Raw genomic sequence first — 131960 nt, forward strand, 5'->3', positions numbered from 1 at the left:
GCACTATGATCTTGCTGTGAATACCTACTGCACTCCAGACCAGGCAACATAGTGAGACTGTGTCTCAAAAAAAGAAAAAGAATAAGAAATAATGAGGATCTTACCTCTGCAATAGCAGAGAGGGAGAGAGAGAGACAAAGCAAATGTGGCAAAATGTTAACAGTGAATAAATAAATCTAGTTAAAGTGTATATGAATTTTATTGTAATTATCTTGCAATTCTTCTGTATTCTTAAATTTTGTTTTTCAAAATAAAATGTTTAATTTAAAAAGTAGAGATGGGCCAGGTGCAGTGGCTCATACCTGTAATCCTAGCACTTTGGGAGGCCAAGGTGGGCAGACAGCTTGAGCACAGAAGTTGAGACCAGCCTAGGGAACATAGGAAAACCCTGTCTCTACAAAAAATACCAAAATTAACTGGGTGCGGTGGCATGCACCTGTGGTCCCAGCTACTCAGGGGCTGAGGTGGGAGAATCACTTGAGACCGGGATATGGAGGTTGCAGTGAGTCGAGATCACCCCACTGCACTCCAACCTGGGCAACACAGTGAGACTCTCTCAAAAAAAAAAAAAAAAAAAGGAGAGATGAACCAGCCTGGACATTGCCCAAGACACTGATCTAAAGGGGTGCTAAAATCTCCCTGGAAATGTAACTTGAAAAAAAATGTACTGTGAAAACATACCATAAGCTTCCATTTGTATAACATTCAAAATAGGGTGTAGGGGATGAGGAAATGGCAGCCTAGGAGGAAAACAGCTGCGGTTATAAAAGGGTAACAGGAAGGATCCTTGGAAATGTTCCATATGTTGACTGTAGTGATGGTCACACAAAGCCACACATGTGAACTAAATACACACGTGCATACACACACACACACACACACACACACACACACAAAACCCCCTACGAAGGAGTACATGTAGAACTACCTAAATCTGAACAAGGTGGAATGATTGCATGAATGTCAATTTCTTCGTTTTTATATTGTACTATGCTACATGGGGGAAGACTAGGTGGAGAGTATATGGGATCTTTATTACTTAATACAACTACATGTAAATCTACAATTATCACAAAATAAGAAGGTTTAACAATAGATAAATTTTATGATATTTAAATTAAATCTCAATAAAACTGTTAAAGCTGACTGAGATGGCATATGCCTGTAGTCCCAGCTACTTGGGAGGCTGAGGTAGGAGAATCCCTTGAGCTCAGCCTAGGAAAATAAACAGACCTCTGTCTTAAAATAAATAAAATTTTCAAAAAGTAAATAAAACTGTTAAAAAAAAAAAAAAGTAATGAGTCCAGCCACACGGGAACATATCATGATTGTTCTAAGTTAGTGCTTCTCAGTGGAAGCAGGACACTGAGAAAATGGGTGTTTTTGTTTGTCACCATCATGGGGCACTCTTGGGATTTGATGAATGTTGGATTACCTGCATTCCACACTATAGAAGTACACAACAAAGAATCAAACAAGGGCCAGGCCCGGTGGTGCACGCCTGTAATCCCAGCACTTTGGGAGGCAGAGACGGGTGGATCACGAGGTCAGAAGTTCAAGACCAGCCTGGCCAACATGGTAAAACCCCGGATCACGAGGTCAGGAGTTCAAGACCAGCCTGGCCAACACGGTAGAACCCCATCTCTACTAAAAATATAAAACTTAGCTGGGCGTGGTGGCACGTGCCTATATTCCCAGCTACTCAGGAGGCTGGAGCAGGAGAATTGCTTGAACCGGGACCCGAGAGGTGGAGGTTGCAGTGAGCCAAGATCACGTCATTGCATTGCAGCTTGGGCTACAGAGCAAGACTCCGTCTCAAGAAAAAAAGAAAGAATCAAACAAGACCCATACTGTCAGAGATTCAAGTACATTAAACATACACACAAACATAAAAACAATAGCAATACATTTGTTTATAATTATCTGAGCCTAGAGTTTAATCCCATATACAAGTAAAAACAAAAGTAATTTGTGTATGGTTTTAATATATATGGAATTTTCTAGGAATACAACTATTGTGTAAAAAAAGCAAAGGTTTTATTTTTTTGTTTTGTTTTGAACTTTACCAAGAGTTATTCACCACTTCAGAAAATCACAATAGTGACAACACTTCCAAAATTTGAGTCACAAATATATTTTCATTAGTCTTTAGAGGCCATTCATGATATATATGTACATTTTATACATATGTGCATTTACATATGTGCATTTACCATATATGCATTCATAATATATATTTATGCATATGTACGTATATATTGAATCCTTATTTTGCAATGTCAGACATAAATAAAAAGTGTTGACCATATTCAGCTGAATATTACCTACAGAGTCTTGCACTGTTGCCCAGGCTCAAGTGCAGTGGTGTGATCTTGGCTCAGTGCAAGCTCCGCCTCCTGGGTTCACACCATTCTCCTGCCTCAGCCTTCTGAGTAGCTGGGACTACAGGCGCCCGCCACCACGCCTGGCTAATTTTTTGCACTTTTAGTAGAGACGAGATTTCACTGTGTTAGCCAGATGGTCTTGATCTCCTGACCTCGTGATCCGCCTGCCTTGGCCTCCCAAAGTGCTGGGATTACAGACGCGAGCCACCGCACCCAGCCTTACCTTTTTTTGAGACAGGGTTTCATTCTGTCACCCAGGTTGGAGTGCAGTCACACAATCATAGCTCACTGTAATCTTGAATTTCTGGGCTCAAGTGATCCTCCTGCCTCTGTCTCACAGTAGCTGGTACTACAGGCATGCACCACCACGCCTGGCTAACTCTTTAAGTTTTTGTAGAGACAAGGTCTCACCATGTTGCCCAGGCTGGTCTCAAACTCCTAGCATCAAGCGATCCTGCTGCTTTGGCTTCCCAAAGTGCTGGGATTACAAGCTTGAGCCACCAACTGTGCCTGGCCCAGTCGAATATTATATGTCCTGTAAAACCAAACTCATTCGTTATAAGTAGATACAAGCATCTGATTACTCAATTTTGTCATCTAATAGAGACATGCCTGTGCACCTACATATTGTAATACATATTATTTTCTAATAAATTACTTTCCTATTTTTCTCCTTTATATTATAGTTAGGTCATTAAGTAGAGTATTTATTGTTGTGTATGTAGATTGTATTACCTATGAATTTCATGCTGGGATTTTAAAGAGATGTTACAAAATACAGCAAGGTGAATAAAGGAAATATATTGGAGTTTGGGTTGACAGGGCTTGGATCAATGATTAAAGGGAGTGGGTGAAGGAGTCAGGTATAATGTGTTGATTTCTGACTTGGACAACCAGGTGGATGGTGGCGCCATTCACTGATACAGGCAATACAAAAGAAATAGTGGGGTTTAAAGAGGGAAATGATGAGTTCGGTTTTTGAGATTTTTAGCTTGAGGTGCCTTGGGATGTGGAGGCATCCCATGGGTACTAGGATATATACCTTCGGGTTTAGGAGATAGGTTTAGGTCACAGGCAGATTGGGAAGCATCAATATATTAACTAATAACTTAAATCAAAAGATGTATGAGATGGGCCAGGGAAAATGGACAGAGGAAGAAGGTACAAGACCAGAGCCTTGGGGACACATTTAATGTCCAATACTTTTTTTTTTTTGAGACAGGGTCTTGCTGTGTTGCCCAGGCTGGAGTGCAGTGGTGCAATCATGGCTCACCATAGCCTCAACTTCCTGGGCCCAAGTGATCCTCCCACCTCAGTCTCCTGAGTAGCTTAGACTACAGGTGCATGCCACCACATCCAGCTAATTTTTAATTTTTTTTTGTAGAGATGGGGTCTCACTATGTTGCTCTGTTTGGTCTTGAACTTTTCAGCTCAAGCCATCCTCCCACTTTGGCTTCCTAAAGTGCTGGATTTACAGGCACGAGCTACTGTGCCAATCAAGTGCCCAGTACATTTAAAAGCTGGGCAGAGGAAGAGGCCTGCAGAGGAGCCTGAGATCAAGCACCCTTAGGAGAAGAAAAGAAAGTAGAGTCTGAGGTCACAGAAGCTGATGGAAGAGTATTTTTCAACAATGGGAGAGAACCAGTCAAGATTGAGATATGTGAGATTAGAAAGCGGAGTTATGGCTGACCTTGGCTAAAGGCATTTCTGGCAGTGGAAGCCAGACTGGAAGAGGATAAGAAGTGAGTGGGGGAGAGCGAGTATGAGCAACTCTTCCTGGTAAAAAAAAAAAAAAGTTGCTGTCCACAGAAGATAATGCTTGGTAGGTGGAGAACATAGGGACTGAAGGAGCTGAGGCGGAGGGATGGAGAGGCTTAAGCATGTTAACTGCCACTGGGAAGAAGTCGGTAGAGACGGAAGCTATGGGAGTGTAAGAAAAAATTCATTCATTCAACAGTTGAGCACCTCCCACGCGCCCGATCAGTATGGCCGCCCCCACTTGAAAACATGCGTGTGGGTCGCCCATGTCTGACAAGTTAATGCAAGGCTTTATAGTTAGGTGAAAGCAGTTCTCCTTGAGCTTTTTCTCCTAACAGTTCCGATTCCGACCCTGACTCCAACAGACACCTCGTGGGAACACACACACCGCTCGAACTCATGACCCCAACAGAAAACTTAAGGCCACAACTAAGTAACGGATCGCTGCCAAGGCCAAACTAGCCACGCCAATGCCACCAACGGAACCTCCCTAGCGCTCCGCCCCCGCTCGCGAGAACAGGGGCAACGGCGCGAGAAATCGCTTTCTGGTGAGCTCCGCCCCTTCTCTTTCTTTGTTTTCCTGTCCGACGATCTCGCGGGAGTTAGGCGACAAATCCCGCGAGCGCAGACCCGGGGCTGGCTCTGCGGCTCTCGCGATATTTGCGCGAGCCTGCTTCCTTCTTTCCTCCCTTGCCAGTCCGCCTGTCTTCCTCCCCCTCTTCCCTGCCCGGCCTCCCCCTTCTTCCCCCGCTGGCCCCCTCCCCGCAGGGATAATATGGTCTCCGGCGATGGACGCCCCAAAAGCAGGTCAGTTTCGGGCCTCCGAGCTGGGTCTGGCAGTTGGAAACGCGCGCTGTCTAGGCGCCGAATTCCTTGCTTTTCTCGCCTGGAGTCGCTCGGCAGGCGCCCAGGCCCTCGGGGCTCGGGTTGTGCTCCCCTCAGGGCCTGCCTGCTGGGCCGCCCTGTGAGCCTTGGCCGCGGAAGCTGGGGCTCTGGGTCCTCACTCTCTTGCGCGACCCCCGCAGGGCGGGCCGCCCCACCGCTGGCCTTGACCAGCACCACTCTCTCTTCGGTGGCCGCTGCCTGCTGCCAGCGACTTCCTGGCCCCCGTCAGCAACGCCAGGGGCAGGGAGAGGCCCACCATCTTCCCCTGCCCGCCCCCTCGTTGGCGAGCGATGAGGGCGGGGGCCTGCGTCTCCGTGTTCGGGTTTCACGCAGCTAGATGTTGATTCCACGGTCCAGCCTCAGGCCCCTCAGTCTCTCTGTGCCTCTGGAAACCGAATCAGGGGCAGTCAAGGTTGAACATTGGTCAGTCAGTTCTCCGACCATTTATTGCAACGCTGTCTCCTCCCCCGTCCACTTCCCTCTACAAAAAAGAAAAGAAAAAAAGACTATTTGTTCTGAAAATGGGCTGTGCTTATGTTTTCTCCTTTTGGATGAAAGCCTTAACAATGTTGAGGGTCCTGCCCACCCACCGCTATGAGTCTGCACAAAAGATCTGAAGGTTCTTTTCAACCTCAAGGCTGCCTCCCCGCCACTGCCCCCTAGAATGTTGGGAGCTGAGGCACATTCAAATGAGACCTCTGGATCTTTGACTTTGTAGTTCAGCTTCAATTCGTGCAAAACCAGAAGGACTTGTCTCTTTCGGGGAGAATATGCTAATTTCCTAGATATTCTGTTACTTTTCAGTACTACGCTCTGGTAAGGACTTAATTGAGAAGTTTTTTTGTTTTGGTTTATTGAATGCTCTAAAAATCCGTCTTTTGGTTTTTATTTTTAATCAGCCCCTCTAATGTTAATTGTGGAATTCACAAATTCCTGTCTCTGCAGTTTTCAAGACATGTCTTTCCAAAACGTCCCCGTGGATTATTTAAATCATTCTTATTGTCCCTTTCCAGGTTTTCTTCGTTACATTTCAGGAGTGAATTATCTTACTAGTTTTTACTTGACAAATTATGGTTTAGAGCTGTGCTGTCCAGTGTGGCGGATACTAGCCCTGTGTGACTTTAATCAAAATTAAATAAATTAAAAATTCAGTTCCTTAGGCACCGTAGCCACATTTCAGGTGCTCAATAGCCACACGTTGCTACTGACTACTTTACTGGACAGCTCAAACATAGAATATTTCTACCATTGCAGAAAATTCTATTGGATAAAGCTAGTTTCCAGGTATTTTCACTTGAATAAGATATTTTGTTGCTGCGTTTAATGAAAATATATATTTTTTTTCAGGATACGCCTTTGAGTACCTTATTGAAACATTAAATGACAGTTCACATAAGAAGTTCTTTGATGTATCTAAACTTGGAGGCACCAAGTATGGTAATGTTGCTTTACATTTTCTTGGGTTTGTTTAGTCTCTAATGATGAAAATGCATTTGTCAAGCTGAGCTGAAGAAATTTTAAATGTATTTCCACCGTATTGTAACAGGTACACCTACACATACCTATACCATTTTAAATACTCCTCTTGAGACAACTTTTGTTCAGGGAAGATGTAGGCCCATACCTTAACTTCTCACTTAAAAATCTAAGTTAATTAAGGACTATTTTTTTCCTCAAAGAAACCAATAATGCAGTTTTCAAGTTTTTGTGAAGACGGGGGTCTTGCTATGTTGCCCAGGCTAGTCTTGAACCCCTGGGCTCAAATAATCCTCCCGCCTCTGCCTCCCTAAGTTTTGGGATTATACATGTAAGCTACTGCGCCTGGCCTAATATGATTTTTAGAAGAACCTGACTGACTGATTATATTCTACACCAATTAAATGTATATTTTACTTTCTCTTTTCTTGTTTTTTTTTTTTTTTTTTTTTTTTTTGAGGCAGATTCTTGCTCTGTTGCCCAGGCTGGAGCACAATGTCATGATAATAGCTCATACGGCCTTGAACTCCTGGGCTAAAGCAATCCTGCCTCAGCCTCCCAAGTAACAAGGCCTACAGGTGCGTGCCAACACACTTGGCTAATTTTTATATTTTTTGTAGTGATAGAGTCTTGCTGTGTTGCCCAGGCTAGTCTCAGATCTCAAGTGTTCCATCTGCCTCAGTCTCCCAAAGTATTGGGATTACAGGCATGAGCCACTATGCCTGGCCTATTTTACTTTGTCAAATGAACAATGCCCACATCTGTTCTTTCTGCTGTCTGTTGAATAGGAATCACCAACAGTACCCATTGATTTGAGTTGTTCTGAAGTATTGGGCGTGATTTGCCCCAACCTCCACACCTACAGTTTTGGCAGGCATTCTCATTCACCTTATCAAGGTCAAACCTTTCTCTGTGGTCTCAGAAGAGTGAATGTGGGTGACCTATAGAGCATTGAATGGAAGTTTTGGCTTTACTGACAGTTGAGTAACTTTCTCAATTAGGCCAATAAAGAGACCTGTTTAGAAGACTGATTATTCTTTGTGAGCTTTTCATGACAGTGACATGAAAAGGTAAATTGAATGCCACATCTGTTGCAGTCAGTTTTGGAAGGAGCTTTAACCTTTTTTTTCTTGCATTATTTAATTAAGAAGATTGTTCTTTTGATTTTTCTGTAGAGTTTGAGGAATTTAAATATTCTTGACTGCTGTGTGTAATAGGTTTTGTGTATTGTGAAATACAGCTATTTTGGGGTATCTTAGAGAATCCCCATTTTAGAATTAGGTTGTCATTTAAAAATAAACAGTTTGCCAAAATGAGAGCAATATCCTTTACCTTGCATGTGTAGCTGCAGTGATTTGTGTTGATATGTTTGTTAAAGGAGGTTGATCATTTTCTTAATGATGTATGTCTTTCACATTAATTTTATCCCTTCACTAATGATGAGTTTGCATTAATTTTGAAAAGAAAACAGCTAGATTGATTGTTTACAAGAACAGTCATTTTATTTCCCTTTTACTTCTCCAAAATCTAGTGATCCTGGCTTGGAAGTCTTTTAACCCAGATTTCATAGTTTAATAAATTAAAGGAGCACATATGATGTTTTGAAAATTGAGTATAAATTCTGTGTATAATCTGTAGAAATGTGCTTACTTGAAGATGACCTATATTTCTCAAATTTAAGGAATCAGTAGGAAACTATCAAAAACAACTGTAAAATGCATTGAAAGGGAATGATTGATAATCTGAAAGTTAAATTTTCTCTGGGAAATAAGCTGTCATGGGAATTTGTACGTAACGGTACAGAGTACATGTGTACTTAACATAATTCCAGAATTACCAGTTTTTATAACCATGATAAATGCAATAATAGAATACCTGTGAATATAAATACTTTCAAAACAAAGTTGGTTTTTATTTATGTGGGGTCAATACCCTGGTTTTTATTTTATTTTATTTTATTTATTTTTTTGAGACAGGATCTTGGTCTGTCACCTAGGCTGGAGTGCAATGGTGTGATCTCAGCTCACTGCAGCCTCTGCCTCCTGAGTGCAAGCAATTCTCCTGCCTCAGCCTCCCAAGTAGCTGGGACTATAGGCGTACATCACCACACCCAGATAGTTGTAGAGACGGGGGTTTTACCATGTAGGTCAGGCTGGTCTTGAACTCCTGACCTCAAGTGATCCACCCACCTCAGCCTCCTAAAGTACTGGGATTATAGGAGTGAGCCACTGTGCCCAACCCCTCCTGGTTTTTCAGTAGAGTGATTATTATGAGAGGTTATTAAGTAATAATTAAGTAATTTCCTAATAAGGAGTAAAATTTGAAGAATTGACTTTGAAAGAAAGGAACTTAGGAAGTATTTGGTTGTTTAGCCTTAGAACAAAAAATTCTTACTGCATTTTTGAAAGGAACAGATTGAATTGCCTCCTAGACATATCCCTACAAAAAGATATTGCTTTGGTAGTCACCAAGGTTCAGAGCCAGTCTTCTCTGCCTCCATTCCACATTTTGATGCCTGCTAGGTTGAGAATGACTGTTGTAATGAGTAACAATTAATGAAGGGAATGGATTCTATCCCTCATAAATGTTGCAGAGTAAAGATAGTTGAGAAACACTGTTCTGAGCTCCATGCTAACCGTATTAGGGATGCCTACAGCTGCAAGGAACTGAAAACTTGCTGTCCAATGACTTTAAGAAATAGGAGTTTATTTTTCTAACGTAACGAAGTGTGGAGATGGGCAGAATGGGGCTGTGCAGCACCAATCTCAGCAAGGATCTGGGCTCGTCCTTTCTTCCCATTTTGTTTTTTTTCTTTTGGTTGCATCTCCAGGCATTATGTCTGTGTTCCAAGCAGCTGGAGGAACAAAACAAGAAGAAAAACCCTCTCCAGGGGCTTTTGCCTCTTTGGCCAAAGTGTCAGTGGCCACTCTTAGCTTCAAGAAGGCTGAAAGATGGAATAATCATGGTCTTCTATTATCCATGGGGGATATGTTCCAAGACACTCAGTAGACACCTGAAACTATAGATAGTACCAAACTGTGTATATACTGTTTGGTATATATATTTTTCCTATACGTACATATCTGTGATATAACTTAATTTATAAATTAGGAACAGTAGAGATTAACAATAGCTGGTAATAGAACAGTTATGACAACGTACTGTAATAAAAGTTATGTGAATATAGTCTTTCGCTTTCAAAATATCTTATCGTGCTGTTCTGCAGGTAACTGAAACCACAGAAAGCCATAGATAAGATGGGGTGCTGTATTTTACCTTTACAGCTTTTACAATAGAGAAAGGAAAGGGAGAAGTGGTTGGGAGTGAGTGGTAAGTGAACCAGCCTAGTCTATCTGCGTTACCAACCTGATGCCTTCTCTTATTCTGACTTTAGATAGAGTTCAACACAGATTATTTGATTTCTGCTTTTTTACTGCTATTTTATCCTTTTGCTTCCCAAATTTATACTCAAGGTACCTCTATGGAAGTGGGCACATCTGAGACATTGTTTACATTTTGATCTTATATCATTTTGCTTGTGCAGAATCTTTTTTTTTTTTTTGAGACAGAGGGAGGCTCGCTCTGTTACCTAAGCTGGAGTGCAGTGGCACGATCTTGGTTCACTGCCACCGCCATCTCCAGGGTTCAAGTGATTCTCGTGCCTCAGCCTCCCAAGTAGCTGGGACTACAGGTGTGTGCCACCACATCCGGCTAATTTTTTATTTTTAGTAGAGATGGAGTTTTGCTATATTGACAAGGCTGGTCTCAAACTCCTGACCTCAAGCAGCCCTCCTGTTTTGGCCTCCCAAAGTGCTGGGATTACAGGCGTGAACCACTGCACTTAGCCGGTTGTGGGGAATCTCTTTAATATTCTGGAGCTGGCTATCTGGCACTCCAATGCGCTGACTAGAAACATGTCAAAATCTAGGTAGTCTCAAAATGTAGATTTTGAGTAACTCTTAAAAAAGAAATTATAAAGATAGGGTCTCACTGTCACCCTGGCTGGAGTGCTGTGACATGATGATAGCTCACTGGAGCCGCGAACTCCTGAGCTCAAGAGATCCTCCCACCTCACCCTCTCGAGTAGCTGATTTGGGTGACTCTCTTAAGTAGATCTCTGAATTTGAAACTATTGCTATTTTTAGGGAGAGGAAAAATCAGTGTTGTCTCCATGTATGATGGAGGACAGTCAACACCAGATAATTAGAATGAACAGCATAGTGGAAACATGAATGACTATCTCGAATGAAGGGGAAGACAGTAGAGAGACTGGCCTAGCTGGAGTGAAAGGTAGTTTTAAGATAGTACCTGTTACTGGGCAACAGGGCCTCTGGTGGTGTAAAGCCCCCAGGCACCCCTCTTTATCTCAGGTCGTCTCATTCACTCTTTCTTTTGTCCTTTCTGTCTGCTTGCTTTTTTAACCACAGTACTGCTTAGTCCTCCAGTAGAGCTGGGACTTAGTGTCCAAATCCTACCTTGCAGCCTTTGAAAGAAAATCCTGTATTTATTTAGGAGAGTTTTTATCATTTAGAAGAATCACAGAAAGACAAGAACATTGCAGATGGTACAGAAAGTCTCATTTTTATGTGTATACAAAAGTATATGTAAATATGCTACTTTTAATAAAAATAGAGTATATGTTGTAACCCTTTTTTTCACTTAATATATCATGAACATCTTTCCATGTCATTGAATACAGGTATCCCTTGCCATCTGAATCTATTTGATTTCTCGGTCACGGAGCATGAGTTCAGGTAGAAAGGGATACCTGTACTTCTCTACAGCTTCTAATAGCTGCACGATATTGCCTGTATGAGTGCATTATGGTTTAGTTAACAGACCTTTGAATATTGAAGCTGATAGTAACTTTTCTCTATAAAGCTTTGCATGTGCTAATACTTACATTTTTGTGCAAACTTGTCATTATATAGAATTGTTGGGTTGAAAGTATGTTATTCCCTCCACCCCATCACACACTTTTATTTTTATACTTTTACTATTTTCTGTTGATTCCAGTCTTTTACTTTTTATTTTTTGAGACAGAGTCTTGCTCTGTTGCCCAGGCTGGAGTGCAGTGGCACAATCTCATTTCATTGCATCCTCCACCTTCTGGGTTCAAGTGATTCTTCTTCTCCAGCCTCTGGAGTAGCTGGGATTACAGGCCGATGCCATCACACCCTTCTTTTTTGGTATTTTTGGTAGAGACGGAGTTTCGACATGCTGGCCAGGCTGGTCTCAGAACTCCTGGCCTCAGGTGATCCACCTACCTTGGCCTCCTAAAGTGTTAAGATTACGGGCATGAGCCACTGCGCCCGGTCTGGTTCCAGTTTTTACCTTGGACTGTAAGGAACAAAAACTCACTCAAGTAAAAAATAGGTTGCAGTTTCCAGACATCCAAAGACAAAGGAAGAAAGCATAGTCAAGTTTCAGGGAACCAGAATTTCTAAGCCAGAGGCAGTGTTCTGTTTGTCACTTGAAGGCTGCCTGGTTTCCTTATTTTCTGTTTCTTTTTGAATATCCAGTCTTCCATCTCTACAGCTTACTTTACTTACTCATTTTTGTATAATGCCCAATATAGCCACTGCTGACCATTCTTGTATGTTATGGCTGGATTTCCAACCGGTTAAGACTGTACCTCTAGTTGACTCTTGTACTTGTTTTGTTTTTTCCCTCAGGGTCTTGCTCTGTTGTCCAGACGAGTGTAGTGGTTCAATCATGGCCCACTGCAGCCTGGACCTCCTGGGCTCAAGTGATCCTCCTGCCTTAGTCTCCCAAGTGGTTGGTACTACAGGCACATGCCACCATGCCTGGCTAAATTTTAAATGTTTTGTAGAGACAGGGTCTCCCTACGTTGCCTAGGCTGGTCTTGAATCCTGGCCTCAAGCAATCCTCCTGCCTCAGCTTCCGAAAGTGCTGGGATTACAGGTGTGATCTGTTGTATCTGGCTTACCTGTTGTTTTAACCTATTTTGACTGCACTTGTCAGGAGTCTGTTGCTGGTCCAGTTATCTTGCTGGTAGAGACACAAATCTGGTCATCTTTTATGTGGACTCTTGAAAAGACTGGGTTGGGAAAGCAATGAAATAGTTTGCTTGTAATTTGTACACATAGTACATAACTTTCCAAGGATTACCTTTACCTGACATTATCCTACTGGTCCATGTTCAGCCGTATATTTATCAGCCCTCCACATTTCAACTTCGCTTTTATTGTCAATTTCTATTCTAGATTAGGCCCTTTTGGTTCCAAGGAACAGACACTAGCTCGAGTGAAGAAGGATTTATTGTAATGATACAGCACAGCACTCTCCAGGCCAATGAAATGTGGCTGTCTCTCAAGAAAATGGTGGTGGCCCAGAATTAAGAAAGTTCTTTATTATTTTCTCTGAGGAGCTTCAGATTTCTACCCTGTTCCACTCTTCTACTTCCTCCACTTCACTATAGACAATCCCCCTCTGCCCACTCACTTTGTACATGGCCTCAAATGGCAACCTCAGACCCTAGCTTACCTCTTAACACCTTTCCGGTTCAGTCTCTCTGTGTCCTGATTACACCTTTCTGATAGGTGAATCTAATCGCCCCGGTGTCTCCTTTCTCACAAGACTTTTGGTCATCAGCCTGCCAGGGGATTGGCTTTTGCTTCGCTGCTGTAACCAAGGAGGCCACAGGCCACTGAGAATGGTAGCAGTTTGATAGGCACCACGAAGGACATCTGTTGTATTATGTTAGCAAATAATGCCAGTTTACATGCTTACCAGTAGTGAATGAAAAGAATATGTGTTTCTGAACCTTGATCAATAGTAGATATTATTTTTCTTGTTGGCTCAATTTCTGTCGGTGAATGAAGTGAAGAAAAAAATGTTTTTTCTTCTACATTAAATTGGGGGGTTTATTGTGAAGATTTGAAGGAAATATGAAAATTGAGGGGATCTGATTGTGTGGTCAGATTAGACTTTTTGTTCCCTTCAGTAGGCTTGTGTATAGCCCATGATTCTGACTGAGCTGATTTTCCCTATTTCTGCTTTCCTTTCTTTTTCTTTTCCTTTTTTTTTTTTTTTTTTTTTTTTGAGATGGAGTCTCGCTCAGTCACCCAGGCTGGAGTGCAGTGGGCAGTGGGGAGATCTCGGCTCACTGCAACATCTGCCTCCCAGGTTCGAGTGATTCTCCTGCCTCAGCCTCCTGAGTAGCTGGGATTACAGGTGTGTGCCACCACACCTGGCTGATTTTGTATATTTAGTAGAGACGGGGTTTCGCCATGTTGGCTAGGCTGGTCTCAAACTCCTGACCTCAGGTGATCCTCCTGCCTCAGCCTCCCAAAGTGCTGGGATTACAAGCGTGAGCCACCACTCCCGGCCTAATTTTTTTTAATCTTTTATAGAGATGGGAGTCTCCTGAACTCCTGACCTCAAGTAGTCTTCCTGCCTTGGCCTCCCAGAGGGCTAGGATTACAGGTGTGAGCCACCGTGCCCAGCTCATTATTCTGCTTTTCTTTTTCTCTTGGTTCCTCTTTGTTTCCATCTGTTTTCTGCCTTCTCCCTAAGTCAAGTTCAAGGTATCACAGAACGAGACTGAGGCAGCCTATTAGATGTGGCATTTGTGCTTGGCTATTCCCTATGCCACTGGCCAGACTCTAGATTGGTTGTCTGTTGGAAGGCTGGCTCCAGGTCCCAGCCATTCATGACAGGGTGGCAAGACTACCCAGAGCCCACCAGCAATTGGTGTAGAGGGAACTTTTTAGAAAGAGGGCTGTGGTATAGGCATTCTGAGGACCTGCCAGTACAGGTGAAAAAACAAAATCTTATGCAGGGATCTGTTTTGTTTTCTGCTTCCTCAGACTCTTGTCAATGGCAACGTATGTATGTATGTAAGTATGTGTTTATTTGAGACAGTCTTGCTCTGTCATCCCAGCTGGAGTGCAGTGGCATGATCTTGCCTCCCTGTGACCTCTGCCTTCCAAGTTGAAGTAACTCTTGTGTCTCTGCCACCCGAGTAGCTGGGATTACAGGTGCGCACCACCACGCTCGACTGATTTCTATATTTTTAGTAAAGATGCGGTTTCACCATGTTGGCCAGGCTGGTCTCGAGCTCCTGGCTCAAGTGATCTGCCAGCCTTGTCTTCCCAAAGTGCTGGGATTACAGCCATGAGCCACCGTGCTGGACCCAATGGCAATTTGTTTAAAAAGAGGGGGAAAAAAGGTCAGAGTTTGTTTATTTATTTGAAGAGACAAGGTCTTGTTCCATGGAGGTCAGACTTTCTTTATTGGAAATCATCTCTATCCTGCCTGGTTCTGGTTAGAGACAGAAACACTTCTTTGCTTCTAGTCAGACATGGGCATGGGTGAGTCCTGTTGCCAGGCCTGATGTGATTACAGGGCTTTTTAGAAGGGCTTCCTAATCTTTTCTCTAGGCCCCTAGCCTTCAGCAGGGCTAGCTTTACCCTGTAGCTATGCTGGCTGGTTCCTGCTCTGGTCTTCTAGCCCCCCTTTCCCAGTCTGGACTCCAAAGATGCAATCTCTTTGGGGGCTTTTGGCAGGCTTAGAGAACCTGTGGCTTCAGTCTTTCCCCTTTCCTTCAGGCTGATGGGTTTCTCTGTTACATTTAGTTATCTAAAGCCTGCTTACTAGAGTACTGATATTCCTCATGGGTAATTTCTTCACTACTGCTTGAACTTGGAATTTTCCATTTTTACCAATAACACCACCCTTTTACTTCACTCTGCTGCTTCATGATAAGCAGGGAAGATAGTTTTAAATCTGCCGTGTGCAGATAATACAGATAAGGTTAAAAATCTAAGTAATGTGCCTAAGGTCACAACATATCTTCTAGGTGAGGAAACTTAGCCTTAAACTCGTATCTTCTGATTTCAAGACCAACACCTTTTCTCTCCAATACCATACTATTTCCCAGTTTAGTAATGTCAGTAATAAAAAAAAATTTTAAGTATTTGTTGAGTATGTATTTATCCACTTCTATAAGCTCTGTTATACACTTGGCCAAGGTCCCACAACTAATTACCATTACCTACTAAGTGGTGGAACAGAAGCATGAACAAAAATCTTGATTCCAAAACCTATGCTTGTAAAAACCTATTACAGCAGGGATTGCAAGCTCATGCTTATAGGGACCAGAGAGGCAACATAAACAAGTGAAATGCTCTGCTGGGAATTGTGTGGCAAACAGGAAGGCACATGTCCTATATAGAGTAGGTGCTTACTAAGTTCCAGCAGAAGTATAAGGTTGTATTGTAAAGTGTTCTGATTGAAAGACCTGTGGTTTTTTAAATGTTGGCAGTTAAATTTAAAATGTGAAAACTCTGCAGAACAAGCAAAACATGTCTGCAGGCCAGCAGACATGAGACAGAGTTTGTGACCTCTCTACTGAGAGATACACTTTATTTTCTAATCTTTGCAGCGGCTATTTAGCCTTGAATAGTAGAATCTGCAGTCTTGGGAGCCTTGGTTTGCCTTTCATCAGATGCTTCCCATATACAATAGCAGACCTCAGCATTTTTTTTTTTTTCAGAGCCTGAACCACCTATTGGATCTTCTTCTAAGTAACTGATCAAAGGATATTTATTGTTACCAGATTATTTCAGAAGTGGGAATAACATGAATTACTATACTTAACCAGTTTAAATTACCAGCATCCTGGTTCCTCCGTGGTGTTTTTAATTACCTGTCCTTAAAGGGTTAGCTTTGTGGATTCATAGAATTCTAGAAATTCCTAATTAGAAGAGGCAGATGTAATCTAGTCCATTTTTTTTACTTGTTGCATGAGTCTCTCAACAATACCATTTAATTCATTCAGCTAATATTTATTGAGTACTTGTATATTTCTAGCAAATGAAAGATGGCTAAGATAGTATCTGTGCTAAAGAAAACACACGATTTAGTAATGGGGACATACAAGGAAAATATGCGTAAAGTACAGTACTATGTTGTAGCAATTTGGGTCTAGTCAGGAGATAGAAACCACATAATAGGTTAAACAGAGGAAACTTAATATACATAATTATTAACTATGATAAGAATAATTGTAATACAGAAAAATTGTATATAGTACTGTAGGATTAAGGGAGAATACCCAAGGAAGGACAAACTTGGAAGAGGTTCAGAACTCACTGGAATAGGTGTGGGTTGGCTCACAGATAACAGAGAAGTATATTGGTTTTGGCCAGGTTGGAGCTGGTCTGGAGTTGCTGGGTAGGCAGTAGGCCACCCTCTGGAGTGCAAGCAGGGGATCTAATGATCAGGAACTAGAGGTGTGGGCATGCGTTGGGAAAACAGATGCTGGTAGGGGGCAAGAGCCCTTCAGAGCTCATAGGCCGTGTTGGAGCTTGCAGAAGGAGTGACGGCTCAATATGTGACCTTCGAGGCAGCTTACAGATGGAGTCCACGTGCTGTCAGAGCAGCAGGCCTTCTTTACGAGAGTGCCTCAGTCCAGGTACTGGCACAGGCAGGAGGCCTTCAGAGCGTACAGCTATATAGGGACTCCGGCTCCCATGTTGAGAGGGCTGTGGTGATATTAACACGTTTGTATGTATTTGTATATGTGTGTGGGGGTGTGTGTGTGTGTTTTAATATACAGTGTAATGGTGTCCACATTTGGAAGTTCTGCATAACTTGATGAACTCTTATTTCTCAAAGACCAACAATGTAATGAGCAGACTGGTAGAAGCTTATTTCATTCAAATATTGCTCTGTTGCCCAGGCTGGAGTGCAGTGGCACAATCTCAGCTCACTGCAACCTCCACCTCCTAGGTTCAAGTGATTCTCCTGCCTCAGCCTCCCGAGTAGCTGCAATTACAGGTGCCTACCCACCACGCCTGGCTAATTTTTTGTATTTTTAGTAGTGACGGGGTTTTACCGTGTTGGCTGGGCTGGTCTCAAACTTCTGACCTCAGATGATCCACTCACCTCGGCCTCCCAAAGTGCTGGGATTACAGGTGTGAGCCACCGTGCTCAGCCTTCATTCACTTTTGAGAAACTTTTTGCCAAATATACACATTTGAGTAACCATAATTTGTCAGTTCCTTCAAGTGAAAAACTGTTCTTTGAAAAAAAATGGCTTAATTTTAGCTTGCAACTCAATCATACAAGAGTTTTTCTGCAGGCAACTGATGTACTTTGGTATTGAGTAGAAATGTTGTATAAATATATTTCATTTTTGTCACACAGAATATTAAGACTTGACCTCAGCAGCTGAGATTTAGTAAAATTAAGTTTTTCTGCTTCTTAGGGACATTTTTAAGTGAAACTGGTATTTTGTGTGATAATAAACAATACAAGTCCTACAGGTTGAGTATCCCTAATCTGAAAATCTGAAATCTGAAACTTTCTGAGCACCGACGCTCAGAGGAAATGCTCATTGGAGCACTCTAGATTTTTTTCTTTTTTCTTCTTTTAAGATGGGGTTTCACTCTAGTCTCCCAGGCTGGAGTGCAATGGCACAATCTTGGCTCACTGCAGCCTCTGCCTCCGGGGTTCGAGCGATTCTTCTGCCTCAGCCTCCCTAGTAGCTGGAACTACAGGCGTGAGCCACTGCACCTGACAGGGTTTCACCATGTTGGTCAGGCTGGTCTCAAACTCCTGACCTTAGATGATCCATTCACCTCGACCTCCCAAAGTGCTGGGATTACAGGAGTAAGCCACCACACCTGCTGGATTTTGGATTTTTGAATTAGGGATACTCAACCTGTAGTACAGTTTGGTGCCCCTGCTTTGAGTCCTGCTAAGGCATCAGCAGTTTAGGACCACATTTTGAAAATCACAGTATGGTGTTGGAGGCACCCCCTGAGGAACCTAAGCGAGAGATGATGTAGTGGTGGTTTGGGCTAGATTTAATGGTGATATTGATAGAAGACAAAAAGATGTGGGAGAGAGGCATTGAGGAAGATGCCTCATTGTTTTGGCATAAACATCTGGAAGGATGGTGGTGCTATTTACTGCTCTAGGAAATGGAAGATGAGGTGATGATAAGGGGAAGGGGCAGAAGGGAAGTCACTGAGTTCAAGTTTAGGTACTAGTGAATTTGGGAACATACCAGTATTAAAGTAAACATGTTCAGGAGGAATCGGGCATGTAGTTTTGGAGCTTAGAAGGCAGACTTGGACTACAGAAAGTATTTTGGAATTATTAGTGTAGATGTAGTGATAATTGAAGCCATAGGGGCAGTTGTACTCCCTGGAGGAAACAGTGTAGAGTAAGAAAAAAAGTGAGTCTCAATATGAACTCTGAGGAACTCCTACATTTAAAGATCAGATAAAGGAGTAGAGGTTAAAAAGGAAAATAGGGCTACCTAGAAGTGTTAAGAACTATAAAGGCTTGACATGGTGACTCACGCCTGTAATCTCAGCACTTTGGGAGGCTGAGGCGGGAGGATCTCTTGAGCCCAGGAGTTAGAGACCTGCCTGGGCAACATAGACCTCTATCTCTATTTTTAAAAAATGAAAAAGAACTGTAGAGGATCTAAAATTTTACCTTCCTCGAAAGTTAACAAATTAACCTGACGTAATTTCCTGTGTGTTGGCAGGAGGCACCTGACTCCTGGATCTAAGACAATGGATTTTACTCACAGCAAAACATTATCCTTATTACCAGTATTTATGTTGGTTTCCCAAGCTCCAGTTTCTACAGGGTAATGTTGAAGAAGGCCAGGTAACACCTGCACACACAGGGGTTGTGTTACAGGAAAGGAACTGTGGCTTAGGAAACCCAAGTGTTTTATAATGGGTAGTAAGCATGCCTGCTCTTTGCTCCAGAGCGAGACGCTATGGTGTATTTGAAGACTATTCACTGTATAGACATCTCTGAAAAAGTAGTCTGGAACAAAGGCAGTCATTGCCTCTGTTCACAAGTCTTGAAGAAATGTGAGATGGGAGACATGGAAAATTGCCTTCCAACAGTATGTTAGAAAGAAAACTGGAAGATGGTGGTGTGGAATCCAGTAGAAAGAGTGTTTCAAAAAGGAGGTAATTAATAACTCTGTTGAATATTGCTACAAGGCTGTTGGGACTTTAGCTAGACCTGCTTCATTTGTGTTTAAGGATAGAAATCATATAGATTAGGGCTAAGGTGAATGGAAGGTAGAAAAGTGGGCACTGAAAATATAGAGAATTCGAAGAAAGCAGTACTTTCGTTGTCAGTTGGGGCTAAGAGCTGTTTAAATGTTGATGGGAAGAAACCAACTGAATTGGAAACCAGTTTGCAAAAAAAGGAGAGAGGAAATGATGACTCTTGGGTCCTAAAATGGTTAATGGAAATAGGATGCAAAACTCCTATAGAGAAGTTATCATTTAGTAGGAGGAAGAAGTCCGCAGCTCCCTTAACTGGTGAAAGGGTGAATTCAGAGGCAGCGAGGCTTGTGGGTATAGTAGGAGGAAGTTGAGAGGTAACTGTTAGTTTCTGTTTATCAGTGGGGTAGGAATTGGGGGTAGGTCCTGTGGAAGATAGAGATTAAATTTTAAGGAGAGTGGATGAAGATAAGAGTTAATTGATGTGGAGTGTGGGAAAATAAGCAGATCAGAGAAACATTAGGATTTCTGGGTGAATAGTGAAGACCTGATTGAAGTTATAATCATGTATTTACATGGGTACTAGTTTCTCTGCGTTGATGTTTTAGGAATTTTTTCCTCATTGTTCTTCCTCAACATAAAACTTAAAACCACAACAAATTACCATTCATACCTATTAGAATGGGTACTGTATAAAAGACAGACAATGACGAATGTTGGGGAGGATATGGAGAGATGGGAAGCCTCATACACTGCTAGTGGGAATGTAAAATAGTGTAGCCACTTTGGGAAACAATTTGGCAGTTTGTTAAAAAGTTAAACATAAATTTACCATGTGGCCCAGCAATTTCATTCCTAAGTATCTATCCAAGAAAAATGAAAACGTTTATTACAGAAAGATTTTCAAATGATCTTAGCAGCATTATTCATAGCTGAGAGTTGAAACCAACCTAAATGTCCTGCAGTGGGTGAATGAATAGGCAAAACTTTGGTATACAATAGAATACTATTCAGCAGTAAAAAGAAATTGACTATAGATACCTGCTACAATGTGGATGAACTGTAAAAAGCAGGCTCAGTGAAAAAAATACAGACGTAAGAGACTTTATTTTATGATTGCATTCATATGAAATGCACAGGAAAGGCAAAGAATAGATTGGTGGTTTCTTGGGTTAGAGAGGAGGGGGAGAGGGATTAACAGTAAATAGGCATGAGAGATCTGTTGAGATGATGAAAATGTTCTAAAACTGATCTATGATGTTGATTGTACAGCTTGGTAAACAACGTTACAAAAATCACTAAATCATACACTTGGAAAGGATGAATTATAGTTTTAAAAAAGAGAGAATAGTTCTTAAGCAGGGAGGTGATATGGAGTGGACCAACTGCGGGGGTGGGGTGAAAAAGAACAGGATTGGTGTTTTCTTGAGCAAATGGGGTAAAAGAACAAAGAGGATTAATGTAGGGTTTGGGGATGAGAGATTGAACCACATTGACCCTAACTGCATAAGTAAGGAAAGCATGGATAGGCTGGTGCCTATGAATAAGGAGAAAGTCCCCACAGTGTTGAAGAACAGGTGTGGTAAGAGTGGGGACCAGAGAGGTTCTGAAGTTTAGGGAACTTGCAAGATGGTATAGTTGGAGCATAAGAGCATATGTAGAGGTGAGATGGCGAGAGAAGGGAGGAAGAAAGGGAATAAATGGGCCTTCCTGAACTTTATACCTGTTTGAAAGTGGGGATGTAGAATTAATATTGTTGAAAAAGCAAACCAAGGCTGGACATGGTGTCTCCTGCCTTTAATCCCAGCACTTTGGAAGGCCAAGGCTGGAGGATTGCTTGAGGCCAGAAGTTGGGAGGCCAACCTGGGCAACACTGGGAGATCCCATCTCTATTAAAAAGAAAAAAACCGGAGCATGTGTTCATTTTTCACATCTGCTAGTTTACTCTCTTGTTATAGCTCTTCTACTGGAATATCTACCTGTAGGTTTAATTTAAGGGTTAAATGGAATAGTTTATATAAAGTACCTCTGTATCTGCCCCTTAGTCTTAAATAAACAACTGCAGATGTTATTGTTGGAAAAGTTGAGGAAGAAAAGCATATTTGTTGTCTATTGCATAACAAATTAAACCAAAAGCAACAATAAACATTTATGACAGTCACAATTTCTGTAGGTCGGGAATTTGCAGTGGCTTAGTCGAATAGTCGTGGCCCAAGGCCTCACTCACATGGCTGACAGGCTGGCGCTTCCTGATGATGGAGAGGCTTCAGTTCTTTTCCATATGGGCCTCTCCTCAGTGCTGCTCAATAGTCTCATAATAGGCTGCTGACTTTTCACCGAGTAATCTAAGAGAGGAAGGCTGAAGCCAAAATACTTTTATAGCCCAGCTTTGGAAGACACACTCTGTCATCTCTGCCATACTCTATTGAGTCAGACAAGCAGAACTGATTTCAGTACAGATTATATGAGAGCATGACTATCAGAAGGCAAGTATTATTGGTATCATCTTGGAGATTGGCTACCACAGGGAGAAATAAGACATTTTGTTTTTGTTTTCAGAGAGAGTGGTATATTTATTCATTTACATCTTCCCTGGCAGTAGGTCTCTAGTCTTTACTTTTGCAAATTTAGACAAATTTGAGATCGTTGGTGCTTCTTCATGACAAAATGTTGAGTTAACATTTGTGGGGCCGGGTGTGGTGGCTTATGCCTGTAATCCCAGTACTTTGGGAGGCCAAAGTGGGAGGATTGCTTGAGCCCAGGAGTTTGAGAACTCCCTGGGCAACATGGCGAAACCCCATCTCTACAAAAAAAAAAAAAAAAAATTACACAAATAAGCTGGGCATAGTGGTGTATGCCTGTAGCTCAGCTACTCTGAAGGCTGAGGTGAGAGGATTGCCTGAGCCCAGGAGGTCAAGGGCACAGTGAGTCATGATCGTGCCACTGCACTCTAGCTTGGGCAACAGAGCAAGGCCTTGTCTCAAAAAAATAAAATACATTTGTGATTAGTGTTTTCTCATAGCACTCTTATTTGATAATTGCTTTTTAATTTTTGAATAAGAATTTTTTAAAACCCTACTTGTTTAGTTATAACTAAAACAGTAGCCTTTTGCCCTGTCCCCAATTTCTACTCCCCAGAGAATACTATTTTCAATTCCCTTGACTGTTTCTTCTGGTAATTTCCTCCATGTTGTTAAATTGCCCTTCTTATACTACTGTTTCTTGATTTTCCAGTCTTAGACTTTAGTAGTTTTGTACTGTGAAAATGGTAATTTGGCACTTCTTCGGTGTATTTATGCAACTCATAATTTTTGGTGGAGTCAATGTGCAGCATTTATGTTATTGTGACTATAAATGTTCTTAGTCCGTGTAGTAAATGATGATTGTATCTTATTTCTCATATAACTTTGTATTTTTCCTGGGATTAATGGATTGCCTTTTTTTGTTTGCTTAGTATTCTATATTGTTATGAATAAATCATCTCTAAACTCTCCAAAAGAACTAAATTCCTCCTCTTGGTATAATCATGTAATCTATGGGTAATTTTTTTTTCTTCTGTTGGTGACATCCTATCTGGACTTCATCTTCTGGTCCATCTGGGACTGACTGCATTGTAGCTTGCATAGCCGTTGTCGTAGAAGAGTCTGCTCTCTCTTTGTTTTGGAGACTTTCTAAGATTTAGTGGTTTTCTATTTTTTGTTTACTTTCTGGTTTTATAGAGCATGTCCTCCACTAGCTTCCTAAGAAAGGATGCCTGAGAAATACATTTTTGAGACCTTGCTTGATTGATCGTTTTCCTGTGTAAAAATTTCTTGGTTGGAAATTGTTTTCATTTGGAATTTTGAAGGCATTGTTCCATTGTCTGCTAGCTTTTAACACTCCTCCTAAGAAATCCCAGGCAATCCTGATTTCCTAAACTTTGTTTCTGCTTACTTTTCCCCCATGTAGACATTTATAAATTTCAGCGCTCTCTCCTCTGTTCTGCTCAATCCATTACTAGTCATCCATCTAGTAATACTCTGTTTTTCAAAATTTTGTTGACTTTGCCTCTCCCTGTCACTTTTTTTTCTAGTGGGTTTATAACTTTTACAAACAAAAAATATTCCTGAGATTGTTTTTCCATAATAATTATCTAAATAAAAGGTTAATCTTGTATATAATTTCTGTGATAATATTTTCCTTCTCATTATCTCCATATGTTCTATTAAAAAAAATTTTACCCTGTAATTCCCCTTGGCTTGGGGGACTTTTTATGTTTCTAATTGAAGTAAAGATGGAAACTAATACTGGTTAAATGCCAACTATTTATTGTACTTTGAGAGCTTTACATGTACCAACTGGATAGATGAGGTAGGAAAGATATTCTTCACATCTCTGTTAGGTAGCTGATAGACCCATTTTAGTAAGAAAATGTATTAACTTAGTCACTTTCCAGAGGTCATACCTGTAGTAAATACAGGCTTTTAATCTAGTATTCAAAAAGGATACTGTAGTCCTTTTTCTACTTTACATACAGTTTTATGAGTCTGTGTGTGTGAAAATTTTCAAACATGAAAGTAGGGAGATATACAACACTGAGAGTGAACGCTAATGTAAACTGGAGTTGGGGTGATTGTGATATGTTGATATAGGTTCATCAGTTGTAAAAAATGTACAGCTCTAGTGGGGAATGTTGATAGTGTGGGAGGCCAAGTATGTGTGGGGGTAGCGGGTATATGGGAAGTCTCTATATCTTCCTCTCAGTTTTGCTGTGAACCTACAACTGCTCTAAAAAAAAATTAAGCCTATCATTATGTTGGCCAGGCTAGTCTCAAACTCCTAACTTCAAATGATCCTCCAGCCTCGCCTCCCAAAGGATTACATGCTAGGATTACAAGCATAAGCCACCGCTCCCAGCTGGTCATCACACTTTCGCAGAGGTGCCTTCACCACTCGCCCCATCTAAGGTTGTTATCTTCTGTCCTGAACCCTACTCACTTCCCTCATAGCACCTTCTACTGTTTCTAAATATTTGTTTGTTGACTTGTTTATGGTCCGAATCTCCCAGTAGGCTCCAGCTTCGTAAGAGCAGATACCACATCTCATTTGTTCACCTAGTGCTGGAACATACTAGAAAAGTGAATAAATATATTCATTTTGTTGTTATTTTTTGAGACAGGGTCTCACACCCATTGCCCAGGCTGGAGTGCAGTGGCAGGATCAGCCTTGACTTCCCATGCTCAGGTGATTCTCCTGTCTCAGCCTCCCAAGTTGCTGGAGCCATACCCGCACGCCAGGACACCTGGCTAGTTTTTTGTATTTTTAGCAGAGATGGGGTTTCCACCATGTTGACCAGGCTAGTCTTGATCTCCTGAACTCAAGCAATCCTCCCTCCTTGGCCTTTCAAAGTGCAGGGATTACAGGTGTACACCACCATACCTGGCCAATAAGTATATTCTTAATCGGGAAAAAAAGTAGGGTGAGAATAGTCTTATAACCCACCACATAATTGTCAGCCATTTATCAGCATTTTGCCAATTTTTTGTTTCATATATTTCACCGTTTTTTAACCTGTATTCTTCCATATACGTAGCTGATATATAAAAGGACTTTTAAAAAATCACAGTGCCATTGTTATTCCTAACAAAATTAAGTAATCCCTTAATATAATCGGTTTTTTTTTTTTTTTTTTCTGGAGACACAGTCTCACTCTGTTGCCCAGGCTGGAGTGCAGTGGCAAGATCTCCGCTCAGTGTAGAATCCGCTTCCCGGGTTCAAGCAATTCTTGAGCCTCAGTCTCCTGAATACCTTGGATTACAGGCACATGCCACCATGCCTGGCTCATTTTTGTATTTTTAGTAGAGATGGGGTTTCGCCATGTTGGTCAGGCTGGTCTGTAACTCTTGACCTCAAGTGATCCACCTGCCTTGGCCTCCTGAAATGTTGGTATTACAGGCGGTGAGCCGCTGAGCCCGTCCACTTAATAAAATCTAAAACTGAGTTCATATTCAGATTTTTCTGGTTGTCTCAAAAATATATTTTTACATTTGGTTCGATGAAACAGTATCCAAATAGGGCCAACACATAGTATTTGGTAGTTATGTCTTTTAAGTCTCTTTTAATCTGTAATAGTCCTCCTCTCCTCTTTTTTCATGCCATTTTTGTGTTGAAAAACCTAGGTTCTTTATTCTATAGAATGTCCCACATTCTAGACTTGGCTGATAGCTTCTTTGTGGTTTCATGCTTTCCTACTATCCCCCATGTTTCCGGTTAACTGGGAGTTAGAGCTAGAGGTTTAATTAGATTCAGGTTTATTTACGTCCTTGTTTTTGCAAGAACACTTCTTAGTTGGTACATGTAGTTTTTGTTTCATCAGGAGGCAAATAATATCTCTGATCTCTTACTTTTGGTGATGCTAAGTGGGTATGAGTGTTATCAGCTTGCAAGTTCCCCATCCACATAAATCCTAATGATTTTAGCGCCTATTTGTGACCATTATCTAGATCCATTATTTCATTAGGTGTTGCACATTGGTGATCTTTCAAATTACATCATTTCTTCCACATTTACTAGCTGTAATTCTTCTATAACAAAGTACTTTTCTCTATTTGGTTACCTGAAGTAAGGAAAGATAATGTTAACTATTGATTTTCCCCCTTTGTCAGTTTTCAGAGTAATGAGTTGATGCCCTAGCAACTTTCATTGGTGATCAGTGAAAGGTTTTTTAAGAGTCATTATGAACTAAGGGCTATTTATATATTTGATGTATTTTGGTGAATTATAGTTATTACTCATTTTGATGCTCAAATTGACCCATTAGTGTCCCTATTAGTCTTTGATAACTTCTTTGGTTTCAGACACTGGATATCCCAGGGTCATTTTGTACAAATCCTTCTCCAGACTAGAATCAGTCATTTCTCTGAAAAGGTGTTCTGTTGTGTGTTTTTAGGAAATAGTGTTTAGAAAAAACAAACAGTTATTAGGGGTTTGTTACTGTTGGGTTGTTGTTATTCTGGGCATTTTCAGTGACAGAACTAGGATATACCTTTTTTTAGGAAGAGAAAAACATAAGTTCATATCCATGTTTATAATTGAAGTGTAAGGACTTTTTTTTTCTTTAACTTGGCTACTGTGACTTTTTTCCCCAGATTTTAAAAATAAGCTTCATTAAAAAAAAAAAGTAACGTGCGCTATTGGAAACTGAAAAACACAAGAAATGAGGAACAAAGTCATCCACAATCATAAGCAGTTTGACATGCCCTTTTAGGTCTTGTGTGTGTATATATACATGACATCCAATTTTATGTGATTGAGATCATATAGTATGTATCATGCTTTTTCACATATCATGAACTGTTAGTTGAGAACCCCAAAGCTACCTTCTGCCCTTCAGCTGCCAACCTATTGAATAAGTCCTGATATACACTACCTAGGTGGTTTAACAGTTCTATGTTCAAGATGCATCTTTTCTATCAATTATACCAAGATATTTACAAATTGGCTAACTCACTAGCTCTGCTTTTTATCATACATTGTCACCTCAGGACATCTATAAAGCTTAGATGTTGCAAAATAAAGATTGAACTTTGTTCACAATAAACAGATGCTTTACCAAAAATGCACATAGAGACCTATGATTAATATCTAAAACCTGTCCTCTGGGTATAGAGACACTGGCAAAGAGCCTCACCCTTCACCCCTTTTCCCTCTTCTATCATTTCAGTGACTAAGTACAGTACTGTATCTAGCTCTAAGAGGTAGGTTAACAAATACCACTCCCAGAAGACAGGTCTTCCTAAAAAAGGGATGTTTAAAAATGGATTATTTTACTGCCTTTACTTTTAACATACTTTGAGCATTAGGAGTTTTGTATACTTTAAACACAACAGTATTAACTAAATTACATATATAGAACAATGGTTAGACGATCTGAACTAATGTAACTCAACAGACACAGAAGTCTTCTCTCTGTATACTTCCTCCTCCTCACCCCCCTCCACCCCACCCAGTGAACAGTTAGCGTATTCTCCAAGACTTCAGGTTTAACAATTTCATTCCCAAAATGCAAACGCTCCTGTGAAATAACAAAAAAAAAATTCGTGTTACTTTAGCTGTCATTAGCTACTCTGATTTTAAACTTATATGCTCTTGAAACCATGGTAACAAAAAGTACTTTTTTGCTTGCTGCTTGTTACACAAATCACAGTCTCTGAATAGCAGCACTAATGACTGAATATACTTTTCTTTCTTGTGATTCTTTTTGTACTTAGTACCAAGAAGGTACTCCCAATAAGGAAGTAAGTGGAAATGCTGTGTGAGATATATGCTTAGTTTTTTCGTTTATCCTTTCATTGTTTCTTTTTATTAAAATACACATACTAATGTATTTTTAAAATTATATTTCTCATAATACACATTTGATGATCTTATGTTTAATTATTTTAAAATAATATGGGTATATTTTTAAACTCTCTTTCTTACAGGAAAGTTAGCATACTATAAACACTGTTCTGCCCTGCTTTTTCTCTTAATGATATATTCTGGAGCTCACTGTTTATCAGCATGTAACTTCACTCCCTTAGACAGCTGCATGGTAATCCATTGTGTGAATTACAGTGATTTATTCAACTAACCCCATATTAATTCAGTCTTCTCTTTAAATCGTAAGGAAACACTTTTGTGTGGCACAATCTGGTGTGAGAATTTAATATGATTGAAAATTTAAAAATATTGAAATCACTTTCTCAGTTGTGTCCTTAAAGTAATTTTTTTTTTTTTTTTTGAGACGGAGTCTTGCTCTGTAGCCCGGGCTGGAGTGCAGTGGCCAGATCTCAGCTCACTGCAAGCTCCGCCTCCCGGGTTTACGCCATTCTCCTGCCTCAGCCTCCGGAGTAGCTGGGACTACAGGCGCCCGCCACCTCGCCCGGCTAGTTTTTTGTATTTTTAGTAGAGACGGGGTTTCACGGTGTTAGCCAGGATGGTCTCGATCTCCTGACCTCGTGATCCGCCCGTCTCGGCCTCCCAAAGTGCTGGGATTACAGGCTTGAGCCACCGCGCCGGGCCGTCCTTAAAGTAATTAAGAGTGAATCAAAGTGTTTGTGAAATGAATTTTACTCACTCAGGCATTCCAGTTTACTTTTAAACTTAGTCATTTTTGTTGGAAATAATTTAAATTTATTAAAGACTTTATACAATTTAATCATTTTCTTTTTGCCATACTAGGGGATGTCTACATTATTGAATTCAATTCTGATATTCTGTGCTTTTTAGTTTTTCTGTGAATTCCTTGAATGTCAAGTATTTGTCATGGTTGCAGTATGATATTCCTAAATTAATGCAACTCTTGTATGAAGGTTTTTATCTCTGCTTTTTTCAGGGCTTTGAGGTTATGTACAGGAAAGTCAGTTACAAAACACCTGATGTTAACATGAACGATGTTATACTCTAGTTTGTTAGACTAAAAATGAACTGTTTAAATTGAGAAACCTGCATTTTTGTCTTTATCTAACTTTTTGCTGTGGCATTTTAAAAATAATTTATAGGTATGACTGTTTGCTTGTTAATCGTAATATTTTATTGAATCAGATGTTCTGCCTTATTCAATACGGGTCTTGTTGGAAGCTGCTGTACGAAATTGTGATGGCTTTTTAATGAAGAAGGAAGATGTTATGAACATTTTAGACTGGAAAACCAAACAAAGCAATGTTGAAGTGCCCTTTTTCCCTGCCCGTGTTCTTCTTCAAGATTTTACGTAAGTAATGGGTTTATTTTTCATAAATGAACTCTTAGAGTGTGTTTCCTTTTTAAAATTGAGACTCTTGGCTGGGTGTGGTTGTTGACACCTCCCAGCACTTTGGGAGGCCAAGGCAGGAAGATCACTTGAACCCAGGAGTTTGCGATCAGTGTGGGTAACATAGTGAGACCCTGTCTGTACAAAAAAAAAATTTAAAAATTAGCTGAATATAGTGGTGCATGCCTGTAGTCCTAGCTACTCTGGAAACTAAGGCGAAAGGATTAGTTGAGCCCAGGAGGTTGAGGCTGCAGTGAGCTGTGATCCCACCACTGCACTCCAGCCTGGGTGACAGTGAAAGACCCTGTCTCTAAAAATAGAAAAAAAAATAAAAATTCAGACTCCCTGATGGATGACTCTGTTTTTTTGTTTTGTTTTGTTTTTTTAATTTTAAGGTTAGTTTATAAACTTAAAAATTTTGCCCTTTCTAAACTGAAGCAATTCATTAAAAATTAGGCACCTGTTTTGTATACCATTTATTCAAAAACTGCTTTTGCTTAACTACCTTCTTATGATCTCTATGTAACCAATAGGTTTCTCAAACTTAACATATTGAAAACTTGATTTTATTTTGAGGTAGAGCCTCACTCTGTCACCTAGGCCAGAGTGCAGTAATGCAGTCATAGTTCACTGCAGCCTCAACCTCCTGGGCTCAAGCGATCCTCCTGCCTCTGCCTCCCAAAGCTCTGGGATTACAGGCATGAGCCACTATACCCAGCCATCAAAACTTGATTTTTTGATTGTCTGTCTCAACTCACCTATTTCTTTCTAAGTCTTTTCTGTTATAGTAAATGTCACCATACGCTCCCATTTGTTTAGGCTTCAAATCTAGGAGTTAGCCTTGATTTTTCTCTCTCTTTAATACCCTCTAACCAGTCTATCAGCAAGCTCTGTCAGTGCTACCTTTGAAATATATCTTGTGTCCAATTATTTCTTTCCACCTCTATCACTGTCATTGTGGTTCTAGTCCCATTCTCTCTTAACCTGGACTATAACTGCAATAGCCTCTTAACTGGTATCCTTGCTGTCACACTTGGAATCAATAGTCTGTTCTTTACACAGAAGATGGAGTGACTTGGTTACAAATGTTAATCAAGTAATATTATCCCTCCATATACCAGCTGGCTTCCATCACACTTAAAACAAAATCCAGAGCCTTTACCATACTCTGAAAGATTTTGCCTGATCTGGGTGTCCAGGGATTATTTATTGGAAGAGTTAACCTTGAGCTGAGTTTTGAAAGAGGCATAGGGGTTAGCTAGAACATCCTCTTCACCCACCCACTCAAATCTGGTTTGTGTGCCACAGCTCTTTGTAACCTATGTATGCTGCCATTACAGTACTTGCGATACATAGCCGCATAAGAAATAAATGGTATTTCTTACACCATTTATTCAGAAACTGCTTTTGCTTAACTACCTGCTTATGATTTCCACATAGCCAATAGGTTTCTCAAACTTAACATATTGAAAACTTGATCTTATTTTGAGATACAGTCAACACTCTGTCACCTAGGCTGGAGTGCAGTGACGTGATCATAGTTCACTACAGCATCGACCTCCTGGCCTCAAGCTGTTAATTTATGCAGCTATTATAGTACTTACGATACTATTCTGTAATCATTATCTTCCCTAAAGTTTTTTTGAGAGCCAGAACTATGTCTGACTTGGACTTGTACCATTGGTATCTAGCACACTGAAGGCATTTGATAATGCTTGTTATATATTTGGCTGGATAGATGGGTGGATGAATGTAAAATGGCAAAAGCTACTGTGGATAGCTTTGGGGTAACATGAAGGCACTAGGCAGAAGGGGGTGGAACTAGGAAAAGGGGAGGGTGCATCAAAAAAAATACATGGCGAAAGAGAGTTTCACAGGCAGTTTCCTTGAAGTTCACTTATGCCTCCAAAAATTCTCTCTTATTATTTTTGGCACATTTGCCCAAGTAATTCAGTCCTTAGATAATGTTTAATGTTAATTCCCATTAAACCAGGATACTCCTAAATTTAGATAATAACTACATTATGAAAAATGAATGTAAACTAGACAGGGATACTTTTAAAATGTGAAAATGAAAAAGTTTATATTGATCATTTATTAAGCATGTATAAAAAACAATTTGGACTATAATTTGACCATTCTTTATTTTTTAGTGGAATACCGGCAATGGTGGATTTTGCTGCTATGAGGGAGGCAGTGAAAACTCTTGGAGGTGATCCTAAGAAAGTCCATCCTGCTTGTCCAACAGATCTTACAGTTGACCATTCTTTACAAATTGACTTCAGTAAATGGTACGTCAATACAGATATTTATAGACAGCCATGCAAGTTAACTGACTGGAAATGTGTCGTGTAGAGGAAAAGGAATAGAGATAATTTATGGCAGAGAAAAGTATGCTAAATTTAGTATTGGCTAGTATATAAAAGCTAAAACTGGTGAAAAGTTTGGAATGGTGGGTTTTTTTGGAATTAGTCTGAGTGTAAAGTTATTTTCATATTTGTGTATTTCTGCTGACATTTTTGGTAGAAATGTATACGCCTAGGACCTGCCTTTTGGAGTGAACCTCTGAATTCAGTCTTTGTTTCCTTTTTGTTTTTTAACCTACTTGTCTTTCAGAAAGAATCGAAAGATGTGAACCATGAATGGTTTTAATTATTTGGTGATTAAAAACATTGAACTCACTAAAGCTCTATTTTCCTTCCACTGAAATAAGTATCTTGTATTTATAAGGCCCCTTTGATTAAGACCAAACTAGAGAAGACGTATTTCTGTTGCCATAAATTAACTTTTTTAAAACATTCCCTGGAGTAGTGGAATAAGACTGTAATTTATTATAGCCCATGAGAGAGATTTTTGCCCTCGAGATAAACTGTAGCTCTAAATTTCTTTTAAGTTGTTAGGGGGAAACAATCTGTTTCAGTACTTGCTAAAAGTTATGTGAATTAGTAGAGTATATGAAAGTGATTTTACTGGACTCTTAGAATTATGTTTTCATTTCTGTAAATTTAAATGACCTGTTTTATATATATACACACATATATATATAATCTGAGATTTGCCTTTGAAACCTGAGTTAAATGATACAGTAGCCTTCAAACATCATTCAGTTACTTCTAGATAGCATTGCTAGTGTGCATTTTTTTTAAGAGCTAATTTTTGTCCCTTTTAAATGGCTTTATTTTGTTTTCTTTTTGGAATGACAGTGCAATACAGAATGCACCAAACCCTGGAGGTGGTGACCTGCAGAAAGCAGGAAAGCTTTCTCCACTTAAAGTGCAGCCTAAGAAGCTTCCCTGCAGAGGCCAGACTACCTGCCGAGGATCTTGTGATTCTGGAGAACTAGGCCGAAACTCAGGAACATTTTCTTCACAGATTGAGAATACACCCATCCTGTGTCCTTTTCATTTGCAACCAGTGCCTGAGTATGAGATTGTTTTTCTTAGTGTTTATTAATACCAGGTTATTTTCCAGTTAAGAAAATCAAATTTATTCTCATTCCCACCCAATTACTATGTTGTATTGTAACTAATATGTTACCTTCACACTTAAGTACTGGAATGAATTTTTATATGTATTTCCTGTTATACTAAAAGAAGTAAATTTAGTGAAAATGGTGAACTCTTAAGTACCATTCTCTGTTACCATTACTAAGAAAACAAACCTTTCTTAAGATTTATCTGTAAATATAATTTATCTTTTTGACGATTGTAAGCAGAAAATGGGGTCTCATTTTAAACTAAAATTTTTACTTTAGTACATTTGTACCATTCGTATACTCATTATAATGTCATTCATATTTCTTATGTTAATTCCCTGTATATATTTTTAGCATTTTTTTCCTACTAGGGGGTTTCTTATCTTTTCCTATTGCATTAAGTGCTCTATGTTGGCTGGGCATGGTGGCTCACAACTATAATCCTGGCACTTTGGGAAGCCAGAGCAGGTGGATGACTTGAGCTCAGGAGTTTGAGACCATCCTGGGCTGCATGGTGAAACCGTCTCTACAAAAAATTACCTGGGTGTGGTGTCATGCCCCTGTGGTCCCAGCTACTCAGGAGGCTGAGGCAGGAGAATCTCTTGAACCCAGGAGGTGGAGATTGCAGTGAGCCAGGATCACGCCACTGCGCTCCAGCCTGGGCATGACAGAATGAGACTCTCTCAAAAAAAAAAAAAAAAAAACCCTATGTTAACAATAAAATTTTTATTTTTTATGTTTCAAATCTAGTAAGTTCTTTTAAATAAATGATTTCCTATATGGTAACATGGAAAGTAGTAAATATGCCTACAAAATAATTCTATTCCTAGGATTTGGCTTCATTTCCTAATAGGTAATTTTTTTAAATAAGAAAAAGAGTTCTATGGCCAAGTGAGGTGGCGCATGCCTGGAATTCCAGCACTTTGGGAGGCCGAGGCAGGCGGATCACCTGAGGTGAGGAGTTCGAGACCAGCCTGGCAAACATGACGAAACCCCATCTCTACTAAAAATACAAAATTAGCCAGGCATGGTGGCAGGTACCTGCAATCCCAGATACTCTGGTGGCTGAGGCACGAGAATCGCTTATACCAGGAGGCAGAGATCACAGTGAGCGGAGATCATGCCACTGGGTGACAGAGCAAGACTCTGTCTCGGGGGGGGGGCGGGGAAGGAGTCCTACGACTTTTTGAAATATATACTATAAAGTTTCCAAACTTTTAAAATTTATTTATTTATTTTTAGAGACAGGGTCTGACTGTGTTGCCTGTGCTGGTCTCAAACTCTTAGGCTCAAGCGATCTTCCTGCCTTGACCTTCCAAAGTGGGTTTTTTTGTTTTGTTTTGAAACAGAGTCTTATTCTATTGCCTGGGCTGAAGTGCGGTGGCATAAGCATGGTTCACCGCAGTCTTGACCTCGTGGACTCAGGTGATCCTCCCGCCTCAGCTTCCCAAGTAGCTGGAACTTCAGGCACGCACCACCATGCCTGGCTAATTTTTTCTGTAGACAAGGGGTGTTACTGTGTTGCCCGGACTGGTCTCGAACTCCTGGTCTCAAGTGATCCTTCTACCTTGGCTGTCCAAAGTGCTGGGATTATAAGCATGAGCCACTGTGCCCAGCCATATTTTTATTTTTAAGAGAGTTATGTGAATTGTTTTTGTCTTAGTTTAAATAATTCATGTAAAATATAACAATTTATCCCATTGTGAGTAAACGGTCCTTTTTTTTTTTTTTTTTTTTTTTTGAGATGGGGGGGGGTCTCTGTCACCCAGGCTGGGGTGCAGTGTCACCATCTATAGTCCACTGCAGCCTCCAACTCCTGGGCTTAAGTGATCCTCCTGCCTAAGCCTCCAGAGTAGCTGGGACCACAGGCACACACTACCAGGCCTGACTAATTTTATCTACCTTTTTTGGGGGTAGAGATGGAGTCTCACTATGCTGCCCAGGCTGGTCTTGAACTTTGCTCATGCAGTCATCCCACCTTGGCCTCCCAAAGTGCTGAGACTGCAGGTATGTGGCACTCCATCTGGCCTTGTTTTTTTAATTTAGTAAAAAATACTTACACTTTAGGTTTTAAAAAGTTTAACACATTTAAGATTTAGAGTAGCTAAGAGTAGTGTCCATTCATTTATCCTAAGTACCAAATAATACGTTAATTCCTTTGTTCCTGACCGGATCTTCCAAATTCTGCCTAGTTCTAAAATTTTAGGCTTAAGATTTTTATAAAGCCACAGGTTATAGTGACCTCGTATGCTCTTCCTTTCTAAGGATTCAGTATAATCTGTGAGTCTTTTGCCATCAAATTTTGACAGTTTTATGTAATCGCTTTCTTGTTCCTGTTGCCTAGTTGTCCTGGTTGTTAGGAACATGTTGACTTTTGAGATTAACACCTCTTATACAGAAATTAATTTCCTGAAAAGGCAGATTTATTGATTCAAAATCATTGATTTCTTTAGTTTTTGTTTCTTTTTATAACTGGCACATTGTAAATGCTTAGTGCTATATTTTTGTTTCTAAAAATCCAATCTTCTGTAACATTTCCCCATAATTTTGACTCTGAATTACAAAGCATTAAGATAGATTTTATTGTAGTTCCTGGCTATGTGCTAATAGTGACTCATTGGTATCCTTTAGTATGTCAATGAAGTATTAATTACAGACTTAAAAAGTTGAGTAGAAAGATGAGAGCATAACCTTTGGCACTTCAAATTACCCCCTATTTGAAGTCAGGTTGTGAGCCAATAAATGTTTATATGGCACTTTGTAGCCATAAGTGCTGTTGAAAGGTAAAATAATTGGAGTGGCTCAGAAAGCTCTGTTCCCTGAGGCCCTGAAAAAATCTCACTAAGATATGCTTGGCTTCAAAAGATGACTCAACTATGAATTATTAAAGTAATCTTTGTTTAAAAAAAAAAAAAGGTTTTGCGGGTGTGGTGGCTTACGCCTGTAATCCCAGCACTTTGGGAGGCTGAGGGGGGTAGATCGATCACCTGAGGTCGAGAGTTTGAGACCAGCCTAACCAACATGGAGAGACCCCATCTCTACTAAAAATACAAAATTAGCTGGGTGTGGTAGCACATACCTGTAATCCCAGCTACTCAGGGGGCTGAGGTAGGAGAATCACTTGAACCCAGTGGGGCAGAGGTTGCGGTGAGCCGAGATCACACCATTGCACTCCCACTCCAGCCTGGGCAACAAGTGAAACTCCGTCTCAAAAAAAGTTGACTATTAAACAACTGTAATTATCTGGACTAATAATCTGGTCCCTGGAGGACATGTGTAATCTAAGTTATATTGATAGTCTAGTGAACACCCAGTCACCAGCTGGCAGGTAAAAGAACCAGCTTAAAGCTGTTTGAAATAATTTTTTTAAATACCTATTAGATAAAAATAATTTTCTAAAAATGGTACTATGTTACTGCATAGAGGTCAATTATTTTTGTCTCTTAAATCATATAAACTATATAATCCATGTAAAGTGAACTGCTACTTATACATAAAGTAGAGCCTTCTTTTGGTATGAGATGAATGAAATATTTTTGCAAAAAGCTGTTTTTAAACTATAAAATGATGTTGAGATATTGTTCATCAATGCCGCATAGCAGTAATTAGCACCCATCTCCTAGTTTAACAGGCACAAGAGCCAGGTGGGGAGGAAAGTACATGCTTGTCGAAGCTACTACCTTCCTCTTTTGTTGAAGTGGATAACCCAACAGTGTATTTTTATTATCACTTTAAGTACAGGTTTGGAGATTGGTGTAATGTGGCTTTCTTACACTCCGTAAAGTACAACTCATTTTTGTAGTTTTCTAGTGTGTTATTTTAAAGCAGAACTTTGTTGAAAAAGAATAATTCTGAGAAACCTAATAGTTCTTCCAAAGATTTTAATAATATATTTGTGTATATATATATATGCCTAAGAATGATGACTTAGAAAGAAACAAGGCAAGTATTTTTTGTAATACATACATTTAATGCCAGCTCTTCTTCCTTTTAGACCTGAAACAGTGTTAAAAAATCAAGAAGTAGAATTCGGCAGAAATCGAGAGAGGCTTCAGTTTTTTAAGGTATAAATGATTCAGGGAAATTTTTGTATTGTAATATATAAACTAATGATAGGTACAATTTTTATATCTTTAGTTGTTTTTTGTTTGTTTGTTTGTTTGGTGGGGGGTGGGTGGGGAGACAGAATCTCGCTGTTACCCAGGCTGGAGTCCAGTGGCGTGATCTCAGCTTACTGCAGCCTCCACCTCCCAGGTTCGAGCAATTCTCCTGCCTCAGCCTCCCGAGTAGCTGGGATTAGAGGCGCACACCACCACGCCTGGCTAATTTTTGTATTTTTAGTAGAGTTTGGTTTTCACCATGTTGGCCAGGCTGGTCTTGAACCTCTGGCCTCAGGTAATCCGCCTGCCTCAGCCTCCCAAAGTGCTGGGACTACAGGCATGAGCCACTGTGCCTGGCCTATTATTTATTTATTTATTTATTTATTTATTTATTTATTTATTTATTTATATTTTTGAGGAAGAGTCATGCTCTTGCCCAGACGAGTGCAGTGGTGTGATCTTGGCTCACTGCAACCTCCGCCTCCTGGGTTCAAGCGATTCTCATGCCTCAGCCTCCTGAGTAGCTGGGATTACAGGTGTGCACCACTGCCTGGCTAATTTTTGTATTTTTAGTAGAGACGGGGTTTTGCCATGTTGGCCAAGCTGGTCTTGAGCTCTTGGCCTCAAGCAGTCTGCCCACCTCAGCCTCCCAAAGTGCTGCGGTTACAGACATGAGCCACTCTGCCCAGCCACTTTAGTAGTTTCTAAAGGCATTGTAGTAGTAGAACGCTTTTGTGCCTCAAATGAAATCTTATTGGAAACCCCATTGTGTAAAGAAAGATGAAAACAGTGGCTCTAGTTTAGGAGAGAGAGCTTGGAGGGAGCCTTGTACACTGAGCCTTTCTTTCTTCCCATTCCTGAGAATCTTTGGAACACAGTTGAATACTGTCATTTGTCTGGACTTTTTTAACATTTTTGTTTGACCTAAAGGGTGTCTTAATAAAAAATGTATTTAGGTTCAGTATCTGTGTCTTTGTTTTTAACTATGTGATAATGAACTTTGTATTTACCGTATTGAACATTAGTTAAAATATTTTTAGTGTTAATATTACACCTTGATTGTGAACACAGATTCATATACTAACATTTGTATTTCTTAAATTTAAACAAAATATAGTGGAGTTCAAGAGTTTTTAAGAATGTGGCAGTAATCCCTCCTGGAACTGGAATGGCTCATCAAGTAAACTTAGAATATTTATCAAGAGTGGTTTTTGAAGAAAAGGACCTCCTCTTCCCAGACAGTGTAGTCGGCACGGATTCACATATAACGATGGTGAATGGTTTAGGGATTCTGGGGTGGGGTAAGTAAATGACTAAATATATTTCATTTCTTTTGGGGTTAAGAATGTCAAGAACATTGTAAAAGAACATAAATTACTGAGTTTTTATAGCCTCTTTGAGGCTCCGTGTTTTTCATCTGTAATAGCAGCAGCAACAACAAAATATTAATCGAGAGTTTGTGATCAGTGTTGTAAAAGAGGATTTATCAAAAGAAATTTACACAGTGCCTAGCACAGCACTACCATTTGTGAAGTAATTGAATGATGATGATATGTCTACAAAGGTTGCTTCTTTGTCTAAGGTATTTTGTGGCTTCTCCTGGTCTTCTTTATTAGTCCACATTTCTTGCCATTTTATACAAGGCCCTTCACAACCTCTGGTGTCCCTTTAGCCACTCACCAACACCCATCTTAGAGACTAGTCATTTCTTTACTTATATGGGCTGTCTCTTTTCTTTTTTTTTGTTTTGGAGACAGAATCTTGCTCTGTCACCCAGGTTGGAGTGCAGTGGCACAATCTTGGCTCACTGCAACCTCCACCTTCTGGGTTCAAGTGATTCTCATGCCTCAACCTTCCAAGTAGCTGGGACTACAGGCACATGCCACCACACCCAGCTAATTTTTGTATTTTTAGTAGAGATGGAGTTTTGCCGTGTTGGCCTGGCTGGTCTTGAACTCCTAGCCTTAAGTGATCCACCTACCTCGGCCTCCCAAAGTGCTGGAATTACAGGCGTGAGCCACTGAGCCCAGCTAACTGTGCTCTTTTATACCCCATGACTTTGCATAGGCTATTTCTTCTGGCAGAATGCATTCTGCCGACCATGACTTTGTTGAAATGTGTCTACTGTTAACTCATCCAAGACTGGCCTCAGTTATCTTCTGAAAGCCTTAACTCCCTTGCCGAGTTCAGTGTACCTCACTTTGTAAACTTACTCTTTCACAGCGTGTTATAATTGTTGAATTTTTTGTCCTTTTTCATTAGACTGAACTTGTTGAGGTTGGCAGAGACTGGATTTTGTTTTTATCTGTATCTTGAATACAGTACAGTGCCTAGCATAATGAATACTTAAACTAGTATTTTAACTTGAATATACTTAAAACTAATACTTTGTCTTGAATATAAAGGTAAAATAATAGTTTTTTGACCATGCGCATGGAGTCATTTCTTTTGGGAAGCCTTGGGTTCAGTGTCTACATTAATAGCAATATAGCAACTCTGTAAAGTACTGTGTAAGACAAGCTCATGAAACACCTAGAGACTCAGATGTTACAGAGATAAATTATCTTTAAATATACGGTGCTAATATACCTGTCTTTATTACATTAGGGGTTGGAGGCATTGAAACAGAAGCAGTTATGCTTGGTCTGCCAGTTTCTCTTACTTTACCAGAGGTGGTTGGATGTGAGTTAACTGGGTCATCAAACCCTTTTGTTACATCCATAGATGTTGTTCTTGGTATTACAAAGGTAAGTTAAAGTTGTGGTAGCTCTACAACTTACTGAACATTATTTTTATAAAAATGGAAGAGCCCTATGAGAGCAGGGATTTGGGTTCATTACTGCATCCTCAGGTCTCTGACATTAGCCATGTCATCATAGTTACAGTAATAACAACAAATGTAGCATTTACTTTGTACTAATAAATACAAAGAAATTTGTTGTGTTCACTTATGTTAGCTCGTTTATTCCTTGTAACAAGTCTGTGAGATGGGTGCTATTACTATTCTCATTGTAACTCTGAGAAAACTAAGGTACAGTGTAGGGTTTAGTGACTTACCAAAGGGTCGAAGGGCTGAGTAGTAAGGGGTAGAACAAAGATTCCAGGCAGTCAGATTCTTGAGTCCATTCTCTTAACCATTATGCCTTATTAGTGCCTTGTTGCCTTAATGAACACTTGCTGACTACATGATTTTTTTTTCATTTTTCTACGTGAATTTTTAAAAAATGTTTAGCAAAAGTTAATTGTATCTTCTTTAAATTATTTGCCCATTAGAAACTGTCGCTCTACTAAGTAATGCTTTCAAAAACATGGACTGTAGAAATGTGATATATCATTTTTCTGTTGCCGTTTTAACATTTCTCTGGATTATGTAAAAACCTTTTCTCTGAATTTCTAAAATACTGGCTGCAGAACTTCAATATGTATACTGAGCTTCTTAAGCGTATTAATACACAGACTCACGGATTTCCTAGTGAATAATAATTTGTAACTCTTCTTCCTAAATGTCTGGCTTTTACTAACTTTATTTTAATGATTAAGTCCTATTTTGTTAAACGATTGTACCTGGAAAATGTTCCACATGTAGTTCCAATTTGGATCCCAGTCTCAGCATTTTTGGTTAGATGATTGGCACAAAGGCTTTCAGGAGTATCAGTCTCAGCATTTTTGCTTAGATTATTGATATGAAGGCTTTCCGGATGCTCCAGCTTAAGGAAATGATAATGCCTCCCTCCCAGCATTTGGTCTTGATCCTTCTTCCCTAATTAGAAAAGAATTTGGCATCTTAGAGAAATTATTTTTTTTTTTTTTTTTTTTTTTTTTTTTTTTTTGAGATGGAGTCTCGCTCTGTAGCCCAGGCTGGAGTGCAGTGGCCGGATCTCAGCTCACTGCAAGCTCCGCCTCCCGGGTACACGCCATTCTCCGGCCTCAGCCTCCCGAGTAGCTGGGACTACAGGCGCCCGCCACCTCGCCCGGCTATTTTTTTGTATTTCTTAGTAGAGACGGGGTTTCACCGTGTTAGCCAGGATGGTCTCGATCTCCTGACTTCGTGATCCGCCCATCTCGGCCTCCCAAAGTGCTGGGATTACAGGCTTGAGCCACCGCGCCCGGCCAAGAAATTATTGATTCAATGTATGGTACCAAAAGATCAAGAAGTCAATTGGGAATTGCAGGATTATTTCTAAAGGAAAAGGAATATCCCATTATGTTTTTACAGAAATCAATTCTTTTCTTTAGACATCCTGAAAATTAATGCAACTTTTTAGCCTTCTCTGGCTGTTTTTTCCTGACAATATTACTATGTGTGTTTTGACATTTTAATTTATTGTTAAAAAATTAAACTATTAAGTATGTTTACATTTATTGAATATATTATTACTTCTTTTTTGAGACCCTGTTCCATTTATGATCCTTACAGGAGTAATCCTGTGTTGTTTTTTTTTGATGAGAGCAGCTTTTGGTTTGTAATATCTAATCTAAAAAATATAACCATACATGAGGAAACATCTTTACACTTAGGGTTTGAGTTTCTGTATCTATAAAAAAGGGTTTGGATTAAGTGATCCCTGGCACTTATAAAATGTTAGGGCTTAATATTATTCATAGATCGAGGATAGTTTCATTCTTAGTCACCTCCTTAGTCACTCGTATACCAATCTGAGACCATTTTACAATTTAGAAAAGACGAATAACTGGTTGGGTTACTTGAGAGTATAATAACCAAGAAAAATAATTTTAGAAGGAATTAAGTTTGAAACCACATGTTAACAAATTCTACCAAAGTGGGATTTGCCTGTGATTAAAGATGCTGTAAACACTTTGGCCAGTAATTACAATTTGAAAAATTTTTATAGTCAGTATATAATTTTTTATTTAAATATACAGTTTCATCAGTCTATTAGTATTTCATTAAGTCTAAGATGCCATCAGTGGTTAACAAACACCACTGTTTTATGCACTGCTAAGAAAGAACAAGGGGCTATATGCAGTGGTTCACACCTGTAATCCCAGCAGTTTGGGATGCCAAGGCAGGAGCATCACTTGCGGCCAGGAGTTCAAGACTAGCCTGGTCAACACTGTAAGACCCTGTCTCTACAAAAAAAAAAATTTTTTTTTAATTTGCTGGGTGGCCAGGGGCGGTGGCTCAAGCCTGTAATCTCAGCACTTTGGGAGGCCGAGACAGGCAGATCACGAGGTCAGGAGATCGAGACCATCCTGGCTAACACAGTGAAACCCCGTCTCTACTAAAAAATACAAAAAAACTAGCCGGGCAAGGTGGCGAGTGCCTGTGGTCCCAGCTACTCGGGAGGCTGAGGCAGGAGAATGGCGGGAACCCGGGAGGCGGAGCTTGCAGTGAGCCGAGATCTGGCCACTGCACTCCAGTCTGGGCGGCAGAGTGAGACTCCGTCTCAAAAAAAAAAAAAAAAAATTAGCTGGGTGTGGTGGCACATGCCTGTAGTTCCCAGCTGCTCGGGAGGCTAAGATGGAAGGGTTGCTAGAGCTGGAGTGTTGGAAGCTGCAGTGAGCTGTGATCACACCACTGCACTCCAGCCTGGGCAACAGAGTGAGACCCTGTTTCTAAAAGAAAGAAAAGGGCTGCCAGCTAAACAGACACACTATTGAGTTGATGTGCCCTGATTTCAAAGACATGAAAATGCTAATTATAGCCACCTTGCGCTTTCAGGCCCCTTTCTACCCTGATTAACAGTGACATTGGACCAGTCTTCTCTTTACTCCTTATCTTAAAATACCCCCAAAACCAGAATGAGTTGATTCTTAAGGACAACGAAGGATCTCATTCCTTCACCATCACTAGTATTGATTAAAAATTATATTTTATAGTTTTCAAACAATCCTTGCTAATCTTGTCTTTGCAATTTTGTATGTGTTTCTGTGTATCCCTTTTATAGCACCTCAGGCAAGTAGGAGTGGCTGGAAAGTTTGTTGAGTTTTTTGGAAGTGGAGTTTCACAATTATCTATAGTTGATCGAACTACAATAGCAAACATGTGTCCGGAATATGGTGCTATCCTCAGCTTTTTCCCTGTTGACAATGTGACATTAAAACATTTAGAACATACAGGTAAGAAGATAAAAGATCATTAGAATAAGCATGTTACATTTCCAATGTGTTTGATAATATTTTATAAATGACTACCTTATACATGTTATTTAATATTCACAAAATTACATTATGTTGAAACAACAACTTCCAAGCAAACATCAGATGTCTTTAAATTAGAGTGTTGCCGGGCGCGGTGGCCCAAGCCTGTAATCCCAGCACTTTGGGAGGCCGAGACGGGCGGATCACGAGGTCAGGAGATCGAGACCATCCTGGCTAACACGGTGAAACCCCGTCTCTACTAAAAAATACAAAAAAAAACTAGCCGGGCGAGGTGGCGGGCGCCTGTAGTCCCGGCTACTCGGGAGGCTGAGGCAGGAGAATGGCGGGAACCCGGGAGGCGGAGCTTGCAGTGAGCTGAGATCTGGCCACAGCACTCCAGCCTGGGTGACAGAGCGAGACTCCGTCTCAAAAAAAAAAATAAAATAAAATAAAGAGTGTTGTGTCCTCAAACCCTAGTTCCCTGTGACGCATTGAAAACAATTTAAAGGAATTATTCAAACCATTGGTCCTGACTTGACTGTTTCCCCAAAATAATGGATACCTCCACCTCTACTTAGGGGTCAGAGATTGCAGTTTAATGGAAGTCAGCCTTAAACATATTTACAGCAGTCCCCTTCTACAACCAAGAGTAGAGGAGCTATCAGACAAAGGGGTTTGGGAACCAGTTTTCTATCTAAAGAAGAAGCACAAAATTTTGCAAAAAACAACATAGGACCACAGGTTCCAAATTTTTTGTCACCTGATTAACTAGGAATTTTGGTCACTCTTCTATTGACTGTTTAGATTAAAGTAGAAAGTACCTATAAAACAAGATAATGTTGATATTTCATAAGGCTGCTCTTTAAAAAGTAAGATCTCTTTTTTTAATCTCTTTAATGAGGTAATCATTGCTGAGTTACTCATTTCTAAGCATAGATATATATTTGGAGGATATATTGTAGTATTCTTCAGTGTGTGGGCAGATTATTATGTTAGTTAATCAGACAGCAAAATTGATAAATGGTTATATAGAATCCTGGAGGGAATGATCCCCCCAAAGGCAAAACTTCTGCATTTGAGTTGGTAGAACATTCAAAGTAGAAATGGTTAGAAGTGCCTCATTCCTTGCTTATTAATCTTGAGTTAAGATTTTAGTGATCCTGTGTAACAAATTATCCTAAAATTTAGTGGGTTGCACAAGCAGTAATTATTAGCTCATGGTTTCAGTGGGTCGGTAATTGAGACAGGGCACAGTGGGGACAGTTCATCTCTGTTTCATGTTTCGAGCCTCAACTGCAAGATTTGAAAGGCAGGGCCTGGAATCCTGAAGGCTTGTTCTGCGTGCATGTCTGACAGCAAATTACGAGCTGTCAGCTGAGGACTTAGGTAAGGCTGTCAGGCAAAACACCCTCATGTGGTTTCTCTGTGTAGTCTGGGCTTTCTCACGTGGTAGATTCTCAAGGATTAGGAGAAAGAGAAATGTAAATGAATATGTAAATAGTATTTGTTTCTTGCTCATCACTGGAATTCAGTACTCTTACCCCCAAAGATTTCAAAATTCCTTACTGAGGCCAGGCTCAGTGGCTTACACCTATGATTCTGGCACTTTGGGAGGCTGAGGCAGGAGGATCACATGAGTCCAGGAGTTTGAGACTAGCTTGGGCGACATAGCAAGACCCTGATTTCTACAAGAAAATAAAAAATAAAAAATTAGCTAGGCGTGGCAGTACAGACTTGTAGTCCTAGCTACTTGGGAGACTAAGGAAGGAGAATCACTTGAACCCAGGAGTTCAAAGCTGCAATGGGCTATGATGGCACCACTGTACTCCAGCCTGGATGACACAGTGAGACCCTGTTTCTAAAAATAATAAATTTATTGGTTTGATGTTATGGCTCATACCCATAATTCCAGCCCTTTGGGAGACCAAGGCAGGAGGATCTCTTGAGGCTGGGAGTTCGAGACCACCCTATTCAAAAAAAAAAAAAAACAAGACCCCCCCCTCTCCCCACATCTGTACAAACATTTGTAAAAAAATAACCAGGCACGGTGGTATGCTACTTGGGAGGCTGACATGGGAGAATTGCTTGAGCTAGGGAGGTCAAGGTTGCAGTGAGTTGTGATTGCAGGACTGTGCTCCAGCCTGGGCAACAAAGTGAAACCCTGTCTGAAAAAAATAATAAGTAAAGAAATTTCTCACTGCATTTTGTTTGTTCATCTTGGTTTTAGGTTTTAGCAAAGCCAAACTCGAATCAATGGAAACATACCTTAAAGCTGTGAAATTGTTTCGAAATGACCAGAATTCTTCAGGAGAACCTGAATACTCCCAGGTATATGCAGAATAACCCACCTAGTAGTAAAGAGTGTAAATTGTGGTGTAATCCCAGTGCTTTGGAAGGCTGGGGTGGGTTGGTTGTTTGAATTCAAGAGTTTGAGACCAGCCTGGGCAATATGGTAAAACCCTTTCACTGCAAAAAAAATACAAACATTAGCTGGGCATGGCTTGTGCCTGTAGTCCCAGGTACCTGGGAGGCTGAGGTGGGCGGATCGCTTGAGCCTGTGGGGCAGCAGTTGCAGTAAGCTGAGATCATGCCACTGCACTGCAGCCTAGGTGACAGAGTGAGACTTGTGTCAAAAAAGAAAAAAAAAAGGAAATTCTGGAGTACCTGACCACCTGGGTTTGAATCCCGGCTCTAAGACATGTTAGCTGTATAACCTTGGGCAATTTATTTAGCCTTTCTGCCTCAGTTTTCTCATCTCTTAGATACTATAATAATATCTGCCTCTAAGGATTCTTAGATATTAAAAACAAATTCATGGAATAGTTCAGACACATAGTAAATACTTAGTAAAGGGTAGCTAATCTTTTTGTTTTGCTTTTTGAGACCCAGTCTGGCTCTCTCACCAGACTAGAGTGTAGTGGCACAATCAGGGTTCACTGTAGCCTCAACCTCTGGGCTCAAGCTCCCACCTTCCTGAGATTACAGGCGTGAGCCACCACCATGCTTAACCCCCTTTTTGTTTTAATATTACTATTTTTTTTAATGTTATTATTTTTTGGACCCTGGGCAGGGTCTCCTTTTACTGCCCAGGCTGGTCTCAAACTCCTAGCTTCAAGGGATTCTCTAGCCTTGGCCTCCCAGAGTGCTGGGATTACAGGCAGGAGCCGCTGGGCCTGGCTGAGGGGGTAGCTATCATTATTATTATTGTCATTATTATTATCATTATTATTATTTAAGTAATGTTATTGTAGCCCAGTACTTTTGTTTTACTCATTAATTTTACGTAGAGTTTTATTGTAGTGAATTTTGTAATATTTTGTGAAGTCTAGTTGTGGTTTTTGGGTTTTGGTTTTTTTTTTTTTTTTGTAGAGAGAGGGTTTTGCCATGTTGCCTAGGCTGGTCTTAAACTCCTGGCCTCAAGCAATCCCTCCTGCCTTGGCCTCTCAAATTGCTGGGGTTACAGGTGTGAACCACCAAGCCCAGCCTATGAAGTCTAATTTTTTAGTATTTAAAATAGTAATAGTGACTCTTAATTCTTTGCTCTAATTTATTTCTACTTTATGATAAGAGTAATATCTCCCTTCAGAATAATCAGTTTTGATGTTATCTGCATCTGGTTTACTTGTGTATTTTGCAAAATTCCTTTATTAAGATACACACTACTATGCAGTCTTACGTATTAGTTTTAAAGATATTTTACAATCTAAGTAAATACTTACCTGAAATTAGCCAGGAGTAGTGGCATATTCCCGTGGTTCCAGATCCTCAGGAGGCTGAGTAGGAATGATGACTTGAGCCCAGGAGGCCAAGGCTGCAGTGAGCTGTGGTGAGCCACTGCACTCTAACCTGGGTGACAGAGCGAGAACCTGTCTAAAAAAAACAAAAACAAAAAAAATGCCGGGCGCGGTGGCTCAAGCCTGTAATCCCAGCACTTTGGGAGGCCGAGACGGGCGGATCACGAGGTCAGGAGATCAGGACCATCCTGGCTAACACGGTGAAACCCCGTCTCTACTAAAAAATACAAAAAACTAGCCGGGCGAGGTGGCGGGTGCCTGTAGTCCCAGCTACTCGGGAGGCTGAGGCAGGAGAATGGCGTGAACCTGGGAGGCGGAGCTTGCAGTGAGCTGAGATCTGGCCACTGCACTCCAGCCTGGGTGACAGAGCAAGACTCTGTCTCAAAAAAAAAAAAAAAAAAAAAAAAAAGATTATCTGTTGGAAATGTATATCAAAATAGGCAGAATTCATTTCCAGGAAAGACTTAATTTTAATAAAATTCATTTTCTAGGAGTGTGTCAAGGGTTTCTAACAACATGGCTTTACAGTTTTAGTTAACTGTTCGTTAAACTCCATGAGGACAGGAAATTTGGTTTGGTATTGTATCCCCAGCTCCTAGAACAATACTGGCACATAATAGATATTCAGTAAACATGTTAGGTGAATAAATGAATACATATAGGACCCATAGAAATTGAATTTGTGTGCTACTTTGGGCAAATCTTTTTACTTCTGATCATTTTCCATCATTTTCACCTCTATTTATTAGATCTAGTGCTTTTTCCATGTATTTTCCTTCTTCACATTTTTTAAACTACAGAAGTGGAAAGAATAAGAAAAAGGGAAAACTTTGGTGGTAGAATAAAATGAAATAAATATGCCTGTTACAAACCCTTGGCTAGGTGCGGTGGGCTCACGCCTATAATCCCCACACTTTGGGAGGCTGAGGCAGGCAGATCACCTGATGTCAGGAGTTCAAGACCAGCGTTGCCAACATGGTGAAACCCCATCTCTACTAAAATTACAAAAAAAGAAAAAAAAAATTAGCCAGTTGTGGTGGCGGGGGCCTGTAATCTCAGCTACTCAGGAGGCTGAGGCACAAGAATTGCTTGAACCCAAGAGGCGAAGGTTGCGGTGAGCCGAGATCACACAACTGCATTTCAGCCTAGGCAACAGAGTGAGACTGTCTTTAAAAAAAAAAAGAAAAAAAATGGCCGGGTGTGGTGGCTCACGTCTATAATCCCAGCACTTTGGGAGGCCGAGACGGGCAGATCATGAGGTCAGGAGGTCCAGACCATCCTGGCTAACACGGTGAAACCCTGTTTCTACTAAAAATACAGAAAATTAGCTGGGCGTGGTGGCATGTGCCTATAGTCCCAGCTACTCGGGAGGCTGAGGCAGGAGAATCGCTTCAACCTGGGAGACAGAGGTTGCAGTGAGCTGAGATCACACCACTGCACTCCAGCCTGGGCAACACAGCGAGACTCTGTCTCAAAAAAAAAAAAAATTCTCACCAGGCCAGGTGTGGTGGCTCATGCCTGTAATTACAACCCTTTGGGAGGCCAAGGCAAGAGGATTACTTAAGGCCAGAAGTTCAAGACCAGCATCATAAGCAAGGCCCTGTCCCTACAGAAAAGGGATGGATGGCTTGAGCCCATGAGTTTGAAGCTGCAGTGAGCTATGATCGAGTCACTGCACCTAGCCTTGAGTGATAGCAAGACCCACCCATGCTGGAGTGCAGTGGTGTGATCTCAGCTCACTGCAACCTCCAATTCCCGGGTTCAAGCAATTCTCCTGCCTCAGCCTCCCAAGTAGCTGGGATTACAGGCACGCACCACCATGCCCGGCTATTTTTTGTATTTTTGGTAGAGACGGGGTTTCACCATGTTGGCTAGGCTGATCTCAAACTCGACCTCAAGTGATCCACCTGCCTCAGCCTGCCAAATTTCTGGGATACAGGCGTGAGCCACTGTGCCCGGCCCAAGACCCTGTCTCTTAAGAAAAAACAAAAACAAACTTGACTATATAAAGAAATTAAAATCATTAGGATGTTGATTTCAAGAGAAACTTCTTAAATGGATATTTATGGGCAAAGACTAGGATCACCTGAATCCACTAAATGAAAGTATAAGTAAGCCAGGTGTGAATACTCACGCGTGTAATCCCAGCATTTTTGGAGGCTGAGGCGGGAGGATTGCTTGAGCTCAGGACCAGCCTGGGTGACACAGTGGGACCTCATGTCTACTAAAATTCAGTTAGCCAGGCATGGTGGCGCATGCCTGTAGTCCCAGCTGCTTGTGGGGCTAAGGCGGGAGGATCACTTGAGCCCAGGAGGTTGAGGCTTCATTTAGTCCTGACTGTGCCACTGTGCTCCAGCCTGGACAACAGAATGAGACCTTTTCTCAATAAAAATAATAATAATAAATAAATAAATAAAGTGTAAGTAGTTGGATCAGTCAGAATAAACAGGGATATAAAATAATGTTGAAAGCCATGATGAAAAGTTTCGAGTTGATTATATTCACATAAATGCATGAAGGAAATAATAGAAATACCAGAAGAAATAAATAAAAATCTAGTTGGGAAGTGATATTTTTAACAAAAAATACGATTTCTTAACCAAGGAATAAAAGCTTGGGTTGCTGGCCAGTGAAACCCTCTGGAACAGGAAAAAGAACCCTTTCTCTGCTGTGTCCCTTCAGCACCCTCTAGTGACCAGTTGTCACATCATGTGTGCTGACAAAGGAGAAATGTTTACTAACGGTTTACCTCTGTGATCACAGAGCTGGCAAAGGAGGGTGAATTTGGAGCTCAGAGGCAATACGTTGAGAGCTGATACAGGCATCTATTTTATCATTGGACATCAGTTAAGACAGTGTTTATCTTTATGAGAAAAAACACTTGGGAAACCAGATTTTGTATATGCAGTACAGTTGGTGTTGTGGTAGTTTAATTGCATACTGATCTACTAGTCTTGCTTTTAGCAAATTTTCATGTTTCATACATTTAAATGTGCTTGTTTTAAAATCTTTATTTCTTGGGATTGAGGGTGTATTATACTATTAAAACAAATTGCATTAAAATAAATTATACTTATTCTGCTTTAGAAAGTAATGCTTGAATTGAAATCCATTGTAGGAAATTCTGATTCCTTGTTCTTTATCTTTCTCATTTCCTAGGTGATCCAGATTAATCTGAATTCAATAGTTCCATCTGTTAGTGGTCCAAAAAGACCTCAAGATAGAGTTGCTGTGACAGATATGAAAAGCGATTTCCAGGCTTGCTTAAATGAAAAGGTAGGTTATTGTTATCTGTGTTTTTCAACCCGCTTTGTGCTAAGTAGTAAAGAACCAACAAGGTGACCCATAAACTCAGTTCACTGCTATGTTTTATATATTATGGCACACACCAGCAGCCCCCTTATTTTCCTTCTGTCTGATGTGCCAGTCAGTCATTTGGTACAGTTCTATTGTGAGGATCAGAGATTGATTGTGTCTATTTCAATTAAAATTATATACAATTTAAAGTTGAGTTTGTTAGTCACAGTAGTCTCATTTTTAAATGCTGAATAACTACATATGGGTCTTGTATTCATGAACAGCATAGATAATTGAATACATCATTACAGAAACTTTCTTCTTTTTTGAGACAGAGTCTCACTTTGTTGCCCAAGCTGCAGTGGCACAATCTCGGCTCACTGCAACCTCTCCCTCCCGGGCTCAAGTGATTCTCCTGCCTCAGCCCCCAAAGTAGTTGGGATTAACAGGCGTCTACCATTATTGCTGGCTAATTTTTGTATTTTTAGTAGAGACAGGGTTTCACCATGTTGGCCAGACTGGTCTTCACCTCCTGACCTCAAGTGATCTGCCCACCTCAGCCTCCCAAAGTGTTGGGATTATAGCCATGAGCCACCACACCTGCCCTACTCTCATAAAATTTGGTAAATGTGACTGAATAGCAGGTGGTCTCTGGCTTTTTGGGGTTTGTATTTTCTGTCTCAGAATCACAGTTTTAGTCTTGTCACTTTCTCTATTCTGAGATCTCTAGTACTTGACTTTCCTTTCAGAGCCTTTCTTTTTATGATTTCTTGACTTTTTGTTATGTTAAACTTGTACAAAAACAAAATAGTCCACTGAATTGCCATGTACCTGTTAATTAGCTTCAATAATTAGCAACTCATAGCCAATCTTGTTTCGGCTATACCGCACTGACACGTACAGGATCCCTTTGGAGGAAATCTTTGGGGTCATTTTAGCAGAAAAAAATATGTGCCATCTCTTGAGAATTACTGTAAACAGGGATGATTAAGAACAACAAAGCCAAATAAGATCTGGATTCTGAGTGGTAGGCTGGACTTACTTAGTAGATAAAAATTTTGCTTGTGAACATACCAGACTCTTATTGTGCCTATGCAGATTTATGCGTCAGCTGAATTAAACAACTACTGAATGTTATGGGCCTTCAGCATCACTCACAAATATGATTTTTAATGTTAAATCATCAGATGTCCAGTCTGCTATGTTTTCTGCCGGTGTTTTATTCTGTACATACTCAGAATATTTAGTTTATATTTTTGTGGAAATTTGTATAGGTTGGATTTAAAGGCTTCCAAATTGCAGCTGAAAAACAAAGGGATATTGTCTCCATTCATTATGAAGGAAGTGAATATAAGCTGTCTCATGGATCAGTGGTCATTGCTGCAGTTATCAGTTGTACCAATAATTGCAATCCATCTGTCATGCTTGCCGCAGGTGGGTTGTAGTTTATGGCCATACTTTTTTTTTTCCTTAATTATTGTTAGCTTTTCTGTTATTGTAACTTTCTGTTTCTTAGATGATGCAAGAGTGTCTACATTTGATATTGAGAGACTTTCTGTTATTTTAGTTAGGTCTTAAGGAGCCTGAGTTTGATTTATGTTATTTTGTTTTTATTACACTGAAGGTAAATTTACTGTTTACTATAACTTACCTATCAATTAATTTTAGGTTGTATCTGCTTCTCTTGTTAATTTAGAACTATAGTTATTTAGCAGGTATTTCTTGATTATCTGGAAGTTAACCATAACAGTGTGGGAGATTTCATTAAAAGTTATAAAAGCAGTAAAAGATCATTGTCTTGGCAAGGATTGTAAATGAAATCAATTTGTATGCCCATTGGAACATTTCCTTCGATGTATAAGACCATGTATAATGTGTTACATTCCCCTTAGCTTATTGTAATTATGACTTTAAAATGGTTCGCTTTAGAAAAAAGAAAAGAAGAAAGAAAAAAAAGATGGTTTTGTTAATGTGTACTTACATATGTGCATCTTTTGTTTCCAGTTGTGTGAATGATGTCAGCCTGTATCTTAATAATTTTCAACATAAAGGCTAGTATATTTACTGTAATTTTAAATTTGTTGTAAATGAAGCAAATCAGAATAAAGTGGAAAAAATAATGACAATGAGTTTATGAATTCATACTTTGAATTGGAGATGAATCTGTTAAATAAATTACTTCTCACTTTTTACTTTAATATGAGTGAGAGAGGGAAAGAAACATTGGCATAATAAATCATTGTTTGTTGGCTGTGCAGGTCTTTTGGCTAAAAAGGCTGTTGAAGCTGGTCTGCATGTTAAACCTTATATAAGAACAAGTTTATCGCCAGGCAGTGGGATGGTTACACATTACCTCAGTTCAAGTGGAGTATTACCGTATCTCAGTAAGCTTGGGTAAGTGACAACTATCGCTGTTCATATTGATATTGGTGTTCAGTAGGTACTGAAGCTGCTTGTTTGTGCCTTTCATATACAAAGAGAAGATAGAGAGCCAGGCGCGGTGGCTGACGCCTGTAATCCCAGCACTTTGGGAGGCCGAGGCAGGCAGATCACAGGGTCAGGAGATCGAGACCACGGTGAAACCCCATTTCTACTAAAAATACAAAAAAAAATTAGCCGGGCACGGTGGCTGGCGCCTGTTGTCCCAGCTACTTGGGAGGCTGAGGCAGGAGAATGGCGTGAACCCGGGAGGCGGAGCTTGTAGTAAGCCAGGATCTTGCCACTGCACTCCAGACTGGGCGACAGAGCAAGACTCCATCTCAAAAAAAAAAAAAAAAGATAGAGGCCGGGCGCAGTGGCTCACGCCTGTAATCCCAGCACTTTGGGAGGCCAAGGCAGGTGGATCACGAGGTCAGGAGATCGAGACCATCCTGGCTAACACGGTGAAACCCTGTCTCTACTAAAAATACAAAAAATTAGCCGGGCAAGGTGGCGTGTGCCTGTAGTCCCAGCTACTCAGGAGGCTGAGGCAGGAGAATGGTGTGAACCCGGGAGGCAGAGCTTACAGTGAGCCGAGATTGCGCCACTGCACTCCAGCCTGGGGGACAGAGCGAGACACTCTCTCAAAAAACAACAACAAAAAGAAAAGAGGATAGAAAAAATATGCTTTAGTTTTACTTGCTACCTTGCCATTACCATACAATTTTTGATGCCTTATCACTCAGGAAACACTTATTGGGCATATCAAATGAGCAAAGCACCAGCTCAGATACACAGAAGTAGGAGATGTGGTCTTAGCTTCAAGATACTTAGTTGGAAAGACAAGACAAACAAATATAACCAAATAACAGTTACAGTATAAGAAAAGATACCAAGTATGCACAATGTCTGTGAGTTGTGTAGGTCAGTTCAAAAAAGAAAGAAATCTTACAGTTTGCATTTATTAACTGAAAATTGTCATAATTTTAGTTTTATGAGGTTATTGGGTCTATAATACATAAGTTTAAGTTGTCCCTGAACTTTGGAGAAAGTAACTTACGATTTTTGGGCTGGGCGCGGTTGCTCACGCCTGTAATCCCAGCACTTTGGGAGGCCGAGGCAGGTGAATCACGAGGCCAGGAGTTTGAGACCAGCCTGGCCAATATGGTAAAGCTCCGTCTCTACTAAAAATACCAAAATTAGCCAGGCATGGTGATGCACACCTCTAGTCCCAGCTACTCAGGAGGCTGAGGCAGAAAAATTGCTTTAACCCGGGAAGCAGAGGTTGCAGTGAGCCGAGATCATGCCACTGTACTCCAGTCTGGGCAAGAGAGCGAGACTCCATCTCAAAAAAAAAAATTACATACGTTTTTTATGTAATCCAAAACAATTGATGCTAGTTGTGCAGGAATTGTTTGGTTTTGAGACAGTGTCTTGCTCTGTTGCCCACACTGGAGTGCAGTGGTGCAGTCACAGCTCATTGCAGCCTCGACCTCCTAGGCTCAAGCAGTCTTCCTACCTCACCCTCCTGAGTAGCTGGGACCACAGGTGTACACCACCACACCCAGCTAATTTTTATATTTTTAGTAGAAACAGTTTCGCCATGTTGGCCAGGCTTGACTCAACCTCGTTGCCTCAAGTGATCCGCTCATCTCAGATCGGATTACAGGCCTGAGCCACCACATCCAGCCTAGCTGTATTTTCAGTGTCTGTTTTGGAACATATGAGTCATCAGTTCCTTTGCAAAATGGATAAATTTTCGATTTTTTTGCTTTTAGAATAGCATCTGAAAGTAATTTAGAGGACGGTGCCTGTAATCTTTTAGTTGTATCATCTTGGATTTATTGTCAGGGACTCTTCTTGGGTTTAACTGGTTGATAATTAAGAGATTACTCCTATCAGAGTGCCCAGTTACAGTGCCTCTTTTGGGACCTTTGGTCAGGTTATTATAGCCAGGTCCTCTTTACATTTTAAACCCTTGGATGGAAGTACAGAATCAATTATTTTAAAAGGTCATGTTATATTCCTAGCAAGTAGTATTTGGGGGAATTATCTTGTGCATTGATAAGTGCTGTTAAGGCTCTTCAAAGATTTGCATTCAGCTTTGAGACCCGCCTGAGCATTTTTATTTTTTATTTTACAAAAAAAGTAGCTGGGCCTGGTGGCGAGCGCCTGTGGCCCCAGCTACTCAGGAGGCTGAGGAGCAGAATTGCTTGAGCCCAGGAGGTTAAGGCTGCAGTGAATTTGTTCAAATAGCATGCCTGAGAGTTAGACTTGATTGCTCAGAATGTTGTGAAGTGAATATATTGATGAAGGTTAATCCATGTGTCATGAATAGTCTTTTAAGTAATCTTATTACAGGGATAGAAATACAAGATAAGACTTATCTTTTCTCTATAAATATTGTGATGTGCTATTCAGTCACATTTATTTTTTGAAATGCAGATTTGAAATCGTTGGTTATGGATGTTCAACTTGTGTGGGAAATACAGCCCCCTTATCAGAAGCAGTTTTAAATGCGGTAAAACAGGTAAAATGTGTGGATCGGCAAGCCATCTAAATGGTTTTCTTAACTATGTTTTGTTATTAAATTATAGAAAATATATATTGATGTGTTTATATTTCTGTAAACTCTGCACCTCTTGGCAGTTGCAACCTGTGAATGTTTAAATGATTGAAAGACTCATTTGTAGATCCTTGAAATAATTCCTTCATAATATAAGGAATTGATTTAGTTTATTCGCAAGATGGATAGTTCTGTATTTAAAAGTTAGTAATATGTTTTTTGGTTAATCTCGCCCTCAGACTTTAAGATTGGTTATATATGATTATCCAAATTTGTACCATCTCTAGAATTGAATATGTATGTTTGTGTGTTTGTGTTTTTTTTCCAGGGTGATTTGGTTACCTGTGGAATTTTATCTGGAAACAAAAATTTTGAAGGTCGTCTTTGTGATTGTGTTCGTGCCAATTATCTTGCCTCTCCACCGTTAGTGGTAGCTTATGCCATAGCAGGCACAGTGAATATAGATTTCCAGACAGAACCTTTAGGTATCTTTTCCTTTATGTATATGTATACCTATACATATGTTTCCCCATAGAAGTCATTATATTTTTGAAATGTTTCTTAGACCATCTATTCTTTGAATTATTTCAGGAAAACTTATGATAATGTATAGTTATTAATTTCTGTGTTTATGTGAAGAAAATAAAATGTGCAGGTAATTAGTTCTTCCAGCCGCTTAAGCCTGAAGCACCCAGTTGAATCATTTACTTGATGTCCATAATATGTCTTTGAAAAGGTATGAACATTTTCAGAGAGTTATTTTTTTACTGAGTGTCATGTTCAAAAATTTTAACCAGGTACTGACTCCACCGGCAAGAACATTTACCTGCATGATATTTGGCCTAGTCGAGAAGAAGTTCATCGAGTAGAGGAAGAACATGTTATACTATCCATGTTTAAAGCATTAAAAGATAAAATAGAAGTAAGAGTCTTATGTGTTTCTTAAATAGTTTAATCAATTTGCAGTGTTCTTTTATTTCATATATCTTGTTTTCTGACTAGAATAAAAATTAAAATTACGTTATTTTGAATGCGGTTTTCAATGTGTAATAGTTTGTATCTGGAATCTATAATTAAAAAGCAAATGGCGGCTGGACACAGTGGCTCACGTCTGTAATCCCAGCACTTTGGGAGGCCAAGGCAGGTGGATCACCTGAGGTCAGGAGCTCAAGACCAGCCTGACCAACATGGAGAAACCCCATCTCCACTAAAAATACAAAAAAATTAGCCAGGTGTGGTGGCACATGCCTGTAATCCCAGCTATTCAGGAGGCTGAGGCAGGAGAATCGCTTGAACCCGGGAGGCAGAGGTTGCGGTGATCCGAAATCGTGCCATTGCACTACAACCTGGGCAACAAGAGCAAAGCTCCATCTCAAAAAAAAAAGGAAAGAAAATGTCTTAGAGTATCAGAATTGATTAGTGTTGATTGGATGATCCGTGCAGCAAACCATCGTGGCACACATTTACCTGTGTAACAAACCTGCATATCCTGCATATGTACCCCAGAAGTTAAAATAAAAGTTGAGGGGGAAAAGAAAGAATTGATTAGGTGTTCAGAATACATCAGTGAACAAAACCCAGAATTCTCCTGGGGAGAGGCAAATAAGCTGTAAAGAGAATAGTTATATAAATTATGCAATTTTAAAAAATTATTATTTATTTTTTGGTGTTTCTTGGGAGATGGCGCCCCACTCTGTCACCCAGGCTGGAGTGCAGTGGCCTGAACCAGCTCACTGCAGCCTTAACCTCCTGGACTCAAACAATCCTGCTCCTCAGCCTCCCGAGTAACTGGGGCCACAGGCGCTCAGGCCCAGCTAATTTTTTTATTTTTTGTAAAATAAAAAATAAAGATGCTCAGGCTGGTCTCAAACTCCTGGACTGAAGTGATCCACCCACCTCAGCCTCCCAAAGTGTTGGGATTACAGGTGTGAGCCACTGTGCCTGGCCTAAGAAATGGTGAGATTTTTGGATGTAGTTTGAAGGCTTTGATGTGGAACAAATATATCGAAAAAGCAGAGGGTTTTTCTCCATTATAACATTCTTAGACATTAACAGCATACCTCATACATGCTTAATCTCTCTGTGGCAACATGAGAAATCTTTCTAAATTCTTTAACTTTTTTTGGACTCTGTAGTCTTTATGTTCAGTTTATATTGAAACTTTCCCCTTACAGTGTACCTGGAGATCTGGTATGCTAGAATTTGAGGAGCAAATTTTTAATCATTCTGTCCAAAAACCTCATGATTTTTTACAATGCACTGTTTTGGCTGGGCATGGTGGCTAACGCCTATAATCCCAACACTCTGGGAGGCCAAGGCACACGTATCACTTGAGCTCAGGAGTTTAAGACCAGCCTGGGCAAAAATAAAAATTTTAAATTAAAAAAAAGAAGAATACACTGTCTTAATTTTCTTTCCAAATGGATAAGGCCTATTTTTGTTGTTTTTGTTCTGACCTAAGTACTATTTTATTCCGTTGATCATTCATGTGCCTCTTCTTCTGAGCCCTTTTAACTGTATTCACAGATGGGGAATAAACGGTGGAATTCCTTAGAAGCACCAGATTCAGTTTTGTTTCCATGGGACTTAAAGTCTACTTATATCAGATGCCCTTCATTTTTTGATAAACTCGTAAGTACTGTTTGACTATTTGATCTTTTAAAGATTGTTATAAACTAAGAAGTCTTGTAAAGAGTTAAATGCCTTGAACTTTTACCTTCTAGACCAAAGAGCCAGTTGCACTCCAGGCTATTGAAAATGCCCATGTCTTATTATATTTGGGAGACTCTGTCACAACAGATCATATATCACCTGCAGGAAGTATCGCTAGGAATAGTGCTGCCGCTAAGTATTTGACAAACAGAGGGTATGTGTACATGGCTTTAGAGTGTTTTTGTTTTTTCTTGTTTCTTATTGATTCAGAGGCTTCTATTGGTCATGTTCCTTTTTTCCAGTAAATACATGCTATCGTAGATATCTGACTGCCAATGTGTTTGTCTTAAGCAAGAATGGAGAATGGAGGGGGGCGGTACCTTCTGTACTTGTCTTTGCTTGTGACTTTAGACAATGAAATTGCAATTTTAAATTGAGCCCTTATAGTCTCAATAAACAGCTGATTGGAAATAAGATTTTTCTTTTTCAGTGCTACTTTATTGAAAAATCAGCTTGGTTTTACCTACCAAATGAAGCCTGCTCATTTGGTTAAAACCAGCTTCCCATAATGGGAGTAAGGAATTTAAATGTGTATTTTATGGGCTGTGAAATGTACATGTGTGAGGCTGGGAATGATGTGTATCAAATCAAAAGACAATGAATTTCTGCTTCATGAGCCAAAAATTTTATAGGAACAATAAATGTAAATGTAAAGGCTGTTTATATTGGAGATAAAAACTTTAGTAAGATTTTATTTCATTTCTACATGATTAATCATGTAGAGTTGCCCTGTTATCAAAGGACTGTTTTGACAATGAGACAAAGTTTTGCTAAAAGCAGAATGTGTAGTACTGCTACCTGATTAGCTTATTGGATGCTTGTTTGATGCTTGTGTAATTAAAATGACAAGCTTTTTCATTGATATTTATTTATTTATTTTTGAGACTGTCACTCAAAAGACTATCACTCTGTCACCCAGGCTGGAGTGCAGTGGTGCAATCTCAGCTCACTGCCACCTCTGCATCCCAGGTTCAAGCGATTCTCCTGCCTCAGCCTGCCAAGTAGCTGGAATTACAGGCACACGCCACCATGCCCAGAGAGTTTTTGTATTTTTAGTAGAGACGGGGTTTCACCACGTTGGCCAGGCTGGTCTCAAACTCCTGACCAAGTGATCCGCCCACCTCGGCCTCCCAAATTGCTGGGATTACAGGCATGAGCCACCGTGCCTGGCCAAAATGTCCATATAGCTTGTCTTGACATGTGATAATATTGCATAGCTTTTATTATAAAGTGGTGAGAAATAAGTTTTCTTTCCTATAAATATTTTTTTGATTGTGATTTCCATCTTCATCATAATTGTGACATACTTCCAAAAAAGAAAAACAGTCAACACTTCTCTCAAATGTACAATTTTTGTAATTATTATGCCTTCTGGTATGTATTTCTTAGCACATTTAATCCAGTAGTGTTCATCAATTAGAATTTTCTAAAAATAAAGACACTCAAACCTCCTAACACTCCCACCCTGAAGTAAGAATTTAAATGCACAAATTTAGAGTATTGTTGCCTCTGCTTAAAAGACCAGATCAGAGGCCGATGAAAGTCAGTTGTTGATTGTTGAGATATTTATGTTCAGTTATTTTTCCCTAAAACGTTATATATAGTCACTAATCCAGTAGCAATACCCCTAGCACCCAGATTATGTTTTCTAAATACTATTTCCCAGTATGGTGAACCAGTGCTTCATGGAGAAATTAGTGATTCCAGATCTGGGACTGGAAAATGTACACGATTTTACCAAAAATTACCAAGATTACCAAAAACAAGGGAGTTGTCAAGAGACCATCAGTCTTCTGTCTAAAGGTCTCAGGGCCAGGACCAGCTCATTAGCTTGAAAACTGGTAAATATTATCAATTCTTTAACCAGCCTTTCCTGTATGGAATGTATTTCAGCATAACCAAATCATTGATGAAGGAAAGTTTGTCTTTTGTTTGTTTGTAGAGACAGGGTCTCACTCTTGCCCGGGCTGGAGGGCAATGGCAGTTGGCTCTCTGCTGCCTGGAACTCCTGGGCTCAAGCACTCCTCCTGTCACACCCTCCTGAGTAGCTTGGGACTACAGGCTCACACCGTCATGCCTGCATAATTTTTAAATTTTTTGTAGAGATGAGATCTCCCTTTGTTGCACAGGCTGGTCTCCAACACATGGGCTCAAGCATTCTTCCCACTTTGACCTCCCAAAGTGCTGGTATTGCAGGTAGGAGCCACCATGCCTGCTGGAAGGTTTTTCTTTATAGAACTTTTATAGCTAAAAAATGAAGAAGGAATGGGTGAATTATAGTGTCACTATTTTACAGTCTCTAGTAAAATAAGCAATCTAGCCCACAATAAGCTGGTAACATTCCAGGAAAAGACAATTGGCTATCTTGTGCCTCCTGATAGAAGTACACATGACCTATGAAGCATTGTTGCCAAAAATTAAAAACCCAAATCTTATCAAGCCACTGGATCTAACATGTGATTTACAAGAACAGAAGGCAGAAGAACTTGTTAAATGATCCATGGAGATGCAGTCAACACAATGTGGGTACAGAGAAGTATACAAGTGACTTTATTTCATCAGATAGAGCACAAGCAGGAGGAAGGAGAGGGAACATATACTGTCACTCCTTGGTATAGATGTGGGATTGGTTCCAGGACCACCCATGTATACCCAAATGCACACATACTGAATTCCTACAGTCAGTCCTGCAGATGCATGAAAAATTCCTACAGTCAGTCCTGCAGATGCATGAAAAATCGTATTTGCAGTTTTCTGCATCCTGTGAATAATATATTTTCTGTCAGCATTTGGTTGAAAAAAATCGTTGTATAAGTGGACCCACACAACTCAAATTTATGTTTAAAGGTCAACTGTAGATTAAAACACTTGAGATCAACTGAATGCATTTATGAACTGCATTTTGATCCTGATTTGAACAAGCCAACTTAAAGTAGTTTGGAAATAATCAGTGACATTTGAATATTGACTATCTGATGTTAATAAATTGTGATTTTTTTTTTTTTTGGTGTAAAGATTTTAAATCTATATCTTTTAGAGAAATGTACTGAAATGTATGCTGTTAAAATATATCTCAGTTTTGCTTCAAAATGATCTAATGGGGTTGACTGTAGAAGAAACCAAGAATCCGTTAAGTTATAGCTTAGTGATAGGCATGTGGACATTCATGGTTTTGTTTTCTTTTGTTTGTGTTTGAAATTTTCTGTGATAAAAAAAATTTTTAAGTCTTACAACTGAGTAGTGTGTGATTGTTTTCCATATGTAATGAAAACTGATTTTCATTACTTTCTTGTAGCCTTACCCCTCGTGAATTCAACTCTTACGGAGCTCGAAGAGGTAATGATGCTGTAATGACAAGAGGCACTTTTGCAAATATCAAGCTTTTTAATAAGTTTATTGGAAAACCAGCTCCTAAAACAATTCATTTTCCGTCAGGACAGACGGTGAGGATGCACACAAAGTATTTAGACAATTCTAACTGGATCAAAATTTGTATTAAAGATTTTTGTGTTTGTTTTAATCTACAGCTAGATGTATTTGAGGCTGCAGAGCTGTACCAGAAAGAAGGTATCCCACTGATTATTTTAGCAGGAAAGAAATATGGTTCAGGAAACTCCAGAGACTGGGCTGCCAAAGGACCATATTTACTGGTATTGAATCTTAAAATTTATCATCTTAAGCTTCAAAGAGTTTTAAATGTTCCCTTTTGTCAGTAACATACTGTCAAAGTTTATTTGGATTTTTTATAGTTATTTGAACCTCATAGGTATAGAGGGTTTTGTTTGTTTCAGTGATCTTAGATAATACTTTGTACTCATCTCGTTAGTATCATTTTAATACTCTTGAGTTTGGTTAAACCTACATCAGTCTTATGTGAAGAAGTCAGCATAATAGAGGGAAAGGAAATTCTGTTTTAAACTGCTGTTTTATAATTATTTATACGTATTGATTTTTTTGTTGTTGTTGTTGTTTTTTTGGTTTTGAGACCGTGTCCTTGTCACCCAGACTGGAGTGAAGTGGCGCAATCACTGCTCTCTGCAGCCATGACCTCCCAGGTGCAATCAGTTCTCCTGTGTCAGCCTCCCAAGTAGCTGGGACTACAACCATGAGTTACCACCCCTGGCCAATTTTTGTATTATTTGTAGAGATGGAATCTCCCTATTTTGCTCAGGCTGATCTTGAACTCCTAGGCTCAAGCGATCCTCCCGCTGTGGCCTCCCAACGTGCTGGGATTACAGGCTTGAGCCTCTGTGCCTGGCCCCCACTGTTAATTTTACTTGCCTCCTTTTGATTCAATTTTCTCAGATTTGCCCCATTAGTGGGTAAAAGACTCTGAAGTAGTGGGCCAAGCTTCACCTTTTTTCCCCCTAAATAGGAGATTGTGGTGCCTGGCTGTCTGCCAGGAGGACATTTCTCCTGAGACTGTTTCCTTATTGCAGAGCAAATAGGCCATCTGCTGGGGGGAATAGTCATGTGACATGTGCTTTTTGCCATTTCATACTGACAAGTGCTTCTCTTTACAATTGTAGCTTTAAAAAGGCTGGCTGAAACACAGATATCATGTAGGCCTCATTCTTATTTTAATCTTTAATATCTCCTTTAAAATGTAAATACTCTGAGGGGCTATAGGAATAAACCAAAATCTCATCCTTCTAAGATACTAATTATAAGTATTATTATGAGTATTAATGATAGGTATAGGTTCTTTTTTATCCTGGAAAGTGTTTTAGTGTTTGTATTTGATGTTGAAAGCTTTCCTCATATGGCAGGTGATGCTTGGCCCTCCATTTGTTAGATATTAAAAAACTGATTACAAGCCGTGGATGAGGGCTGGGTTTTGTCAGTTACTGTGCCTTACTATAGGTGATTGGGTGATAAGCTACCTTTTTCATTGAGAGATTCTATATGTTCTTATCTGTATTTTCTCTGAGGCCATTCAGTGTCTTCAAGGAAAGAGACTCGTTCAGGATGTAGACATCTACTTAATCTCCTGTTTCAGGGGTATTCTCAAGCCCCTGTGCCCAGTGTTTGTCAGTCTAGAGAATGTATTCTCTTCCTTATTTCTGCTATAACAGAAAATGAGTAAAAAAATTTTTTAAAAAGAATATATTCTCAAGAGGGGTGATGGCACTCCCAAAGAACAGAAATTGGTTCTCAGGTGGTAAAAAAAAAAAAAAATTTTACTTTTTGCACGTGAAGTACAGATAAATATAGAGTACATAAAAAGATACACGGCATCTTAGTGGTGTTAAAATTTTGGAGAGAAAGGAGGTGAACAGGAAGACACAATTATGGGGGGGGAAGTCTTAAAAGACTCCTTAGGTAGACAGTGGAGAAAAAAGTTGAAAAACACAAGTCTAGAGCCTTTGGCTCATTTTTTTTTTCCAGAGAATAAACCTCTACTCTTGTGGAGTGGGGATTGAGCTGGATCTTACTGCTTTGTGTGGCCTTGTAACCTGTATCCACAAGTATTCTGAGAAGCTCATCCTCTGAATCTCAATCCTTTTCCTGGGGCTTGTGTTGCACATTAACTCAGACCTTGACTGGTATCACTCTCTAATTTCATTTTATCATTCTGTGGTTTCAACATTGTCTTCTAAATCAGTTACCTATCTCTGTTTTCTAAATATTTATAGAATTCTCTCATCCTATTCCCTTCGTTGCTATGGGCTTATACCCTCTTTATTATTGTTGTTACTTATATTTTTTGGAGACAGAGTCTCACTCTCTTGCCCAGGCTGGAATGCAGTGGCGTGATCTCCCTGCAACCTCCGTTTACCAACCTCAAGTGATTCTCCTGCCTCAGCCTCCTTAGTAGCTGAGATTACAGGTATACCACCATGCCCAGCTAATTTTTCTGTTTTTGGTAGAGATGGAGTTTCACCATGTTGGCCAGGCTAGTCTCAAACTCCTGACCTCAAGAGATCCGCCCACCTCGGCCTCCCATAGTGCTGGGATTATAGGCATGAACCACTGCATCCAGCCTGTTCTTGTTATTTTTTATTTTATTTTTTATTTTTTTTGTAGAGACAGGGTCTCTCTATATTGCCTAGGCTGGTCTCAAACTCCCATTCTCAAATAATCCTTCTGCCTCAGCCTCCAACGTACTGGGATTATAAGCATATAAGCCACTGTGTCTGGCCCCATATACCTTCTTTATTCCTTTATTTTAGTGGCATTTCAAGAGTGTTGAACACATATATTAGATCTGTCATGTTTAAATAGAAATCCTTCTGAGCCCTACTTTGGGGTCAAAGGAACCAGCCCATTTATAGAACTCTTATGATGTGGTAGGCAGCGGCAGTACTTAACCCTAGAGCAGCAGAAGGGGAGCCAGAATAATTTAGGGAGCTCCATAAAAATTCAGAAAAATAATCTATAAAAAGTTTCTGTAAATACTTTGATAGAATATTGATGCAGTATGAGGTATTAGACTAAAAATATTTAGAGAAAGGCCAAAGTAGATTTTTACCCCCTTTAAATGCTCAGTAAATAACTTTCAGAAGTGATTGGAGGAAATAAAATGCACATTTATTACAGGGTGTGAAAGCTGTTTTGGCCGAAAGTTATGAAAAAATACACAAAGATCATTTGATTGGAATTGGCATAGCTCCACTTCAGTTCCTTCCAGGAGAAAATGCAGATTCCTTGGGCCTCTCCGGTAGAGAAACATTTTCTTTAACATTTCCTGAAGAACTGTCTCCTGGAATTACATTGAATATACAGGTATCTCTAAAATTTTCAAATATATGATTATGCACTCAAATGTTTATGAATTGAATACGAATCAATTGCTGTAAATTATATAGTGAAGTCCCTTAATGCATGTTAAGTTGCCATGCATTAAGATGACTCCCTCCGCCATACTTAAATCTAGCTATGTTAATAGTTCAAGTTCTCTGAGGAAAAGTGGAAAGAACTGGATGCTTATACCAGAAAAAAGAACACATGGAGGGGAATCTTGACTTCCACTTAACAAGTGCCAGTTTCCTTTTCATGGTGGTCATTTTTTTGCTGTCCCGATCTAATTTTGACGGAGGCATACATACCACTCCAAAGAGAGGGCAAAGTTGAACGTTCAAAGTTAGAGCAAAACAGACTTTACAACTAAGAAAAAAGGGGAAAGAGTAGGAGTTATTGATTACATGCAATGAATATTTGGTGTAAAATGAATATGAATAGTGAGTATAACTTCCCCAATTAATAAGTCAAAATCTAAATGTAGCTATTTTTCTACTTAGCTATGAAGCCCATGATCAGGTATCTCAGGTGTTTTTCTTTTTTTTTTTTTTTTTTTTTTTGAGACGGAGTCTCGCTGTGTCTCCCAGGCTGGAGTGCAGTGGCGCGATCTCGGCTCACTGCAAGCTCCGCCCCCTGGGTTCACGCCATTCTCCCGACTCAGCCTCCCAAGTAGCTGGGACTACAGGCGCCCGCTACCACGCCCGGCTAATTTTTTTGTATTTTTAGTAGAGACGGGGTTTCACCGTGTTAGCCAGGATAGTCTCGATCTCCTGACCTCGTGATCCACCCGCCTCGGCCTCCCAAAGTGCTGGGATTACAGGCTTGAGCCACCGCGCCCGGCCCTCAGGTGTTTTTCAAGCAGCAGAAAAGTTTCAGGCAATCAGAATATAAGAAATTAGAACCAGGATAAATCAGACAGAATATGTGGCAAGTATAGTCATTAAATATGAAGACAGATGGTCTTAACCACCAAGTAGCAGCTGGAAGATTTACTTGCTCACATGAGATGTTTTTGTTTCTTTAAAGACAAGCACTGGAAAAGTATTCAGCGTGATTGCTTCGTTTGAAGATGATGTGGAAATAACATTGTACAAACATGGAGGATTATTAAACTTTGTGGCACGAAAATTCTCATAGTATCTACTTACCATGGATACCTTTCATAACTGATAACTGCAAAGCCTTTTGTGCTGGACCCAGGAATCCTTACCATGGAGCTGCAGATAGTCCCAGTATACTCACTTATCTCATCCATGGATGTAAATGATGATGAATCAACATAGTAACTGAAATGAAATCTTCTTGATTTTAAATAATATACGAATGGTGCTATTAACATTGCTAAAATCAACGTGTGAAGTGTGTTGTGGAAGAGACCTGTAAGTATGGGGGGGGCGATATTTTATCAGACCATTTTGTAAATAAAGGCAGAATTTGTGTTGAAGATTCTTATATGAGTAACCTTCCTGGAGTTGTTTAGTTTTGCACCAATAAAACTGTGTACTACTGTTTGTTGGTTTAAGAGTAGCAGATTGAAATACAAGAAGCCAGATTAGACTCTAAAATTGTGGTCATTGGAATCTCATTTATAAGTGGACCTTTTAAGTATATTAATTGCTCTTCAGAATTGAGCTGGACACATTTGGCATTCTTAGTTTGTCATATAATCAGGTTTATCCTTAGTCTAACTTCAAGGGATAGAACCTGCCCCAGGTCACAATCATTCTGTCCAGTCCAGCCAAGGTTCCCTCCACATACGAAGATGGACCATGGCAAAATACAACTGATTGTGTGGCACCATGTATTAGCAGTGGAAATACATATCACATATGACGCAGCCTTTAATGTTTCAGCAGTTTGCCACTGTGACTATCTGACAAGCCCCCGATGGCATTATATTAATTGGATTAGATTTTTTTGCTCACCTTATGTAATACTGTAACTTCCTATAACCTAATATTTTCGGTGTCATTAACCAAAATTTCACACTCATACTTGCTAAAAAGAATGTTATTTAATCATTAAACTCTGAACTGATTTCTTCTAGACATTTAAATTATCCACCCTCAATTATACGGGTACTCAACCCTATGCATTTTTTAAATGTTGCTATTTCTTCATTAAATTGATTTCCTGTCATTTTGAATCATTTATCACCTGCGATGCATGATTCTATTAATTTTGTTATGTTTTAACCAAAGCTGACTGTAAGGATAAAACACTTAAGTTGTTGCTGAGTACTATGTATCCTCAATATGCATGTCTGCCCATCACATCAAATGTTCTGTCAACAAGATGTTTGGCAATTTTTTAAAAAAAGGTTGGAAAATTAATTATAGAAGGTTCTATACAATTTCTTAATTAAGAAATTTAGCAGGCTAAAGGTTAATTGTAGTGATTTTTTTTTCACATAGAGATCTTTCTATGACTTACTTAGTTACTGCAATTCAGAATTAGTTCACATTGCATAAATAATTACTTGTTTTAAGCAAAATGCTGAAACTACCAAACCAGTGGATGAAGACCACTGAGAACTTTGCACATAATCATACAATCTTTTGAAAATATTTTGCAAATATGTGTTTAGACAATAAGACGGACTAGAGTTTGACAAAATGATTTCCTTATTTAAATTTTGTATAAGTATTTTCTTCGACACTTTCAAATTATATTGTGTTCTTGATATATACTGTATATTTATTTGTCAGTGCATGTGTTTTTAATTTACATGAAAACATGAGTTAGGAGAAATTACAAGTTGAATGATGAAATGCCTGTATGTGCTCTGAAGAAATGGTAATTCCAGATTGTGCAGCAGGAAACAAATCTGTTTTGTTTTGTTTTTTGTTTTTTGAGACGGAGTCTTGCTCTGTCACCAGGCTGGAGTGCAATGGCATGATCTTGGCTCACTGCAACCTCCGCCTCCCGGGTTCAAGTGATTCTTCTGCCTCAGCCTCCTGAGTAGCTGGGACTACAAGCATGCGCTACCACGCCCAGCTAATTTTTGTAGTTTTAGTAGAGACGGGGTTTCACCATGTTGGCCAGATGATCTGAATCTCTTGACCTCGTGATCCACCCACCTCAACCTCCCAAAGTGCTGGGATTACAGTTGTGAGCCACCGCACCCGGCCTATATTGTTCTGAAAGCATACTCTATATATAGTTATGGGCGGAGGCACAGGCATCCTCAGCAGCTGATTCAGGAGATGATGGTAAAGCTAGCTAACTATGAATTAAACATTCACATATCCAGTCTACCTAGTCCAGTAATAATACAAGCAAATCTTGTATTTCAGGAACAAATCAAGGTTCTCTTAATTTTTTGGCTTATATACAATGAAGTAAAAACTTGATAAACATGGTTCCAAATTGAGGAGGAGAGTCGTGGATGTATGTTTTAATATGTATACCTTATAATTCTGCCTCTAGCCAAATGCTGTGTTTGCAAAATGTGGCATCTGTTTTTATTGTCTATATCTTCTTTTTTGACTATACCTGGATAATTTTGTGTTACCAAAAAAAATAAGGAAGTGTAATGTCAGACACACAAGAAAAGCAAATCAGTGTTGTAAGCTTAAAGTACAATTTCAAAGGTCATTACCAACAGCAGGGTTTTTTTAATACTTTAAAAACATTATGCTACATGTCATTGCCATTTTCATATTTTAGGGTTTTGCTACTCTTATACAATGGAATCAATGAAAATGTCATCCAGCCACTGAATTGCCATTATTATATCTAAAAAGTATCTAAGATGACAGTTGTCACTATTTTATCTCCATGCTGACATTTGAAAGAAGGTACTAGTATCCCTCTAGCCAGAGTGCTCAGGTTTTCATTGGTAATCAAACAACAGTTGTACTAAAGGAAAGTAAAGCTAGGACCTAAGTCAGAATCATAGTTGCCTGCATATATGGTAACAAGGTTGTGTTCATTTGCTTTCACAGTGATGAATGAGAGGATGAGGAGAAATTATTTGACATTTTTCTGTGGTTGAATAGAAGACATCTTTCTTTTGTCTTTAGGTTTAGGAGAAGATACTAAGATACTGGATGTTTACCCTATCTTAGTTTGATTGGAGTAATAAGAGAGAAGAAGAGGGTGGACTTTGGCTTTTTCAGTGTTTTTTTCCCCTAAAGGGTGATATTGCTGATGTTTCTATCAATTTTACACATAATATGTGGCTATGAAAACATAATCTCACTTAAGTAACAGACAAAGTAATCACTTTGTCTATCACTAAGTAATAGACAAAAATCATTGTCTATTATTTAAAGCCAACAAAACAGTGTAACAGTTTTAAGTTCAATAATGTTAAGTATTGTATAAAAATATATTGGAGGCGAAGTTCAGTTGATGACAATTGTGTATATGTTACTGATGCTGTAAATTATTTTTAATAAAGAAAATTGTATTATCACATTTGATTCTTGTTCTATTTTGTAGTAGTTGGAAATAAAACAAAATGATGTAGGAAATGTGCTGCCATCCGGCTGGGCACAGTAGCTCATGCGTGTAATCCCAGCACTTTGGGAGGCCAAGGTGGGCAGATCACAAGGTCAGGAGATCAAGACCATCCTGGCCAACATGGTGAAACCCAGTCTCTACTAAAAATAAAATTAGCCGGACATCGTGGCAGGTACCTGTAGTCCCAGCTACTTGGGAGGCTGAGGCAGGAGAATGGCGTAAACCTGGGAGGCAGAGTTTGCAGTGAGCGGAAATTGCGCCACAGCACTCCAGCCTCGGCAACAGAGCGGGACTCCGTCTCAGAAAAAAAAAAAAAAAACGAAATGTGCTGCCATCCAGATGCTATGTGTTCCTGTGCCTCTGTGCTACAGGAGCAGCGCAGGGCAGGAGGATGCCTGCTCTCTGTGCTGCCTGTTCATTAATGTTCATGAAGCAAGTCACTGGAAGCTGGGAGCCAGGATCCCAGGTGTATTTGTTCTCGCATTGTATAAAGAAATGCCTGAGACTGGGTAATTTATTTTAAAAAGAGGTTTAATTGGCTCATGGTTCTGCAGGATGTACAGGAAGCATGATGCTGGCATCTGCTCGGCTTCTGGGGAGGCCTCAGGAAATTTACAATCACGGTGGAAGATTAAGTGGGAGCAAGCACTTCACATGGCCAGAGCAGGAGGAAGAGAGGGACAGGGGAGGTTCCACACACTTTTAAACAACCAGATGTCAGGAGAACTCACTATAGGGACAGCACCAAGGGGGATGGTGTTAAACCATAAGAAACTGCCCCCATAATCCAGTCACCTCCCACCAGGCCCCACCTCCAACACTGGGGATTACAATCCCACATGAGATTTAGGCGGGAACATTGATTCAAAAAGATGTATCCTTTCTTCCCACTATTAGCAACCTAAATGAGTAAGGTTTATTTATTAGAATTCAGTAATCATAAACCACAATTGGCACTTTATTGGAATTTTCTAAGGATTCCAATTTAGTATTCTAAGAATTTTGCATTACAAAGGCTAATACCAACATAGGCACAAGCTGATAGTTTGAATATCCGCCTGGGAGGAAATTTCCAGCTTCATCAGTGTAGCATTTAGTTGGTTTACAGTTTTCACTTGATGCTAATTTTGCTTTTTAATTACAAAGTAGCTTCAGCTTTACCATTTTGATTTGATGTATGTTATAAACCTGTGTTGTATACTTGAAAAATGCATTTATTGCAAAAGCAAATAATTCTCACAAAATTTGCTTGTATAACGACAAGTGTGGGCCAGGCGAGGTGGTTCACATCTATAATTCCAACACTTTGGGAGGCCAAGGCAGGAGGCAGGAGGATCACTTGAAGTCAGGAATTTGACCCCACCCTGGGCAACATAGCAAGGCCCTGTCTCTTAATAATAACAATTAGCTTGGTGTGGTGGTGTGCACCTGTAGTCCCAGCTACTTAGGAGGCTGAGGCAGGAGGATTGCTTGAGCCTAGGTTGAGGCAGCAGCGAGCTATGATTTATGCCACTGCACTCCAGCCTGGGTGAGAGCAAGATCCTGTCTCTTAAATAAGTGTGTTGTCACTGTGAATGTTGTGTTTACGTGGTGGTAGTACTGAATTTTAAAGCATTTTTTTTTCAATATTTTCCATCTATTAATATCTGTATGGTCTGTGGCAGGGTCCCTTTTTATTACCAATATTGGTAATTTGTGTTTTCTTTTTTTTCCTTGATCAGTCTTTCTAAGGGGTTAGAAATTGAATTAATTTTTTAAAGAGCCAATTTTTTACATTGTTTTCTGGTTTTTTGTTTGGTTTTGGGTTTTGTTTTTTGTTTTTTTTTTTTTTTTTGAGACGGAGTCTGGCTCTGTTGCCCAGTCTGAAGTGCAGTGGCACGATCTCGGCTTAACGCAACCTCCACCTCCCGGGTTCAAGCAATTCTCCTGCCTCAGCCTCCCGAGTAGCTGGGATTACAGGCATGTGCCACCATGCCCAGCTAATTTGTTTTATATTTTTGGTAGAGACGGGGTTTCCCCCTGTTGGCCAGGCTGGTCGCAAACTCCTGACCTCACGTGATCAGCCTGCCGCAGCCTCCCAAAGTGCTAGGATTACAGGCATGAGCCACCGTGCCCGGTTTGTTGTCTTTTATTGGTTTCTGCTCTTAAGTGTTTCCTGTTACTTATTTAATTTCCTCCTTTCCCCCAGCTTTGTTAACACTTTTCCTCCAATGTAAATGTAAATATTTAAATTTTCCTCTAAGCGCTGCTTTAGCTGTAGCCCACTGTGGAGACTAAAGCCAATTTTGAGCATTTTAAACAACTTGTAATATATAAAGGAAGTATCATAAAACTGCTGGGATATTTTATGGGACATTGTTTTATAATGTAACATCATGTCTATACTCTCACTGCAAATTGTTCATTTTGTTTCACTCCAGTTTTTTTTTTTTTTTTTTTTTTTTTTTTATCACTGAGCTCTTTTTAAAAACAAAACAAAAAAAGCCTGGCCTCAATCAGTTCTCCCACCTCAGCCTCCCAGACTGCTGGGATTACAGGCATGAGCCACCATGACCAGCCACTGAGCTATGTTTGAGAGCCACTACGTAAAACTGCTCCAGTAGCCAACTGAAGAAACATTAATACAACGACATGACATTTTTTTCACCCCTAGAAACCAGTCTCACTATGTGGCCCAGGCTGACCTCGAACTCCAGGGCTCAAGCACTTTTCCTGCCTAAGCCTCCTGGAGTAGCTGGGACTATAGACTTGCAACATCACGCCCGGCTTAAAATGAGATATCTGGCCAGGCACGGTGGCTCACGCCTGTAATCTCAGCACTTTGGGATGCCGAGGCAGGCGGATCACGAGGTCAGTTCGAGACCAGCCTGGCCAACATAGTGAAACCCCGTATCTACTAAAAATACAAAAATTAGCTGGGTATGGTGGCATGTGCCTGTAGTCCTAGCTACTTGGGAGGCTGAGGCGGGAGAATCGCTTGAACCCAGGAGGTGGTGGTTGCAGTGAGCTGGGACCACACCATTGTACTCCAGGCTGGGTGACAGAGCAAAACTCCGTCTCAAAAAAAAAAAAAAGACAACACATCTTGTCTTACGTTGGTGGAACTTTAAAAAATCATGATATCCAGCCAGGCGCGGTGGCTCACGCCTGTAATCCCAGCACTTTGGGAGGCCAAGGCGGGCAGATCACGAGGTCAGGAGATTGAGACCATCCTGGCTAACACCGTGAAACCCCGTCTCTACTTAAAAAAAAAAAAAAAAAAAAAAAGTACAAAAAATTAGCCGGGTGTGGTGGCGGGCGCCTGTAGTCCCAGCTACTCAGGAGGCTGAGAGGCAGGAGAATGGCGTAAACCCGGGAGACGGAGCTTGCAGTGAGCCAAGATGGCGCCACTGCACTCCAGCCTTGGCAACAGTGCAAGACTCCGTCTCCGTAAAAAAAAAAAAAAAAAAAAAAAATCACGATATCCAATGTTGGCATTATTGAGAGGAAAACATGATTTGGCAACATGTATTAAGAGGCTTAGACCGGGTGCAGTGGCTCACGCCCGTAATCCCAACACTTTGCTAGGCTGAGGTGGGAGGATTGCTTAACCCAGGAGTTCAAGACCAGCCTGGGAAACATGGCGAAACCCGTCTCTACAAAAAAGGAGCGGGGCGTAGTGATGCGCGCCTATAGTCCCAGCTACTCGGGAGGCTGAGGCAGGCGGATCCCTTGAGCACAGGAGGCAGAGGCTGCAGTGAGCTGAGATAGTGCCACTGCACTCCTGAGCAACAGATTGAGACCCTGTCTCAAAATAAATAAATAAAAAGGCCTTAAAAGTGTTTATTATCTTATTCCTAGTAATATGATGCTGAGCAGTTTAAACACATAAAGTGCACGAAAGATTTATGTATGAGGATATTCTTTAAAACAAGGAAATGGTCACTTAAAGTGAAAAAGGCAATTTCCAAAGTACATTTTTTTTTTTCTTTTTTGAGACGGAGTCTTGCTCTGTTGTCCAGGCTGGAGTGCAGTGGTGCAATCTCGGCTCACTGCAAACTCCACCTCCCAGGTTCAAGCGATTCTCCTACCTCAGCCTCCTAGGAGCTGGGATTACAGGGGTCTGCCACCATGCACGGCTAATTTTTGTCTTTTTAGTAGAGATGGGGTTTCACCATGTTGTCCAGGCGGGTCTCAAACTCCTGAACTCAAGTAATCCACCTCCATCAGCCTCCCCAAATGCTCGGATTACAGGCGTGAGCCACTGCACCCTACCAAATACAATATTTCAAAAGAATTCACAGAGTGGAAACAGGCACATACCAAAGAGGCAGTTGTGGATCCAGTAGCCCTGCCTCCAATTCTCACAATTTACAGATTCAATCTTAATTCCCATTCCCTCATCCCAAGAGAAGTAGAAAAATACCAATATAGCTGGAATAATGTCAGGTGGAAATAACTCAGAAGCCACTCAAGGGAAAAGGCATGCAGAGGGGCCTAAGGGAGCCAGTAGGATTCCAATTCTGGTTACAGAAAAATCCAAATCAAAATTACTCTGACAATCTAAAGGAATGAGATATTAATTATGTTCCCCTGGGGTTGTGAAAAACAGCCCTGCCTTTTGGAGATTAGAAGTGAAGCAGGTGCCGGGCACGGTGGCTCAAGCCTGTAATTCCAGCACTTTGGGAGGCCGAGACGGGAGGATCACGAGGTCAGGAGATCGAGACCATCCTGGCTAACACGGTGAAACCCCGTCTCTACTAAAAAAATACAAAAAACTAGCCGGGCGTGGTGGCGGGCGCCTGTAGTCCCAGCTACTGCGGAGGCTGAGGCGAGAATGGCGTGAACCCGGGAGGCGGAGCTTGCAGTGAGCTGAGATCCGGCCACTGCACTCCAGCCTGGGTGACAGAGCGAGACTCTGTCTAAAAAAAAAAAAAAAAAGGAAGTGAAGCAGGTAAGAACCATATCTAAAGCAGGAGAAGAAGCCTCCCTCAGTAGGTGGTTGATAGGGGTTTGAGAATCATCCAAGTTAATCAGGGTGACTATAGATAATCCGAGTGTGTTATATCCTGACAGAAAGCAGGATGGATGTGCCTTGGCAAAAACAAAATAGAGACCAAGTTGCAGGCATGAGTGGACCAGTGCCCATGACTCTCTTCCAGTAGCCTACAGTAGATAAGAGTGCTGACTTACCCGAGAAGTCCTGCTTGGCTGGAGAAGGGCATCAAGCTATTTATCAGTGCCTCATGCCCTTGACAGTTAAGATCATGAGAGGTTTATTTTAGAGAAAACAAACTTGACAGGGGCGTCTGCCCAAGTTAGGTCAGAGGCACACTCTTACAGACTAAGTAAGTTTTTAAGGATTCGGGGTGGGAGAGTTTATCAGAGGCTTGGATTGCTTCTGCATCTCTTTGTTGCGCTTATCTGGGAGGGAGAGTTGTGTGTCTGTTCCCATACATCTTTCTGCAGCTGCAGGCATACCTACCCCCGAGTCTAATTTTTGTATTTTTAGTAGAGAGGGGGTTTCACATGTTGGCCAGGCTGGTCTCGAGCTCCTGACCTCAGGTGATCCTCCCGCCTCGGCCTCCCAAATTGCTGGGATTACAGGCGTGAGCCACCTGCGCCCTGCCTAAACTGTTCGGGTTCTAACATTCCAGCATCTCCCGGCGGAACGCAGCCAGGCCTTACTCAGGCCTTCCAAACAGGACTCTTGCAGTTCCTGGGGCTGGTCTAGGGTCGTCTCCCTGGGGCCACGTTTTCTAAACGTATCACTTCCAGGATACGTGCCTCCAACAGAAGGAGGGAAGGCTAGGAAACAAAAACGTGGATGCGGGTGAGGAGCCGTCAGGGTTACAGCCACGACAACCTGGACCCTGGGGAACTCGGAGGTGCCACTCAAGAGCCGAAAGCCTGCCCACTCGGGGTGGGGCGGCAACCCGGAGAGCCAATCAGGAATAAGGAGTCCGATTCATGAAAATGTAGCCGAATTCTGACTGGGATACTCACTGTGAGAAGGCGGGGCAGAGTTGCAGAAAGTCAACGGAAGTCGGATCTCTGAATTTCTGTTCTGTTCTGTAGCAGCCTCCTAGGCGGGGCCAGGAAAAAAATCCCGGTCTCCCGGCCTCGCCCCGCCTTCCAATAGTCTGCGCTGACTGGGCGGCGAGGGACGAGGGGGAGCCAATCAGAAGTCAGGACTCGCGGGGCTTGGAGGAGGGGCGCGGGGGCTGCGGCCTCTGCGGACCCTGCGGACCCTGGTGTACCTCCTGGCCACAGTGCCCGGCCGAGGCCACAATACCCGGCTGCTGGAGAGCGGGATCCACCCCAGGACGTCGGGTCGCTGCGGGTGAGCCAAGGAGGGGAAAGCAGAGACGAGCCCCGCGTCCCCGCTGCGGGAGTCGGGGGCGTCACCGAGGGCAGGGAGTCTCGCTGCGAGTGTGGAGCTGCGAGTCCTACGCCTCAGGCTCCTCCAGTCCGCGCTACCCTCAGCTCGCTGCGTGCGTGATGGGCAAGTCACCCTTCTCCCCGGACCTCACCTGTAACCTAGGAGGGCTGAGCTGGGCCCCCAGAATGAAAGCGTGGCACCCGAGAAGCTGTCGAGGGCAGCCCTCCCAGGTCTGTGTGGGGTCGCTGGCCGAGGACTGTGCCGGCGCCTGGCAGGTGTCTACTGGGAGCAGTCTCTGAGCTCCACTGGACCTCACTGATAACGCTGCGAACCTGACTCGTGCGCCCTCCTCCTCTCTTTTCCTGCCTCTTGGTTCAGCAGCCCCTCCACAGCCCGCTCACCCACCACTCTTTCCCCTTCACCCACCAGGAAGACCCTTAAAAGCACCTAGTAGTGTATTGTTGTCTTTGAAAAACTACAGATGCTAGATTCCCCACCTTTCTGTTTCATGATCCCCTTGGGTGTGAACTGCCCCATGGGTCTGTGGAGTGAAGGTCACCCTTGGTTCACCGTTTAGTATTAAATAAGGGACTAGCCTAGGGGCTGAGAATACAGACATTGACTGGGTATAATCCCTTGGAAGGACGCAGCAAAAAGGAATGTAGGAGAAGAAAGGTAGAGTTGGAAGACATGCTAAGGTTGAATTTACTAGACTTTGTTACACGTTGGGAGTGAGGGACAGGAAAGAATCAATAATGACTCCAGTTTCTTGTCTGGTATACTTTGCACAAAGTACAGAGCTTAAGGTCCAGCCCCCGCTGGCTGTAGGACAAAGGTGGTGAGAGTCTGGCGCAGATCCTGGAGTTGGAAATCACACTTGCTTCCTGCGGGCTTTTTCAGAAGCTAAAATACTGTTGGCCGGATATATAGAGCAACAACATATAGTACCTGAATTCCTCCTCTCCTTTTGAATGAAGTTGGAAAAAAAGTTAATAATTTTTAAAAATGTGTGAGTGGGCAACATAGCGAGACACTGTCTCTAAAAAAATAAAAATAATAAAATTAAATTAAAAAGACAGGCATGATGGCTTGCACCTGTAATCCCAGCACTTTGGGAGACCAGGGTAGGAGGATTGCTTGAGCCCAGAAGTTCGAGATCAATCTGGGCAACATAGTGGGGCCCTGTCTTTACAAAAAGTAAAAAAAAACAAAAAAACAAAAACAAAAAACAAAAACAAAAACAAAAAAACAAAAAAAAACCCAGGCGTGGTGGCACCTGCCTACAGTCCCAGCTACTTGGGAAGCTCAGGTGGGAGGATCCCTTGAGCCCAGGAGTTGGAAGCTGCAGTAAGCAGTGATTGCACCACTACTCCAGACTGGGTGACAGGGTGAGACCTTGTCTCAAAAAAAAGAGAATTCCTCTCCATACATAGGAGACATTTGATTAAGATGGACATGTCTGATAAACGTATTTTTTTCTTTGTTTTTCTTTACTTTCAGGAGTTGATCTGTGCCATTAGTTCTATGATTTGGAGCCCTTGTATAAAGAAAAAAGGCAAACTTAAAAGAACTTTAGCGGCATAGAATACTAGATCTAGGGCCGGGCGCCATGGCTCACGCCTATAATCCCAGCACTTTGGGAGGCCAAGTCGAGTGGATCACGAGGTCAGGAGATCAAGACCATCCTGGCTAACACAGTGAAACCCCATCTGTACTAAAAATACAAAAAATTAGCCGGGTGTGGTGGTGGGCGCCTGTAGTTCCAGATACTCGGGAGGCTGAGGCAGGAGAATGGCGTGAACCCGGGAGGCAGAGCTTGCAGTGAGCCCAGATTGTACCACTGCACTCCAGCATGGGCAACAGAGCAGGACTCCGTCTCAAAAAAAAAAAAAAAAGAATACTAGAGCTAGAGGAGACTTTTAGTAATAATCTAGTCCAACTCTGTTTTAGAGGAGAACATGACTAGTCCAGAGTTTCAGAGGTTAGGTAGCAGAGCTGGGACTAAAATATGTCCTATTTCTCCCAGCACAACTTTTTATTATATCAGTCGCTTTGGATGGCCAGAGCTAACAACCTTGCTTTATATGGCTATGGAAAACAGGGCTCTCCTAAAAGGAGCTTAACAAGTCAAAGATTGTATGGGAACATCTGGACTAGAAAGGAGATTGGCCTTCACCAGTTTCCTCTAAGGTTCCTTCCAACTTTAGGAACTTATCATTCATTTCAAATTCAGAATTGTTCTGACATCTCTCACACTTTGGGAGTTGAAAATGACTCCAGGAGTTCATCTTGGAGTTAATGCTTCAGTTCATATTACATTTTGAATACTTACCTTATACCAGTTTACCTATCTCCAGAAGGAATGTTAAAATTCCTTGTAAAGTTTTAAGCCTAAATACAGGGTGACAGGATGTGTTGGTTCCCAGAAGTTTCAAGTGCAAAGATTGTTTTGAAACTCCATTTAGGCTTTGTCACAATATTTTCAGTGAACAAAATCTGAATGGCCTAACTTGCTTCTGAAAGCAAATGCCTGGTTAGAAAGTAAACAGGAAACATGATTGTCAAGAATGCATTAACTTGCAGTAACAGGTGATGGAAACCGACCAGTGGCACAAGCTATGCAAGTTAAGAGGCTGGAGCAATCACTTTGGGTAGGAGGATCAGGGAAGGCCATGGAGGGGGGTAGGGGGTGGTTAGTGTTTGAGGTTTACCTTTCCCTCCCTCCCTCCCTCCCTCCCTCCCTCCCTCCCTTCCTCCCTTCCTTCCTTCCTTCCTTCCTTCCTTCCTTCCTTCCTTCCTTCCTTCCTCCTTTTTCTTTTCTTTCTTCTTTCTCTTTCTCTTCTCTCTTTTCTTTTCTTTCTTTTTGACAGAGTTTTGCTCTTTCCCTTAGGCTGGAGTGAAGTGATGCGGTCTCATCTCACTGCAACCTCCACCCCTCTGGGTTCCAGTGATTCTCCTGCCTCAGCCTCCTGAGTAGCTGGGATTATAGGCGCCAGCCACCACACCCAGCTGATTTTTATTTTATTTTTATATATTTTTTATTTTTAGTAGAGATGGGGTTTCATCATGTTGGCCAGGCTGGTCTTGAACTCCTGACCTCAGGTGATCCACCCACCTCAGCCTCCCAAAGTGCTGGGATTATAGGCGTCAGCCACTGTCTCTACCTACCCTTATTTTAACTTGAGTCATCAGGCTATAGTCCTGGGATTGAGGCAGGGAGGGGGTCATATAGGAGATTTCTGGTGTGTCTTCCTGAATGTTATCCCCTTTCCCTCACTGGAGTTAGGTGGGTTTTTGCTGTGACAGAGCCAAGTAAATTAGGCATTAACAGGCATATGGTCTGATTTTTGGAGTTCCAAGAAAGTCCTAAGATCCACCTCCCTTTTCCTAGCCAGTTTCTCAGAAGGGCTCTTTCTTTTTTAAAGGTAAATTTTACATTCAGTGATATTCACAGATCTTACTAGTTTACTTAGGTTTTAAGTTTTGACAAATGTAAGCCATGTAACCAAAGACTAATCAAGATGTAGAACACTTGCCTTTCAGAAAGTTATCTCATGCCCCTTCCCTGTCAGAAGCAACACATCTTCCACTTTCCAGAAAAGCTAACTGTTCATGAGATTCTTTATTTTTTTTCAATAGAGAAGGGGGTCTCATTATGTTGCCCTGACTAGTTTCGAACTCCTGGCCTTGAGTGATTCTCCCACCTTGGCCTCCCAAAGTTCTGGCTGGGATTACAGGTAGGAGCCACTGTGCCCAGCCCATATGATTGTTTTTATATAATACTGTATCCCCTGAACAGCAATCAAAACATACCCTAAAATTCAGCTCACTCTCACGATGTTATCAATTATTTACAACTTAGTATGAAAGAAGGATTAGAATAAAACTATTTTGGGAAAACAACATGAGATCGTAACAACCTTAAATATTTGGTTCCTGAAGGATGTTCAGAAGCCCTACATTGTCTTTCATATGTAGCTAGATGCTCAGGAAATATACCAGCTATGAGTAGCAGAGGGTGGAATTACCAAGTAAAAGAAAACAGTCTCCTGCCTCCCCCATGTATCCAAATCATACTTAAAAATTCAAGGCCCAGCATAGTGCTCATGCCTGTAATCCCAGCACTTTGGGATTACAAAACTGAGGCAGGCAGATCACTTAAGCCCAGAAATTAAAGACCAGCCTGTCCAACATGGTGAAAACCTGTCTCTGTAAAAAATACAAAAAATTAGCCTGATATGGTGGCTTCTGTAGTCCTAGCCACCCAGGAGGCAGAGGTTCATAGGAGGCTGAGGTTCAGGATCACTGAGCTTGGTGGTTGAAGCTACAGTGAGTTGTAATCACGCTGTTGCACTCTAGCCTGGGTGATAGAGCAAGACCCTGTCTCAAAAAAAAAAAAAAAAAAAAAAAAAAATCAATTCCGGCCGGGTCCAGTGGCTCACCCTGTAATCCCAGAACTTTGGGAGGTGTAAGTGGGAGGATCACTTGGGGCCAGGAGTTTGAGACCAACCTGGGCAACAAAGTGAGACCCCCATCTCTATCTTTAAAAGTAAAAGTTCAAATCTATCTTCTCAAGAATGTCTTCCCTTAGGCTGTAGTAATTTCTCTCCCTCTCAGCTTCTGTCACAGTTTTGGCAGATATTAATTTTATAGGTCACAAACTCAAATGTAACTTTATTTTTTGCAATTGACCTTAATTTTAATTTTAAGCCGCTATTCCTCTCAGCAGTGGAAAACATATTCTTTACAATTTAAGGTAATCTCAGTCACTTCAGTGTTGATTCAGTCATTTCAGGTTAATACTTACAGTTAATACAGGGTTTTCTTTGGCTCTCTGGCCCTATCTCCTCTAGTGACTCACACAATACTTAGCTCATCAGTCTATGTTTTTCTATTTGAAATATGCATAATAAATTAAATGATGATCCTTATAATTTAGCAAAACTGTGACTATAAAAGATCACTGTATTTGAATTTATTGTTAAACCTAAGATGGTAGGAATATAGTCAAAAGGACATCATCATGGATTAGAAGTCTGGAGAGCTGAATTCTCTTTTTTTTTTTGAGATGGAGTCTCGCCCTGTTGCCCAGGCTGGTGTGTAGTGGTGCAATCTTGGCTCACTGCGGACTTGACCTCCCACGTTCAAGTGATTCTCCTGCCTCAGCCTCCTGAGTAGTTGGGATTACAGGCGCCCACCACGACGCCCGGCCGATTTTTGTGTTATTAGTAGAGATGGGGTTTCACCATGTTGGCCAGGCTGGTCTCAAACTCCTGAGCTCAGGTGATCTGCCTGCCTCTGCCTCCCAAAGTGCTGGGATTATAGCCTTCAGCCACCAGGTCCAGCCCGAGAGCTGAATTCTTACTTAATATGTAACTTTGGGCAAGTCACTTAACCTCTCAGAACCAAAATTTCCCCTATAAAATTAATGGGGGAGGAGGAGGGATTGGACGAGGTGATACCAAGGTGCTTTCCTGATCTGTGTTTGGGAGGTAAGTTTAAAAATAATTTGTCCTATAAGAATTTGTTTGCACTTGCCAAAACATCTACTTCTTGACCTTATTCACTGATTTGATATTTTTTAACTTTATGAGTAAAACTTAACAATCAAAAGAAGTACAGAATCAGTAAAAACATTGTTGGTCTGTCTTGAGAAAAATCATTTAAATAAATATATTCATCCTATGTCCCCTTTCTGTTTGCTACTTTTTGTTCCCCTAGACATAATGTCAAGTGGAAATGATCAGCAGTCAGAGGCTCTTAGCAAACCCACTTTCAGTGAGGAACAGGCCTCTGCATTGGCGGAGTCAGTGTTTGGGTTGAAAGTTTCCAAGGTCCAGCCACTTCCTAGCTATGATGACCAAAACTTTCATGTCTATGTTTCAAAAACCAAAGATGGCCCAACTGAATATGTCCTCAAAATAAGCAACACCAAGGCTAGCAAAAATCCAGACCGGATTGAAGTGCAGAATCACATCATCATGTTTCTGAAAGCAGCTGGATTTCCAACATCCTCTGTGTGTCGCACTAAAGGAGACAACACAGCTTCTCTCGTGTCTATAGGTAAGAGATGACCAACTTGCTGACCCATTACCTATCCAGACACATCACTGCCTTTTGACCACAAGTAGAACTATGAAGGGCAAGTTCATAATTCCAAGTGTAGATGTGGTTGTTATTTTTTTAGCAACCTCAATAGTACGCCCTTAGAGGTGGTTATTTTTTCAGTGTTGGGAGAAGCCACAGCATCATCAAAGTGGTGATTGGTCCTCTGATTGAGTAGTGGTTAGAGCCCAATGTGGTATAAGTTTTCTGTTTAGAAAGGCCCTGACAGATAGTAACTAAGGGAACTTGTGAAAATCAGGGGAACATTTTTTGTTTTGTTTGTTTGTTTGTTTTGTTGTTGGTGGTTTTGGGTTTTTATTTTTATTTGTTTGTTGTTTTTTGAGATGGTCTCACTCTATCATCCAGACTGGAGTGCAGTGGCGCAGTCACAGCTCACTGCAGCCTTGACCTCCTGGGCTCAGGTGATCCTCCCGCTTTAGCCTGCTGAGTAGCTGGGACTACAGGCACGCGTCACCACGCCCAGCTAATTCTGTAGTGTTTTTGTAGAGGCAGGGTTTTGCCATGTTGCCCAGGCTGGTCTTGAACTCCTGGCCTCAAGTGATCTGCCTGCATTGGCTTCCCAAAGTGCTGGGATTACAGGCATGAGTCACCATGCCCGGCCGGTTTTTTTTTTTTTTTTTTTTAACCAGAAAAATAATAAAATATTTTTATTACTTAGAGAAGCTATAAATTCTGGTGCTGCAGTATAGTAGAAAGAATATTGGGAATCAGGAATTTTAGATTTTAGCTTTGTCATTACTGTATATGTAACCTTGGACACATAGACCACTTAAATCCCTAAGACCACCAGTCCTCATCTGTGAGATAGTCCTTTTCACCTCAAAATACTAAAATGCCAACAATGGACCTAATTCAGCTCTTTAAGCAGCAGGCTAAAACCAATTTCTTCAAGTTTTTTTAAAGGTTCGAAATCTTGATTGTCTTTTTCTCTCTTAATTGTTCACCATTCTTTCTTAATTTGCATTGCTACAAATACCTGAGGCCCATTGTTCCCTGAGACATAGTTATTGTCCTGTGTTGCAAACAGAGGGTGTCCTGCGGGAAGCCTGATTCTGGAAGTCATTTATTGGTACCTCACTCCCTTCAACTGTGAACTTATGAAAGGGTATGTGTTGTTGCTTTCATTTACCACAGTAGGTAATTTCTGTGTAGAGCTAAGGCCAGCAGAGTTAGGGCTATAATTTTGTTGGTATGTAAATGGCCAGTTCCAGTGTTCTTAAGGTTTGTGTATTCTACCTTCTTGCTTCATCCACTCAACTCTGCCTCATAGAATCCTGCCGAGCTGTTTTAGATTAGCACATTTTTGTTGTTGTTCTGTAATTTCTGTTCTTTTCAATAATACTTGCAAAGGCATAATAGCTTCTAATTCTATTATATCTAAATATCTATATCTATCTGTCTCTCAATGTATATATTTAAAATAGTCAAAGGATATTTTATTCCATCCATTTAGATAGTGGCTCTGAAATCAAAAGCTACTTGGTGAGGCTGCTGACTTACCTCCCAGGAAGACCCATAGCTGAGATTCCCATCAGCCCCCAGCTATTGTATGAAATTGGAAAGCTAGCTGCCAAATTGGATAAGACACTGCAGGTAAGATATGGGGCTTTATTTTATTCTAAGGGACGTTTGTTTGTTATTTTATTTTTAAAATAAACTAAGAATCAGATTCTCTTTTTATGTATGGTGCACCTAAGGTATGTTATGAAGGGAATGGAGTCCTAGAGTGCATACATTTTATGACAGTAAGGCTAACTTCTGCCAAACTCTTACTGGTGTAGTCCGGGTGTGGTGGTCCACGCCTGTAATCCCAGCACTTTGGGAGGCTGAGGCAGAGGGATCTAACTTGAGGCCAGGAGTTTGAGACCAGCCTGGCCAAAATAGCGAAACCCTGCCTCTTCTAAAAAATACAAAAATTTAGGGCATGGTGGCATGTGCTTGTAGTCTTAGCTACTTGGGAGACTGAGGCAGGAGAATTGCTTGAGCCAGGAGGTGGAGGTTGCAGTGAGCCGAGATCACACCACTACTCCAGCCTGGGCGACAGAGCAACGCTGTCTCTAAAAAATTTTTTTTAATTTTTTTTAATTTTTTTTTTTTTTTTTTTTTTTGAGACGGAGTCTCACTCTGTCGCCCAGGCTGGAGTGCAGTGGCCGGATCTCAGCTCACTGCAAGCTCCGCCTCCCGGGTTTACACCATTCTCCTGCCTCAGCCTCCGGAGTAGCTGGGACCACAGGCGCCCGCCACCTCGCCCAGCTAGTTGTTCTGTATTTTTTAGTAGAGACGGGGTTTCACCGTGTTAGCCAGGATGGTCTCGATCTCCTGACCTCGTGATCCGCCCGTCTTGGCCTCCCAAAGTGCTGGGATTACAGGCTTGAGCCACCGCGCCCGGCCAATTTTTTTAAATTAAAAAATAAATAAATCTTACTGGTGTATTGGAAAGATTACCTAAATTTTTAGAAATTCATGATATTCTTCATGCTGCTCACTGAAAACAATCAATATTCACAAATGGAAACGTGAAGATTTCATCCAGTTACAGTATAATCAGCTGGAGTTCCGTATGAAGCAATAGCTAGGTTGCAAATGGATTAATAGTGTATGTTAAGGATGTTTTTGCCCTATAGAAACGATATAATGTATGACAGGTGCCTTTTAGACTCACCCATAAAACATCTTCATTTATTCAATATTGACTGAGTACCTTTTATATTAAAAAAAATCACAAGACAAAGGAAATATATTTACTATTTATTAAGTAGAAATGGGTCATCATAAAGGTCTTCACTGTCATCCTCACTTTGAGTGGGCTGAGGAGAAGGAGGAAGAGATGGGGTTGGTCTTTTTTTTTTTTTTGAGACAGGGTCTCACTCTGTCTCCCAGGCTGGAGTGCAATGGTACAGTCACAGCTTAATGCAGCCTCAACTTCCCAGGCTCAAGCAGTCCTCCCATCTCAGCCTCCCAGGTAGCTGGGACTACAGGAGTGTGCCACCACACCCATCTAATTTATTTTTGTATTTTTTGTAGAGATGGGGTTTAGCCATGTTGTCCAGACTGGTCTCAAACTCCTGAGCTCAAGCAATCTTCCCGCCTCTGCCTCCCAGTGCTGGGACGACAGGCATGAGCTACCCACGTCTCGCCAGGGGGTTGGTCTTAGTATTAGGCCATTCTTGTGCTGCTATAAAGAAATACCTGAGACTGGGTAATTTATACAGAAAAGAGGTTTAGGCCAGGTGCGGTGACTCACGCCTGTAATCCCTTCACTTTGGGAGGCCAAAGCAGGAGGATCACTTGAGGCTAGGAGTTTGGGAGCAGCCTAGGCAACATGGTGAAACCTTGTGTCTACTAAAAATACAAAAAATTATCCTGGTGTGGTGGTGCATGCTTGTAGTCCCAGCTACTTGGGAGGCTGAGGTGGGAGGATCACCTGAGCCCAAGAGGTTGAGGCTGCAGTGAGTTGTTACCACACCACTGCACTCCAGCCTGGGTGACAGAGCAAGACCTTGTCTCAAAAAAAAAAAAAAGAAAGAAAGACATTGCTCCACTTCTTGCTTCCATTTTTTCTTTTCTTTTTTTTTTTTTTTTTGAGACAGAGTTTCTGTCTGTCATCCAGGCTGGAGTGCAGTACTATGACCTCTGCCTCCCAGCCCATTGCTTGCATTATTTCTGACAGGAAATCTGCCATCAGATCGTTCCTCTTAATGTAATGTGTCTCTTGTATGTATGTGGCTGCTTTTAAGACTTTCTCTTGAGGCCGGGCGGGGTGGCTCACACCTGTAATCCCAGCACTTTGGGAGGCTGAGGCAGGCGGATCACTTGAGGTCAGAAGTTCAAGACCAGCCTGGCCCACATGGCAAAACTCCATCTCTACTAAAAATACAAAAATTAGCTGGGCATGGTGGTGCATGCCTATAATCCCAGGTGGTTTGCAGACTGAGGCAGGAGAATTACTTGAACCCAGGAGGTGGAGGTTGCAGTGAGCCAAGATTGTACCACTGCACTCCAATCTGGGTGACAGAGCAAGACTTCATCTTAAAAAAAAAAAGAAAAAAAAATTCTCTTTATCTCCAGTTTTGAGCATTTTGATTAAGGTGTGACTTTGTATAGTTTTCCTTGAGTTTCTTATGGTTACCTTCCACTGGGATTCCTTGAGTGGATGTAGTGAAATTACTTGGAAGCAGTTTGCTCCTTTTGGGTCATGCTTTTACTACTTAATAGATGGGACCAAGGATCAATTTACTAATCAGAATCCTTCAGTGTCCTGTGAACTGTGAGGTTTTCCAGTGTGGACGGTAGGAACAGGCACTCTTCCTGGCCCTGTGCGTGCCAGGTACTCTTTCCTCTAATCCCTTCAGGTAGCTCTTTCCCCAGTTTTGAGTAGTTTCCTCACATTTACACATGGGTCATACACCAATCTGCTAAATTCTCAAGGCAAACATAATGCAGATCCCTGGAGTGCTCTCTCTCTGCAGCTCTCCCATTCCTGGTCATCTGTCCTGCAAACTCAAACTACCTTGGTCTTCCCGGACTCTCAGCTCTACCTCCTCAACTCAGAGAGTCCTCTGGGCTCCATCTGGGTCTTCCCTCTCTGCACCACATTCTCTGTCAAGGCAGTGAGCTGGGGCAAACTACCCTTGTGTGTTTTATTTTATTTTATTTTATTTTTTTTTTTGAGACAGGGTCTCACTCTGTCACCCAGACTAGAGTGCAGTGGCACGATCTCAGCTCACCGCAGCCTCCGCCTCACAGGCCCAAGGGATTCTCCTGCCTCAGCCTCCTGAGTAGCTGCCACCACTGCCCAGCTAATTTTTTGGTATTGTTAGTAGAGACAGGGTTTCACTATGTTGGCCAGGCTGGTCTTGAACTCCTGACCTCAAATGATCCACCTGCCTCGGCTTCCGAAAGTGCTGGGATTATAGGCGTGAGCCACCACACCTGGGTCCCTTATTTGTTTTCATTCTCTCAGGGATCACTGTTTTTCATTACCTAATGTCTAATAACTTGAAAACCAGTGTTTAATGTATTTTGTCCACTGTTTTTGACTTTTCTGGCAGGAGGGTAAACCCCCTCTTGGCCAAAAACTCAAGACTAGGCTGGGCACAGTAGCTTACGCCTGTAATCCCAGCACTTTGGGAGGCCAAGGCGAGTGGATCACCTGAGGTCAGGAGTTTGAGACCAGCTGGCCAACATGGTGAAACCCCATCTACTAAAAATATAAAAATTAGCCGGGTGTGGTGGTGGGTGCCTGTAATCCCAGCTACTCAGGAGGCTGAGACAGGAGAATCACTTGAACCCAGAAGGCAGAGGCTGCAGTGAGCCGAGATCACACCACTGCACTCCAGCCTGGGCAAGACAGAGCGAGACTCTGTCTAAAAAAAAAAAAAAACTGAAGCCCCTGCAGTGTAAGTAGTATTCATTTATCCTTAGATCATCAAATAGAAATATTGTAACCTTTTTTTCTGATTAAAAATCCTTGTGTGATCCATTATTTAAAGAAAACTAGATAAAAATACAAAGAAAAATTAAGTTACTGGTAATTCCATCATCCAGAGATGACATTCTCTGAACCATTTATTCCATGTGCCACACTATTCTACAGCCTCAGGGGCATACTTGGTGCTCAGCATATGTTTATAAACCCACAGACCTTTTTCTGTACTTACAATAATCACCATTTTATATTGCACTCTATTCATCTATTCAACACATATTTATTGAGCTTCTACAAGGGTTTGGGTGGTAAACATATTAACATTTCACTTGAAATAGTTTTCAATTAAGTTTGAGCAAATTCATTTGTGGACTTTCGTTAAAATGTTCATTTGTTCATAATAATATAATTTGGATTTAAATAGCCCGTTCTAATTAATTTATTTTTAGGAAATTTTCTTCACATATTAATTTTATTTAGAAAACCTTTGAACTGGGCCGGGTGCGGTGGCTAATGCCTATAATCCCAGCACTTTGGGAGGCCAAGGTGGGTGGATCAGTTGCGGTCAGGAGTTTCAGACCAGCCTAGCCAACATAATGAAACCCCATCTCTACTAAAAATACAAAAATTATCCGGGCGTGGTGGCAGGTACCTGTAGTCCCAGCTACTTGGGAGGCTAAGGTAAAGAGAATCACTTGAACCCAGGAGGCGGGGGTTGCAGTGAGGCGAGATCACACCACTGCACACCAGCCTGGGTGGAAGAGTGAGACAACGTCTCAAAACAAACAAACAAACAAAAAAACCCAAAACAAAAACCTTTGAACTGATTGTAGTGCTCAGTAAAGTCTGTCTACATTCCTCAGACTTAAACCTACTATTGAGCTGTTTAAATGACTGTCTGCTACATAATAGCTTTCCTTTACCAGTAACCTTTCCTTCTGCCCTATCTGTGGGCTTCATTCATATGCCTATGGCCACTGAACTTTCAACTTTTCCTGCTATATTCTGAAAAAGTAATACGGTTTCAGAGGGAAATAGCACCACATCATTGCTGACAGTGAGTCAATTCTGCTGTGCATTTAGCCACCTACTGCTCTGCTGTGAAACTTACTTTAAGTTGTCTTACAGAGGACAACGGAGCTCTAGAGGGAACCAAGCCTTCTTCATTTGGCATTGCATGCATTTTTATGATGCATTATTCCTGTTGCTCATCCCCTCACCCAGGCTTACCCCATGCCTTTGCAGGAGCTAAGTTCTTAGTTTTTCTGTAAGTATGAGAACTGTAGAGTCTATGAAAGATAATATATACAAGTGTGGTATTTCAGTCATGTAGGCATGGCCGAGGCTGGTGGCTGCTCTGCTGGGGACATGGTTGGGCCATTGAAGCTTCCCTCAGTTGGTCAGGTAGGCCTGTGGGATCCAAAGAAGGTAGGAGTTCTGGGGATTGTAGGGGCCAGAACTGAGGAGTTAACAAGTGAAGGGACCAAATAGTACTGGAATTTGGTTGCCATTTGGTCCACAGATGGGCTGGAAGTCAATCTCAGGAGATTTCATTAACTATAAGAAAGAAGAAAATATAGGACAGGCTTATGAGTATGACTGTGGTAAAAGCTTTGTACTAGAGAATACAATATGCATGGGAAATGGGAGCTGAGGTGTGAGGTAGAGAATGAGGGAGTTATTCGATTGGTGCAAAAGTAATTGTGGTTTTGCCATTATTTTGATTGCAACACTGCAGTTACTTTTGCACCAGCCTAATAACAAGAGGCAGGCTAAGATAGGCTAATAAAGAGTGCTGATTAAATTGTCAAGAATTCAGGTTGGTGTAGCAAGGAACCAAGTGGATAGAAAAGCCAGAGAAATCAGGCAGATCAAGGACAACACCGATTTTAACAAACATGTATTGAGCACCTATATGTATGAAGTTTTCATTTCATGTCTTAGTGAATCCACAATTGATTGTAAAGCTGGTCATTGATAGCTTGATTTTGCTATCTAAGGAAACTAATATCTGGGATATTAAGTGGTAGAACCAGTTGAAACCTAGATCTGTCTGACTCAACCCCAGGATTCTTCCCAGTACCCCACACTAGAGAAGTTCCACGGCTGTGTGGGACAATCGTGCCATCATTTCAGAAGCTGACTCAGAGCCTTCCCTGAGTAGACTGTCGCTCCACTGGAAACCCAACTAGAATATTTTATTTCACTTTTCTTCTTCTTCTTTTTTCCTCTTCCTTCCTCTTCCTTCCTCCTCCTCCTCCTCTTCCTCTTCCTCCTCCTCTTCCTCTTCCTCCTCTTCTTCCTCTTCCTCTTTCTCTTTTTACTCCTCCTCCTCTTCCTCTTCTTTCTTCTTTCTTCTTCTTCTTCAGATGAGATCTCACTGTGTTGCCCAGGGTAGTCTTGAACTCCTGAGCTCAAGTGATCGTCTCACTGCAGTCTCCCAACTAGTTGGGATTATAGACATGAGCCATGATGCCCAGCTATTTTACTTTCTTTAAAAATAATAAATATGCACAGTATAAAATTTCAAACAGTACTGAAAGGTATAAAATGAAAATTTTTTTCTCTCCACCATCATCTCCATTCCTCTATAATCCCAGTCTCCAAAAGTAACAGCTCCTAACAGTGTTTTTTCAGTGCTTACTATGCAATGTCTTTGTGATCACAATTGGCATTTAACACACAGGATGTTAAATGTACAAAAGAGAAGACTCTGGTTCGAGACCAGCCTGGCCAACATGGTGAAACCCCATCTCTACTGAAAAAAAATTTTTTAAGTTAGTTGCCTGTAATCCCAGCTATTGTGGAGGCTGAGGCAGGAGAATTGTTTGAGCCTGGGAGATGGAGGTTGCAGTGAACTGAGATCGTGCCATTGCTCTCCAGCCTGGGTGATAGAGTGAGACTCCGTCTCAAAAAAAAAAAAAAAAAAAAAAAAGAGAAGCTCCAAAGCCAGGTCGGGTGGCTCACACCTGTAATCTTAGCACTTTGGGAGGCCAAGGTGGGTGAATCACTTGAGCCCAGGAGTTCGAGACCAGCCTGGCCAACATGATAAAACCCTGTCTCTACTAAAAATACTAAAAAATTAACTGGGCATGGTGACACATGCTTGTAATTTCAGCTACTTGGGAGGCTGAGGCATGAGAATCAGTTGAACCTTGGTGGCAAAGGTTGCAGTGAGCTGAGATTGTACAACTGGACTCCAGCCTGGGCAACAGAGTGAGACTCTGTCTCAGATTTAAAAAAAAAAGAAAGAAGAGAGAGAGAGCAGGAGTGCTATCCTCAAAAACCTGGAGGACTAATCCTGTTCCAGATGGTCTCAGAGGTCATAGTTGGAACCAGTGGCATGGATACTATTAGAGAGGCAGAGGCAGATTTTAACTGCACAAAGGGAAGAACACAAAGCCATCTCAATAAGGGTAAAAAGTACATACCATGGGAAGTGTGTTAGTCCATTCGTGAATTGTAATAAAGAAATACATGAGACTGGGTAATCTATAAAGAAAATAGGTTTAATTGGCTCATGCTTCTTCAGGCTATACAGGAAGCATAGTGGCTTCTGCTTCTGAGGAGGCCTCAGGAAGCTTCTAATCATGGCAGAAGGCAAAGTGGGATCAGGTGTCTTAAATGGCAGGGGCAGGAGCAAGAGAGAGCAAGGCGGGGGTGCTGCATACCTTTAAACAACAGATTTCATGAGAATGCACTCACTGTCATGAGAGCAGCCTTAAGAGGATGGTGCTAAACCATTCATGAGAAACCACCGCCATGATCCAATCACCTCCTACCAGGCCCCACCTCCAATATTGGGGATTACAGTTTGGCATGAGATTTGGTGAGGACACAGAGCCAATCCATATCATTCTGCCCTGGCCTCCCAAATGTCATGTCCTTCTCGCAATGCAAAATTCAATCATCCTTTCTCAACAGTTCCCCCAAATTTTAACTCATTCCAGCATTAACTCAAAAGTCCACAGTCCAAAGTCTCACCTAAGACAAGGCAAGTACCCTTCTGCCTATGAGCCTATAACATTAAAAACAAGGTGTTTACTTCTAAGATACAATGGGAGTATAGGCATTGGGTAAACACTCCTATTCCAAAAGGGAGAAATCAGCCAAAAGGAAGGGACTACAGGCCTCATGCAAGTCCAAAACCCAGCAGGGCAGTCATTAAATCTTAAAGCTCCAAAATAATCTCCTTTGACTCCATGTCCCACATCCAAGGCACACTGATGCAAGGGGTGGGCTCCCAAGGCCTGGGGCAGCCCCACCCCTGTGGCTGCTCTCAAGGGCTGGTGTTGAGTGCCTGTGGCTTTTCCAGGGGCAGGGTGCAAACTACTAGTGGATCTACCATTCTGGGGTCTAGAGGATGGTGGCCCTCTTCTCACAGCTTCACTGGGCAGTGCCCCAGTGGAGACTCTGTGTGGGGGCTCCAAGCCCACATTTCTCCTCCACACTGCCCTAGTAGAGGTTCTCCATAAGGGCTCCACCCCTGCAGCAGGTTTCTGCCTGAACATCCAGGCTTTTCCATACATCCTCTGAAATCCAGGCAGAGGTTCCCAAGCCTCAACTTTTACACTCTGTGCACCCACATGCTTAATACCACTTGGAAGCCACCAAGGCTTCTAGCTTGCACTTTCTGAAGCAGTGGCCTAAGCTGTACCTGTACCATACCCCTTTGATCCATGGCTTGAGCTGGCACAACTGGGATGTGGGGAGCAATATCCTAAGGCTGTGTAGGGCAGCAGGACCCTGGGCCTGACCCACAGAACTATCCTGTCCTCCTAGCCCTCCAGGCCTGTGAATGGTAAGGACTGCTACAAGTCTCTGAAATGACTTCAAGAACTTTTCCCCATTGTCTTGGCTATTATTGCTTGGCTCCTTTTTACCTATGCAAATTTCTGCAGCCTTCTTGAGGTCAGGAGTTCAAGATCAGCCTGGCCAACATGGTAAAACCCTGTCTCTATTAAAAACACAAAAATTAGCTGTGCATGGTGGTGGGTGCCTGTAATCCCAGCTACTGAGGAGGCTGAGGCAGGAGTATTGCTTGAACCTGGGAGGCAGAGATTGCAGTGAGCCAAGATTGCCCCACTGCACTCCAGCCTGGGCAACAGAGAGAGACTGTCTCAAAAACAAACAAACAACAATAGCAACAATAAAACAGATCTCATGAGAACTCTCACTATCACAAGAACAGCACCAAAGGATAGTACTAAACCATTCATAAGAAACCACCCCTATGATCCAATCACCTCCCACCAGGTCCCAACTCCGATATTGGGGATTACAGTTCGACATGAGATTTGGTGGGGACACAGATCCAAACCATATCAAGAAGTATTCAAACAGGCTACATGACTATTTAGCAAGAAAATGCTACTGATAAGAGAATCATCAGGGGAAGGTGCTCAAACTCCTGGTCATAATAGTGAGTATTGAAATCCATTCAGAGAAACTTTTTTTTTTTTTAATTTTTATTTATTTATTTATTTTTTGAGATGGAGTCTTGCTTGGTCACCCAGGCTGGGGTGCAGTGGCATGATCTCGGCTCACTGCAAGCTCTGCCTCCCAGATTCATGCCATTCTCCTGCCTCAGCTTCCCAAGTAGCTGGGACTACAGGCACCCACCACCATGCCCAGCTAATTGTTTGTATTTTTTAGTAGAGATGGGGTTTCACCGTGTTAGCCAGGATGGTCTCGATCTCCTGACCTTGTGATCTGCCCGCCTCGGCCTCCCAAAGTGTTGGGATTACAGGCATGAGCCACTATGCCCGGCCTAGAGGAACTTTTAAAAGAAATATATTTTTTAAATTTTATTTTATATATATATATATATTTTATATATATATATATATATATATATTTGAGACAGAGTCTCACTCTGTCACCTAGGCTGGAGTGCAGTGTCGCAATCTTGGCTCACTGCAACCTCCGCCTCCCAGGTTCAAGCTATTCTCCTGCCTCAGCCTCCCAAGTAGTTGGGACTACAGGCACCTACCACCATGCCTGGCTAATTTTGTGTATTTTTAGTAGAGATGGGGTTTCACCATGTTGGCCAGGCTGATCTCGAACTCCTGACCTCAAATGATCCACTCACCTCGGCCTCCCAAAGTGCTGGGATTACAGACATGAGCCACCATGCCTGGCCAGAATATAATTTTTAAAAACACCAGAATATGTCACATATAATGGTCTGAGTATTGTTTACTGAGACTTTTTTCTTTATATGTGTGTGCCTGTATACTGGGGTTATGATGTAAAATATATTTCTTACTGCAAGTCGTGCAAAAAGGTTTGAAATAAACTTCACTGGATGACCATCAAGGCATCTTCCAGCACTCACTCTGTGAAAGAGGTCTGAACTGTGGGTCACAAGATCCAGGTCCTCCCTCAGCCTTATAATTACAAGTTGTTATCTCTCTGTGAACCCCAGTTTTCCCATTCGTGCAACGATAGTGAAAATTATTTACATCTTTAGATAGAGTGGTCAAAGTCTAAAGCCCCTTCCAATTCCAGAATTTTTTTTTTATTCTAAGAACATCCTTTAATTCAGCAAGTATTGCTCAAACAGTGCCTTCAATGTGCCAGGCACTGTTCTAGGTGTGGGGATACAGGAGTGAACGAAACAGACAAAAAACAGCCCTACCCCTCATGGAGCTTATATTCTAGTGAGAGTAGACAGTAAAATAAGTAAGTGAACTATGACAAATGTTAGCAATAAGTGGTAAGGAGAAAAAATAAGCAGAGATGATGGGTACAAAATATCAGGGAGAGGGTTGAAATTCTAGATGGAGTGGTCAGGACATTCTCACAGAGAAGGTGTTTTTTGAGTAAAGACCTGGTAGAAATGACGGCACTAACCATCTGGTGAAGGGCATCCCCAAAAAGGGAAACAGCAAAAGCAAAAGGCTGTGAGGTGGGAACATGCCTAGCATGTTCCTTGAACAGCAGGGAGGCCAGGATGGTTGGAGTAGGTGAGCAAAGCCAGTAGAAGATGAAGTCAAAGAGGTTACAAGGGGCATGGGTGAGAACAGAGTTCTTTAGAGCTGCCTCCAATTTCTTTTGTAAGCTGTGGGCAATAATGCCTATCTTTACATAATTATGAGGATCAAGTGAGCTGGGAATGTGCTCCCCAAACTGAGAGATCCTGCACAGATATGAAGGGCTTACTATTTTGTGAGTTAAAGTAAATGGGGCAAGTCAATGACCATGAGAGAATGCCACCTATCTCCCTCAGAGACTCCCTGGCCAGTCTAGAGCAGGTAGTCTTCTGAAGCAGCAGATCTCTTGTGATAGTGAGTGAGTTCTCACAAGGTCTGGTTGATTAAAAATATGTAGCACCAGCCAGGCGAGGTGGCTCCTACCTGTAATCTCAGCACTTTGGGAGGCCCAGGCGGGTGGATCACCTGAAGTCAGGAGTTTGAGACCAGCCTGGCCAACATGGTGAAACCCCATCTCTACTAAAAATACAAAAAAAAAAAAAAAAAAAACAGGCGTGGTGGTACATGCCTGTGATCCCAGGTACTCGGGAGGCTGAGGCAGAAGAATCACTTGAACCCAGGAGGTGGAGGTTGCAGTGAGTCGAGATCATGCCACTGCACTCCAGCCTGGGCGGCAGAGTATAAGACTCCTCCGTCTCAAAAAAAAAAAAAAAATGTGCAGCACCTCCCATCTCTCACCAGTGGTTGCTCTCTCAAGAGACTAAGAATATCTCGCTTTTGATTGATTTAGAAATTCCATCACCCAAAGTTAAGTAGTCTTCATCGGAAGAACTTCATCTGGAATCTGAAAAATGTTCCTCTTCTGGAGAAATACCTGTATGTCCTGGGCCAGAATCGAAACCGAGAGATTGTCGAGCATGTCATTCATCTATTCAAGGAGGAAGTAATGACCAAGTTAAGTCATTTTCGAGAATGTGAGTATTCTCCCAATTAAGTATTTTTCTTGATATTTAAACTGTCAAATTTCATATCATCAAAAAAGTATGGAGGTACAATTTAGCTTTATCAAATCTTAAAATTTTGCCATATTTGCTTCTATTGCTTTTTAAATAATAATATTTTTACTTTCCTCAAAATTGCTACATTTGAAGCCTCCTCTAAACTTTACATGAGTCTACCTCTCTTCTTCCCATTAAATTTGCACATTACATATGTATGATTTATAAATTATTTATAGTAGGGTTTGTGTTTTTCAAACTTTATATCAATGGTATCACACTGTGTATTATTATTCTGCAACCTGCCTTTTCTATTCAACATGTTTTGCAGATTGAGTCATATGAATATTTGTAGTTTTAGTTCAGTTTATTAGTTTTAACTGCTAAATAGTATTCCATAGTATGAATATACCATAACTTATTTGCATGTACTATTACTATAATTTTTTGTCCATTCTCTTGTTAATGGAATTTTAGGTTGCTTCCATTTCTTTGCTACATAAATGATGCTTCAATGAACCCTCTAGTAGAGGGGTCCCCAGACCCCAGGAACTGGGCTACACAGCAGGAGGTGAGCAGAGGGAAAGCAAGCATTACCGCCTGAGCTCTGCCTCCTCTCAGATCAGCAGTAGCATTCGATTCTCATAGGAGCGCACACCCTACTGTGAACTGCGCATGCGAGGGATCTAAGTGAGAATCTAATGCCTGATGATCTGAGGTGGAACAGTTTTATCCCAAAACCATCCCTCCCCTAGTCTCCTGTCCATGGAAAAATGGTCTTCCATGAAATCAGTCCCTGATGCCAAAAAGGTTGGGAACTGCTGCTGTAGTATATATCTCCCTGTGTACACAGACAAGTGTTTCTCTAGGGTATATATCTAGATATAACCAGCTTTTTCATCCAGCATTAAGTACTGGTCAAAGGCAAGGAACTGGCTGGGCACAGTGGCTCACACCTGTAATCCCAGCACTTTGGGAGGCCGAGGTGGGTGGATCACTTGAGGTCAGGAGTTTGAGACTAGCCTGGCCAACATGGTGAAACCCAGTCTCTAATAAAAATGGGAAAACTATCTGGGCATGGTGACATGTGCCTGGAATCTCAGCTACTCAGGAGGCTGAGGCAAGAGAATCGCTTGAACCCTAGAGGTGGAGGTTGCAGTGGGCCTAGATCGTGCCAGTGCACTCCAGCCTGGGCAACAGAGTGAAATCCATCTCAGGAAAAAAAAAAAAGGCAAGTAACTGAAGGGCATTTCTATCAAGGCCTAAGATAGGCAGTATGTGTTTCTCGGTGTTTACTTACTTTGTGTAAACACAATGTAAGGTGTAGCGTAAAAACAGAGTTGATTTTTTTCCCTTTAAACCTGTTTTTCCCCCAGTCTTCTTCATCTCATTAAAGTGGTATCCACCATTCACCTAGTTAATCTGGACAAAAAGTTAGGAGTCATCAGGCTTCACTTTGTTCTTTCTCTCACATCACAAATCCAATCAAATTCTATCCATTCTTTCTTCAAAGGAGAGCCTATGATCTGGATGATTGCAGTGGCCTTATAACTGGTCTCCCTGCTCCTGCTCTGCCTCTCTACCATATATATTCACTTGTCTTCCCCTTCTTTTCTCAATACTACTTTTATAAGATTCTTCGTGTCATTGCATGTGCTAGAGTTGGCTAACTTTTATAACTAAAATATTGTATTCACTAATATACCACACATTATTCTACTCTTAAAAGATACTTGGGTTGTTTCTTATTTGGGGCTACTAAGAACAGTGGTGCCGTGAACATGCTTGAGTCTCAGTATACATGTTCATTAGTCTTTGAGTGTATACTTTGGGGTAGGATTGCTAGGTCATAGGACATGTCTAATGTCTATATTCAGCTTCACTGGATAATACTAATGTTTTCAAAAGTGGTTCTATGAATTTATACTACAGCTAGCAGAGTGTGAAAGTTTTCATTGTTCTATACCCTTGGTGTGGTCAGACTTTTAAAATTTTCTCAATCTGATTTGTACATAATACTTTATCATTACATCATGGTTTTAAAATCCATCTCCCTATTTATTGACCATTTGAAATATATTCTTGAGAAGTGCCAAATCAAGTCTTTGGCCTTTTTTCTATTGAATTTTTTTTTTCTCATTGATTTGTAGAAATGCTAAATATATTCTGGATGTGAGTCCTTTGCTAGTTATATGTGTTACAAATATTTTATCCCATTCTCTGGCAAGTGTTTTCATGGTATGGTATGTTTGGATGTGTAATTCTAAATTTTTTTTTTTGAGGCAGTCTTGCTGTGTCACCTAGGCTGGAGTGCAGTGGCGCGATCACAGCTCACTGCAGCTTCGACCTCCTGGGCCCAAGCAATCCTCCCACCTCAGACTCCCAAGTAGCTGGGACTAAGCTATCCACCATCATGCCTGGTGAATATTTTTATTTTTGTAGAGATAGGGTTTCTCTATGTTGTTCAGACTGGTCTCAAACTCCTGGGCTCAAGCGATCCTCCTACCTTGGCTTCCCAAAGCACTAAGATTACATGAGCAACCGCACCAGGGCCCTGTTATTTTTTACAGCTTTATTGAGTTGTAATTCACAAACCATGAAATTAACCATTTATTTATTTATTTATTTATTTGAGCTGGAGTCTTGCTCTGTCACCCAGGCTGGAGTGCAGTGGTGCGATCTCGGCTCACTGCAACCTCCACCTCCTGGATTCAAGAGATCCTCCTGCTGCAGTAACCCAAATAGCTGTGACCACAGGTGTGTGCCACCATGCCTGGCCACTTTTTTTGTATTATTACTCATGGATATTTAGAAGTATAAATCCTGTTCCCCAAAATATGATGAACTTTTTTTGGTTATATATTATTGTTGATTTCTACGGTAATTACATTGTGATCAGAGAACATACTTTATATTAGTGCTGTCCAGTAGGATTTTCTTCAATGAAGGAAATGTTCTATATCTGTGTTGTTCAATACAATAGCTCCTATGTGGCTATGGGCATTTGAAATGTGGCTAGTGCTGCTAAGGAATAGGAATTTCAATTTTATTTTAATCTTACTGAGCTAAAAAAATTTTTTTTATAGCTGGGACTACAGGCATGCATCACCATGCCTAGCAGATTTTTTATTTTTTTTTATAGAGATGCAGTCTCACTATGTTGCCCAGGCTGGTCTCGAACTACTGGCTGCAAGCGATCCTCCCACATCAGCCTCTGAAAGTGCTGGGATTACAGGTATAAGCCAATGTACCCAGCTTGAATCCTGTTTTTTTTTTTTTGTTTTTTTCTTTTTGTTTTTTTGAGACGGAGTCTCGCTCTGTCGCCCAGGCTGGAGTGCAGTGGCCGGATCTCAGCTCACTGCAAGCTCCGCCTCCCGGGTTTACGCCATTCTCCTGCCTCAGCCTCCCGAGTAGCTGGGACTACAAGCACCCGCCACCTCGCCCGGCTAGCTTTTTGTATTTTTTAGTAGAGATGGGGTTTCACTGTGTTAGCCAGGATGGTCTTGATCTCCTGACCTTGTGATCCTCCCGTCTCGGCCTCCCAAAGTGCTGGGATTACAGGCTTGAGCCACCGCGCCCGGCCCTCTTTTTTTTTAAAGACAGTTTTACTCTGTTGCCCAGGCTGGAGTTCAGTAGCATGATCTCAGCTCACTGCAACCTCTGCCTCCTGGGTTCAAGTGATTCTTATGCCTCATCCTCTCTGGTAGCTGGAATTATGCACCACCATGCCCGGGTAATTTTTGTATTTTTAGTAGAGATGGAGTTTTGCCATGTTGGCCAGGTTGGTCTTGAACTCCTGGCCTCAAGTGATCCGCCCACCTCAGCCTCCCAAACTGCTGGGATTACAGGCGTGAATCACCACATCCAGCCCTCCAGTTTGAATCGTAATGAATTTAAATAACCACATGTGTCTAGTGGCTACCATATTAGACAGATCAAGCTCTATATGATTTCAGTCATTTCAAATACACTTTATCATGTAGTATTTGGTAAATTTTTATGAATGGTTCATGTGTGCTTTAAAAGAAAGTGTATTCTGCAGTGTTGGGTATGAAGTTATATATGCCCATTATGTCAAGTTTATTAATAATTTTTAAATTTTCTGTAACTTTCACTTACATTTTGGTCTGCTTTTTTTTTTTTTAACAATTATTGAGTAAAGTACATGTTAAAGTATATTTTAATCTACTATGATTGCAGATTGCCTATTCTTTGCTTGTATTTCTGTCAAATTTTGCCATATATATATATGTATATAAATTTTTTTTGAGATAGAGTCTTGCTCTGTTGCCCAGACTGCAGTGCAGGGCTCACTGCAATCTCTGCCTCCCGGGTTCAAGTGATTCTCTTGCCTCAGCCTCCCGAATAGCTGGGACTACAGACGCCCACCATCACGCTGGCTAAATTTTGTATTTTTAATAGAAACAGGGTTTCACCATGTTGTACAGGCTGGTCTGGAACTCCTAGACTCAAGCAATCCACCTCGTTGGCCTCCCAAAGTGGCCAAAGGGATTACAGGCATGAGCCACCACGCCCAGTCAAATTTTACCTTATATATTTTTGAGTCAATTATATCATATATCCCAATTTCAGAAATACATACTTTAAAATCCATGATTTACAATAATATTGTTTCTGTGTGCCCACTCACTATGTTACATTGCTTAAGCATGATTTACACAATCCTAAATCATATAGAAAAAGTCAGCATTATAATTAAAAGTTAAAATTATATACTTTATATCATGTATGTGCTTCAGGGCTTCATTGACATCTCTTACTAATCTTTAGTCAGTGGCTTAAATCCGTGCTTCTTAGACTATCTATGGTAAAAGACAAGTGTGGGTTTTTTCCCCCAACCCATTACAGTCTGGCATATGGTCCTACTATGCAAGATTCGCTTACAGTTCATGTCACATGCAACTAACCACGGGAGTTTGACAAAACTTGAACTCCTATACGCTCCGTTCAATGAGACAAGGCCACTGATCACACTCTTGGATGTCATATGACTGTAAAATTTTCTAAACACTCTCAACTCTGTTCTTATCTCTTGCAGACTAGTAACATTTTGTAGACCAGTACTGGCCACAGACCCCACTTTGAGTAGTACTGACTTAAAATATCACCACCAGGCCAGGCGTGGTGGCTCACGCCTATAATCCCAGCACTTTGGGAGGCCGAGGCGGGCAGATCACGAGGTCAGGAGATCGAGACCATCCTGGCTAACACAGTGAAACCCCGTCTCTACTAAAAATACAAAAAATTAGCTGGGCATGGTGGCGGGCGCCTGTAGTCCCAGCTACTTGGGAGGCTGAGGCAGGAGAATGGCGTGAACCCGGAGCTTGCAGTGAGCCGAGATCGCGCCACTGCACTCCAGCCTGGGAGACAGAGAGACTCCGTCTCAAAAAAAAAAAAAAAAAAAAAAAAAAAAAAAAAAAAATACATATATATATATATCACCACCTATTTCAGTAATCAAAAAATGGGAAATTTAGAATTACCACATTATCAGAAAATTTTGTTTAAAATCCTAGGTGAGGCCAGTCATGGTTGCTCAGGCCTGTAATCCCAGCACTTTGGGAGGCTGAGGCGGGTAGATCATTTGAGGTCAGGAGTTCGAGAGCAGCCTGGCCAACATGGTGAAACCCTGTCTCTACTAAAAATATAAAAATTAGCTGGGTGTGGTGGCACACGCCTGTAATCCAGCTACTCAGGAGGCTGAGGCAGGAGAACTGCTTGAACCCAGGAGATGGAGGTTGCAGTGAGCCAAGATTGTGCCAGGGTACTCCAGCTGGGCAACACAGTGAGACTCTATCTCAAAGAATAAAAATAAAATAAAATCCTAGATGAAAATAAAGGTAAATCTGGTTCATTCTAGGACTCTTTGTTTCTTCTAACAATATGAATATGTTTCTATTCTTTTTAAACATTTCTGGGTTTGAGTAGTTCTTTTCACTTTACTCTTTTAATAGCCAAAATCAGGTATTTGTAGTGACTGCAGTCTCCATCTTCTGGCCTTGTATTGATGAAAAGCAAAACAACCACCCCAAATTAACTGCTTTTATTATTTTCAGATGAAATTATTTTACTTCAAGAAAAATAGGGCTTGGCCCTTTATCTCTGACTGCTCATCAAATTATCTGAATGGCTTTGCCTATGAAAGAGAAATGGAAGGGGAATAAATTGGAATATTCAATAACTATTTTTATGTGATTTTTCTATTTTCAGGTATCAATCATGGAGATCTTAATGACCATAATATTTTAATAGAGTCCAGCAAGTCAGCCTCTGGAAATGCTGAATATCAAGTGTCTGGGATTTTAGACTTTGATGACATGAGCTATGGCTACTATGTGTTTGAACTGGCAATTACCATCATGTACATGATGATTGAAAGCAAAAATCCTATACAAGTAGGAGGCCATGTCCTTGCAGGGTTTGAAAGCATCACCCCACTGACAGCTGTAGAGAAGGGTGCTTTGTTTTTACTTGTATGCAGTCGTTTTTGCCAGTCACTTGTCATGGCTGCATACTCTTGCCAGCTATACCCAGAGAACAAAGATTATTTCATGGTTACTGCAAAAACCGGGTGGAAACACTTACAGCAAATGTTTGACATGGGTCAGAAAGCTGTAGAAGAAATCTGGTTTGAAACTGCCAAATCCTATGAATCTGGGATCTCCATGTGACTGAGATCTCCATGTGATTTTAACGTGGGTAATTAAAATAGGGCCCAATCAAATTTTAGGAAGGATTTTCCTGTATAGTTAAAAATCAATTGATGGAATGGATCAATTCTGAATATGACAGAGCACATGAAATCCCTAAGGTCTTCAAGCAATCTCATGACAATTTTTTAAAATTCACAAAAGTACCACGAGCAAGCATATTTTTCTGTGAGTCTCACTTGCCATGTCTATAAACACATATGATACCATTTTGAATCAGATAATCTCACAAGATCTATTCCAGTCCTGAGATTAATGACTGTTTTTAATTTTTAAAATAATATATACATACAGATATATTGACATATTTTAAATATCTGGACATAACATACTGACCTAGATAACATACTAGCAGTTCTATGAAACCTCCTCTGATCTGTCCTTTCTCTCAAATCCCAGTGCACTGTGTCTTTTTCATGGCCCATCACTTTGCATAATGGATCATGGTTGTGCAGTCATCTTGCCTGAGAGCTATTGAGGGCAGAGACCATGTAAAACTTATTTTTGTCTTCTCATCCCTTCTTATCACACCTGCTATTATAGTACCTTTCCTACAGAGAGGTCTTTAAAAATATTTGAAAATAAATGTGTGCTAGAAGAAAGGATGGAGAAGGCACACACTAAGATGCTTTAGAAGAAAGCACAGACAGCATTCTTTTTTTTTGAGACAGAGTCTCACACTATTGCCCGGGCTGGAGTGCAATGGCAATTTCGGCACTGCAACCTCCACCTCCCAGGTTCAGGCAGTTCTCCTGCCTCAGCCTCCTGAGTAGGTGGGATTACAGGCGCCCGCCACCACGCCAGGCTTATTTTTTGTATTTTTTTAGTAGAGACAGGGTTTCACTATGTTGGCCAGGCTGGTCTTGAACTCCTGACCCTGTGATCCACCCACCTCAGCCTCCCAAAGTGCTGGGATTATAGGCGTCAGCCACCATGCCCGGCCACAGGCAGCATTCTTGGAGAAAAAATTTTAACTTGTCTGAGAGGGTGGTTGAAACTGGAACTCCAGAGACAGATGCTGGAAGACCCTGGGAACTGCAAGGAAGCAAATAATGACATCCAGGCAAGGCCACTAACCCCTCACCTACCCAAATATAATGGTTCCTTTCAGACTGATACCAGGAACCTCCTTAAGCATATATATTTTAATTCTCTATAATTTCTTTTTGGATGACTATGAAGTAGATTGGGTAGACTGAATCTCACTGTATACTTGGCTGAAGGTATCCCACTGTGTTTCCTTCACTGGTTTCTCTTCATGTCTCCTTTAGTATGATTTAGTAAATGGCTGTTTACTATTCTTATGGTTTCAACTATTCATTGTCTACAGATGACTCAAGCCTAGAACCCTGGCAATTCAAACACTCAATAGTTATCTTTCTATATATATGAACAGGCATTGATCCTATCTCCATCTTTCTGTCTACCTACCTAGTCTTCCCAAAGTAGATATTTCTCTAAATTGTCTTATATGGTTCATTTTTCACTTCTTTGTCCCTCGATTTCATTTCATTTCTTTTTTTTTTTTTTTTTTGAGGGCAGGGGGACAGGGTTTCACTGCAGCCTCAACCTCCTGGGCCCAGGTGATCCTCCCACCTCAGCCTCCCTAGTAGCTAGGACTTCAGGCATGTGCCACCATGGCCAGCTAATTCTTTAAATTTTTGTAGAGATTGGGGTAATACCTATCTCATACAGTTAACAGAGTTCATTGTGAGAATTTAATGAGAGAACAGTGCCAAGTGCTTAACACAGTGTAACACATAGGACTCAGTAACTATTTACTCTTAATAAATGAACCATATTCCAGGTTACCCAAACTCAAAATATTGAAGTAATTTTTTGCTTGCCTCTCTTATATTCAGTGAGCCCTACTGGTTTTTAGAATCGTAGAATTTTAGGAATCTCTGTCTTTCCTGAATTTTTTGGGGTTTTTTTTGTTTTTTTTTTTTGTTTGAGACAGGGTGTCAGTCACCCACGCTGGAGTGCAGTGGTGTGATCACAGCTCACTGTAACCTCTACCTCCTGAGCTCAAGCAATCCTCCCACCTCAGCCTCCTGAGTAGCTGGGAGTACAGGCATGTGCCACCATGCCTGGCTAATTTATTTTATTTTGTAGAGATAAGGTCTCACTATGTTGCCCAGGCTAGTCTCAAACCCCTGGACTCAAGCAATCCTCCTGCCTTGGCCTCCCTAAATGCTAGGATTACAGGCGTGAGCTATCATACCCAGCCTGTGCTGTTTTTTAACAATATATAATAAAAGCCAACATTTATTCAGCACTGAAGTATTTTACACACATTAGCTTACTCAATTTTTACAACAAACCCATGAGGGAAGTACTGTTATAATTAATTCTCATTTTCAGATAAGAAAATAGCAGCTGAAAAAGTAAAAATAATTTGCTCAAAGAGAGCTAGGGCTTAAATCAGGTCTTTCTGATGCAGACCATGCTCTTCACTACCACAAAGTTCCATGCTACTTTCTCTCCCTCTCCCTCCTCTCCTGTCCCTGCTGCGCGCGCACACACACACACACACACACACACACACACACAGGCACACACACTCACACACAGGAGGAACAAATGAGATCATTCACATGAAAGCACTTACGTCTCTCAAATTTAAGGGATTGTGGTTTTTATCTAGTTTGACCACTCAAGCTAAAAACTAGGAACCAGAAAAATGGACTGAAACTTGGGTTTCACTTTCAGACCAGTGTTGATCCTCTGAATTGATGAAACTCTATAGATTTCCCTCTTGATTGCCCCTGCTAACATAGATTTCCTTTCACGCAATTCCTAATGCAGATATTGCTAACCACTGTTTAGATGTTTATATGCTGCATTGCATTGATATTTTACTATTTGGTGTTTGTTCTAACTTGTCTCCAATCAATCAATTTCATGTGGTTTATATAAACTCTTTGGTGGCTGTGATGGTTAGTTTTAGGTGTCAACTTGCCTGGATTAAGGGACACAGAGATAGGTAGCAAAGCATTATTCCTGAGCATGTCTGTGCAGAAGTTTCCAGAAGAGACTGGCATGTGAATCAGTAGCTGAGTAAGGAAGATCCCCCTCACCAATATGGGTGGGCACCATCCAATCTGTTGAAGGTCTGGATAGAACAAAAAGACAAAGGAAAGATGGATTCAGTCTCTCTCCTGGGACAACCATCTTTTCTTGCCCTCGGATAGCAAAACTCCAGGTTCTTGGCCTTCAAACTCCAGGACTTAACCAGCAGCCCCTCAGGTTCTTAGGTCCTCAGCCTCAGACTGAGTTACACCATCATCTCCTTTGTTCTCCAGCCTTTAGACTCAAACTGAATCACACAATTGGCTTCACTGGTTCTTCAGCTAACAGAGAGCAATTGTGGGACTTCTTAGCCTCCATAATTTAGTTCCATAATAAATCCCCTCCTGTCTGTCTACCTATGCATCCATCCATCCCATTGATTCGGTTTCTCTGGAGAACCCTAATACAATGCATAAATTAAACATTTATTTTACTTTACCTTCAGGACCTAGCACCATGCCAGGCCCCTAGAAGACCCAGTAAAGATTTGTTGAATAAACTGTAAGAATGAACACACCACTACAAGTGCCAGGTCCTGGTCCTTTCAAACAACGTGGAGAAAACCCAGTTCCAGATTTAGGAATTAATACTGTATGTCTGGCAAAGACTCTTTGCTCTTGCTAGTGCCTTCTGTCCAGGCTTTTAACCCCCCTGGACTACAACACACCTTTACTTTCTGGTGTTCTTAGTCTCCCTAACCTCTGCACTTCGTAGTATGTAGGCAGATAAAAACTCTGGTTACATATATTGCTCTTTGATGACCAAAAAAATTGTGGCTTAAAACTTTAATCATTTTATTAGCTTATGGTTTCTGGCAGTCATGAATTCAGACAGGCCCTGGGACAGTTTGTCTCTGCTCCCCAGTGCTGGGGCCTCAGCTAGGAAGACTTTAAGGCTGGGAGAGATTTGATGCCTGGGAGAGACTCAATCACTGTGTAACCGAACACTCGTTTCTTAAGAGTCCAATTGACAAGGGTGAGGTATGATAGAAAGACAGAATTTATTAACCAAAAATAGTAAAGGGAAAGCAGTCAGATTCCTTTCCAAATTAACGGCTTCTATTTTTAGGAAGAAGGCAGGGGTTTAAAAGGAAAAAACTTGATAAGGAAGACATGCAAGAACTGGGCTGAGTACAGTTGTCCGTGTGTCTTGTTCTGGTGGCTATCTTGGGTTCTGGTCCACCTGGACCCTGGGCTGATGGCATTTCAACAATGGCCAGGTTGTTAACTAGCTGCCTTGAAGTAATCTCTGGAACCTTGCAGCTGGGTCTCCAGACTTGGTCTCTGTGTCTCAGGATTGACCCCTGGAACTTCTAAGAAGACACATAATTAGATACTAATAGACAGTTATGTGAAGGGAGTATATATGATGAGAAAGGGAAGGATGTGGAGTCTAGAAAAGGCTTCTGCAGTTTGCTTCAAGGTTGTATCTTTAAACCCAAGGAAAAGGGGGAAAAAATTTTAATGCAGTTTGAAGCTAAGCTGCCTGGTTACAACTGGGTACTAGGATCATCTGGAGGGATCTTCACTCAGCTATTTGGCAGGTGATGCTGGGACTTCATCTAGGCTGTTGGCCAAACACCTCTCCATGTGGCCTTTGCCTCCTCACAGCATAGTGTCTGGGTCCCAAGAACGACCATCCCAAGAGGACAAGACAGAACCATATCACTATTTGTGACTTGCTCTTGGAAGTCACATGATATCCCTTCCATTGTAGTCACAGGCTCACCCAGATTCAGAATAAGGGGACACAGAACCTCTCAATGGGAACCATCTGTGGCACATTGTAAGAGGAACATGTGGGATGAGAGATGTTGACGGTTCATCATCCTAAAACATCACTTTAATCCTGTCTTCCCATTACTGACCAAAACAAATTCTGGCACTAAAAGCACTCTACACTTTGGCCTCAAACACCTTTCCTTCTTTACTTCCTGTATTATCTCCATTCAGATCAGAAGGAACTACTCAGTCACCCACACTTGTCAGACTCATTCTTCTTTTGTCCTTTTTCTCAACTAATCCTTCTTCTTTTGACCTGAGAAATTCTACCTCTGACTTAAAAGTTACTGTTCACTGAATTCTGCAGAATGAACTAAGGTGGCAGGCAGGGGCCCTCAGAGATGCCATACGTTACACCACCTGAGGATGCTTTCAGAGCACCACCTGTGTGTGACTCTTTGCCATCTTGCCTTGGCTCACTTCCCTGTGTGCTTGGAAAGCAGAGATGATAGGTGAGACCCCAAAATGCAACTTCCAAGCCATCTCCTTTTCAAAGCCCACATCCCCCAATTATTTTGCAACCAACATGAAGAGGACAGAGTTTCTGCCCAATGGGTTGCTTTTTGGGAGAGACTGAGCAGATGACATCATATGAACCCAGATCTAGTCAACCTTCTAGCCTGAAAAAACCTGAAATGAATAGTAGATAGTTTACATAGGGACTGAGGCTGAATGAGCAAAAGGGTGGAGAGATGGATAATGAACACATAAACAAGTATGACAATTTCAGTAAAGAAGATAAAATGGTGCAAGTATATGCTGACAGTAGGGTATTGTTTTAACTACGCTGGTCAGGGTAATCCTTTCTGACTGGTGAAAAGCAGAGAAACACCAAGTGAAAATTCTTCTAAAAGTGTGAACCTGACCATAATTTTTTTTTAATTTTTAGAGCCAGAGTCTGTCTGTCACCCAGGCTGGAGTGCAGTGGCGCGATCACAGCTCACTACAGCCTCAAACACCTAGCCTCAAGCCATCCTCCTGCCACAGCCTCCCAAAGCAGTAGAATTACAAGCGTGAGTCACCATGCCCGACCATCATCATAATTTTTTTTTTTTTTTTGAGACGGAGCCTCACTCTGTTGCCCAGGCTGGAGTGAAGTGGTGCACTCTTGGCTCACTGCAACCTCCGCTTCCTGAGTTCAAGCGATTCTCATGCCTCAGCTTCCTGGGATTACAGGCGTGCACCACACACCCGGGTAATTTTTGTAGTTTTAGTAGAGACGTGGTTTCACCATGTTGGCCAGGCTGGTCCCGAACTCCCGACCTCAGGTGATCCACCCTCCTCGACCTCCCAAAGTGCTGGTGCTGGGATTACAGGCGTGAGCCACCCAGCCTTCCTCATCATAATGTAAATGTCCAAAATGTATACATCAGCAGTAAAAGTGAAAGCCAGAATGAAAAAGGGAGATGATGACAGAGGTAAAGTCTCATGTGATTGGAACCATTTCGGGAAACAGGACAGGAATGGTAGCAATTAAGAAGCCGGTCCACACTATTTGCTATCCTAGGTGTGAATAGTGAAGAGAAAGTGAAAGTAGAGCGCCAAGGGTAAGAGAAGGAAATTAGTTATTCCACCTTCTGGTTGGCTACGGTCTTCCTGCCTTCCTCCCCATGGCGCAGCAACTCCTCCACCTGCTGCAGCGCCCCAGCTCCCACGAGGGCCACGGGTTCTAGCTCCGCCCCACAAGGAGGACTTCCGTGTCCTCGGCCATCCCACTACCCCCTCCCTTAGCGGTTCTGCGCAAGCGCGGGGGCCATATTAGCAGCGGTTATTCGGGCAGCCCTGGTGGTTTATTTTCCCGCGGAGATAAGGGCTCAGTGGACATCTGAAGTCTTCAGGGTCTTCCATCTGGTGAGCCTTTGGCCCCTGGGGGCCCGCGGAAGCATGGCCGCTCTTCCCTTCGGCGGGGGTAGTGAACGTCAAGACAGTCGGTCCCGGCCTGCAGTTGCCGCCGAGGAGCCGTGGGCACGATGACTCTGCACCGCCTCCACGGTGACAGACCAGCCGCCGGGAATGGCCCCCTCCGGCCGCCGTTGGAGGCTTCCGCGTGCCGAGCCTGGACGCCGGGGCCCGGCGAGGGGGCGAGCTGAGGGTGGGGGTCTGTGGGCAGGACCGAGGACTCGGGGCGGCTTCCGTCCCCGGGAGTTCGGTACGTGAAAGTTAGCGCTCCCGGAGGTGCCGGTGAACTCAAAATCGTGCTGTGACCGGCGTCAGGCGTGGAGACCACAGAAAGTTGTGCTTACGCTCGAATCAGAAATCCCCGGCGAGTCTCTCTGTGTCCTACCTGTTTCTCTGCTCTGGGCCATCCTTACTTTGCACCTTCCTATTACCTCAACCAGTTCGCTGCCCTCCGTCTCTCACGAGCCAGAGGGATCATTTAAAATGCTAATCAGTTCTTGTGGGCCTTGGGAATCATTCCGTGGAGCCCCAGTGGCTGAGAGAGAAAATTCTGTTTTTACCTGGGCACGCGGGCTCTCCAGGATTTGATTCCAGCTTACCTTTCCAGTCTTGATTCCCTGTATTCCAGTATTTGGGAATGTGGGCTTTGGACTGAGGCTTTACCAAATAACACTGAGCACCCAGTATTGCCTTTTGCACGAATGGTACTGATGGTGCCCAAGATAACTGCCTCCACCCCCAAGTTCAGGACTCTCTGGAGAAGGCCTAAGTGTCTTAACTTGGCATTCAAGGCTCCGCGGGATTTGGATACTCGCTTAGCTCTTATTTATGTATTTTTAAAAACATCAGCAGTTTGTCTCATGCCCACTAAGCTATCCTGCCTCAGTACCCTTTGTTCATACTTTCTGCTCTGTCTGGAGTGCCCTTCCCTTCTTTCTTCCCCTGTTCTTTCTCTTAGACCCAAGAGTTCTCAGCCTTATTTCTGCCTCTCCCGTCTCTGATTTACTTTCATTTTCTGTATCGGTTTCTCAAAAAATACTTTCTGGATTTTTTTCATCATCCCTTTTCCCATTCTACCCCCGGTTCCTTTTTCTGCATTATAATCTATGACTGCCTCTCTCACCTAACTGCCAGTATTAGCTTTTCAGGACAGGAATTGGTTTTACACATTTTGGTATTCCAGCATCTAGCATAACGCCTGACACTTAGCTGAATAAAGGGAGTAAATAAAACTGATTTGTAAAGTCAGCAAATGCTTTTTAATTTGTGAATCTTATTTTAATGATGATCTGATTTTCTTTTTACAGGAACTATATAAAGTTCAGAAAACATGGTGAGTTAATACATGTGCCAGTAAACTGTTGCCTGATAAATAGTATTGCTTGTACTCAGCTTACAGTCTTGTGTGGGAAAATTGAAATAGAAGGAAAGCAGTGAGATGGTGCCTTTTTTCTTGTCAGTTTCCTCTCATCTGCTGAACTTTGTATACCAGGATAGGTTTTGTAAGGTGATTTGTAGGCTTGCAGGAGTTGGCCTACTTTCAGTGGGTAGGAATCACTCATGTGTTTTTCCTTTGCAGTCTCGAAGATATGACTCCAGGACCACTATATTTTCTCCAGAAGGTAAAATAGAAATTGTTTAATCTGCCTCAAGTTTAAAAAAAAAATGTGTTAGACTTTTAGAAAAAAAAAAATTACAAACTTTTTTTGGTAGTTGCAAAGTTCATCCTTTTTGTACTTCGAAGCAATTATGGTCACCGGGTTGATTATACCATAGAAGAGTAAAAGTGGGAATTTGTTTCTAGCTTGCTTCCTTGCTAATTTCTTTTGGGTCAGTGGTGCAAGAGCATAGAGGAGAGTCTTGGCTTCTCACTGCTTTTGTTTTGTAGGTCGCTTATACCAAGTTGAATATGCCATGGAAGCTATTGGACATGCAGGCACCTGTTTGGGAATTTTAGCAAATGATGGTGTTTTGCTTGCAGCAGAGAGACGCAACATCCACAAGCTTCTCGATGAAGTCTTTTTTTCTGAAAAAATTTATAAACTCAATGAGTAAGTGAGATTTTAGGAAAGAGTTTTAAAAAAAATCTCACTTTCTCACATAAGTGGGATCTATGTAATTTGGGAGGGCTTTTCCGTGTGATGTGGTAGGATTGAAGTTGTACCTTTATTTTGCTTGAAACCTCTTTGAGGCCTGGTACCATGTGTTACTCCTTTTAAGTGCAGGGCAAACACTTAGTAGAGAAACTAGCATTGTGTAGTGGTAAGAGTACAGACATAGTAGTCACACAGATTTGGGTTCAACTCCAGGCTTCCCCCATGCAGGCTATGTGATCTTGCACAAATTATTTAATTTCTTTGGGCCTCAGAGTCTCCTCAAGTGGTTGTGGCAGTTTAATGAAATAAAATGAATGAAATAAAATAGTATAGTGTCAGGCATATAGTAGGCCCTCAAAGTATTGTTTAGAATAGCTATGCAGGATTTTGTTGAATTATACTGAATCTTACTAAAGAACAAGCCTGTTGGAGATCTGGGAAGAATTTAGCCAAGCCTTGTACACGGTGTGAGATGTTGGTTATATTTAGATGTGCAGAACTTTGCAGCTCATGGAGAGCTGGCCATGCTAAGTAGAGACTTTCCCTTCAGTGATGGTAGGCTTGGTAAATGCTGATTATCAGGGCCTTTGGATACACTTGTCCAAAGTGGTGTCACCCCTCCACAGAGCCTCTGTTGGGCTCACCCAACAGCTGGCACACTTGGCTAGGCATAGTCACAGGGTGAGTCTCAGCTATAAGAGAGCCAGGGCAGCCCTCAGGAAATGGTCCAAAAAAAATGAAATGCACCTCGAGTAGGAGCCTAGCCCTGTACTTCCTAAGCAGGCTTGTAAACCCTCCTGCCACTGTCCCCCGTCACCTCCATCAAGCCAGGCCTTAGGAAATGAATACTACTCAAGAGCAATCTGTCTAGCAAAATCTTTTTTTTTTTTTTTTTTTTGAGACAGATTCTTGCTTTGTCACCCAGTCTGGAGTACAGTGACGCCATCTCGGCTCGCTGCAACTTCTGCCTCCCAGGCTCAAGTGATCCTCCCACCTCAGCCTCCCAAGTAGCTGGGACTATAGGTGCGCACCACCACACCCAGTTAGTTTTTGTATTTTTTGTTGAGATGGGATTTCGCCACATTGCCCAGGCTAGTCTTAATCTCCTGGGCTCAAACCCTCCATCTACTTCGGCCTCCCAAAGTGCTGGAATTACAGGCATGAGCCATTGTGACGAGCCTGTCTTTGTATTCTCTGTTGCTAAATCTTCTTGAGATTTACTTTAGCTTCCTGGCGTTAATCCTGTTACCCTATTCACAGGGTGGTAATGATAAATACATCTATTAACGAACTTAAGGGTGCATTTATTTATCTTTCATGTTGAATGACATCAAGTAAACGTCTCCTACAAAGATAAGACTTTTATAGGTTTCTTCTGAAGGAAGTAGCTGCTGTGAAGCAAACGTAGTGAATTGCTAATATAATTCTGTGCTTTTTAATATTTATAAATGCTCCTTGCAGGCATCTTCCCTGCTTACAGATCAATATCTTTTTTTCTTCAAGGGACATGGCTTGCAGTGTGGCAGGCATAACTTCTGATGCTAATGTTCTGACTAATGAACTAAGGCTCATTGCTCAAAGGTATGGTCATATATAGCATAACTGATGATACAGAAATTAGTTTTGATGTTTCTTTTTTTGAGATGGAGTCTCACTCTGTTGCCCAGGCTGGAGTGAAGTGGCGCCACCTTGGCTCACTGCAACCTCTACCTCCCGGGTTCATGCCATTCTCCTGCCTCAGCCTCCCAAGTAGCTGGGACTACAGGCGTGTGCCACCACACCCGGTTAATTTTTGTATTTTTAGTAGAGACGGGGTTTCACTGTGTTAGCCAGGATGGTTTCGATCTCCTGACCTCATGATCCACCCACCTCGGCCTCCCAAAGTGCTGGGATTACAGGCATGAGCCATTGCGGCTGGCCTAGTTTTGACGTTTCTAAGGAGAGCTCACTTTTGCAAAGATTAAAGTCATTAAAAATCTTTGAATTGAAAATTACAGATTTTTTTCAACCAAACTTACAAAATGTTACTTACTATGAGAATATTCGGATATTGACTTGTTCCCTCCCCTTCAAATTGCAAATGACTGTTAGGTTGTCCCCATGGCATGGATTGCTTTTCAGAGAATATTTTCCTTAGAGTCTGTCTGTGTTTTGGAGAAAACTACTAATATGCCAATCTCTTTATCCTAGGTATTTATTGCAGTATCAGGAGCCGATACCTTGTGAGCAGTTGGTTACAGCACTATGTGATATCAAGCAAGCATATACACAATTTGGTGGTACTTAATTTTTTTGAAAATGTTATTCCAAAAAGTTAAGACATTTTATGAGTTATAACCCTTTTGAGGTAGTAAAAAATTGAAAATAGACCCTTTGTTTTAAATTGAATTTAATTTTTTTAATTGACAAATAAGAATTGTACATATTCGTTGGGTACATAATGATGTTTCGGTACACATAATGATCAGATCAGGGTAAATGGCACATTAATCATCTCAAACACTTCTTTGTGTTGGGAGCCTTCCATATCCTTCTAACTATTTGAAACTAATGTGTTACAGTTAACCATATTAATCCTACAGTGGCGTAAAACACTAGAATTTCATACATTCTTGCTTCATGAATGAATGTGTTCCTCCGCCATGTAGATTACCCTAGTTTTATTAATAGGATATTGAAAGTCCAAAACAACATTTTCAGATCTGGAAACTAACTGCTGTTTACATAATGAAATTCAGTACTGGTCCTTTCTCTGTTCCCTCTCCTGGCTGTGTCCAAATCATAGAAACAAGTGGAATTTGTAATGGAGCTTATCTCTGGTAGCCAGAATACAGAACAGTTTATGAATGCTTAAGTTCACAGAGAAAGGTTTAGCTACATTCACTGAGCTCAAGTAACTATAGTGATACTAAATTTAGATTATTGATATATTTGGCTTTTTTTCTTTGTTAAAGGAAAACGTCCATTTGGTGTTTCATTGCTGTACATTGGTTGGGATAAGCACTATGGCTTTCAGCTCTATCAGAGTGACCCAAGTGGAAATTACGGGGGATGGAAGGCCACATGCATTGGAAATAATAGCGCTGTGAGTATTTTTGTTGTGCTGTGAAATCTAGCAGAACGTCTAATAGATGCCATAATTTTGCCGTGGTGATGAATGTAAACAGTATTTAAAGATAGCTGCCACAGCCTTAATGTGATATGGAAATATCTGTGATTTCTGTTGGGGACAGAGTTGCTGGTATAGCTAATACACTGGGGTTCGTTAACTACATTAATAAATGCTAATTTTCAGTTAGGAGTTGTGAAATTAGAAGTTGTGATTTTGTTTCACATCCTAGTTTACAGACCCCTTGAATTCTATGACAGACCCATTGGGAGACTGAGGACCTCAGGTTAAAGACACACTATATAGAGCATCAGTACCACCTCTTCTCACCCTGTGCCATGTGTGCCCTCCCTGTCATCAAAATTATTTATATGGGCCAGGCATGGTGGCTCATGCCTGTAATCCCAGGCCGAGGCAGGCAAATTGCTTGAGCCCAGCAGTTTGAGACCAGCCTGGGGAACATAGCAGAACCCCATCTCTACAAAAAGTACAAAAATTAGCTGGGCACCATGGCATGTGCCTATAATCCTAGCTACCCAGGAGGCCAAGGTGGGAGGAGGAGCACCTGAGCCGGGGGGACTTGAGGATACAGTAAGCTGAGATCATGCTACTGCACTCCAGTCTGGGCAACAGAGTGAGCCTGTGTCAAAAAAAAAAATTGTTTATACTTGTAATGCCAATAGTAATTCAGGCATTTTTCTTCTAGACCAATTCATGTTTCTAAAAAATGTAAAAACTTAAAATTCTGTGTTGATTCATGTTTTATAGGCAGCTGTGTCAATGTTGAAACAAGACTACAAAGAAGGAGAAATGACCTTGAAGTCAGCACTTGCTTTAGCTATCAAAGTACTAAATAAGACCATGGATGTTAGTAAACTCTCCGCTGAAAAAGGTAATCCATATCCTCTGCTTTAATGATTTCAGCTGAGCAAGGGGAATTAGCAGCTGTTAAGTTTTTTGTTTTTTTTTTTAAATATGGAGTATTGCTCTGTCACCAGGCTGGAGTACAGTGGCACAATCTTGGCTCACTACAACCTCTGCCTTCTGGGTTCAAGTGATTCTTCTGCCTCAGCCTTCCATGTAGCTGGGACTACAGGCTCACGCCACCACGCCCAGTTAATTTTTTTTTGTGTGTGTGTGTCTCGCTCTGTCACCCAGGCTGGAGTTCAGTGGCGCAATCTCGGCTTACTGCAAGCTCTACCTCCCAGGTTCACACCATTCTCCTGCCTCAGCCTCCCAAGTAGCTGGGACTACAGGCACCCGCCACCACGCCCAGCTGATTTTTTGTATTTTTAGTAGAGACGGGGTTTCACCGTGTTAGCCAGGATGGTCTTGATCTCCTGACCTCGTGATCTGCCTGCCTCAGCCTCCCAAAGTGCTGTGATTACAGGCATGAGCCACCGTGCCCAGCCTAATTTTTGTATTTTTAGTAGAGACGGGGTTTCACCATGTTGGCCAGGCTGGTCACGAACTCCTGACCTCAGGTGATCCTCCCACCTTGGCCTCCCAAGGTGCTGGGATTACAGGCGTGAGCCATCGTGCCCAGCCAGCAGCTGGTAAGATTTTTAACGTCATCCTAGTTCATTGAAACAGCAACCTTATGAATTACGTGATGTTATCCCTGTCTTCTGAGGATACTAGGGCTTAATGAGGTTAAGTGAGTTGAGCAAGACCAACATTGGTAAATTGTGGAGTCACAATCTCATACTGTATTCCACACTTAAAGGCTTGATACTGAACAGTCTCAGTACTCACAGATAGACATCCTGCACTGTGTCACTTTTAGTTAATAGTTACCAAGTCTTCTCATCAATGTCTTTGGTTCTATGTATGATAAAGCATATGTATATAGTTATATATTTATACATAGGTTTGGTATACCTTACCAGAGATACAACATTTGCATGGGTTGTGATACCCTCTCCTGTTCTTAATCTACTAATCTCTTATTTTAAGCTCATGTTAGCAATTCCAAATACTTTGTTCAACTTAAGCTATATGACTATATAAAAGAATATTTCAGTCGAGCATGGTGGCTCGCGCCTGTAATCCCAGCACTTTGGGAGACCAAGTTGGGTGGATCACCTGAGGTCAGGAGTTCAAGACCAGCCTGGGCGACAGAGGCTCCACCTCAAAAAAAAAAAGAAAAAGAATATTTCTAAATGTTTTTCAGAAATTGTGGTAAATTAACATGTTGCTTTATGTTAGGACAGTTTAGCTCCTGGTGTTCCTTAGAAAATGCCATTTATGGTCAGGCACATTGGCTCACGCGTGTAATCCCCAACACTTTGGGAGGCTGAGATGGGCGGATCACCTGAGGTCAGGAGTTCAAGACCAGCCTGACCAACATGGTGAAACCCCCGCCTCTACTAAAAATACAAAAATTGGCCAGGTTTGGTGGCGCATGCCTGTAATCCCAGCTACTTAGGAGGCTGAGACAGGAGAATCACATGAACCCGGGAGGCAAAGGCTGCAGTGAGCTGAGATCGCACCATTGCACTCCAGCCTGGGCAATGAGAGCAAAACTCTGTCTCAATAAAAACAAAAAGAAAATATCATTTACATGCAGATTTCCCTCCGTTGTCTACTTCCACCCAGTTTCAAGGAGGCACTACTCACTTTCCCTGGTACAAAAAAATTCCTTCCCCTCGAGGTATCAGTCTGCTTTTCTTGGCCATTTCATGCCCTTTTTTTTTTTTTTTTTTTAAAAAGACTTGAAAAGTCCATAAAAAATAAGCTATTATTACCAGTTGAAGATTCTGGCTGAGCCCTCAGAGGTTCCTACAAGAAAATTGTGGTTCGTCTAATCGGCACAGCTAATAGCAGGCCAGCAATAGCAATTAGTCGATTATACTTTTTCTAAGGGAGTGACAAAATGGCCACTAAGAAAGTTGGGATGGGTGAGGAGAAGGTATTTAAGTAAAAATTGTAATTAAAACATTACAAAATCAAAAATATTTTGTTCTCATAAAAGGGAATAATATTAAGCATAAAACATAGGAGAGTGCTGAACTAATGTTTAAATGATGTGACGAGCATAAACCATGAGTGCCTATTAAGTTTCTCTGCTAAGTATGCCTGCCTGCAGTACAAATACATGTATGTGTTTGTTTTTAGTGGAAATTGCAACACTAACAAGAGAGAATGGAAAGACGGTAATCAGAGTTCTCAAACAAAAAGAAGTGGAACAGTTGATCAAAAAACATGAGGAAGAAGAAGCTAAAGCTGAGCGTGAGAAGAAAGAAAAAGAACAGAAAGAAAAGGATAAATAGACAAAATTGGAGATTTTATTACTCATTTGGGGCACCATTTCAGTGTAAAAGCTGTCCTACTCTTCCACACTAGGAAGGCTTTGACTTTTTTTAACTGGTGCAGTGGGAAAATAGGACATTACATACTGAATTGGGTCCTTGTCATTTCTGTCCAATTGAATACTTTATTGTAATGATGATGGTTACTCTTCATGGACATCTTAATCTTCCACACACATCCTCTTTTTTTGGAATAAAATTTGGAAAATGGAAATGAAGGAATAAATTCTCTGTAGCAGTAATTGTTAAATATACAAAAACTGACAGGGCGATCATCTTTTGCACACTGTGGCTTACAGTCCTTTCACAAAGATGGGCACATTCTTCAAGCTGACCAGATTATTTGTCGCTGTCTGCAGGGATTGGTTTGAGAATGAACACTTGAGCTGAACAAAGCCAGAATTAATATATAGGTGTGGATCTTGCAGCTAGGACTGAGGCTGCCCACAGGCAGCAGCCCAAGCTGCGTGGAAGATGAGGTATAGAAGTTAAGGCCACAGAGGAAAAGTGGAACCAAGAGATGAGAACAGTTACGTGTTGGCTGAAGGGAGCTCTGTTGCTGGGCTTTGTTCAACCTGAGTTCCCTTGGGTGTCTGTGGCTTCATGACAGAAGTGATAATGGGGCACTTAATGCATAGCCATGGTGCTTTAGCATCACCTATGCAGATTCTGATGTCCCATCCCAGATCTACTGAATTAAAATGTCTGAGGGTGGAACCCAGTAATCTGTTTTAACAAGCTCTGCATGTGATTCTTAGGAATGCTAAATAAACCTTTAGAAGGTTTTGTTGCATATTAGAATCACCTGGGAAGCTTTTGCAACTTGTAAGCATGCGATATCAATTAACTCAAGCTGTGGTGGAACCCAGATAGTAACATAGCTTAAACTCTTCAGGTGATTTCCATCAGCCAGAATGAGACCCGTGCATTGAGCCATTCTTTACCCTTCTCTCAGCTGTTGTCAATCAAATATGGGATTGCAGTCTAATTCCTCATTGTAGATTTTCTTAATACAGCTCCCTGCAGTTTTCTGTATTGGCTAAGGTATTTCCAAGCCCTATTTGCAGTACTTATTTGAACTTCTAAATTATTCCGTTACTCTGTACAGCTGGTTCTCGTTATTTTTGGTAATTATATTCTAAATTCACTGCTAAAACTAAATAACTGACCTCTTGCACCTAGGGGAAGTACTGGGTTAGGGTCCTACAAGCCACTGGTCACATTTTTACCAACTGATCAGTACATAACCTGTTTTTTGTGTGTTTCTACTTAAAGACACCTTTTTAAATGTATATTGTGGATTCATTAACATAGAACTCAGCCAACAGCTCTTTACCTGAATGTTTTAGTTTTGTTTTGCTTTTTGAGACTGGGTCTTGCTCTGTCACCCAGGCTGGAGTGCAGTGGTGTGATTATATTTCACTGCAGGCTCAAACCATCTTCCTGCCTTGACCTCCCAAAGTGTTAACATCACAGCCCTCTTATGCTTAGGAACAACACTAAACTTTTTTCGTAGAGACAGCAAGCAGGGAAGGTCTCACCATGTTTCCCGTGCCAGTCTCAAACTCCCGGACTCAAGTGATCCTCCTGCCTCAACCTCCCAAAGTGCTGACATCACAGCCCTGAATGTGCCAAGCGCCCCTCGCATCACTTGCCAATACTTCTGCCTTGAGAATGCTCTTCCTGGGTATCTATCGCCCACTCCCTCATCTCCAGGTCTCTGCTTGAATGTCACCTTTTTTGGGGTACTTCTGTGAAGGAGCAATTTTTTTCCCCTGCACACTTAACATTTTCTATTCCCCATACATACCCTGTTGATTTTTTCTCCATAGCACTCATCACCAACTGGTGTATTTGTTTATTGTCTCTCTCCACTAGAATACAGGCTTCCAGAGCAGTACTTTGTTTTCATTCAATAGTTGAGTCTCAGTACCTAGAACAGAAACTGGCACATGTTAGGCAACAAATAAATACTGATGAATGAATAAATGCCCTGGATATGCTGGTGTGAAATCCTAAAAAATACCCACTTTCCATCCAGATCAATAGCACTGGTGGATTTTCTGTATTCTGACTACCCCTTCAACACTTGCCTAAAGCTAGGACAACTTCTTCAAAGGCAATAGTGGATAAGAGAGGCTGGTATATTTGCCGCCACATTAGGAAAGTCTTCAGAATTTGACCCTAACAACAGGCAAATTTCAATGTATTCATCCTTTTGTTGAAATAAGTTCATACCACAGGGAAAAGCAAAAGATAGGAGGTGAGGCAAAGGCTACTCTATAACTGAGTTTTTTTCCCTGCTATGGGGTTTGCCTACCTAGTCTAGATTCTCACACTAGCCTGACTTTCCTCTGCTCTGTGGCATATTTTTAACCCGAGTTGCAGGGCTGTTGGTTTCCAGAGTGTTGCCTGATGCATCCCAAATGTCGGCTTAGCAATCAATACACATCTGAACAGGGGCCCATCACTAATAGCAAGCATCTCATTCATCTGGGCAAAACTCATGGGTTTTCACAGGGACCCTACCAGCTCAGAAGCACCTTGATATAAATAAGTAGAAACCAAAGACAGCTAAGTTTTAAATCTTGAGTCAAAACTTAATCAAAGTCAAGTTGATTTCATTTTGGTGAGCTTTCAAATCATGCTTTTAAAAATAAATCATGTAAAAAAATCATGTACTCCTATGTATAATTTTACTTCTGGTGTTTTTTCTTAATCAGAAAATAAAGGAAGACTCTGGAATTTGTACAGTCTAGCACTTTGAAAGTTTCATGAGAGTGTTTGTTTTAGCAGTGCAAAAATATTCCATACTCTGAAAAACAAAACCAGAAAGTTGATTCATTCCTTCATTGGACACTTACCATGTTCCCGATAATTTTAGGTGGTGGGGATACATGGATAAGACATGTTCTCAGCTCTTAACTTGCAGTCTTGCAGGAAAAGCGGATAATCAACAACTTAATATTGTGGAGGAGTGCTAGACTCCAGGTAACTGTGTGCTGAAGGGTAGGGAGTAAAGGCAGAAGGAACTGTACGTGCAAAGGCTTGGTAATGGGAAAACTTCACAGTAGCTAAGCAGAGCTAGAGCACAACTTACTGGGGAAATAAGAGATGAGGTTGGAAATGTACACTAGGATGAGAAGACAGCTTTGCAGGTCTTGAAGTCTGTGCTGTATGCAATGCAGAGGCAGCTGAGATTTTTTAGTGAATAAGAAAAACAATTACTCTAACTCGTTTAGAACAATGATTCTGGGAACCCAGAAGATGGACTAGGTGGGAAGAGACAGTGAGTTAGGAGGCTACTGAAATAGGCAAGGAAAGATGACGGTGTAAGACTGTAGCAAAGGGAACAGAGAGGAAGGGAAGCTGCCATGGAGTGACAGAGGAGAGAGAAAAAGAAAGGGATGACAAGGGCGTCAAATTCAAGTAGTCACAATCTGATCTAAAAAAGTACTCAGTGAACACGATGAACGACTCTTAAAATTTCCTAATGTCTTTTTTGTTACTATTGTTATCACATGAAACCAATTAGAGTTAATATTCCTGGTAGGGAAGAATTCTATAAACAACATTGCATATCACACATCAGGGTAAACCCATGTCAAATGCTTTTTTCCCCTTCTTCTTCCAGATATTATTCATTTGTATTCTTGTGTGCACTGTCTGATCATCTTTTTTCCCAATTTCTATCAGAGAATTTAACTTTCTAAAAATTCATTTGTGAGCCTTTTAAAATAGTTGTTTGTCATCTGTGTTACATTTTTTTTCATTGTAGCATTTGCATTTTTATTTTGTTTTTGATGCTGATGTGCCGAAGGGTTGTTTTGTGTTTATGTAAACAAAGCTATCATTTCAAGTTCTTGTTAGTACAATGCACATAAAAATATTCCCCATGCCAAAGTACATCAACGTTATTCTAGTAAATTTGTAGTGTAATCATCTTTATAATACACAATTTGCAAAATATAATTGTTAATCTATTTTTAAAAGCAGTATTTAAATTAATCATGAAACTTTAATTCAGTTGTTCAGACTACTTGGGAATTTTCCATTCTTGAGTGAATTCAGAATTACATGAAATGATAGTTATTTACCTTTCTCCATTTATTTTTGTTATTTTTTGGTAACAGCCTTACTGAGATACAGTTCACATACCATACAATTCGCCCATTTAAAGCATACATTTCAGTCGTTTTTTGTATACTCCCAGCCAGCACCACAATCAATTTAGAACATTTTCATCACCCCAAATATAAAACTCCACATACTTCTTAGCCATCACCCTCAAATCACTGCCCAGTCCTAGGCAACCACTCATCTTCTTACTGTGTCTACGGATTTGCCTATTATGGACATTTCATGTAAATGGAATCATACAATATGTGGTCCTTTGTGTCTGGCTTCTTTCACTTAGCGTAATGTTTTCAAGGTTTATCTATGTTGTAGTATGCATTAGTAATTTGTTTACTAGATTAGAGAAAAAAAGCAGAGATGTATTTTTTTTCCATTGTATGGTTATACTACATTTTGTTTATCTACTCATTGGCAAAAATATGAGTTATTTCTACTCTTAAGAGTAATGCTGATATGTACACCCATGTACAAGTTTTTTGTGTGGACACACGTTTTCATTTATTCTGAGTATACACCTTGAAGTAGAATTTTTGGTTTATTTTAAAATCCATCTTTATGCCGTACATTAACATTAGTGATATGGATTTTTTTAAAAATCTACTTTGCCCTATTTTCTCCTATAAGAACCCAATAGAAATGGGAAATGGGTTGACTATTTGAGTAAATGTATATGAATCTGTTAGTTATAGAAGTAGGTCTCACAGTTGGAGAGGATTTTCACTTCCTTTCATCTTGGCAGGAAGAATGTTTTCTCTAAGTTTCTTTATACTTAACACTAGAGAGGCCAAGTCTTTGATTCTGTACCTAAGAGCTTTATGTAATAACCTCTGAAAAATTAGGAATCACATGGAATGGGAGAATCCAGGGTAAATTGTCTTCTGAGTCCTGAACAACCTAATAACTTACTTTCTCTGATTAGGAAAGCAATGCATGATCACTTTGGAAAACACACAGTGAATACAATAAAAATCACCCATAATATCTTGCCCAGAGTTAGCCACTATTAACTTATCTCATTGGCCCAGTTTAGATACTGAATGAGTATACCGGTAACCTTCAGCAAATTATAGGCAAACTATTTTAAAAGACTGTTTTATTTTGTTTTCTTTGGAGATGGAGTCTTGCTCTGTCACCCAGGCTGGAGTGCAGTGGCACAATCTCGGCTCACTGCAACCTCCCAGGTTCACGCAATTCTCCTGCTTCAGCCTCCAAAGTATCTGGGATTACAGGCACCTGCCACCATGCCCAGCTGTTGTTTTTTTAATTTTTAGCAGACAGGGGGTTTTACCATGTTGGCCAGGCTGGTTTCAAACTCCTGGCCTCAAGTGATCCATCCGCTTCGGCCTCCCAAAGTGCTGGGATTACAGGCACGAGCCACCACCACGCCCAGCCTAAAAATACTCTTAATGGAGAAATGTAAAAATACTTTTTCCTTCTAATTGCTTTTCTTTTCTTTTTCCTTTTTTTGAGATGAAGTCTCACTCTTTTGCCCAGGCTGGAGTGCAGTGGCACCATCGTGGCTCACTGCAACCTCCGCCTCCCAGGTTCAAGTCATTCTCCTGCCTCAGCCTCCTGAGTAACTGGGATTACAGATGCGCACCACCACGCCTGGCTAATTTTGTATGTTTAGTAGAGATGGGGTTTCACCATTTTGGCCAGGCTGGTCTCGAACTTCTGACCTCAAGTGATCCACCCACCTCAGCCTCCCAAAGTGCTGGGATTACAGGCAAGAGCCACCGCGCCCAAGTATTTTGCAGCCTTAGAAAGCCCTGTTTCTCTTTACAGCAGAGTAGAAGCTATCATTTGTTGAATAAACAGTAAGTGTCAGCTACATTATAAATGTTAGTGCTAATTCTCACAACAACCTTGTAAACCCTTGAGGGCCTACTCTGTGCTCAGTGATTTAGAGGCAATCTCTCTATCTTGTAGCTGAGGAAACCAAAGATCAGAAAAGGTGAGTAATTTGTGCCAAGTCACACAACTCCAGTGCTATCATTCCATGCAAGCCATCACTATCATTCCCTTGCCTGGACTTCTATAATAGCTGCCCATGCTTGTTCCCCTCCAACCTATTCTCTCCTTCACTGCTAGAGGGATCTTCTTAATATGTCAGTCGGAGCACATGAACACATGTCTTAAACCTCACATAGGTTTCCCATCAGAGAACTTCCCCAGTTTACTGTGAAGCTAATGCAGCTTAAGATTCAAGTCTTCATTTGCATGGCTCCTTCCTAGGCTCTGGGAAGGACCCTAATAATGTATTCTTATGCTCATACGCAAAATACCTTTTTTTTTTTTTTTTCTTTTCAGAGACAGAGTCTCACTCTGTCGCCTAGGCTGGAGTACAGTGGCACGATCTTGGCTCACTGCAATCTCCACCTCCTGGGTTCAAGCAATTCTCCTGCCTCAGCCTCCTGAGTAGCTGGGATTATAGGCGCATGCCGCCATGCGAAGCTAATTTTTTTTGTATTTTAGTAGAGACGGGGTTTCACCATGTTGCCTAGGCTGGTCTCGAACTCATGAAGTCAGGCAATCTGCCTGCCTTGGCCTCCCAAAGTGCTAGAATTACAGGAGTGAGCTACTGCGCCTGGCCGCAAAATATCTTTTAACAGCAATTGAGAAGCACTACTGTTTGTTTCTGCACAAATTTCTCCTCCTTTTGGAAGACATTGGAGTGGTCATGGGTGTAATGGAATATGTTAATTCACAGTCACTTTCATGGATAGTGAGCTTATTGTTAACCATTCCAGTGTAGAAATGGCTTCGGGATGTTTCCTACCACCATTGTGCCAACTCACCTGGCATCATGACAAGAAGATACAGGGGCAGAGGTTGTGTCACCACGTGAACTACGTCTTCTATGGTGCCCATCATTGGAAGTTTATGAATACTGGAGAGAGAAACAAGGCTTGAAATATATGGAGTCAGAAGCTAGTCTATGATAAACACTTCCGGTCTCCAGATGTATAAAATTATAAGCTAAGGATTCAGTTCTCATCAATACCAAACAGGAAGTGGGAAAAGTACTATAGGATGTCAGACTGATAGTCAAACTATCATTTTCGAGTTACTGTGATGTTTGTCATCTTTTAAAAAATTTGTTCTGGCTTTGAGTGTTGTGGTCCAACAAATAATGTAATTTGTTGAAATTTTTTTTGCTCTAAGTAAATAACCAATTTCACACCAATTTCACATTTGTACTATCCTATTCTTTTTCTGTTTGTAGAGATGGGGTTTTGCTATGTTGCCCAGGCTGAGTCTTGACTTGAACTCCTGGGCTCAAGTGATCCTCCCTCCTCAGCCTCCCCAGTAGCTGGGACTACAGGCACGTGCCAACACACCTGGCTTGTATTGTCATATTCTTTGCTTAAACAGAACTCCTTCCCACCTGCCCAAATAATATAATATTCAATATAAACTGGAATTAGCCCCTGTTTTCCATTGTCCCCCTATCTTGTTGAGAATCTGTACCTGATTCCTCTCTGCCCCTCCCTCACACAAACTTCTTTGTTCTTTTTTTTTTTTTTTTTTTAAGACAGGTTCTCTCTCTGTCACCACAGCTGTGGTGCCATCATAGTTCACTGCAGCCTCAACCTCCTGGGTTCAAGTGATACTCCCATCTCAGCCTCCCATGTAGCTAGGACCACAGGTGTGCACTACCACGCTCAGATAGTTTTTATTTTTAGTAGAGATGAGGTCTCACTATGTTGCCCAGGCTGGTGAACTCCTGAGCTCAAGCGATCCTCCTGCCTTGGCCTCCCAAAGTGCTGAGATTACAGGCATGAGCTACCGTGCCTAGCCGTAGCAAGCTCTTTTCTACCTAAGTGTCTTTAGCTAGATCACCCCCCTATCTGGAATGCTCTTCCCTCCATCCTGCACGACTGCCACTTTCTCCATCTTCTGTCCTAACTCAGGTTACCTTGTCAGGAAGGCATTTCCTGACCACTCGTTCTAAAGTAAAAGTCCCTACCCACTACTGCATCAATTTTATCCCTCAATAGTTTTTTTTTTTTTTTTTTTTTTTTTTTTTTTTGAGACAGAGTTACACTCGGTTGCCAGGCCAAGCTGGAGTGCAGTGGCACAATCTTGGTTCACTGCAATCTCAGCCTCCCGGGTAGCTGGGATTACAGGCGTGCGCCACCACACCCAGCTATTTTTTGTATTTTTAGTAGAGACGGGGTTTCACCATGTTGGCCGGGATGGTCTCCATCTCCTGACTTCGTGATTTACCTGCCTAGGCCTCCCAAAGTGCTGGGATTACAGGCATGAGCTACTGCGCCAAGCACTCCTCAATTGTTCTTATCAAATTCTGAAATTATCTTGCTTGTTTTTTGTTATTTTTTTTTAAAGACAAGGTCTTATGTTGTTTCTTTTCAAAGACAAAGCTTATTTTTATTTTTATTTTTGAGATGGTGTTTTGCTCTTGTCACCAGGGCTGGAGTGCAATGGCGCACTCTCTGCTCACTATAATCTCCACCTCCTGGGTTCAAGCGATTCTCCTGCCTTAGCCTCCCAAGTAGTTGGGATTACAGGTATGTGCCATCACACCAAGCTAATTTTTATATTTTTAGTAGAGATGGGGTTTCACCATGTTAGCCAGGCTGGTCTTGAACTCCTGACTTCAGGTGATCCACCCACCCCAGCCTCCCAAAGTGCTGGGATTACAGGCATGAGCCACTGCGCCCAACCAAAGTTTGTTTTTTTAAAGACAAGGTCTCACTCTGTTGCCCAGGCTAGGGTGCAGCAGCAGGCATGATCATAGCTCAGTGAACTCCTGTGCTCAAGGGACCCTCCCACTTCAGCCTCACAAGTAGCTAGGACCACAGGTGCACACCACCACACCTGGCTATTTTATTTTATTTTGTTTTATTTTATTTAATAGAGATAAGGGGGTTCTTCATGTTGCCCAGGCTGGTCTGGAACCCCTGGCCTTAAACAATCCTCCCACCTCAGCTTCCCAAAGTGCTGGGATGATAGGCGTGAGCCACCGCCTCCAGTTTTGTTTACTTGTTTATTGTTTGAGTTCCTTTCCACCCAGCTTTGTTTACTTGTTTATTGTTTGAGTTCCTTCCCGAGGCAGTACTTTCCAAGAATGCAGGGACATTAACTATCATGTTCACTAAATCATTCCTAGAATTTGGCATATACATTAGTTGTTTCTTAAATATTCGTTGAATGAATGAATGAATAGCTGGGAGTGACAGCAAAGATTCAAACTCATGTTTATCAAATCAAAGGCTGTGCGATGCCCAATATGCCAAAAGCTCTCTGTATTTCCCAATCTGTTATCCCATAGAGCATTGAAGAGATCATGTGTGTGTTAAGAACACAGGCAGTTTCAATTCTGGTTCACCAATGACTGAGAAGATCAGATATAATCAAGGATCAAAATATTCTTTTCCATACAGGTGACTTCAAGTATTCTTCAGTTTTCAAAAAATTTAAAACACCTAAAATTAATCAGACATGTTCTAAAAGAGCAAGGAAAAATTGTGTTCTGTGTGAGACAGCTGTGGAACTGGAAATTACCAAATGATTTCCACTTTTAAGAGATTTGGATCAGGTGGCTTAGAATTAGATTAAAGATAATCAATTCCCTGGAACAATCAATGCCATGCATAACTCTAATCTTCAGAAGGAGCTTTTTGTATTGCTGAGAGGTTGCTCATCTGGTCTTGTTTTTTATCCATACAGAAACCTTGATGTCAATTAGTATTCCACGGTAAATGAAGCTAGATGAGAAAGTGAACCCTTGCTAAATAAATTAGAAGAGACGATAATTAAAGCAGAGATTCTAAACCGTATCAGAGAAGCAGCTCTATTTTCATTTTACCATCACTTCCCTAAAAGCAATATATGGCAGTTTACAGATTACACATGGAAATGAAATATATTAAATTTTGGATTTTTTTTTGTGCTTTTGAGGATCAGAATTTCATAATATCTCTTGACTGAAGGAGAGTTAATCTGGGAACAAATAATTTGGCAATCGATACGTTAAATTCTAAGATGACAGTTCTCCTGGTCTATAGCCACAAATATCTGGAACATTTGTGGTCTAAACCTGCAGTATAATTTGTACTTTGGATTCACTTCTGGTATACATAGCAGTGTCTATAAATACCTTTCATGTCCAGAATAGAAAGCCTGAGGGAGAGACAGAGGCTAGATATTTGATATTAGAAAAATATTCCAATTCTACCTTTTGCACAGAATTGAATATTTGTAATTGTGTCTTATAGATATCAAATTAAAAGTATAAGTTTCATTTTAACATTTATAATAGTATACCATCTATGGAGAACAGACAATATGTATTTATATTACACACATTTACATATTCCTAATAAGGTGTCTTTATTTAGTAGACAAATGTTGAACTTTTGCATATTAAAAATTATTACTTTACTCTAGGACTTTATGGAAATTCATATTTGTCTTAAAAAGAAAAATTATTTTATAACGTAATTCATCATTCCCAGATTTAAAAGCTTTCAACATTTAGGGCACATGGGATATTGTATTGTACTTTCTTAAAAGTGAAAAACAGTATCTTCATTTTTTTTTTTTTGAGACAGAGTCTCACTCTGTTGCCAGGGCTGGAGTGCAGTGATGGGATCTCGGTTCATTGCAACCTCTGCCTCCTGGGTTCAAGCGATTCTCCTGCCTCAGCCTCCTGAGTAGCTGGGATTACAGGCTCCTGGCATCACACCCAGCTAATTTTTTGTATTTTCAGTAGAGACAGGGTTTCACCGTATTGTCCAGGCTGCTCTTGAACTCCTGACCTTGTGATTCGCCCACCTCAACCTCCCAAAGTGCTGGGATTACAGGCATGAGCCACTGCACCCAGCCTAGTATCTTCATTTTTAACAAGAATGTTTTGTAGGCCAGGTGTGGTGGCCCATGCCTGTAATCCCAGTACTTTGGGAGGCCAAGGGGGCGGATCACCTGAGGTCAGGAATTCGAAACCAGCTTGGCCAACATGGTGAAACATCTCTACTAAACAAACAAAATTAGCCAGACGTGGTGAGGCATGCTTGTAATCCTAGCTACTTGGGAGGCTGAGGAAGGAGAATCACTTGAACCTGGGGGGTAGAGGTTGCAGTGAGCCGAGATCGCGCCATTGCACTCCAGCCTAGGCAACAAGACTGAAACTCCATCTCAAAAAAAGAAAAGAAAAGAAAAAAAGTTTGGTAGCTGAATTGCCATTTCCTTGTTAACATGCATTTTTCTTGAACGTAGGTAATTGAACCTGTCACATTGTGTTATATATATATGCTATTATTAAATTCTGTTGAGAAGGTTTAGTTTTATATATGGCTTATATTTTTGTGATATTTGATTTTATGCATTACTATTTAGTTATTACAATCTAATAAAAATGTGGCCAATTGATTTTCTTTTTTAAAGCTCTCCACATTAAAATATGTCTGTACTTTTACGTTTTGATTGTGGTCATTGAAATAGCCCTTTAAAGAGAGCTTTTCTTCTTATATTGTTTCTTATGAAGGGTTGAATTTTAATATCACATCAATACTTGCTTTTTTCATTTAATCTGTGAAAATGAATTTAATTTCAGCAGTAAAATTGACAGCATCCATTTTTATCTTTAATTAACTTTTCAGTTTGGCTTTCATCTTAAAGGCTCACAGCAGAATTTATCACCAAGCCATAATAGAAGTGCTGAATGGAAGATTCAGAGAAGCTGACTAGCTCTGAATTTAGCTCAGTTGACCCCATTATAAAAAAGAAAAGTGAACAACATTGATATAAAAGACAACTCATTAGGCCATACCACTAACAGATGACAATGTTTATTTTTGATTTCCGCTATTTATTTGGCTTCCGAATTCCCTTTCCATGCACTCTCTTTTTAACTCCAAAGCACCAACTGCCCTTTACTTAAGGGTTTTGTAAGTATGAAAGTACGTCAGAGAATAATTGCTACATAAATAATAATAGCTAGCATCTATTGCATACTCAAGCACTGTGCTAAGGACTTTATTAACTTTATATTCTGTGAGGCAGGTTTTATGGCACTGTTTAAAAATTAGTAATGGGGCTTAAAGAGATTAACTTTAGTTTAGTGAATGGTTAAGTGTTTGAAGTCAGGTCACCTGGATTTGAATCCCTGCCCACTATTTTCTAGCTTGCTAGCTCTGAGATCTTGGGAAAACCAGTTAGGATTCATATATTCAGTGAAAGCAACGAGCAGAGGGAGTACAGGACCCAACTTAGTTAGAGAGATTGCTTTCATACAAGAAGTGACAATAAGCCCAGTGCTGGAGGAGGAGTAGGAGTTAGGCAAAGCAGAGGAGGAGGAGGGGTGGGGAGAGATTAGTCCAGGCAGAGGAACAGCATGTGTGAAGGCCCTAGAGCGGGACTGGGCTTGGTGGTTCCTGTCCTGAAGGGACCCATGTGGCTGGAATTTAGTTTGCAAAGGGGAGGGGTGTGATGCGGAGTTTGTGAGCATAGCGGGGGGCGGGGGGCCTCTAAAAATCATGACAAGGACTTGGGATTTTGTTTCTGTTTGAAGACAATCACTCGGGCTGCCATCTGCAGAGTGTGTTGGAGGATCCAGGGAAGGAGACCCAGAGAGAGGCTGGGGCAGGAGTCTAAGATAGAGATGCATTTGAATAAAGTAGGAGTGGAAAGGAGATACAGGAGATGGATTCAAAATAAATTCAAGGCTGGCCAGGTGCGGTGGCTCATGCCTGTAATCGCAGCACCTTGGGAGTCGAGGCGGGTGGATCACCTGGAGTTCCAGACCAGCCTGACCAACATGGTGAAACACCATCTCTACTAAAAATACAAAATTAGCTGGGCCTGACGGCGCATGCCTGTAATCTCAGCTACTTGGGAGGCTGAGGCAGGAGAATCACTTGAACCCGGGAGGCAGAGGTTGCAGTGAGCTGAGATCGCACCATTGTACTCCAGTCTGGGCAACAAGAGTGAAACACCTTCTTAAAAATAAAATAAGTAAATAAATAAATAAATTCCAGGTAAATAGCACTTAGGGTTGAATTAGAATTGGTGGGTGAAGTAGAGGGAGGAACTAAGGATGACTTCCAGTTTTCTAGCTTGAGTAATTAGTCAGATGGTGGTAGCATTGATTGAGATGGGAAGGCTAAGAGGATAACATGGTTTGGGGACATCTTAAGCGACATATCTAAGTGACTATAATGTAAAGTACATAGTCAAATACACTGGAGCTCAGAGGCGAGATCAGCACTTATCTGTGTATGAATCTGGTCATCATCAATATATGGATGGTATTTACAGCCAGGGAAATGGATAAGATCACTGAGGGAGGAAGTTTACAGAGACAGGAGAATAGGTCCCAGATGTGAGCCTCTGGAATTTCCAACAGGCAAAGCCTGGGTCAAAGAGGAGGAACCTGCCAAGAGAACTGAGAAGTTGGCCAAAACAAGGATAATAAAAGTACTACTCCTATAATATTGAGATTAAATGAACTAGCATATTAAACAGTGTTTAACTTCTTACAGTCCCCTTACTTAGCAGTGTTAATTTAATTATTAAATTCTACTTTCTATGACAAGGTACTGACTGGCCAGTGGGTATTGTAAAGGTGAATAAGACATAGCCCCGCTGGGTATGGTGGTTCACACTCCTAATCCCAGCACTTTGGGAGGCTGAGGTGGGAGGATCTCTTGAGCCTGGGAGTTTGAGACAAGCCCAGACGACATAGTTAGACCTTGTCTCTACCAAAGAAAACCAAAGAAACAAACAAAAAAAAATCAAAACTAAAAAAATTAGCTGGTTGTAGTGGTGCACACCTGTAATCCCAGCTACTTGATAGGCTGGGGAGGAAGGATCGCTTGAGTTTGAGCCCAGGAGGTTGAGGCTGCAGTGAGCTATCATCACACTGCTACACACTCCAGCCTGGGCAAGAGTAAAATCCTGTCTCTACTAGGAAAAAAAAAAAAAAACAAAAACAAAAACATAGCCGCTAGACTGAGAAACCCATTATCTAGTAGAGAACATAATTATAGAGAAATAGATAAAGAGAAGGCAAGTGGCATTTGAAATGAGCCTTGAAGAAAGGGTGGGTTTAGATATTCAGAAAAGGGGAGAAGGAAGGACAAGTGAAGACAGCAAAGTGTAATAAAAATTCCACCATCTTCAGAGGAAAATGTGTCTGGGATGCAAGAACTGTGTAATAGTCCCTTTGGCTAAGTCTCAGAAAGTTGGTAGATAGAGGCCACTTTGGGGGAACTTTGTAGGCGGTGGCTGCAGCAACAGCAGCAATTTTCATTGTCATTTGATCAGCTAATGTCTCCTAGCAGTGTGAAGATGTCTGTTACCAGAATCAGGTGTAGCACCACATCCAGCAAACATGAGAAATTGGCATATCCCCCTGGAAAAACCATCTAAGATGTAGACGTTATATTCTGATTATTTGCTTGGATTTTAAAATGCCCTACAAATGACATGCTTTGCCTTTCACTTAATAGCGACAATTAATAGTGTTTTTCATAGATTATGTAAATAACCATCATTCTCATGATTATTGATATAACATCTAGGAGTTCCAATTATACTTCCAGTGGCTCCACTAACAACCATTTCATTCCAGTTTTGCCACTGACAGGTACTGTGACCTTCAGCAGTTATTCAATTCCTCTGTTTCAAATCAATTAGCTGTAAAAGCAGAATAACACTTTAAAGTCATCCAAACACTGTTAGGATGAATTGCATAAGTGCCTATAAGTCCCATAAATTCTTCAGAGTAAAACATAAATTTGCAGTGAAAAGATGATAGGTACTGTCTTTCATTTCTGTGCAGAAGTACAATTAATTACTAACCCTAACTGGGGTTAACCACGTCTTGTGCATTCCTTTTCTGTGGCCCCTTTCTGTAAGTCCTGCTTAAACAGATTGGCTCCATTGGATGTAATTTCCATTTTTCTAGCTGTAGTTGGACCTAAGAAGTTGGACCGTCTTCACTGAATTTTGCCGTTTAGATTCTTTGCAACCAGGTTTAGTTTTTCACAGATTTAC

The 131960-nt window shown here is 41.2% G+C and overlaps 3 protein-coding genes and 3 long non-coding RNA genes across 24 annotated transcripts; 4 read left to right on the forward strand and 2 right to left on the reverse strand.

Annotated features, from left to right (window-relative positions):
• Positions 1 to 4013: 4013 nt before the first annotated feature.
• Positions 4014 to 68907, forward strand: IREB2 (iron responsive element binding protein 2). Of its 5 annotated transcripts, none has more exons than XM_077938308.1 (22): positions 4014 to 4314; positions 6375 to 6464; positions 29078 to 29243; positions 31436 to 31573; positions 32486 to 32704; positions 36752 to 36821; positions 37975 to 38158; positions 39465 to 39604; positions 42767 to 42938; positions 45187 to 45287; positions 49913 to 50029; positions 51325 to 51484; positions 52309 to 52444; positions 54914 to 54998; positions 55363 to 55519; positions 55832 to 55956; positions 57561 to 57665; positions 57758 to 57900; positions 61042 to 61189; positions 61274 to 61396; positions 64287 to 64472; positions 65514 to 68907. In XM_077938308.1, exons 3-22 carry the CDS (start codon positions 29143 to 29145, stop codon positions 65622 to 65624), a joined length of 2721 nt encoding a protein of 906 aa, XP_077794434.1. In that variant the 5' UTR covers positions 4014 to 4314; positions 6375 to 6464; positions 29078 to 29142; the 3' UTR covers positions 65625 to 68907.
• Positions 10828 to 14652, forward strand: LOC144330032 (uncharacterized). The gene is made up of 2 exons (XR_013395849.1): positions 10828 to 12252; positions 12388 to 14652. It is a non-coding gene; the product is annotated as an uncharacterized LOC144330032 (long non-coding RNA).
• On the reverse strand, positions 17281 to 22339 carry LOC144330033 (uncharacterized). Its single transcript, XR_013395850.1, has 2 exons — positions 18842 to 22339; positions 17281 to 17394 (listed from the first exon to the last, which is right to left on the reverse strand). It is a non-coding gene; the product is annotated as an uncharacterized LOC144330033 (long non-coding RNA).
• A 6094-nt stretch (positions 68908 to 75001) lies between the features above and the next one.
• On the forward strand, positions 75002 to 107416 carry HYKK (hydroxylysine kinase). 13 transcript variants are annotated; one of them, XR_013395839.1, is made up of 6 exons: positions 75003 to 75276; positions 81037 to 81378; positions 82895 to 83034; positions 94595 to 94778; positions 95280 to 95373; positions 107276 to 107400. XR_013395839.1 is itself a non-coding variant. In XM_077940077.1 (6 exons), the coding sequence occupies exons 2-5, from the start codon at positions 81042 to 81044 to the stop codon at positions 97190 to 97192; spliced, it is 765 nt and encodes a 254-aa protein (XP_077796203.1). In that variant the 5' UTR covers positions 75003 to 75276; positions 81037 to 81041; the 3' UTR covers positions 97193 to 97222; positions 101034 to 102833. The 13 variants fall into 13 exon arrangements, 8 of the variants coding, with proteins under 8 accessions (XP_001107962.1, XP_077796203.1, XP_077796205.1 ...); XR_003731367.2 differs by lacking the exon at positions 107276 to 107400 and adding an exon at positions 101034 to 102833; XR_013395842.1 differs by lacking the exons at positions 95280 to 95373; positions 107276 to 107400 and adding exons at positions 97945 to 98037; positions 101034 to 101145.
• On the reverse strand, positions 105589 to 108086 carry LOC144330026 (uncharacterized). Its single transcript, XR_013395843.1, has 2 exons — positions 107961 to 108086; positions 105589 to 105917 (listed from the first exon to the last, which is right to left on the reverse strand). It is a non-coding gene; the product is annotated as an uncharacterized LOC144330026 (long non-coding RNA).
• A 25-nt stretch (positions 108087 to 108111) lies between these two features.
• On the forward strand, positions 108112 to 117033 carry PSMA4 (proteasome 20S subunit alpha 4). 3 transcript variants are annotated; one of them, NM_001257562.1, is given in 9 exon segments: positions 108112 to 108237; positions 109593 to 109618; positions 109865 to 109907; positions 110174 to 110336; positions 111885 to 111962; positions 112572 to 112660; positions 113336 to 113466; positions 114259 to 114382; positions 116608 to 117033. In NM_001257562.1, coding segments are annotated over 8 exon segments (786 nt in total). In that variant the 5' UTR covers positions 108112 to 108237; positions 109593 to 109615; the 3' UTR covers positions 116763 to 117033.
• Positions 117034 to 131960: the final 14927 nt, after the last annotated feature.

The sequence above is a fragment of the Macaca mulatta genome, chromosome 7 (assembly GCF_049350105.2).
Source record: "Macaca mulatta isolate MMU2019108-1 chromosome 7, T2T-MMU8v2.0, whole genome shotgun sequence".
NCBI lineage: Eukaryota > Metazoa > Chordata > Mammalia > Primates > Cercopithecidae > Macaca > Macaca mulatta.

What these genes read in the sequence shown, in the direction of transcription:
- IREB2 (XM_077938306.1), top strand. An exon ending in CAAATTGACTTCAGTAAATG is followed by an intron (nt 31,574 to 32,485) that starts GTACGTCAATAC and finishes TTGGAATGACAG; the next exon opens with TGCAATACAGAATGCACCAA. An exon ending in CATTTGCAACCAGTGCCTGA is followed by an intron (nt 32,705 to 36,751) that starts GTATGAGATTGT and finishes TCTTCCTTTTAG; the next exon opens with ACCTGAAACAGTGTTAAAAA.
- HYKK (XM_001107962.5), top strand. Translation starts at nt 81,042, where the DNA reads ATGTCAAGTGGAAATGATCAGCAGTCAGAGGCTCTTAGCAAACCCACT. An exon ending in AATTGGATAAGACACTGCAG is followed by an intron (nt 83,035 to 94,594) that starts GTAAGATATGGG and finishes TGATTGATTTAG; the next exon opens with AAATTCCATCACCCAAAGTT. An exon ending in GTTAAGTCATTTTCGAGAAT is followed by an intron (nt 94,779 to 101,033) that starts GTGAGTATTCTC and finishes TTCTATTTTCAG; the next exon opens with GTATCAATCATGGAGATCTT.
- PSMA4 (XM_077938312.1), top strand. An exon ending in AAAATTTATAAACTCAATGA is followed by an intron (nt 110,337 to 111,884) that starts GTAAGTGAGATT and finishes TTTTTCTTCAAG; the next exon opens with GGACATGGCTTGCAGTGTGG. An exon ending in AGCATATACACAATTTGGTG is followed by an intron (nt 112,661 to 113,335) that starts GTACTTAATTTT and finishes TCTTTGTTAAAG; the next exon opens with GAAAACGTCCATTTGGTGTT.